Source organism: Liolophura sinensis, chromosome 11 (assembly GCF_032854445.1).
Source record: "Liolophura sinensis isolate JHLJ2023 chromosome 11, CUHK_Ljap_v2, whole genome shotgun sequence".
NCBI classification, from domain to species: Eukaryota; Metazoa; Mollusca; class Polyplacophora; order Chitonida; family Chitonidae; genus Liolophura; species Liolophura sinensis.
Genome location: NC_088305.1, coordinates 7341667 through 7485845, shown reverse-complemented (window position 1 = coordinate 7485845; position 144179 = coordinate 7341667). Strand labels below are relative to the sequence as shown.

Sequence of the window (144179 nt, the reverse complement as noted above, 5' to 3'; positions counted from 1 at the left end):
ATAATATTTCTTTGATTTGGATGGAGGAATCACGTGCTTTTCATCAGAAACCTGACAAACCTCCTGACTTAAAGCCACAGCCAACCCAACTAGAGCTGGGTTCAATCCTAAAGCTTCACTTATTAGGGGAACAACCGTTGTGGTATGAACTATGCTGTAACCAAGTAACCTCATTAGTGCCAGTACGAAAACATGTAAAAACTATGATTATGCACTATGCTAAGCTTATTGGTGGATCAACACGATACTGGTTCTCATGTTGATACTGGTACATATATATGATACTTGTAACCCATGCTGATACTGGTACACATGTATGCTGATACTGGTATCCATGCTTATACCTGTACACATACACTGATACTGGTACACATACATGCTGATACTGGTACAGATATATGGTGATACTGGTACACAAATATAGATATTGGTACATATATATGTATATGCTCACACTGGTACACATGTATGCTGATACTGGTACTGGTACACGTGTATGCTAATACTGGTAAGCATATGTACATGTATATGCTGATACTGGTACACATATATGCTGATACTGGTACACAAATATGCTGATACTAGCACACAAGTATGCTGATACTGGCACACATATATGCTGATACTGGTACACATATATGTTGATACTGGGTACACATGTATGCTGATGCTGGTACACATATATGCTGACACTAGTACACAAATGCTGCTACTGGTAAAACATAACATCATACTGACTTGGGTGAACTACATGTAAACATACTTGTGGGGGGTGAGGTGATAGGTATGTTGGCAGGGTTCTGGGAATAGTCTGGGTCCCAGATGGGCGAGTTGGCTCCATAAACTTCTTCTTCCAACATGGACAAAAACCTGAAGCATACAAACCAACTCCTGTGAGATAAGTGATACAGAATTCTGCATAATTGTGACCGTTTTCTACAGATATCCTAGCATCATATCCCTTGAGAGACAGGCATCTTGAACATGATCCTCCTCAGGTTGTCTATTAACCACCGACAAAATTCTGATAAAACAGAAATTTGGTAGCAGGGCTACCATTTGCCACAAATGGATTTTTAGCTACTTACATGCAGAGCTTTTCTATTTCACCTAAGCCTGCATGTGATCAATAACTAAAATAACTAGGCTTGTCTCTATGGCATGTATGATCTATGCCACACTTCAGCTCAATACATAAAGTACCTAAATATTTTAATTTACATCAACATGGATTTTAATACACAAAAAAAATATGTGTCATGAATTTTGTAATTTTTGGTCATTAAAACACATGCAGGGCATCAATGATGATTACCCCCCATGTGCTAATGTGCTTTATGTATATGTAACACCTGAGCGCAATACAAGCAGTGCTTTTTTAGATTGGACCCTTATTATTTATCTTAACATTGTTTTAAGTGTCACTGTATTCCCAATGTAAGCTGTACTCTCCCCATGAACATTGCTTAGGCGAGTTAAAATAAGAAAACCATTCACAAGTCTGTGGTTTTACCTCAGAAACATTACATCACAGCAGTACTTTACACAGTTGAGCTAAAATACCAAACACAAAAATCACCAGTCTGTGGTTTTACCTCGGAAAATGATTCAAAACCAAAGTCCTTTTTTCAGGAGGCATTTTTTCCTTCTCGGCCCGAAACTTGTCCAAGAGTTGTCTCCTCATGGTCTGGAAAACAGACCTCAAGAGTGTCCTTCCGAAGATTAGTGTAGTTTCATAGCGTTGTAGACTGTCGCAGAACGCTGGCACATGGCAGTAGCACAGCCACCTGGTGACAGAAAGGCTCTATAATAAACTTGCATGCTGGTCTGTTTGTGTGTTTGATCACACTTTTTTTTTTTCATCTGAATACAATGTCACATGTAAAGAGTACACTGAGGACATTGTAGTTTGAATTATATGATTCACATATAAAACAGGCTGTGAAATACTCTGTGAAATCCATGTTCTAAATCACGTAAACTCCATAAGCAGCCTTAAATAGTTCCTATTAGTGTGTGAGTCTTATAACACCCTAATGATTTAACATAAAACTTCAATCAAAAGATTCCAAGCATTAACTCTACATATCAGACAGGTTTAAATGTCATTTTAGGAAGTGGACTAAGTAACAGTATTATTGTTAATAGGGATTACACTTTCTGAATATAGCAGAGATTCTAGTGCTGAAAACTGGCCTTCAATTGAGTGGTCTAGACACTTAAAGGAGAAGAAAATGTAAATATCAATGAAATACCATTGAAAAAAGTATGCATTTCCTCGCAGGTGCATGCCATAAAAAAAAATTTTAATATGTACCCCAAGTAGATAAATTATAAATAAAGTCAGCGCCAAATCCGCTGTGGACGACGCTATTTTGCCTAAGAACTAGTCCTGAAGTCTTTTGTGTCAGGAGGAGAATTGCTGTCGGAAACCGCCAAAATGCAGTTCGTACATTTCCGATAGAAGTTTTCTTCCCAGAAGGTAGCGCTTGACGATCGGGAAAGCGGAATGTTGGATGTAGGTTGCCAGTTTACACGAACAAGCTGACAGTTTGTAGTGTTTCTCATTGGCTGAGATTCAACACACCCCCCAGCATAAATTACAGGGTGTTAAAGATGGAGGATGCGATGGAGCGATTGATGCCAGCTTTGCCATTTTCAGACTTTATAAGTATGGTGCGGAAAAATCGTAAAATTATGCAGCAGGCACCACCAAAGAGAGAAAAATGTGCTCTTTTCAGCCTAAAGTGTCATGTTTTTTAAATTGTCTTCTTCTTTAACATGTCTTGCTGGTGATTTGGTGCCTGATCCTGAGGTCGCTGGTTCAAAACCCACAGTCAAATTTTAGCAGCAGAATCTGTGCTATATTCAGAAAGTGTAATCCCTATAACGATAATACTGTAAGAACACACAATGCACATCCTTAAAAAGTTCCCAATCAGCATCCGTGTGTGAGTTCTACAACACTCCACTGACTCAACTAAAAACTTCCATAAGTTTCCAAACACTAACTCAACATCTCTTTGTCCACCCTAGCAAAATTCTCGAGTCGTTAGGTCAACATAAATCGACATTCATCTCGTTGAAGAAATTAACATAGCTAAAAGGCGTAAACTTTGTTTTATAGTAACTGGTAAACAGAGTATACATCTGCTTGTCAACTCAAAGGCACTGTTGACACATTTCATAAAATCAGAAAACATTTCTTTTTTTTTGACACGGTAGTTTGTGAGAGCCCCCACCCTGTCTCATCTAACTATGTGTAAACTCCAATATCCCTGAAATACCAAATGGCTTATACCATGCTGAAAAAAAAAAAAAAGAAAATACCTGGTATAGTTCAGCTGGTAAGCGGTGAAGTCATCCGTTTGTGCGTTCTGTTTGCGACTGGTGGGCGTCTCCAGCTTCCAATGGTTCAGACAATGCAGAAACATCTTAGCCAGGTCGTACATCGTTCTCCATTCCTTTTCAGCCAGGTGACCAAACTTGTACAGCACAAAGTTCGTCACTCCCTTCAACCAGCACAGAATATTGCATTACAGGTAAGTATGTCAAGGAATATAAACCTGAAATATCAGGGACACTATCAAGGACATTTACCCAGAAATGATAGGATTATAATACAGGTGGCTCCAAGTTGGTGACCCAGGAGTCTCTCACCAATGCGGTTGCTGTGAGTTTAAGTCCAGCCCATGCTGGCTTCCTCTCCGGCCACACGTGGGAAGGTTTGTCAGCACCCGGCAGATGGTCGTGGGTTTTCCCCGGGCTCTGCTCGGTTTTCTCCCATCATAATGCTGGCCGCCGTCGTATAAGTGAAATATTCTTGAGTATGGTGTCAACACCAATCAAATCCAAGTTGGTAAAATAATTAAATGTGTTTAAAGGTGTTAAAGCACGAAACTTGGGAATCCAATTGTATCACTGTACATCTTCAACCTTCAAGCTAATGCACATTTGTTCAGTGGAAGTTTTGCATACAATTATTACGAAAATAATGCCAAAACGATTTGCTTGTTTCACTAAAGAAGCAAGCTTCTTAAAACTTCTCAAATTACTTCTCAACACCCCATGTGTCTCTCGGGATGTTTCAAAATATTGGCATAATTGGTTACATTTATTTATTTATTTGATTGGTGTTTTACGCCGTACTCAAGAATACGCCAGCATTATGGTGGGTGGAAACACGGGCACAGCCCAGGGGAAACCCACGACCATCCGCAGGTTGCTGGCAGACCTTCCCACGTACGGCCGGAGAGGAAGCCAGCATGAGCTGGACTGATTGGTTACAGAGGCAGTTGAAAAGGTTGAAGACTTAGATGGCACTGAGCACAGGTATAATCCACACAGGTGTCCAGTTCAAGCTCGCTTCCTCAACAGCCATACATGGGAAGCTCTGCCATATATGCATGTGGTGGGGTTGACGGTTCCCTCCAGCTGTAAATGTTTTACTCATACCATAATGCTGGCTGCCAGTACATAAGTGAAGTATTTCCTCAGCACGGCGTAAAATCCAATCAAAATAATAAATCAATAAAAAAATTTTATTTGTTTACTGGATTGGTGTTTTACACCATACTCAAGAACATTTCTTGTCTACGACAGTGGCCAGCATAGTGGTGGACAGAATCTGGGCAGAGGGCCTAGTACAAGCCTCTACCTCATGCTTATCTGTGACTGAATGGCAAGCACATTTGCCGCACAACCACAGCCCACTGCAAAAGCTGGAAAAAATAGCTCTGTAAATCAGATGGTCTGTCAGTCAGTGTTTTTTTTGAAGGCCTATATTAACACAGCCGTTAAGTCAAACACTTCATATCCAATAATGTAACATGGATGATATACTAAATGAGGGGCACAGTTAGCTTAATGTCTCATTTAATAAATGTAATACCTTTGCAATACTTGGCTTTTCAAACGGTGGGCTCCCTAACTGTCCTTCTATGGTTGGCTTACTCATGTTCAGGATACATTTTCTTAATAACTGCAGAAGAAAATGAAAAACAGAACATAGTACATGTATAGTAATACATATCGGTTGTTCCAAACATTCCTTGAACAGCAGTGACCAGCCTTCAAAGTAACAAAAAATCAAAAACAGAAGAATTTTATTTTCTGACAATATATGGGTGGTTACACACATTACTTCCATTCCAACGCCATTTCTATGCTCATTATAAATGCTTCTTTACCTTGAAAAGCCAGAAGTAAGAGCGCTTGGCTAATCTATGTCAATATTTTGGCTGTCCACACCTGTCATAGGTGTTACAATAAATACACACACATTCAGGATCATGCTGTCTTGTGTCCTTAATTTGAGCAGGCAAAAGTAGATCAGCATTGTCTTGTTTCCTTGTGAACAAACAGAAGCATAAAGGCTTAGTCTTGTTTCCTACCATGAACAGATAGAAAAAGACCTGTATTGTCTGGTTTTCTTAGCTTGAACAGACAGAAGTAACAATGTTTTGCTTTGTTTCCTTACCATGATAACACAGAAGTAGATCTGTTTTGTCTTGTTTTCTAACCTTGAACAGACAGAAGCAGACCTGTTTTGTCTTCTTTTCTTACCTTGAACAGACAGTAGTAGACAGGTTTTGTCTTGTTTTCTAACTTTGAACAGCCAGAAGTAGACCTGTTTTGTCTTGTTTTCTTACCTTGAACAGACAAAAGTAGGCCTGTTTTGTCTTAATTTCTTACCTTGAACAGACAGAAGTAGACCTGTTTTGTCTTGTTTTCTTACCTTGAACAGACAGAGGTAGACCTGTTTTGTCTTGTTTTCTTACCCTGAACAGACGGAGGAGACCTGATGGTCTGGTTTTTTTACCTTGAACAGACAGCAGTAGACCTGTTTTGTCTACTTTTCTTACTTTGAATAGACAGAAGTACATCTGTCTTGTCTTGTTTTCTTACCCTGAACAGACAGTAGTAGACAGGTTTCGTCTTGTTTTCTAGCTTTGAACAGACAGAAGCAGACATGTTTGTCTTGTTGTCTTACCTTGAACGGACAGAAGTACACCTGTTTTGTCTTGTTTTCTTACCTCAAATAGAGAGAAGTAGACCTGTCTTGTCTTGTTTTCTTACCTTGAACAGACAGAAGTAGACCTGTTTGGTTTCTGGGTCCTCCTCCTTGTGCACACACATGAACAGGTTCTCCACATCCACCACGATCTTCAGTAGCCAGTTCAACTCCTCCTCTGCCTCATTCTCCAGGTGAGACACATGTGCACCTGGCAGAATACCAGCGTTGTCATTTCATTCATTTATTTGACTGTTGTTATACGCCATACTCAAGAAGTTTCACTAATATGATGAGCATTTAAAAAGTTATTAAAAAGGTGAACGAAACTGCAGTGCTCATGTAAACAATAACCTTTGGCAAGATGAAAACACACTTTTCCACGTGTGACATATGGATATGTGCAACCAGTGGTCTTCAACAAATATCAGACAGCACAGGCACGAACAATTGCTGGTACTGTGTGATACCTTGTGTACTGTGTGATACTCTATGCTGGTCCTGTGGGGGGGGGGGGGGATGTTACTGTAGGGCAACTATGATGTGCTATCATATTTGGGATGATCTTCACTTTATCATACTCATAATAAATCCTTTGCATTGATCAACAAGATTTTATTGACTGTTATTTTATAAATCAACAAGATGTTTAAGTTGCAAAGCAGCCCTTAAAGACTACATGTACATGGGAATAAAATCCAATAAACCAGCTACAAACCTAGAGTGTGTCCACAGCTGCGACAGGATCAGTCAGGCTGGCCAGGGGCTGGACAAGTCCACTTGTGGGGGATTGGGAGGGGGGTTAGGGTTCTTCCAGCCATTGCACTTACATCCATCAGACTGGAAAACAATCAAGCATCTTAAGATATCTAATCCACTGTACTAATGGTGAGTAGATGAGTGGTCTAAGCGAATGTTTAGCTTGAGACTCAGTGCTATACATAAAATGTGTAACCCCTTAAACCAATAATATCCCTGAGACAATACTCAATACTTTTTTCTTTCATTTGTTTAAGCTGCATTCAACAAGCGAAAGCCACCATTTGAATTTTCTGCTGAGTCAACAACATCGTCACAATCACATTGAGCACAACAAATACACACATGCTTCATCGACCTATTTTCTGGAACAGCGCTCAATTCTACCTTTGAGCAGTGTGATTGGTACCGTGTGACTAGACACTCTCCACTTTCCAAATGATTTCAAATTCTAAATGATTTAATTGGTTAAGTCCATGCATGTTTGGATGGTATAGTATGAGCTGAGTGGGAAACTTAAATGGAGCACAAGGAGATTAGATCTCCAGAGATATACGGCATATGAAACCGTTACACTTGTGGGTGGTGGAAATGAGAGTTCCCAGGGTAAACCACCAAACACCTGACTTAAAGTGCACACAAGACAACATGATTTGAAAATGCAACTTTTTTGTCCATGGGGTTGACAATCACAGCGGCAGTCCTGCATGACAGCCCCTTTGCTCCGATACTCTGATTTTTTTTTTTTTTTTTTTTTTGATTGGTGTTTTACGCTGTACCCAAGAATATTTCACTTATACGACGGCGGCCAGCATTATGGTGGGTGGAAACCGGGCAGAGCCCGGGGGAAACCAACGACCATCCGCGGGTTGCTGGCAGACCTTCCCACTTACGGCCGGAGAGGAAGCCAGCATGAGCTGGACTTGAACTCACAGCGACCGCATTGATGAGAGGCTTCTGGGTCATTATGCTGCGCTAGCGCGCTAACCGACTGAGCCACGGAGGCCCCCCGATACTCTGAAGTCACTGCAGTAACATCATGCAGCCTAAGCCCTTATATTTACTCTTCTTGCTGTAGTGCCAAAGTGAAACCAACTCACACCTCAGGCACTTATAGTGCGTCTCATGTAGAAGTGCAGACCTCCACAAATATGCGCCCTACAATTTCGGCTGCCTCACCTTTCTTCATCAGCAGCTTGCTGGTCTCAAAAATCATGTTAAAACAAAACCAGCCAATGAGTGCATCCAAATTTGAGCAATAACTCATTTGGCTGAATTTAAAATTTTACAAAAGTGAGAACAATTTTTTTCCATGGATCCAACAGATGGAGCAAGTTTTTTATTACTAGTTCACAACTGTGTTGGTGAAATGTTGCAGCAGTTGTTGGCTTCAAAATGAACTATGTTGGGGTGGGGACTCTCCACACACAGGAGGGAAAATTGTTTACACTTACCACAGCCATCATGGCAGGTAGGATTTGTTTTAACGAGCAAATAAAAAGACACCAAGCTAAAGACCTGCTTTACGCACCCACCGCACTGCGGTTATGGGAGGAGCTTCCAGCTTAGCTTTGGGATTTTATTTGCGAGAGACTTGTTCGATAACATAGAAAATCGGCCTGGACCTTCATTGAGTACGAAATTAACATTGTAGGCATTGAGACTCCAAAGACGCTAGACCAGTGTAAGAAAAGGAGTTGGAGTCTTTCGGGGCTAGGTAGAGCTATACATTAGAGCTAAGTCAGCTGTTAGTTTTTCTTGACAAGTTTCTCGCCGTCATAAGGGTTCAATTTCCCTGATTAGGACTTGAACGCGTTACACCAGAACTATTTAATTGTCGGGCATAATATCCGGTAGCTTTATCCATTCAAGTATTCTTGCTGTAAGCTTGGAGATCTCGCTGACATAAAGGTAAACAAAACATGCGACCTCAATATTATGTGGTTGTTGTTGTGTATCAAAGGTACCACTTCCGCTTACTTTGCACGACGAATACACTGCTAATTTTTCCAACTTTTTGTTCCTCGGATACTTCCTAACTTGAGTTTTCTTTTGAGCTATCCTTTGCAGGTTATTTGGTCTGCTCATTTCTCCCGTGGAGCCTTGGGTGAGGCTCGAGCGAGGCTGGGTCATATCTCCAAATTGAGCCTCACCCGACGCCATTTTTGACTTTCAGCAAAGCCACGGGTGATATGAAAAACAGGATCGACGTTTTTATTTGGAAGAAACAAGATGTGACGAATGCTAAACGCCTATTCATGACTGGTTGCCTTGTCTCTCGTTCTAGAATTTTAGAGGCTATGTTTCACACTGACAAATTAAAGTTGATCACTTAACCTATAAATAATGTTAATTTAAACGTCCTGCTAACACTGAATGAACACTGAACTGCAGTAGCAGGGGCGTAGGAAGTAATTTCAAAGTGGGGGTGGGAGGGTGGAGCAAGAGTCCCAGCAAAAAAGGCGAGGCTCCAGGGGCCGCCAAGGCCCCGGAAGCTCTAAAGGAGCTATATCGCCTTAGAGACGATTTGCCGTATCTTAAATATGCCAACTGAGGTGTTATTGACTATTTAAGTCTGCCTGAAAAAATTGAAATAGACGTTTAGCTCAATTGTTGACGCTTTTGCCTGGAAAACCACGGGTCAACAAAGAACATTGTAACAATTTATCCAGAATTTAACATTTAATTTATGCATGTCGAAGCAAGGTTGGTGTAGATTTAATAATACAAGCATTTAACTCGTACGAGGAGAATCGGTGAAAAGAAACATCCATTGTTTACTGGGCATTGGTGGTAAACTTGCCGGCCTATTCGCGCTGGCTTTCTTTCGATTGAAATCAATGTCATTCACATGTATACATACACATTTTGATCAGTCCTTTGGCCCAGAAAAAAGGCGTGCGTCTGATTTAGGGGAGTTGTCAGTAACGCGCCAAAGTCTGTGGTTACAACTGTTACTTATCTTTCCTTCCCTGATTGAATTTTGCAGCCCGTCCTAAGTGAAATGATCTTGGAATGATAAACCATAATGAAATAAATAACTCAACACCCATGAGTGCATATATTGTACAAATATATTAATTATTCTGCTTTTTGGACTGAATAGATCTGCAACGTCATCGTACTGAAACACAGTCACTAAATTAGAAAAAAAAAGATTGTGTTTGGAGAACAAATGAGTCAACTTTTTGTCAAATTACACTGTAGATGATTTGGCCTTCCATGGGAAAATTGTATATATTCCGTATGTGCTACTTCTGTATGTGTACTGAAAGTCAAAACAAGGAAACCTACATAAACCTATATAATTTTGGCTCATTATCAGTTTGGAAAAACAGGTATATATTACTTCGAATCTATCGACCGTTAAACTCGACGAAGTTTGCCAGGTGGCTCCATTTCAATCGACTGACGAGTCCCATCTGAGGGAGCTAACTCATAAACATATATAAATATGCAGGCCCAAGGACGGAAAAAACATGTAGGCCCTATATTAATGGTAATGTGCACTGGCAAAATTGTAGTGTACCATGTTTAGTTTACCGAGAAAATATATTTGTAATAGTGTCATGTTTTATTCGGCGAAGGGACCTGTTTGTGTTACAAATATATATATATATATAATATATATAATTTCCCGAACCCGAAAAGTGGGGGTGGGGGTGGAGGCACAAAAGATATGCTGGCCCCAGTGGGGGAGGGGAGGCATCGCCCACTTGGCCTCTCACCCCCCCCCCCCCCCCCCCGCTTCCTACGCCCCTGACTAGGAATGATTAAGATGAACCGGTAGGCTATATATATATACAGAGCCTGTATTTGTACCGTGTTTTTTTTAGAACATGGCTTCAAATTTAGACCCAAATTAAATTAATAAATTTATCGGATTTAACGCTCACAAAAAAAAATGTATGTATGTGTGCGCATGTATGTATGTCGGCTTTCATGTACGTTTGGGGTTTTCCTATACTGTGTCTTCTTGTGGAAGAGCGTCCACGGCGCCAAAAAAGTGCTGCCGCCATTGAAGTATCAGGAACAAGTAGGCCTACCACTTCGGCCTGTCGGTCTTCGGCATGACGCCACCCGGCCAGTTTGATGATCCCGTACTAGTACCCCATTGACGAGTAAATTCTCCGCATTTATTTTAGGCACCGTACAGAGAAACGAGGTTTTAAACAATCTTTCCAAAATTTATTTCATATTGTTTGTGAAACCCACCAAAAATCTAGCACGAAATTATACATGACAAAAGTAGCCTATAATTATGGGTTTCACCCGTTATAAATAAAAATAAGAATGGTCCTTATCTGCAGATAATTTACCTGTGGAATGTTTGACACGCTGTATAGAATGACCCGAATGACCCAACCCTCCCTCCATCATCTTCCCACCCCACACTCTACCCCAAGCCCCAACCCCAAGCCCTACCGCACCCTCCAACCACCTTTCGCTATGCCACTGGCCCTATTCACGGTACAAAAGCCCATAGGCCTTAATCGTTTGATACAGTAGTCCTTTCATAAAAAGTTGGACGTAGCTAATTGAGACTAGAAATACATAGGTCTGGTAATTCAAACGCATGTGCATAGGTCGATATAATTTATGATAGACTTACTTTGGCTCATATATGTGGTTAAAGGAAAAGACCACATATAAAGATGAAGTGAAGACCACTTGACGTTCTTGTATTTTTAAGTTTTTTAAGTGCATGCTATCCAACAGAAGGTTTTGATTGAAAGACTGGCTTTATACATATGATTTATTTATTTATTTATTTATTTATTTGATTGCTGTTTTACGCCGTACGTTACGCTGAAGAATTCTTCACCAGTACGTCGGCGGCCAGCATTATATACAGTGGTTAATTACCCCGGTCACTCCACCCACCATTCGCCAGAACTAAACCATCGACCTTCACCAGAAGTAAACCACCAGCCTTCTTCTGAAGTAACCCACCGACCATCGCCAGAAGTAAACCACCGACCTTCGCTAGGAGTAAACCGCCGACTTTCTCCAGACGTAACTCACCGACTCCTGCCAAAAGTAAACCACCACCCTTCTTCTGAAGTAACCCACCGACCATCGCCAGAAGTAAACCACCCACCTTCACCAGAAGTAAACCACTGACCTTCGCCAGAAGTAAACCACCGGCCTTCGCTAGGAGTAAACCGCCGACCTTCGCCAGAAATAACTCACCGACTCTCGCCAGAAGTAAACCACCGACCTTCGCCAAAAGTAAATTGCCGAACTTCTTCCGAAGTAACCCACCGACCATCGCGAAAAGTAAACCACCACCCTTCTACTGAAGTAACCCACCGACCTTCGCCAAAAGTAAATTGCCGAACTTCCCCAGCAGTAAACCACCGACCTTTGCCAGAAGTAAACCAACGAACTCCGCCAGAAGTGAACCTACGACCTTCGCTAGAAGTAACCTACAGACCTTCGCTAGAAGTACGTAAACCATCTACCTTCACTTAAAGTCAACCAACGACCCAGGCCAGGAGTAAACGGCCGACCGTTTCCAGAAGTAACCCACCGACCTTCGCCCGAAGTAACCCACCGACCTTTGCCCAAAGTAAACCACCGACCTTTGTTCGAAAGAAACCAACAACCTTCGCCAGAAGTAAACCACCAACATTTTAGGTCAAATACAGCAGTTTAAAAAACAAGATATTTTTGAGGTATATACACCATTTAACTTTTAATTATTTCAACAATAACATCACAAATGACCATTTTTGTGTACGATTATCATGTTATCGCATTTATAACACTTTCAGCAGTAAGACAACTGCCGGTCCGATATTCACTTATAATATACACCAAAGTTGGCCTATATATACCGAACTGTCCATATAAACGATACTGGATAAGTGCTTTACACCAGAAAATATACAGGTAAATAATCTGTAAACATGAAAATATCTAGTAAAATTGGTCTTTGCATCACATTCATGGGCACAAGTAATCAAAGCAAGACATCCTTATCGGATTACACCATTTACGTTTGCGTAAAGTGTAGCTTTAAATGAGACATATCATTTATACCACTATATATAGAAATCATTACAAAGAATATCCGCTAAAACGACTTTCAAAGCTGTACATTTAATCTTATCCTAATGTTAATATCCACTGCAACATTACAGCAGTTATAATATAATGATATTCCATTCATTCCAAGTTCTTTTGATAATGTTATAAATGCGATTCACTATATTTGTATAATCACAATAATTACATAAAAACGTGTACATGAGCATCCGTTTGCAATTTGGACACATACATATAAAAAATATAAACATTGTTTTAATACTTTGAATACTTCATTCACAGAAACTGTAGATATAAGGTACGACCGGAAATTATGGGAAATCCGACCTAGTGACCCCGGGGGGAGAAGGGGGGAGGGTAAGCTACAAGCGTCTTTTTATTGGGGTAAATCACATGTAGTAACTTGTCGCAGAGGAGAAAATTCGAGGTTTATTTGTAACGTGAGGTAGCTCCATGTTTTATTACTGTTTAACAAAAGAATGGGCTCAATAAACTGAACCCTAAAGGCTGTTATAATGGCTATGATTGGAGGTAGGGGTATTACAGTTTGTGTCACGTGACATCAGTTTTGTCCGTCATGGTCAGAATATTCTAGGCCTACTGGATAATAGTTAACAATAACAAATCCTGAAATACTAATTTTACCTTCACACAATCCCTGCATTATCATATACATGTATGTATGTGTAATTGATAAGGACTGTTACCATGCTATTGATCACGGAAACAAACCTTAAGATTTAATTGTCATTCAGTAATATCGTAATATATATTCTCTTTGGTGGACAGTCTAATATGTAAATCTGTGGTGACGTTTCTGCCATTTTTTTTTCAGGTTTAAACCGTGAATATAGTGCCTTCAGATCTGCTGGAAGCTACGATCCACGTCCGAAACTGGAAGAAGATTCAATTATACTGCAGCCTCTAATACTCCTCCTACTAATGTGATTAAGATCGTGACAGCACAGCATGCTTCAGTGGACGCCTATTTTCAAGATAAGGCTTTCTGAGGTGTCCTTAGTATAGGTACGTGAATATAGTGTCTTCTGTAGGCCTACGTCAGACTGGAGTCTTCCCGGTTCCTTAATGGTGGCCATCTTCCCGAATCACACCATTATCAGTCTGTTGGCTTACAATGAGCTTTGTTCTGGCCAACGCAGGAAGCATACGCCATTGCATGTGCCAAATAGTTTTGCTCTTTGACCCCACGAAATAAATGAGACATCGGACCAATGGCGTGCGCCGTTACATCCTCCATTCCATGTGTGCCAGAGCCCAAGGGGACAGCACTCTGCTGGCGATACATGTCCGAAGCTGGAATGAAAATCAGTTCTTATAAATGAAAACTGTATATGACTAAGAGATTATTAATCACTAAAAAAAAAAAAAATAGACACTAACGAAGTACAGATCTCGCGTAGGCTACATAGTTCATATACACCAGGTGCCGAGTCTTTGTCGCCAATGACCCTTCTAGGTATGGCGGATCAAACCTGGTCGAGGAAAGGAAATTAGCAGATTTCCCCGCCTTCGCTTTATCTTATATTCCTCCATTTTGGTTCGAGTGAATGTACGTCACAAGTAACAGCTAATTCTGTTGAACAGTTTATTCCGAATGGAGTTTAATCAACTTAGCCAGATAGCGTGTTTGAGTACGAACCAGTACGCATGGATAGAACGGATAGTAAGTGGAACAAACAAAAGCTCGTGGCAATTTATGCCAATAATACGATGTCGAAGACTTCAACAACAGCTCTGGATTTAAATGGATTTTATTTTTCTGTGTGTTTGTGTCTTTGACGGGAAACGGTATGCTCTAGTTTTTGTAAAGTTTCACGTGACACAAACTTTGATTTAAAACACATAAGATTTGTTGATTGGTATTTAAGGCTGTGCTGGAGAGTTTTTCACGGAGGTTAGGTTTGTGGATGGAAGACACCGCCCATTGGCCGGTGCCTAACTGGTCAAGGGTTTGGTCAAGCCAGGGCATCAATGGTTCCACATGGGCATCACGTGACAAGTACCTGTGTCCACATTGGTCGGATTTTTATCATGTGACACCTGCTTGTGTCCACATTGGTTAGACATCCATCACGTGACACCTCCCTGTGTCCACATGGGTTAGATCTTCACCACGTGACACTTACCTGTGTCCACGTTGGTCAGATCTTCACGAGGTGACTTGTGACCCGGTCCGAAGCCATACAGCAAGGTTGTCATTGGTTTTCCGTCAGAGGCTTTGAAGAAGTCCAAACCTGCATGTCAAAAAACATCAACATATTGTGAAATGAACGATCCGAAAAATTAAAGTCCGTTAACCTGTAGCACAAGATCGAACTACCAGAGCTGGAGGTATTTTCTATATAATGTTAAAGTTTTCCGTTTTTACATTAATTTGTTACAAGTTTTCAGCTAACCCAAAACATGTTTGGAATAGTTCTTTCTGTATGTTGCTTACTGACAGCAAAGTTTTTCAAACAGTTTCCCTTCAAAATCTATCACCTAGGTAGTTTACATTTCCTTCAGCGTCATCGAGGACATTCTCGACTCGTGAGTTTATTGTATGTATATTCAAGAAGAAGGGCAAATGTAGTTAGACTACTGTTATGGATTTCAGGATGTATAAATTTTGTGGTGAATAAAAGTTAAACTTTTCGGCATGTTTCTATGTAGAAGGGTGCTTATTTATTTATTTGATTGGTATTTTACGCCGTACAAAAGAATATTCCCCCCCGTACACAGGAGAGGGGTGCTGATAAACAGTTGTCACCGATACACATGTATGAGGGGGACTGACTATACATCTATGTGAGCTCTTATTTATTTGTCTGTTTATTTGATTGGTGTTTTACGTCGTACTCAAGAAAAATTTCACTTATATGACGGTGGCCATCATCATGGTGAGAGGAAATCGGGCAGAGCCCGTGACAAACTCAAGACCGTAAGCAGGTTATTGTCAGACCTTCCCGCGTACAGCCGGTTTGGAAGCCAACATGAGCTGGACTTGAACTCACAGCTACTGCATTGGTGAGGGGCTCCTGGGACATTACACTGCGCTAGCGCGCTAACCTACTGAGCGATGTCAGAGTGGTTCACGACGAAATATGCTGTTTCTTTGGCGTTGCTAGAGTGCTTAACGACAGAATATGGTGTTTCTTGGGCGTTGCCAGAGTGCTTAACGAACGAATATGGTGTTTCTTTGGCGTTGCTAGAGTGCTTAACGACTGAATATGGTGTTTCTTGGGCGTTGCCAGAGTTCTTAACGACCGAATATGGTGTTTCTTTGGCGTTGCCAGAGTGCTTAACGACCGAATATGGTGTTTCTTTGGCGTTGCTAGAGTGCTTAACGACCGAATATGGTGTTTCTTTGGCGTTGTCAGAGTGCTTAACAACCAAATATGGTGTTTCTTATGCGTTGCCAGAGTGCTTAACGACCGAATATGGTGTTTCTTTGGCGTTGCCAGAGTGCTTAACGACCGAATATGGTGTTTCTTTGGCGTTGGTAGAGTGCTTAACGACCGAATATGGTGTTTCCTGCTAATGGTCTTGGTTCTTTATTGTTCTTCATTGAGCCGCATGCTTCTCTGCTCTCATAATTGGTTCTCTATGCAACCTGTTGGTATATATGTAATATAATCCAAAATATTTGATTGCTACTGCAAGGGTAAGCAATAAACGTCTCTGGAAAAGGTGTAAAATCTAACCGTTAGTGTTGGCTGTAGGTACTTTCGCGGTCGTTAGGGAGCTCTGGTTCATCCTTAACGGCTCTCTGGTAGTGTGGGTAGAGAAGTGCCTAAAGTACAGAGCAGGCCAGTGACGATTAGCTTTAGTGGTCTATAGACCGTGTTTGTGCATCGCTGCAGGTTAACGAACTCGGTGCAGCGAAAAAAAGATTTTGTTTGGTTCTAACTTTGCTTCCCTCTGTCTAGCATGCCAAAGAACTGAGTCGGGTGCCTTGAAAAACCAACCTTTCTTAGAGTGTGCCAAACATGGTGTTTCTTGGGCGTGGTCGGAATACCAAATACATGTCTTTAGCGTGGTAACAAATACGGTATTACTTGAACGTTACTAGTGGTATATGGAGTTATACATTATACAAACATGGAGTTTCTTACGCGTGGTCAGAGTGGTTACCTAATGATTATAGAGTTACATAGACGTAGTTTGGTACTGGTCAGTGGTTAACTACCAAATGTGTGGTTTCTTGGGCGTGGTCAGAGTGGTTAATGATTGAGGAGTCTCTTAGGAATGGTTTGGTAGTGGTCAGTGGTTACCCACTAAAATATGGACTTTCTTAGGCGTGGTCAGAGTGGTTACCTACCAAATATGGGGTTTCCTCTGCCGGGAAATCCGCCCATCGCCAGCGTGTGGGAGTGATCAGCTGTCACGACAATCAGAGTTTCGTTTTGATTTGTCATTTCAACGGCTTTTTCCACAGCCTCGTCAAAAGCCAGAGTTTCGGAAAAGGCCCTACGAGCTCGCCCGGCATGGTGCCCGTGGTCTATCCGCCCACCTGAAATGACAACAATACACTCAGTCCCAGAACCCAGAAACCTAAGATTTATTTGATTTATTTATCTGATTGGTCTTTTACGCTGTACTCAAGAATACTTCAATTACACGACAACTGCCAACATAATGGTAGGAGGAAACCGGGCAGAGCCCGGGGGAAACCCACGACCATCCGCAGGTTGCTGGATGACCTTTCCACCAACGGTCGGACAGGAAGCCAGCCTGAGCTGGACTTGAACTCACAGCGAAGTCTGTGGTGAGAGGCAGGACACCAGTCCCGGTATAACAACAAGCGTCCAGCAAGTAAGTACAATACCTGGAAGTTTTGCATCATGTTATAATTCTTCATATTACAATAGGTATACCTCTATACCTTTTGTATAAATATTTATATTAATATTTACAAGATGTATGCATACGCCTCGAAGCGGGAGACGCAGATCAGTTCATACCAGAGACTTCACATATGGTACCTGTTGCTGCCTCGCTTGGCGCTCAGAACTGAGAGGTTAGAGCAAGGAAACATGGCTGGTTGACCCGGTGTCAGTGTAATGTGACTGAGTGGGGTGTCATATCTGGTGTCTTATGCATGACATTTCCGTGGCGACAGCACTTTGGTAGCATGGACCCGCCCTGCCACAAGAGGGCACAGTATATGTACACACACCTAATGACACATCGTCACATGAATGAAAAATTGTTAAGTACGACGTTAAACCCAAAGTATGCATACATACATACTTGTATATACGCTTGTATGTGTTCTGACAAAAGGTTTGTGTGTATGAGTGAAACAAGAGTGGGAAATCAGTATATTCGCCCTGAACAGGCATACCGAGGCCTCCGTGGTCGAGGTGGTTAGCTTGCCAGCGCGGTGCAATGACCCAGGGCCTCTCACCATTACAGTCGCCGTGAGCTCAAGTCCAGCTTATGCTGACTTCCACCGGTCATGCCTTGGAAGGTTTGTCAACAGCCTGCGGATGGTCGTGGGATTCGTCCAGGCTCTGGACCTTCCATCACATTGCTGGCCGCACTAGCATGTGAACATTCTTCAATATCTCGTAAAGTACCAATCAAATAAATACATCTAATGAAACAAAACGCAACCCTTCCTCTTTCACAAAGTAAATTGTACATAATAACCGTGTTCACTGACCTTCAACCAACAGAAAGTAACCCTTGGGGTTTTTCTGTAGGACCTCAATAGCCTTTTGTGTCATTTTTGCAATGGACGGCTCAGCCGTGGGACCCGTAGTTGGTCTCTGCGATGCGTAATTCATATAGGACGGGTTAAATAAGCCTTAAACAGAAAAATACATTCCTTCATCCTTCATTAACACATCAAATAGGCCTTAAGTAGGCCTCTAAAGCAATCTTAATAAACTCCGATTAAGTCTAGATTTGAACCCTTAATTTAATCGCTTAGGCCAGAGCGTATGATTTAAAATTAAGAACGCTTTAAAAAGTGCTGTGTTAAGGCAATGACATGCATATCAAAATGGGAACCTCTGGGGCCATACACTGCAAACATTATCGACGCATGGCATGTATTTATAAAACCATACACATTAATGTGCAAACGCCTCGCTGTTTGTATTTGTTCATCCATAAACACGTAACATTTTTATGACATTGACGCTTTCATTAAATCATTTCCAACGTTTTCTCCAAAACATGTAACATGTCTACTAGAGTGGTGAAAAAGCCCTTTTTATTTGAACATGTGTATGCCTATCAGTTTCCTCTATGTACACTTATTGAGGATTTCTGATAAGTTTTAACTGGTGAATAATCGCTTTGAGGCAGCGGGCCCGGATGTTTAAGGGGAGGCATAAACACCTTAAGACTTCCCTCTCGACAAGCATAATCCCATCACGCAGGTGTAATACACTTATATGTTATAAAACAGTAAATAAATGGTCGGTTCGGCGTGATCATTCTTACCTAAAAGATAGTCCTTATGTCTGGTGTCCACCAAATTTAAATCCCGCTGATTGAAAACAACACGGCGAGCCTTTTTACGCTTGGCTTTGTCTGCTTTCCATTCCTACAAATAAAAGAATTGCGCTGTTTTGCAGTCTCACAAAATCTCGAGTTTAGAGTGGTCGATTGAGACACACCTATTGTCCTGTGTACATATATACGGTGTTTTTGAATCAAACACTTCCCGTCGCGTTTCCAAGCTTAAAACTGGAATTCGATTTGCCGTAAAAAAAAAAGATATAAAGATTTAAAAAAAAAAACGCCAATTAAATTTAAAATTCAAATATTTACTATTAAGGAATGTATTTCATCGAGCTCAAAACACCCGCATTGGAGGAGCGGAATTCTAAACACTCTCAGGAATTTACATACCTCAATCAGGTTGCGAGAGTCACGTCGACCATTATTCTTGTCCACGACACCTGTGACTGGATCCGGCTCGTCGTTAGGGATGAAGTATCGGCGACCTCCTCCTAATAACACCTGCATTTGATTAATTGGTTAATTGATTAGTTTATTGATTGGCTGGTTACACGAACGGGCACATTATTACGAAATAAATGAACAAATAAAGGAGGAAAGGAAAGGGGAAGGGGGCAAGGTCGATGGCTGGATGTAAAACAGGAAGGAATAGAGGAAAGAATTGATGGATGGATGTAAAAATGGACAATGAAGAAAGGAAAGGGGAAGGGGGCAAGGTCGATGGCTGGACGTAAGAAAGGAAGGAATAGAGGAAAGAATGGATGGATGGATGGATTTAAACATGGACAATGAAGAAAGGAAAGGGGAAGGGGGCAAGGTCGATGGCTGGACGTAGGAAGGAAGGAATAGAGGAAGAATGGATGGATGGATGTAAAAATGGACAATGAAGAAAGGAAAGGGGAAGGGGACAACGTCGGTGGCTGGACGTAAGACGGGAAGGAATAGAGGAAAGAATGGATGAATGGGTGTAAAAATGGACAATGAAGAAAGGAGTGGATTGATTTATGGGTGATGAATGAAAGAAAGAATATTGATTGAATAAATTTATTAAGCTGCAATAATAATAATTTGTTTATTAATTTGATGTACATTTAATGTGGTACACTAGACACTTTTTTTCGCTTATGCCACTGCAGATGCTTATGAGAGAAAGAAACCCGAAACAAGTCTCCAACATTGGACAGGTACAGTGAACAAACTTCCAAAGATGATCCAGCGAGATCTGGATTTGTATCGTCGACCGAACTGATCAAAGGCTTCTCAACTGCAGTGAGGACATCAGCATTTCAAGAGTATCAAGAATAAAGTCTGGCCTCTCGAAAACTAACGAGGCAAAAAGGTGTGATTTTACGGTAGTTGTAGACTGTGCTATTGAGACGAGAGACCGGAATATGCAAGGTGTATGTTCATATGTATCAACTTTCGTAAAATCATGTCTTGAAGGCGCGTTAGTTTCGAGAGCCCCGCTGACTATATATGTACTACCTGGGGCATCAGTCCCTGTTTGACTTAAGCTGCGTTCTCAATGTCCCATTTGTAGTATCATCGAATTCGACTAGTTGAACGAAAAACAAGACAAAACGTATCTGTTTCGTATAATTTGTAGCATTCGACAAATCGCACCGTGCGAACGCGGGCTTGTGAAATACCCTGTGTTCTGTTTTCGTTCAACAAGCCAAATCTGACGAACGACGACCACAAATCGCATCAAGTGAATGTGGTTTTACCTGTATGTCTGGGTTGTCCTCCACCAGTTGTAACGCAATGTCCCGACACCCAACCCCGGCCGGTCCTATGCTCGCGTCACCCTCCCAGTACCTGTTAGGCACATGGGCGTAGGCTGCAGCTGGTGTAGCATGAGTAAGTCGAGTTGTAGTTACTATGCCCACCGATTTACCTGGGAAAAAGGGAGGGCCAGAGTTTGCAACAGCTTCGGTGAGTTATCTTTTCTCTTGCAACGTAGGAAAATACGGCTTAGGTATAACATTCAGATGTACCGAAATAACATGTCTATTTGATTAATCCACACAATTAGAGAAGCAATAAACCCTGGGAAACCACGGACGTCGAGTGCTAGGTTATCGTGTCGTCTGACATGAAAACCCACACGATCAAAGAAGCAAGAAACCCTGTACGGCTTAGGTATAAAATTCCGATATACAGAAATAACATATTTATTTGGTTAATCCACACAATTAGAGGGGCAAGAAACCTATGGAAACCACGGGCGTCGAGTGCTAGGTTATTGTTTCGTCTGACATGAAAATCCACACGATCAAAGAAGCAAGAAACCCTGTGAAGTCCTGGAAAACCAGGGACGTCGCGGAATATGTCATCATGTCGTCTAAGATGCAGACACCTCCCCCGCCACACTTTAGCGACTACAAGACTTATTCATTGAACGTTTCCCTTATACTACATCGTTCAGGCTCAGGAGGAAACCACTACCTACGCTAGGTACTTGAAACAGCCTATAATCCAAAACCGCCGACAAACAATAAAAAACACATCCAGGAAGTAAACGCCACGCATCCAAAAAGTCAACATCACGCATCCAGATAGTCAACGTTACGCATCCAGAAAGTCAACATCACGCATCCAGAAAGTCAATGTCATCCATCCAGAAAGACAACGTCACGCATCCAGAAAGTCAACATCACGCATCCAGAAAGTCAACGTCACCAATCCAGTAAGTCAACGTTACACATCCAGAAAGTCACCGTCACGCATCCAGAAAGTCACCGTCACCCATCCAGTAAGTCAACGTCACACATCCAGAAAGTCAACGTCACCCATCCAGTAAATAAACGTCACGCATCCAGAAAGTCACCGTCACGCATCCAGAAAGTCACCGGTGAACCACGACTAAATATGACTTCTTTTGGAATTAATCATATTATCCCGTATCCCTTACTTTTTTTTTTCTTAGACAGCAAATCTGCCATTGTCGACACATAGCCATCTGTGTGTCACTATTTCATATATGTACCAATAATCTCTGAAAGTCGAATCTGGAATATCTAACGCTAACCATCCTTCTCTGAAAATCTATCCCCGGATTGTCAGCCAGATTGGCCACCTGCGTTTTTAACACCTCAGTGCCAATACCCGAGTTTCTATCCCCAAATATCCATCCCTGTTTTGATCCCATAGTCTCAATGCCCGAACACGGGTACCCATCTCCCTGTGTGCGTCCCTGTTTTAATCCCTCTGTGTCAATACCTGAATACCGATATCCTAGTGTCTATTCCTGTCTTATGTCTCAGTCCCCGAATCCATCTTTATCCTCCAGGACAAATACCCGAATATGTGCGTCGAAACAGACATTGTATACCAGCCGTAAACAAATACGGACGTTCCAGGTCAATAATCACAAGGCCAATTCCCAAAACGACAATTAACATAAACCATGCACCAAATAGCTAAGAAAATAACTTAAAGCGAAAGAAAGACAAAATATGAAATCATCATACAGACAACTGAAAACTATGCGTAAAAATACTTTCATTTAATTTTTCAGATTTGAAAAGCATGCAAATGTTTGAATACTATGGTGGGCTTTATGAGCCATATTCACGGTATCTAGGATGTTCACCAGAATAGAGTTGGAAAAAATACCTGTGATGCCATAGTTCCTAAACCCGGATAGTATTGCCCATAAAACCCACCTTAGAATTCAGATAATTAAACACCTTTAATTATTTTCACAAAAATCTAAAAGTATAAATGAAAGTATATTTATGCATAGTTTTAAGTGGTCTATTTGGTGATGCTTACTTCGATTTTCAGAGGTCTTTTCCTTAAAGCGCAAAATATGCGTGTTTTAATCCGACAGTGCCAATACCCAAAGACCTGTGCTCCCTGTGTCCATCCCTGGTTAAAATGTGCAGCGCCTGTGTCAGAATACAATTAAGTGTTTTTCGTTTCGAGTCCCACAGTACCAATAAATCTCGCAGTGTCAGTTTCCGGGTGTTTGAGTGTCCATCTCTAAGTTTCCCTCCTCAAGGGTCTTTAATTCACACCAGTACCTACCTTCCGCTCGTGACCAGTCGAGGATGGTGGAGAGCTGTTCTCTTTGGGCCGCAGTGCAGTTGTTATCCGGAACTCCCGGCCCCACCCCGATCCTTCCTCTGCGCGTCTTGACCCCCGAGAGAAAAGCTGTGGCAGTCCCCGCCGAGTCGGGCACCTGGGCGTCGGTGTTGTATACCTGTAATCAAAGGTCAGATAAATTACCAACTAAGAAGGTTACGTTTATGTCGGCGTTTACAAATATTCTACTTGTCCGTCAGTCAGTCTCTATGTCTATCTGATTTACTGTCGGTCTGTCGGTCTCTCGGACTGACTGTCGGTTAGTCAGCAACTTTCCTCAAACAGCTAGGCACGGATTTAACTTCAGTTTTTCTGCACTGTGTGGTGAAGATATGCAGACTTGCTTTAATCATGGCTGAAATGCTTGATCGTAGGCAAATTTGTTTTAGTCGTGGCAGAAATTCTCGATTGTAGGCAAACTTACTTTAATCATGGCGGAATAGGGAAACTTTTCAAACGAGAGTTGCTCCTCTTCGCCGGATCGCTGTTTTAGCTGTCCTTTCAGGATCCGCGACCCGGTAAGGGTGGTCACGCCCATCCCGTCCCCCACGAACAGGATCACGTTCCGGGCGACGTTCGTGTTCGGGGTATACTCAAGAGTGGCTTTCAGCTCATCCTGACCCAGATTGTTCCAGTGCGCCACATCTAAGGTTTCAGAACAGATAGCTCATAACGAAGGAGTACGTATAGGCCTTTTTTCACGGCAAGATTATCATTGTGCAATTTATAAAATATCAACCAAACAAACGTTTATGGTTATGGATACAGCGAATATGCAAAATCTATAAAACAATGAAATAAAATAAAACAGAGTGTGATAAAATTAAATAGACAACACTTGTCATATCCGATCGATCAATCGACTGATTGATTGATTGGCTGTTGGTTAAGGTCATACTCAATTTTTGTTTACTTATACCACAGACAGAGTTTTACAGGTGGAGGAATTTAAAATTCCCTAGGGAAATAACCAACCTTTGGTAAGTTAATGACGAACTTGCCCACGTAAAGATATACACATCATATTGGTGTGAGACATGTTGTTTTTAATGAACTTTAAAGACTGCACCAACAGCGAGACTAGATTATTGTTACCAAGGCCAACGGTATGTGAAACCGGCGTAATCGACAAATTCTCTCTCCACGATCGGGATAGAACCGGAACCAGGCGTCGCGCACGTTATTCAGTCAGCTACATCCCCGGTCCCCTAGTGTCTACCCATACGTGATCGAATGTCAAGTGCTCTGGGATAAGGTACACGATATCCCCGCGTGATTAACATTTGTTCTTAGCCTTCATGGAAACACTTAGCAAAACGTATGTAAACAATAACTGACGAAAACTCGTAGGTGTCAATGACATAAATCAACGGTGAGACTTAAGTTGGGTGTATATTTCAACGGTGATTTGAAACGATACAAACATAAATCATATAATAGTGGTGTCGTTCATAAACAATACAAGTACTCCCACTGATCAGGCTTTATATCATTACACGTTATGTGTATATACTGTGTCCTCCAATGCTTACTATTCCCTTCAGCTATTGTCTTTATATATGCTATGCAGGTCTGTTTTAAATCTCATTATGTTTTAAATCTCATTCACCTGAATTTTTTTTATTCGCCTCACTCTGCATGGTGCATTCTAAAGCAATATGACAAATCCTGTATTCTTTATAACGGAATGAAACACCTAGCAAGTAAATAGATAAATACTAAAATGTTACCACTAAAGTCAAGAAGAAGTGGAAAGGAAATGGGAATAAGCAGTGAAAAATGTGTTTTACTATAGAAAAGCTTGAAGGCTATAACAGCAGTAAACACTGTTCACATCCCTTTTCAGTGCTGTTTATAAAGAAATCAAAGAAAAGAAAGTTCTCCGCCAAATGTGGAGCAGATACACTATTGTTGTCTCGTTTTTATTTTTCATTTTTAACAAGGATTTGTTTTATATTTGTTATTACTTATTTCACTATATTTATGGCCTAGTAGTTATGGCGGTTGCCTTTTAATCACTAGGACAGAGAATGTACAACATCATTCAGAACCGATGAACGCTTCTGTTTCCGACGTCGTTCAGAACAGATGAATGCTTCCCGTACCCGACATCATTTAAAACAGATGAATGTTTCTTTTTCCGATGGTCGTTTAGGACAGATGAAAGTTTCTCTTTCTGACATTGTTCAGAACAGATGAATATTACTCTCCTTGACATCGTTCAGAACAGCTGAATGTTTTTTTTTCCGTGCGTCGTTCAGAACAGACCAATATTTCTCTTTCCGATCGACGTTCAAAACAGATTAATGTTTCTCTTTCCCACGTCATTCAGAGCTGATGAATATTTCTCTTCCAGACATCGTTCAGTCAGATGAATGTTTCTCTTTCCTACATCGTTCAGAACAGATGAATGTTTCTTTTTCCGACTGTCGTTCATAACACATAAATGTTTCTCTTTCCAATCGACGTTCAGAAGAGATGAATACTTCTCTTTCTGACATCGTTTAGAACAGATGGATGTTTCTCTTTTCGTATCGTTCAGAAGAGATGAATGTTTCTCTTTTCGTATCGTTCAGAGCAGCTGAATGTTTCTCTTCCAGACATCGTTCAGAACACATGAATGTTTCTCTTACCGACATCATTCAGAACAGATAAATATTTCTCTTCCCGACATCGTTCAGAACAGATGAATTTTTCTCTTCACGACGTCGTTCAGTGCAGATGAAAGTTTTTCTTCTCGACATCGTTCAGAACACAATATTGCTTTTCTTGCCGACATCGTTCTGAAACAGACGAATGTTTATCGTTCCGACGTTCAAAACAAATGCATGTTTCTCTTTCCGATCGACGTTCAGAACAGATAAATGTTTCTTTTCCCGGCATCGTTCAGAGCAAATGGATTTCTCTCTTCCCGACATCATTCCGAGCAGATGGATGCTTCTCTTCTCGACATCGTTGAGAGCAGATGGGTGTTTCTCTTCTCGACATCGTTCAGAATAGAAAAAATGTTTCTTTTTCCGACATCGTTCAGAGCAGATGAATGCTTATCTTTCCGGCGTCGTTAAGAGCAGAGACACCTTTCTCTTCCCGGAATCGTTAAAAAATATATGTTTGTTTGTACGTGTACCTGACTTTTCTTTAAATCTTTTTTAACTAACGGTAAATGTTAAATGTTTTAAAACGGATGAAATTTCTGGTGACTTGTATAAGTTCTTATCACCTTTTGAAAAAAAAAATATCACTTGTATTTTGCGCGGTATTTTTTTCTTCATATTATTATTATTAACGACATTAATTACCTTCCCATTTATCTGATTTCTCTTTAATTTGTTTCACATGTGCGGCGGCAATTAAGACTATGTGAGGAAGACTTCTGTTGTCCAGCACAAGCTACTGTTCTTTATCACATGCCTTACAAAGACCTTGATTTCGCCATTTTGAAATACATCTATCTATCTTCGGTGTCTACGTCATACTTAAAAACACCGACCCATACGGTAGTCTACATTGCCTAGGCTTGTGTATCCATGTAGCAATTATCCATTAAACTTACGTTATAGGACACACGGCCTGTGAGTTCAATCCCGGCAGAGAATTTGGACAGAGAATTTGGACAGAGAATTTTTGTATTCTCCTGATCTCACTGTTGGGGGATTTTTTGCAATTAGCAATCAACGACGCTCGCTTGACTGTTACCTCACGTTCGTTGAACACAACTTGCCTCCATTACAAATAGATGCATATCTGTACGCCGCACGTGGGATAGTTCGTTAATATAAGAGGGGTCGCAATAGGTCGCTGGTTTTACCGGGATGGGCTCTTCGGTTTAATCCACCTATGAAACTCACCGCAGCGAAGAATTCAACAGTATGACATAATAATACAAAAATTGGTGCCTCCGTGGCCCAGGGGGCTTGCACGCCAGCACGGCGCAATGACCCACGAGTCTACCACCAATGCGGTTGCTGTGAGTTCAAGTACAGCTCATGCTGGCTTCCTCTCCGGTCATAGGTGGGAAGGTCTGACAGCAACCTGCGAATGGTCGTGTGTTTCCCCCGGGCTCTGCCTGTTTTCCTCCCAACATAATGCTGGCCATCGTAGTATAAGTGAAATATAAGTAAAATACTTATGAAATAAATAATTAAATAAAACAAGAATTAAATAAAATCCATTGAACCTACCTTCCTTTTGTGGTGGTAGATAGGGAGCTGTACTAGCACCAGATGTTACTGCAATACATAGAAATATGAACATCCAGTTTGCTAGAAACTTAAAATGTGCCATCGCAACAGGTATGTTAGAGTCGTGCCGCAGATACACACTGGAAGCCAGACTCCAAACACAACCCTTTAATACTATTCTGCCTGCACGATAGCCCATTTATTTGTTTTGTAGGACGTCATGATTTATAACTGCCTATCAACGTTAGTATTCACTATAAAAAAACAAACAAACAGGTGTTTAGCATTTAAACGTTTGATAAGCATATCTTTGCTGCAGACAATAAACGTACTTAATATTTAACTGTAACATACTAAACATATTTATCCAACAACTGATAATAAGATCGCTTGATAATTTTGATCATCAGTACTAAAAGGTCTAAATCACTTTTTTAAAGCAATAAACCGATCCAATTTACTGCATCAATGACTGCATTTATGCAATAAATGTAAGTATTTATAAAACACTGCGTGTATTCATGAACAAACTCTTGTTTTGAAAAAAAACACACCTTGACTAGGCTAAACGTAGGGACTTATTACAGTGTACGACAGAACAGTATGTCAACTCGTGTAGGGACCGCCTACTGACAACTAAACAGGTCTATCCGCTAGGTGCGTGAACACAAACCCAACCAATGTTTGTTCCGAGCAAATATATCGACAGCAGCAAACGGGGTGTTATTGGCACACAACCCAGAACATATACATTTTGGACAGATAGATTTGAAATTTATTGATTTATTACTTTACCACATTTTAATTCTTTTTTACATTAATTTTCCAAAGCGAAGAAATACAAATGAGATGCAGAGGGGTCGCTGGGAACCATATTTACATGACGTACTCATTTACAGCGGGACTTACATTGTTTCTTATGAAATATTCTGACTGACTGCGTGATTGACTGACTGATTAGCTGTTTGGGATTAAACGTCTGATTTGCCATTATTTCCTTCATACCACAAGAGCGTTTCTTTGTTGCAGGCCGATCCCAAGGGTCAAATATTTATAATAGTCCCGCATGCCTCACTGGAAAGAGAAGCCGGTCAGGCGCACTTGGCACTGCACCAGTCCATTCGTAATTGGCTGTCCTCGTGCACGGATATACATATACCAAAATTGCCAATATTGAAATTAAGGAAAAGCTGATGTGAAGTTATCCCTAGCAGACTAACCCACCGCAATAAACTCTAACTCTATGGAATTTAAAATATCAAAGCAATTAGAAGCAGTTAGTTTTTATGGTGTTGCATATGCGCCAGCATTGTGATTTGCTTTGCATTAATACCTAAACCCTTGAATATTTCCTAATGAATAAAAAATGTCCACATGATGTTCAAGTATAATAATTCTAAAAAGCTTTGTTTGTGGAATATCCTTACAGATTCAAACACCCGCCATTTCCAAACACATACTCGTGCACAATCTACGGCTAATTCATGACAGTTGAAATGTAGATATCCAACAGCTGTTTGAAGTTTGGCAACAATCTCGCGAATATTATATTTATGGATTTTCAAATTTGCTCTTTTAGGTTACTTCTTCTAAAAACCAATCGATGGACCATTCATTCTTAATTTTGTTTGGGGGGGGGGGGGGGGTCGTTTCTCTAGAAAACAGCATTTCGCAGCAGCTTGAAGTTTGGCAGCGGTCTCGCGGACATTATTAACTTTAAGGGTTTTGAAGTTTGCCTTTCTAGAACACCTACTTTTAAACATCTTTTCAAAAACCAAGAGATGGATCCTTCTGAAATTGATATGCATGTAGAGAATTACTATACATTATTTTTTTTATCGAATGGCCTATATCCAGCTGTCTGTAAAATCAGTCATACCGGCTACAAAAATTGCTTTTGGTCAGTGACATGTCAAAACACAAGCTCTACACGTCCAACAATACCATTTTTACAAAAAGACCAGTTGTCATATTGGACGCAGTAACTACAGTAGAAAGATGTGTTAGAGATATAGCAGATTTCCGCAGTTAAGATAAGCATATTTCCACATTCAATTCTTGGATTCCTACTTGATGATACCAAGGCATGCGCTGTAGTTTTACAATTATTTTCATTTGAACAGATCTGACCTTTCATCTAATTTACCTTTGTGGCTGACATTTATTATAACGTTAATGTTCTCAAACTGGCTTAATTGGCACACAACCAGCGTCCCATAGGCTAGATAACATGAACTGCATGGTAGAGAGTATATATCGCCTCTTTCGTACACTCTGCTTGCCAAAAAGGCCACGATTTTCCACGGACGCTGCGCATGCGCTAGAACGCACTTCAGCAAAACGGTTTTTAGTATGGCTTCCCCTACGGTAGTACATGGGAAGGTCTGCCAGCAGGGTGTCCCCCTGATTCTGTTCGATTTCCTCCCACCATAACGCTGGCTGCCGTCGTATAAACGAAATATTTTTAGGTACGGCGTAAAACAACAGTCAAATAAATAAATAAACATTTTTGGTAATGGTGTTAACACGCTAATCATGTTAACAAGCTATTTAAAAAAAGGTCTAGTCTAATTTCAAAGTGGTGATCGAAAATGGTGAGAAGTCTGTAGAAAGTGGTCAAAGGTTACTTTGTGATTCTAAAAAAACTCTCTTTGACATGTGTCCCAACGGCTATCAGCAAGCTTTCAGCTATGTGGTCTGTACTTCACCAACAAACTCCTTGGGTTAATGATAATGATAGGCATTCCCCTGGCCATGTACTTTTGTATGCTTTGAGAAAAGGAAAAAGGCAATGTTCGACGTGTGGCCAAATTGAAACATTGGCTACGGTGGAGGTGGGGGTGGGTGGGGGGAGTCTCAAAGGCGTCGTTACGCTGGCCTAGTCACAATGACGTCGCACACTGACGGCATATGTCCCCTTGGTATTTACGACCGGCATAACGTTACGACGGCCTAATCACCATGACGTCGCACACTGACGGCATATGTCCCCTTGGTATTTACGACCGGCATAACGTTACGACTCCTTTGAGACTAGATATGGCTGCACTAAATTTTTCGTCTAGAAAATGGAAAAAAGACATAACTGTATAACCAAATTAAATCTGTTGGTCAAGCAAGTTTGTTAGACTAGGCAGATTAAAATAGGTGGCCAATACATAATATTATATAATATAATAATACGCATATCAATTTCTTTCAGTCCAGTCCATTGAAATATTGGATTCTGCGGCGGGTTTTTTTCTGACCAAATTGTAACCAGTGGCGTCATATCAAGTTTTAACATTTGTTACACGTACACAGACTGCTGAACTAATAATTGCAATGTGAATGCTTTTGCGATTTGATCTTAAACTATTTCAGGTAAAATATATGGATGTGACATTAACTATTCCCACTGACAGACGACCGTAAAATCTTAACGTATTTTGCTTGGTTGGAAAAATTTTACCATAAATATCGGACTAACTCTCTTGGACAGTGCTTAATGGCCTTCCATATTGCGTATATTTTTATACCGTTTTCTTACATAAGCCGGGGTTCTGCTGACATTCTAAGCTTCCCCAAGACATGGTCCCTTCGCACTGTTTTCATTGTTTATTTTACTCCTCTTTTTGTTTTTAACGCCTTAGACATGATTCCTGGGTCAAATCAAATAATTTGTTGCGCATTTGTTTAAAGCAGTGTTCCGAAAGATTACATTACAAATGTTAAAACTGATAAATGTCACCGTACACGTTATTGCCCTGTATACATGTATATGTAGGTTGGCAATGCGATCACCTCAATCAAGGTACACACGCACCGTATGTAGTCAGAGGTCAATGTCACAGAAGATAAACATGTATACCATTCCGGAAGTTCCAGAGACTCCGGAAAAGGCGTTGACGCCACGGGTTGACGACGGTAAACAATCGATATAATGTAAACACTCAGTGACGTAGTTCCTGGTTCAGTCCCGAGTGCAGGCATTTTTTGCACTTGGACACACCCACTAACGCCATATACCTCGCCTCCTCTGTAAACAAAGAAAGCAATTCCCTGATCTTGCACTAAATATGTATGTTCGACAAATGTCCACTCGTGCAACTGAAATCAATGTAAGTTATAGTTTTATGTGCATCAAGATTTTATTTTATTTTCGTCCACTCTTAAACAAAATACGCTTTCTTTTAAATATGTTCAGTTCGTTGTGATAGTTGGACTTCTACTTCAAAAACTGTATTATTTACCTCGATAGGCTGCCATTTTGAAAAAAATGACCGTCCTTTTTGATTTTTATCAAGCTAACAGACGGCCACTTGAAAAGTACCAAACGTGTTCGCATATTGAATTTGCTGCAGGTATCAAACACCTGTCAATATATAAATCTGCGAATGATCCAAAATGGTGACCGTCTTGGACAAAATTCCCGTCATTTCAGTTGTCTATGTGTCAAATGGATTATGACAACAGAGACGACCCTGAAGTGTATACTTTCATAGTTTAATAAATATACCACAATTTGAAGAGATAATCCCCACATACTTCTGATTAAACTGACGTAATACTAGTATAAAATTGTCTTGAAAAGCCGCCATTATGGGTTCCAAATAAGAAGTAAGCACCTACAGACAGACTCCTGAAAATGGTTATATCTACGAGAACTAAGATTTCATTTTTGATTTTTTAAAACGAAATTAAACGTATTTAAATGATTGAATTCTAAGGTGACAACATAGCATTTTGAGTAATTTTAGACCCGTGACATGTAATAAATTGCAATTAACGCCACTGCATTCTTTTTTACCTAATTCTCCTTAAGCAATTGTGTTATTCACAGAGCTTGTAAGTTGCTAGAATATTATATACATTTACATAAACAGATTGAATAAAACCCTGTTTGAGGTTAACTGACAAGAGACCGTATTTCAGCGGTTACGCATGACCATTTGACAGCTATCACACTTTCGCCGCTGCTTTAGTATTACTCTCTATGCTAAGCGTCTTTAGTCCCATTGTATTCCTGCATAAGCCGGGCTTCCCCAGATAGACTATTCTCCAGACCTGACCCTTTTTACATTGTTTCACTTGATTCTTTATTAAATGTGTAGACAACAAAGCATTTGGGGTAGTCTCATCAGTCCATAATTACATGGACTTATACTCAGAGTAAAATTTAAGAAACTGGGGGTGAAAGTGTTTGATAGAATAGCTAGTTTGATACAGCAGTTTTTGCAATAATAACTTGTGACGTTGGTAGAAATCATTAGAAGCCATCGGACTGGCCATTGGCCAACCATCGTCACTGCTCTGATTTTTCTTTCTGTACTGTTGTCTTTTATATCGCATTCCTGCATAAACCATGTAGAGTATATAACCTATCATAAAATCGTAAAAAGTGCGTCATAGAATTTGGAAATTGAAATGTATTTAACTCTATTTAAAAAGTAAAAAAAAATGTATAAATAAATGATCCAAATAAATGAAAGTATTTTATGCATAATTTTCAGTTGCCTGGCTTATGTACCTCACATCCTTGTTAACTTTCTTTAACTTTATTTACTTACTTACTCTTACTTTATGTGTACAGTGTCAAGAGTAAATAGTTTTATAGACAAATCTAGTAAAACACGAACCGTATATTTTCAGAGAGAAATTTAATATTTTTTTGACACTCATAAAATAAAATACAAACTATTTGCTCGATGTTGGGAGTCATCCTTGCGTCTTTCCATCATCAATGCAAACTGTTGGCTGCTTATATTACATGAATCCGTACTAATTTCTTAAACTGTACATTTTTTCCGTTCCTTTGTGGCTTCTTGCTTTTTTGGGGGGAAGAGGGGGGTTCTTTGGACGTTGTCATCCATCATGGATGACGGCTGTAATGCGACTGTGTGATTAGAAGCCTAATTCTGGAGGTCACTTGTTTTTCGATATACATGTAACATGAACGAAAGTTCCTCAGGTCGGTAACCTGCAAAAGGTTGGTGGTTTATTCCGTGCACTCTGTTTCGTGCACCTCTACAACTTACCCCTACCATCTAAATGAGATACCACTGAGTATACGTCGTGAAAAACCCTTCAAGCTATCAATCTGTTTTTTTTTCATTATGACCATTCAGATATTACCTGCTGGAACACTCTACTCTCTTAAAACGATTGTGTACAAATGTGCACATTCACAATGAAATGTGTGTCAGCAGCATACACATATATACACAAGAGGCTGTGGATGTGTTACATGAATTACTAGTATAAAGAATTTTAATCGACAGCTAGGACACCCGGGGTGTGTTGGTTCAATACCAGGCTAGGTCAAGGAGTCTCTTACTTTACACTTTATTTTCCTCCATCTATGGTACTAACAGCCGTCGTATTATACATAACTGATGAAATCGGCCGCCTTATACACAAACCATATGTGTAAGTAAATAAATAGATTTCTGGTGATGTAAATGGACACAGTTGATATCAGAAGATATTTGGTACATTTAATTGATTGTTTTTTCACCTATACTATGGTGGGGGGGGGGGGGGAGGGGTCCGAGGCCGCGTAGACAGTGATCTCATTGTTGTTTCACCCTCGCGAACAAATTCCCTCGCCAACCTCGGGATTGAACCCGCATCTCGTGAATCCCAGCGATTTAAAAGCCAAGTACCTTAACCACTTGACCACGGTCTACTCCCGGCCATGCAGAATTTGCCATGACAGTTGAAATCGAAACAGGTGTCTAAATGAAATCACCCGCCAAAAACAATTCGGTCCTAGCGATGTACTCCCGGAAATTGTCCCTATTAGAGTTGTGTTCGAGCTCGATTGCTTTTCATTTTAAGTGTATTACATTTTCCGTTTTGTTCCAAATATCGCTGTGACACAAGCTGTATTGTGTCTTCTCGTGCGACGAAAACTGTGTTCTCACAACACCAGATCGGCCTGTATCAGTGAGGGTGCAGGCTCGAATCCAGCTCTCGCTACCTCAGCTCTAACCATTGGTAAGCCTGCGGTGTGTTAGGTACCTGTTAGGTTAATTGTACACGAGCCATGATAAAGATTTACATGCAGCCTCATTAAAATCGGGTAGCAAAGGAACTAATGTAAAATACCGGTACTGTACTTTCCAGTTGTTACGAGGGCTGAAGACAGGCGATCACAAATCGTCAATAACCAATCAAAGATCACTAATCAAAGATCACCAATGGTCAATGATCAGAGATTACTAATCTTCATTGACCAATCAGATACGCGTAACCGCCACTACCTTCACCTGCGTGTTCAAAGCGAACAGTTCCCCTTTCACGTTAACGACGATTGCGGAATAAAGACCACTGTTCCCTAGCAAGAAAAGGCATAAACTTTGCCATAAAATTTAGAATCAATTACCCCCACATCACTCAGAATATTATAACATATTTTAAGCAACCACATGTCTGGATTGCAGGGCTTCAATATCGGTAGACTCTTTGATTCATGCCCCCGTGTCTGACGGGCAGGGCAACATTGCGCCATTCCCAGAAAAAAGAAATCAAACAATTTCGACAAGCACCTGAAAAGGTGCGATTCGTCTCTTAGTCATACATAGACACTGGTGACAAGCAAAACGTTAAGTTAGCTTCATGTTATTAAGATAGAGCAAGTTTTAAACAAAACCACAAAAACAACAATAACAAAGAAGAATGTCGCATCAGAAAGTAAACTGCATCTAAGATACCTTAGATTACATTTGTTGTCTTAATAATGTCGGTCCCACGGTGACGTCACAAATTTATATTTTTTGCTCTAACCCATTTGCTTACTGTCATAATATAACTTAAATATTTATTAGCGCCAATTATACTGAAAAGTTCAAAAGGCCGTGTGACATCATCGGTACCCATCAACATTAAAATGGTTCTTAAGTTCACATTTAAAATTAATGTTGAAGTGAAGGAAAAAGGACTGCTGGGTACCCGCTTTTATTCTGGTTGCATGCCAGTGAGTTAACCTAATGGTTTAGTACATCCATCTGCACTACACTGTTACTCCAATAATAACATAAAACATGAGATACGGAGGATTTCAAATTGTCTTTCTTTTTTTATTTTAGTATTTATCATTTATTCAATTTTTATATCTTTATATAATCATATTATGCTTTTATAGTCTCATTATTTACATTTATTATCAAGACTATATAGTCAATAAGTTCAGTAATCATACGGTCTTTCAGATTCCGGTTCCGCATCGGAGCAAGGCCGACATGCGCAGTGAAATGCAGCCGGAAGTAGGATCTGCTGTTGTGGAGGGTAAGAATTCGGGCAACTCAAATGGATTAACTTCTGTTTGCGAACGTGAGGTTTACAGCATGTGCAATGAGGGATCATGCGCAGTGTCTGTTCTTCGTACTTCCACTCGGGAACCGAGCGAGATCGACAGGTTCCGGCACATCCGATCGTCAGCACATCAATGGGTGTACATCCGGGCTTTTCTACACGTATTCGGATCAGTTTTTGAGAACAACTCTCCTGAGGGTTGGAATGGAGTTTCTTGGTCACTGGTAAATTGACGACCCCTAAGGACCAGTGTTGCACACACATAATGAACAGCCACGTGATCGAGCAGGCGTTACGCAATCCTGACATGCTTGGTATTAATGAAATGATCTCAGCGTTTTCTCTGTAAACAAAAGACAAGAATATTTCTGGCACTGTAGAACGGATAAAACACTCACATGCACACAACACCCCAAATAGATGTCATTTTTTGTTCCATTTCAAAAACAAACTTTCCTCATCTCCAGACAATTTCTACTCTTATAGCAGAGCTTAAACACCGTATTTCTAAACAAGAATCCGCTACAGTTCCGCTGCAGAATGTTTCAGATAAATTCTTTATTCGCCTGTCTATCTGAACCAACATTTAAGCATAATGACATTTCCTGCTTGTCCATCTGGAACACATTTACAGCTTGTCTGTCTGGAGCACACTTTCAGCTTATCTGTCTGGAACACACCTTCAGCTTGTTTATTCGAAGCACACTTTCAACTTGTCTGTCTGGATTACACATTCAACTTGTCTATCTGGGTCACACTTTCAACCTGTCTATCTGGAGCATAATTTCTACTTGTTTATATGGATCACACTTTCAACCTGTGTGTCTGGATCACACTTTCAACTTGTGCAGCACACTTTCAGCTTGTTTATCTGGATGGAACTGTCAGCTTATCTGGATCATACCTTCAGTTTGTCTATCTGGATCACACTTTCAGTTTGTCCGACTGGATGACACTTTCGGCTTGTCTGTATGGATCAAACTTTCATCTCTTATCCAACATACCGAAAAACACTGCTTTTAATTGCTTCAGACATGCTGGCGGGTTTTTGTTTCACACAAGTACACCTTGAGGATAACCTTGCTTCACTTGCACTGTTCAAAGAGAAAATATAAAAGCCAAAGGGAAACAAATGCGTGCTCACTTGCCTTGATGCATATGTGTAACTGGCTAGCCGGTTTTCACAAAGCCGTTTCCAACGATACATATGTTTAGTCTGTACAAAGATATGTCTAAGGATCGAATCACCTTCAGAACAATGTAAAGGACAATAGCCAAATGGAAAGTCGAACCTTCACCACTTTAGTTGCGCATAGATCCGTTTTAAGGCTGAACTACTGGACGGTCACGCAAGTGAGAGCAGCGAGATTGCGCGGACTGAGGCAGTGGCCATTATGAAGGTGAGATTTCGTGGATTGAGATAGTAACCATCGTGAAGCCCATGTTCTTGCTCTGCAGTTAATTCCAAGATACTGAGTAGTGGACAGCGTCTAACTCGTCGACAGTGTGATAGTGTTTGAGGAACGTCTGTTGAAAGTAGAAAAAAATTCAGTTCACAAACGTTTTTTTAAAATATTGTTTATCCAGACATCATCACGAAATTAGTTTTGGTATTTATTTATTTGATTGGTGTTTTACGTCGTTCTCAGTATTTCACTTATACGAGGACGGCCAGCCTTATGGTGGGATGAAACCTGGCAGAGCCCATATTTTTGGGCAGAACCCAAGGGAAAACCAATGATCATTCATTGATTTATAAAGAACATTTCACTTGCGCGACGGCGGCCAGCATTATGGTGGGAGGAAACTAGGCAGAACTCGGTGGAAACCCACGACCATCCGCAGGGTGCTGATAGACTTTCCCACTTACGGCCTGAGAGGAAGCCAGCATGAACTGGATTAAACTCACAGCGACCGCATTGGTGCAAGACTCCTGGGTCATTACGCTGCGCCAGCGCGCTAACCAACTGAACCACGGAGGCCTCCGAAATTATTTTTGATATCTATAACCTGCAACTTGATATTTAAACCTCTACAAAGATATATTGATGATGGCGGACAATCCTAAACTACAGCGTCTACATTGCTATTTGACATGCGCAAAAGTATGTATCAGGTGATGTACATGTCGTTGAAAGCTTACATCCTGAGTATTAAAAGTTAATAAAATCATATAACAGGAATTTATTTTACCTCTCTTTTTCGTCTATTGTCTTTGCATTCCGAGGCCACGCAATCCAATAAAAAGCATCCGCTTTTGACGACTTTGCTCCGTGACGCCGCAATTATTCAGCTTTTTGTCCTTGGGCCAATAATCATGATGGCAGCCATGTAATTACTCCATTCTCTTCTGGAAGGACACCACCCTCCCCGGACGAATTCTCCTTCAAACGTTGCTCTTCATCTCTCAAGTTGAAGGATATATACAAGAAAGATATACAAGTGTTCCAAGAAATGAACACTACGGCTACCCCAACTGTTTATCTCATACACGGACTATATATACCCTACAATCGGCGTACACCTCAGAGTATAATCCCTGTAATTCTCAACAAGACGGAAGCCCAGAGGAATCTCTGACCATGGAGTGAGCATTTTCACAGCGGGAGCAAGCCTCACGCCAGCAAATAATATGTTGGCTGTCTTTCGCGATGTCGTAATTCTCCTCTTATGGTCTATTTGGAAATGAGTTACCAATGCACGAGGGGTGGCGCTGACAATTGAAGGGCGCAGATTATGTCAGTTGTCTTCAGGGTAGGCCTAATGGAAGACCCTTCTACTACAGCCTTGCATCAGAGAAGGCGCAAGTTCAAATCTAACTATAACTCACACTGAAAGTTTATGGTGACCTTGACTTATCAGGCGACAATAAAAGCGATTTGAATGACAACCCATCATACAAAGCGTAAGATCCAATCTATCTAGCTCATACTGATTCTTGGACGTTTTCGGTGACCTTGGCTTATCAGGCGGCAATAAAAGCAATTTGACTGGCATCCTATCACAGAGCCCAAGAACGAATCTAACAATAGCTCACATCAGTTCTTCTGAGGTTTACCGTGACCTTGACTTATCAGGTGGCAATAAAAGCAGTTTGACTGGTACCCCTTCAGAGAATGCATTCTGACGAATAGAATGACACTAATTGGTTTAGGGTAGAGACGTTGGCGACACAGGAAAGGAAGTTTGCCTTTACCACTGGATCATGAAAGGCACTTCTACTGGCGTCCCATCAAGGGAAGAAACAACATGGAATCCCGGAGAGTTTGGTTTGTCTGTGGTTTTGTCCGTTTGCTTGATTGACTGACTGATATTTAACCTCGCACTCACATTTTTACCTATACGATTACGGTCAGTTTTACGGACAGAGCAAACCACACGAACCTTGGAACGTATAATGAACAATTACATGCATGCAACGACAAGCGTTCTTAGACTGCGCAAATGTTCACATGACACCGCAAAACACATGACGCAAGCGTTCTTAGACTGCGCAAATGTTCACATGACACCGTAAAACACATGACGGTGTGAGCGGAGAAAACTACATATTCTCCGTGAAAGGCTGGCTTTGAACCCGCGCCTTCGGTTTCCAGCCGAGAAAGGCAGGTCTTGTGCTTTTGTGTCGGCTTCTAACAGATTTTGACTAGACTAGGTCACATTATTTCGTCTTAAGCCAAATAGTTAAACTCAGGAATTTTCCACTTTTATGGTGTTATATATTTGATTTATTTGACTGTTGCTGAATACCAAACTTTTCACTTATACGATGGGTTCAGCTTTTCTTGGGTGACGAAGGCCGCGGAACGGCCAAAATAAACGAGTCCTTCGTGTAACAGTGGAACAGGGATTAGTTTCATTTCTTCATCGTGCATTTGCCTTACGATAATTTGTACGTCACTATTACCATACCATTGTCATACATATGCGATTATCGTACATGTACGACATTTTTGTGAAACTGGATCCACAGCTATACAGGCATATACATTTGTGTACTTATCTCAGCGAAAGCTAATTAGTCTGAAAAATAAAATTCATTAATCTATATTATGGCCGTTTTATGCTGGGCTCAAAAACATTTTCATTAGGCCTATACGAAGGAAACCATCGTTATGGTGAGAGAAAATCCATGACCATCAGCTAGGGCCCAGGGGCCGGTTTCATGAAGCTCACTTAGCTAAATAAACCCTTAACTAGCATGGCAACGTATGTTGTAGAAATATAAAGTGCACTTAGCTAAGGGCAACTTAACACTAAGTAAGCTTCATGAAACCGACCTCAGTTTCACAAAGCGGCATATGACATTTTTTTTATTTTGTACATTTGTCGCACGATACTTTGCATGTCACTATAACTTATCATTGTATGTGCACTTACCGTATATGTACATATGTTAAACTAGGCCCTGATCACTGGAAAACCTTCCCGCGTACGACCGGGAAGGAAAGCCAGCATGAGATGGACTTGAACTCACAGCGACCTCTTTGGTGAGAGGATTCTGGGTGACGGAAGGCTCGAAACTTAAAGCAGGACTTCCAATGAAAGCATTGAGAGGAATCAGATTCTGGACATAGTGCGAATCAATAAAGAATGAGGTAAACATCGTATCTGCTATTCATAAGTTTATTTATCAACAGTGGATTTGTTTAAGACATAAAATTTGAAATATGAAAACAAAGACACAACCCGAGGACTGATCGGGTGTTGGTAGAATCGCACAGGTAAAGGTTGTGTACTAGGAGTCATGGTTAACATGGGGTATGAGCAAGTGAGAAAAAGAAATCCAAGAAGACGGACTTTGAAGTGGAACACATCAAGGGTACTTTTATACATTTCAACAAATCAAAACACTTAGACTTCTGAGTATACGACGCAGAAAACGTGACCTCTTGAAGGCAAAAAAGCGTTTTTCAAACCATTTTTTTCTTCCTTCTTTTTGCAGAATTAAAAACAAAATTACATTCTACGCACGAAGCCGAAACTAGTAAGAATACAGAAAATCTCGAATTTCAGCTGAGGCTGCACAGACAAGCAATTTTACAAAAAAATAATTTACTGAAAAACAAAAAACAAACAAAACGATAATAATAAAGGCGTCAATGGCCGGAGCAAAACTAACCAACTGGGTTTAGCAATGCTATTACAGGATAAATTGAAGATACATAATAGACATACGTGGAATTAAGAATTGGTCAATTTTCAATATAGAAAAAAAAAACATACCGGTACACACGAAATCCTTGTCTGGCAGCTTTAGAAGGAACGGCTCAGAACAACAAAAAAAGATCAACAGGTAAAAAAAAAAAAACACAAACTGGATGGAACATGATTGGACCCAAACTATTACATTTATCTACAATATTGGCTAAATTGGCCATGACAGATTTTAACTTGAAAAATGACGGTGAAGAGCTGTTTATATGTGTGAATGGTTTGTAACATTTCACTACGGAACAATCACACGCACATGTTACAACGTCTTTGTTCAACGTCACATTCAACAGCTAAGCCACATAAACTATATATATCATGTATTTTATGTAACGTCAACTCTTCACAGCATCAAATGCATCTACGAATGTTACAAGTAAACCTAGCAAAGGTACCAACAAAACTGACATAGGGTGAAAACATAACAGAATATCATGAATGGGGAAGTTAGTCACTGATTAAGCGTCATTGGTCGAAGGACAGGACTTTGGTAGCGAATCGCTGAACAGTATTTAAAAAAGTGAAAGTCATGGAGGACAGGGGATCGCAGGGAAAACACAACGCACACTGCATGATGTTGTCAACATTATTCACACGTGATAAAACCCAGCGTCCATATCTTTAACATCGACGAATAGACAATGGGTAAGCATACGAAGGCTACACACTGCAATCTGCTACATACACAATATGTCTCCAGAGGAGACAAGAAAAAGAAGGAATGGTCAAATCTGATAGTTTCAATGAAAAGAGATGCCGAGCTTTGAATATGTCCAATATGACTCACGACGTCCTTATTCTTTCTCATGGTGTGTCAAACGAAGAAATTTTTTCACAAAAATTGGAACATCATTGAAGACTTACTTTATTGTGCTAACTGCACGGCGTAGAGGGCCTAGTCACGCATAAGCGCCGAATTAATATGGTCCGTGATATAAGCTTACATGGAATACCGATTGAAATTCTGATGTACGCAAATCTGACATAAGAAAACCTGCACTCGAATATTCATGATACACCATTCCACCGTAAAGCAATGTACTTTTATAACCACAAAAGCCTAGTCACTTAATTTTACGTCACAGCAAACGTTCAGCACGCAAAATACTGTTATATATAGACAAAAGGCAAGTTCTTCGGCTATTCTTTAAAAATTTTACTTTTGCATATGGAATGATAAATTCAACACATCGCCAGAAATCCTTCCTCAACTTATGTGTATTTTAAACATTTTACATGACACTAGATATTTCACAACACCATACTGATCTGAAGATGTCCTCGACTACACATTCATTATCAATACTTAATGTATATGAACTGATGCAGAACGAACATCTACGTAGCTTTTTGATATTAACAGCACTGGAAATATATCAGGGAATCTATGTACACAACACAGAATATTGACAACTTGACATTATCATTTATACACACCTATATGACCATGTCAACATCATGTTGACATTATAGACAGGCTATATTACGATCTACTTGCAAATATACAGTTTCACACTAAGCAACATACATATACGGCATCCAACAATAACGTGTATAACATAACACAACTGGAATGGATTATTTTGACAGTTCTGGTCAGACCATTGAAGCATGGTGGAATAATATTGATAACAGACATTGACATTAATATAACAACCGTTAGTATAAACATAGTCTGAAGTCTTTTAAACAGATGCATATATATATATATATATATATATATATATATATATATATATATATATATATATATATATATATGTTGGCGACATGTTACACAAAGGCCGTGGATAGAATGTTTTCCTGGTTACATCCAATAATAAAGCCAAATGTAAACTTAAATGCCAGAGAATACCGAGGTATTATGACTTGATTTTCATGTGGATGCTTCCAAACATCTACTTCACAGTTGGTGCCTACAGAGGCAGACACAACTGGCAGGTTTTGGAGTTAGAAGATCTTCCGGAAGATCTGAACCGTCTTCCAGCCGGGAATAGCTAAAGCTGTGAGAGTAAACACGAAGGTGGTGAAGGGATTTGGGGAGTAACAATTCAGAACTTCATTAAAACTATCTTCTACAGCCCAACAATTAGCCTACTTTGGTCAAAATCCCTAACTGTATAAGAGCCATCTTTATTTATTTAATAATTCGTCGTCAGACTGGTGCATGAGGCTCTGCTGAAAAAGTTTACATTTGTATGATAGCGGTCAGTTTTATGCGTGGAGAGAACTGGAGTGTCCAGTATAAACTACCGCTCTTTGATAACAAACCTCCTGACTTACAACCACTGCTGGCAGAGTCAGAAATGGAACTGTGCACACCACCTCACTGGACAAAAGTTTGACAGTTACAGCTACAGTGAGCAAGCAGTTAAACATCCCCCTGCAAAACATATACTTCACGGCTGTTGGCAAGAAAGAGTGAGAAAATTTGTCGAATTATTACAGTTCTAGTATTGCTTTATCATAAATCTTGTATCCTGGAAAAACCTGCATATATTATTGCTACAATCATCTTGGGAATGAATCCATGCATCAAGACATATCTACATGTATACAGCATAGACAACCTTAGCTAAATCTGGATCAAAAAGTAACTTCAACAGGAAATATATGAGTTCTTAAATTACAACAACAACAAAAAACAGTATTCACAGGAATGTCATAGAGCTGGAAAACCCTTTTTTTAACAAGTAAAAATGGCAACATAATCGCCTGAACCCAAACACCACATTACAATTGTCCCCTGTTTTTTTTTCTACCTGTATTATTTGCCTGTCATTTTGTGCTACAAAATTTCAGACCTTTTTTTTTCCATACCTTTTCTGAAAACTACTAGCTGTCAACAGCAATGTACATGTAGGTTAAAAAGTCAAAAGGCATGGTGATCTACTGAACTGGTTTGCTCAGCTTTGTGCATATTAGCCAAAAAAAAACACTACCAAGCACCCATGTTTTTCATTGACAGTAAAAATATGAAAGTACTAAAAGTTTCTTCAATCAGGTTGTTTGATACGATGTATTTTGGACTTACACATATACTATACATATATCAGCAATTTCTCTCCGAATTTCTTACAAGATGTCCTTTTGGCAGAAGTGGGTGGAAAAACATTTCAAAATAACAAGACTGCCATTGTATGACAGACAAAGGTGCTCACCAGCCCTCTACAAAGGGAAGCAAATCTTCTACCCCATGGAACACAGGCGCCCCCTGGCTGAGTAATACTACGAACTATGGTTATTCATAATCATGTGTACTGTTACTTAAATCACTGATAATGTTACACAAGAGGGCAGAGGTCACCACTGTTCCAAAAGGTACACATGTGTGTATAAGAGTTGCTTCCCTTCTTTGAGGAAAACAAGCCCTTTTCAAAGACAGAATACATGCAAATCTCGTCACAGGCCTCAGCCTTATCAACCATGAACATGTTACGATATACAGTTTTGACATTTTTTTCACCCTGATATTTTTTGATAAACTTATAAACCTGGCAAATATCAGACCATGACTGAAAACTGGAAATCTGAAGCTCTTTAGATGTGGAGGTAAAAAGGTTGGTCTGAGCATACTATGGCCAGGCTGTAATTCATTGTTCTTCACTGTTTTAAGTAACCAGTTATGAGTACATGTAGATGTACAACTTTATTGTTGTCTGCCATAAAACAGTAACACCTGAACTTCTCTATACAGTTTTCAAATGAGCAAACAACACAAGAAGATGTTTTATATTCTTCAAAACTACTGTCATTTGGCAACAATACATACATGTACAGACACAAGCAAACTGGTTCCAAACTTCCATCATTGTAGTGTCTTTCTGTTAAGCTTCTGGAATTAAAACTTTTCTAATCTAAATTTAACATGTAGGATCCAAAATAAATACTGAAGTGCAGAATCATCCAATCATGTACGTGTAATTGACAGTCTGCGCAGTTGTGACATGAATGTGTCAACCTGGCATAAAGCAGGAAATGATGCACCCTAACCCCTACATAACAAAGAAAAATCAATGAAAAAGTCAAGGTTTGTGATGTCACTCACAACTTCCTCCAAAATTTAAGGAATGATGTCACGTTTGTAACTCCAGAAAATAGTGATGTCACATGCATGTAACTCCACAAAAGCAGTGATGTCACATGAATGTAACTCCAGAAACAGTGATGTCACATGCATGTAACTCCAGAAACAGTGATGTCACATGCATGTAACTCCACAAAAGCAGTGATGTCACATGCATGTAACTCCACAAAAGCAGTGATGTCACATGAATGTAACTCCACAAAAGTAGTGATGTCACATGCTTGTAACTCCAGAAACAGTGATGTCACATGCATATAATTCCACAAAAGCAGTGATGTCATATGAATGTAACTCTACAAAAGTAGTGATGTCACATGCATGTAACTCCAGAAACAGTGAGGTCACATGCATATAATTCCACAAAAGCAGTGATGTCATATGAATGTAACTCCACAAAAGTAGTGATGTCACATGAATGTAACTCCACAAAAGCAGTGATGTCATATGAATGTAACTCCACAAAAGTAGTGATGTCACATGCTTGTAACTCCAGAAACAGTGATGTCACATGCATATAATTCCACAAAAGCAGTGATGTCATATGAATGTAACTCCACAAAAGTAGTGATGTCACATGAATGTAACTCTACAAAAGTAGTGATGTCACATGCTTGTAACTCCAGAAACAGTGATGTCACATGCATATAATTCCACAAAAGCAGTGATGTCATATGAATGTAACTCCACAAAAGTAGTGATGTCACATGCTTGTAACTCCAGAAACATAGTGATGTCACATGCATGTAACTCTACAAAAGCAGTGATGTCATACGCATGTAACTCTACAAAAGTAGTGATGTCACATGAATTTAACTCTACAAAAGCAGTGATGTCATAGGCATGTAACTCCACAAAAGTAGTGATGTCACATGCTTGTAACTCCAGAAACATAGTGATGTCACATGCATGTAACTCTACAAAAACAGTGATGTCATAGGCATGTAACTCCACAAAAGTAGTGATGTCACATGCTTGTAACTCCAGAAACATAGCGATGTCACATGCATGTAACTCTACAAAAGCAGTGATGTCATACGCATGTAACTCCACAAAAGTAGTGATGTCACATGCTTGTAACTCCAGAAACAGTGATGTCACATGCATATAATTCCACAAAAGCAGTGATGTCACATGAATGTAACTCTACAAAAGTAGTGATGTCACATGAATGTAACTCTACAAAAGTAGTGATGTCACATGCTTGTAACTCCAGAAACATAGTGATGTCACATGCATGTAACTCTACAAAAGCAGTGATGTCATAGGCATGTAACTCCACAAAAGTAGTGATGTCAAATGCTTGTAACTCCAGAAAAATAGTGATGTCACATGCATGTAACTCCACAAAAGCAGTGATGTCACATGAATGTAACTTCACAAAAGCAGTGATATCACATGCTTGTTACTCCACACAAGCAGTTTGTAACTCCACAAACTAATGCTGTGTGACTGCCGGGTGAAGCTATCACTGTGAATCAACCAAGATTAATTCAAACACGGTCCACATGGACAAGGGAATGATGTCAATTAAAATGGCAGAAATATTCCTACTGACTGAATGTTTCCATTAGACACTGTACCACATCTACATATAAATGTGTAAACATGCATCACATGTGCACAGGCAATCAATCATCATATACGCTTATAAAATCTAACAGGTGCTCGAAAGTTTACAACTATAAATGTACAATTCATTTATATATATATATATATATATATATATATATATATATATATATATATATATATATAGCACTTGACTACATGGGCACACCTGTAATACCCTAACACTGATCTTTGACATTAGCAAAAGGCTATGCATGTCCATTTCACTGGTAGAACAAATATGTACATGTAACAATGTGTTTAATTGATCATTTTAATCACAGTTTTACTGGTCCTCCAATCAAATTTTCTCTGCGGTTCACGTACCGGTTTGCATCACCCCGTGAGAAAATCTAATGGAGGTCAAGTCCATGTACAAGTATACAATATGGTACATTACTTCTCCGTCTAAAACGACACAATTATTAGATTGAAGCATAAATTTTCTACATTTTCCATATTATATATCAAAAATACACACGCCGTTCCAAAATATGCAAGAACAAGTCTTTTTCCACATTTCAAATTCACTAATACATCCTTAAAGTGAATAGACAATCAAGCACTGGTTTATGCTTGTATTGATTATTAAGCACGTTCTTTGTACCCAAAATGTTCCAATTCAGCACCCACAGAAATTCCGTTGTCGTTATTACACCACATCCTTGCACACATAGTCACTAATTACAGGTGCTTCTTCAGCACAAAGCCTTTGACCAAAGTGAATACCAAGCAGAAATATTACAGTCTTGTGTTTCACCTGAACAGGTTGTCGTATTCCAAGAGTATAAATTCTACGATGCGGTTCTGGAAGACTAAACTGACGGCCATGTTGGGTGCCCTGAGCTCTGGCCACAACAAAGTCGGCCCAAACACGATGGCCAGATTGTGAGACTGCATGCGGTTCTCCTTACTCTGCTCAGTCACTCTGAAACAGACGAACGATGACTGACTGACTGATTGATTGATTAACAGGTTCACTGATGAATTTAAGTAACTAATTAAACAATGGGAGACTCGAGGACGAGCTACATAGAAGGTCCAAATGACAGTAGAACCCATCGATTTCTTCTGTGACGTTGCAATGCGTATTTTATGTATGTCTGTGATGTAACAAAGGAAAGACCAATGAGTTCACAGCTTTGGATTAATTCAGTGATGGAGCTTACAAGTACATGTATATGTGGCTGCCTGGTGAATTAGTTAGTGGATATATTAACAGGTCGAGTCATTAAATGGCTGCTTATGGCTTACTGAAGAGCTGTCAACTTAGATTTGATTGAAGAGGTGAGATTAATCTTTCTGCTCCGGTCCATGGCAAACTGGTTTAGGAGAAAATAGTTTTGTGTATTTTAAATGTATTTTGGAAGCTTTTGCTGGCAAGTTAAAAAATATGTCTTTCTTACATGAGATGACTACATCCTACAACATTATCATGACACATTTTGCCCCTCTTCCAAAATAACAAATTCACAAGCTGTTTTCCAAGGGCTTTCAAGACTTTGAGAACGCTTTAACCCCTTTCAAGGATTCCAAGGCTGGAATGTCAGTGCTATAACCAGCATAAGGTCATTCATCTGGAAGAGCCAGGAACAAAAGGCTGTGTAACTGTGAATGCCAGGTATTTCTACAAGTGCTTTGAACTTGCACAGAACAGTAATTATATCAACAAGTAAATTGTAACACGTCTGCTTACTTATAATTTCAGCTGAATGATTTAAATATAAACAGTGATGTTTTATTAACAAATTTTCATGTTGGACAAAATGGAAATGTATATACTGTTAGTATTGTTATAAAGGGCCTCTGGGAAGAGCAAACTGTACATTTTGACAGCCTTTGAATTTAATCATTCATTCATTCATTTATTTATTTATTTAATTGATGTTTTACATTGCACTCAAAAATATGACATCGGCCAACATTAAGTCATGTATGTGTGAGGAAACCGGGGGAACCCTCAACCATCCGCAGGTTGCTGTCAGACCTTCTGATGTATGACCGGACAGAAATCATTCATTCATTCTACATGCCATACAGCTGGTGTTTTGGAATATGTTATTTAGTTATTTTATTGGAGTTATATGCCATACTCAACAATATTTCATTTATACAACTGCAGCGAGCATTGCGATGGGAGGAAACAGGGCAAATATCCACTACCATCCCCGAGTTTCTAGCAGGTCTTCCCACGTAAGGCTGGAGAGAAAACCAGCATGAGTTGGAAATGAACTCTCAGCGACTGCATTAGTGAGAGGCTCATTGTGCGACATTGTGCAACAACCAAGCTAACCAGTTTGCCAGGAAGGCCCCTTATGCTCTTTGGATACTCTGACATCACAACAACTGTTTACCACAGTAAATACAGCCTTTAATGTTGGGACTGGTCTTACACATATAACCCAAAAGAAAAATTTGACTTGAATAACATCCACAAAAATCTAGGCCTTATATAACTATAAAGAACAGCCAGGTGAGGCAACAATTAAGCTTTCTCTTACATGAAACAAGGCCGAGGGGGTTAGCACACCAGCAATGGCGCAATGAACCAGGAGCCTCCCACCAATGCAGTCCCTGTGAGTTCAAGTCCAGCTCATGCTGGCTTCCTCTCCAGCCTTACATGGGAAGGTCAGTCACCAACCTGTGAATGGTCATGGGTTTCCCCCGGGCTGTGCCCAGTTTCCTCCCACCATAATGCTGGACGTCGTTGTATAAGTGACATATCCTTGAGTACAGCATAAAACACCAATCAAATAAAGAAATCAAATAAATCTCGCATTAAAAAGGTGTGAACAACTACAGAACAGTGTGTGCACATAAGACAAGAGTACTACTCACTTTTTCAGGTGTCTGAACAACAGCCTTATAGTCTCATAGTTACATTTGGGAAGGGCATTTACAGCTTCTTTAAAGGCTCTCAGCTTGGCCGAGCTCTGGGGAACCTCTATAAAATGAGAGAAACAGATTATTCATATTGTAGATGATTTTGAAAAGGTTTCAAGGTGGTTATATTGTGACATGTCTCCATGGCAATAAATTAAGAGTGCTAGTATTTCCTCATATATTAGTAGCCTATCGCACTTGATCCATTTAGTGGATCGCAAAAGTTGTTGTGTTTTATTCTCATAAAATAATGATAAAAAAAAATGCCCTCAGCAATTCTCCTGAATTCTCAGAGAGGAAAAGAGAAATCAAGTGTCATTAACATAACCAAGGTTCTTAATGCCTTTACTCAAGATTAAAATTATTCATTTAACAACAAACAATGTTTTTTTTATTTCGAAAATTGAGAGCAACTTTTAAAACCATTCATATGTTCAAGACCACAAGATGTAGCACTACAGCAAAACCAGTTTAAATTGGTGTCATATGTTCTAATCAGTAATATTTTGCTAATACCTGTATATATGCTTGGGGTTCAATGTTGTACATGTCATTTGATGTGTGTAGATATATATATTATGTCTTCTCACGATAGGGTAAGTCCATGCCGCCAAAGTGCTGCCACCACTGAAGTACCATGCCAAAAACACCAGACATGACACCTCACCCAGTCACATTATACTCACACCAGGTCAACCAGTCATTTTTCCTCGCTTTAACCTCTCAGTGTTGCATACAAAGCGAGATGGCAGCAAACTACCATTTTCTTGGTTCGATCCTGGGCCAGGACTTGACTTTGAGGCAACAACAACAACAACTGGGACAAGAACATAATATATTACTAATATCTGTCTTAAAAATATGAAGAATTACAGCACTTACGAATGGCATCCACAAATCTGCTGTAAGAGTCAAACGGGAACAGCGGCTCTTTGAGCTCTCGGAAGAAAAGTTTCAGGGCTCCGGTGAGGACGTTGATGTCCCAAACGTTTGGGTCATGAAAATTGTAAGTTTGATCTGAAAATGAAAACTTCATTTGGTGATTTCAACGTTACTGAAAAACAATGAAACGCCTCAGACTTGTCCTGTAATTTGATTTGGTAAAATCATGAACTGTCATGAACTGTTCAGAATGAACAATCGTTTTAAAAACAGACAAAAAATTGGAGCCAGATAACAGACTGCTAAAGGCTATAACGTAGAACGTCTGAGTCAACATACCCAAGACAAGAGTAGGGCTTATCTTAGCTTATTAACTTGATTCTTGTGTTACATAATAACGGAATGTTCAGTGACTTCCACTTGTGTGGTGGTGGCCAGTGTTAGAGGTTTACAAAACCATGGTGCTTGGTTTCAAAAGAAAAGACAAAAAAAATAATTTAACAGTACATGTAGTTATTTCAGAAGAAGGGTCGAACGAGTCCTTAACGACAACAGCAATTTTGTTCTGATGTGTTTCGTGAGTGAGTCAGTGCTTATGGTTTTAATGTACTTAACAATTTTTCAGTCACATGGTATCGAAGGAATCCTTAGAGTGCATGTCATGTGCCTCCTTGTTGCAGGACGGATTTCCATCGCTCTTTTATCTAATGCTGCTTCACTGAGACGCCTTACCGAAGGCAGGTAAGCCGCCCCGCCCGAGCCATTATACTGATACGGGTCATCCAGTAGTTGCACTATCCCCTTCATGCTGAACACCAAACGAGAAAGTTACAACTTCCTCTTTTGAGTTCTTAGGTGTGACTCGACCCAGGGTTGATGCAAGATCTACCGCTCCAGAAGCGGACGCTCTACCAACTGTGCTACTGGGCCGATCTGATGTGTTTGGGAACTATATAAATCAACTTTTATTGTGGAATTCTTATGATGCCATGAGATAATCCACATTAAAGACAAACCAGAAACATGAGGCTGCAGCACTTGTACCTCAGGCATTTACCTACTACAGGCAACAGACAGCTGAGATGATACCATCGGAAACAGCTGAGTTCTCTGGTTACAGAAATAACTCGCACATGATTGGTTAAAATTGATAAACTGGCAGCACCTTCGGATTTCCAACGTCCAGGTTCAAGCTCACTTGAACAAAACAGTATAAAAGTTTTTTTTTTTAAAACTTCATGTGGGATACTTTATAGCTGAATGTACATGTATACATTTGGTCTAATGTGGTCTTTTTTTTTTCAAAGAACAGAACTTTGGCATGTAACTGGCCAACTTTTCCATGCCATGATGGTGGTATAGACGAGTTGTCTTCTACCAATGTATTAAAAGACTAACTAAAACATTGGCACTGGCCCCCAAAACACTGGCAACTACTGATTCTTAACAAGTCACCATGAACAACGATATCTCTCAGGCTATGGCAAAACTGATCAGGGAAATCAAGGCTTCATTAAGAAACCAAAGAGTCAGCACGGTCCTGAATGGGATGGTATGGGTGGGGAGGGGTGGGGAGGGGTGGGTGGTGGCAGGTACTGATGTGCACTGGATCTCCTCTGAACTGATACAGGACGATGTAATTTGCGTGATGCAATTCACAGCTTGACAACTCTCCGATATGTGAATGACATGACGACAGGATTTATTCCTGGCAACAGCTGAATGGCATGTGTCCGAGAGGATGTAAAACACAGTTGGGGGGAGGGAGGGGGGGAGACAGGGGCGTGGGTGAGAGTGAGGGTTTGTGGGGAGGCTGACACATCCAGTAAAGGTTCCCTGAATGTGGGTTGATTTTTGTAAAACCATAAAGAGTTTAATGAAGCATGCTTCATTTGATATTAAGTTTAAAATCATATGTACTCATCAGATACCTAGTATTATCGGGTGGTGGTTGGGGAAGTGTGTGAGGTAAAAAGGAGTACTGCATTACCTAATTAACTTTAATAAAAGCATGTGTTGTATTTAATTACATGTTATATGAGGTTATCAATATGTTTTTTTTTTGGTATGAATTCCATTAATGTGAAAAAAATAAAATAAAATGCTGAGCATGTGTGTGCTCCATTCGATTTACTTGACACTTAACTGACTCTATGGATATGTAATAAAGAGTATTCTACTGCATTGTAAAATATCCAGGCATGTGTTGTCAATTTAATACGCTTTTCATTAAATTATAATAGTTTGCAGACCCCAGCAGAACACTGATACTGAAATTCCCACACTAAAACATGCACGTATACATGTATATGCCAATATGCATGTATTAATTAGATAGGAATTAGAAAGTACACTAAATGACCTCAAATTTCGTCCATGACTAACTTGCCCATTTTTCCTGATTCTGAGAGTTCTATTAAAGTGCCACTCTGGTCAGAATACAAATTGTGTAGAAATATTACAATGTTATGAAAAAAATCCTACGGAGTAAGCCTAACACCATGTTTCAATAGGATTTTGATGAATAACACTATTTAACCCATGTAACTGAATATTCCATGAAAAACAAATTCTTCGGCTGTGTCCGTTAAATTTTCCTGATGTGACGTGGTAATATTCCCTGTATGATGTCGAATCAGGCAGATGTGACGTTGAGTAAGGCATTTATGCTGGGATGACGTCAAGAGCTTTCGAAAGGGTAGCGTCATTTGTGGATATACGTCAGCGATCGTCGTGTGTTCGTAGGTGACATCACACCAGGCAAAGTGGAAGGGACAGAAATATTTCGTTTCCCTATACTCTGATGAAATCGGTTTTCATTCACGGCAATATTTTCACAATTTAGGAAAGTCATTCAGATTATCCCAGTCTTTATCAATTCACCCTGCTTTTAAGACACAGATGTTTTGACACCAAAGAAGCTCTTTAAGTTTTGAAAGGTGTTTTGAGGTTTACTAGAAACATGGGATGATGGATGTACCTTGATCTACCATACATCTCAGTTTCTGTAATCTGATTGGTTAAGAGCTGATGGACGTACCCTGATCCACCATACATCTAAGTTCCTGTAATCTGATTGGTTGAGATTTGATGTACGTACCTTGATTCACCATACATCTAACTTTCTGTAATCTGATTGGTTAAGAGTTGATTGACATACCTTGATCTACAATACATCTAAGTTTCTGTAATCTGATTGGTTAAGAGTTGATGGACGTACCTTGATCCACCATACATCTCAGTTTCTGTATCTGTGAGGCATTCCCACTCACTCTGTACATGCCATCATGATTGAGTCCTGTAACAGATCAGGGCCATTAATACATGTACATTTAGCTACATGTATTTGAGTGAATGAACGATTATGGCTTAATGCCACCAGCCAAATCCAGAACGCAGACATCCAGGTATTTGCCATTTTGATTGCAAGTACCAACATGCCTGACTTGCAGGGACATGGCAGTGAAAACATTGTCTAAATAACATGGGAATTAACACCAACTCAAAAATAAACACAAAAAGCTTCAAGTACAAAGCTAGCTGTCCTTGACGTTCATAATTTACATATGATGTGTACATTAATTTCCAGATATTATCAACCTTAGTTCTCAGAATATGTTTTACCAAACGTTGTTCCTTTCCTTATATCTTCCCAAGTTTATCTTTCACCTGGTCTTCTGCTAGCCACTGCCTCATGTGAGTGATGTGCCTGCATGAACAATGTAAGCGTGGGTATCTGCAAATTCCCTGTCTAAGTTTGGGATTCAACCTCCACACCACTCCCCACCGAGGAGAATAGTCTCACTCTTTCCATTGTAGTGAAAAACTTAAGCATGAAACATGTTAGCAGTTTCACCAGGTTTGTATGCTGCAAACATTTTAGATTTCTATGCTTCTTCAAGGCTTTTTAAAAGGATTTTCGAGGCTCAAAATTCCCAATTTCCAGGCTACTGGGAATAAATATTCTACATTTACACAAGCATGAAGCATTGTAAAATGACAATAATGGTTTGAGATTTCCGTGCATTAACAGTGCATAAAGCAATTTCAAAGATATTGAACAACAGATTTCCTTAAAGGAGTGAGGGCATACTACATAGGTGTAGAGTACCTGGGCGGGTTCTGTAGTCGGAATTTAAATGCCTTTCCCAGCCCAACTACAAATAACCATCCTTATTTTCCAAGATTTTCAAGGCTTGGAAAAGTTACTTCCAGGCTTTTCAAGGCTTGGAAAGCTTACTTCCAGGTTTTTCAAGGTTCCATATAAACCAACACAGAAAAACCCTCCTGATGTATATCTCCTGACCAAGCAAACAAGGACAGCCTGCAGTAAACTCGTACTGTGATATATTCAATTCTGGCTGCTATGGAAGATATGGATGTATAAATTTGGGTTTAACGTTTTATGTAACATCATACTTAACAATTTGGTGCCAAAGACACCAGGCATGACTCCCCACCCAGTCACATTATAATGACACAGGGCAAACAAATCCTATTTCCTTGCTCTAACCGCTCAGTGCTGAGTGTCAAGTGAGGTCACAATAAGTACCATTTTTACAGTCTTTATGACCTGACCCAGATTTAATCCTAGGTCTCCCGACTTCACGACGGACACATTTAACAATTTGAATGCCTGGTACACTGACCTTGACCTTCTATACAGGAGATAACATGCTTGATAAAGAAGGGTACAGAGGCCCCTTCCTTCTCACACAGCTGCTTCAGGTCACATCCAAACACCACATCTACAGGGAAACAAAGAAGAAAATATGTATTACTTGTCAATCTGTACATTAAAGATGTTTCGAAGCAAAAATTAATGACCAAATCTGACCATAATTCATGACTTCTGGTGCCCAAAATGACAAAATTTGAAGATCAGCATTGCACAATTTCGTAATGTGTACGTACATGTAGTTGAAAAAGTGAACTAAACTCTGCTAATGATCATTCATTAGACGGATAAAGATATGCTAGCATTAATACATACATGTACACATCAGTATATACATGTACACATCAGAACATACATGTACACATTAGTATACACATGCTGACGCTTAGGACTTTTCATGAATTCCTCCGCAATTTTCAAAATTAAAGAATCTGTTTTTCTCACAAGGCAAAACAAGGCATTAAAAAATGCCATGCAAATGATGAAACTTGCTTCATGAAATATGTAATTATAAATGGTCGCAAGAGGAAATAACTAAGAAAACTGTATATTACGTCCAGATTACCTTTTATGATACCTTTCTCCTTCAACACTTCTGGACTAGGTCTTCGGGTCATAAAATGAAAGAGAATATCTCGTATCCTTCTTTTGCGTTCCTGCGAGACTGTCTCCTCAGTTGACACCGATCGACTTATACCTGGCAAAAGTAACGACAACGTCAGGAAGATGCAGCAGATGACATGATACCATGATCCCTGGCAAATTTTATATTTGTACAAATCTGTACATATAGTATATGTCAAATTTATTTTACTTGATTACTCATTCTATTTGTGCTATACTCAAGAACTTCTCTCTTTCCTGCGCGACAGAAACCATACAGGCATGTACACCACACTTGGTGGAAAAAAAGTGAATTTTCAACAAACATTCGACTGCTCAAACAGCCACATGAGTAACGCTAATAAATGTATAACAACACAATGAAAGGCCCCACAAAAGTTACAGACAAGGAATCTACAACACCTCTGTACCAGGCTGGGTTTGAAACCATACATCATCTATCCAATTACCCTAATTACCAAATCTCATTGGTTGGATTAGCCAATTTCAAGGCTTCACAAATTGAGTGAGTGAGTGCTTGGGGTTTAACGTCGTACTCAACAATTTTTCAGTCATATTTCAGATGACGAAGGAATCCTTAGGGTGTATGTAATATGCCTCCTTGTTGCAGGACGGATTTCCACCGCTCTTTTATCTAATGCTGCTTCACTGAGACAACTTACCGAAGGCAAGTAAGCCGCCCCGCCCCAGCCATTATACTGATACGGGTCGACCAGTGCTTCACAAAAAGTATAATTATATCAGTCAAAACAGAATAATGCCTTCAGAATATGACTGAAAAAATACCTTGCGAAAATGCGTTGAAGAATTAGAGTATGCCAAATATTTCTAATGCTAGTATATTCGAACAAAGCCACCAAGACACAAAGTCAGAAATAGATCCACCTGAAATTCAGCTTTAATTTGTGAGGTTACAGTAATGAGTTAATATTTGCTAAACTGATCAACTACATAACCCACTCAAATCAAAATAATATTAAATGTGAAGATCGGCATACAAAATGACAATGTGCACCTGTTACATTATTACACTGAGGGACAGGTGAGAGAAAGGCATTTATCCTGCAGACAAAATACTCCTTTTTCATTGCAGGTAGGGGACGTGTATATTCTTGTATCCTACAAAGTCAAATGTGTCTGCTGAGTAGGTTGTCTCCCTTAGTTTTGTTGTGAAAACAATGTTCCCATCTCAGAAGCAATTCACCTACACATCCGTTTTCTGCACTGAATTGATGAGTCTTTTGCAGATTAACTTCACTACATGATTACTCATTGACAGGATACAGAGCTATACGATGTCTGTAACCTTCACATGACGATTACTGACACCATATACTTCCATATCCTATCATTGAGTAACCAGGTAACTAATACTATCAAAGGAGGGACGAAGCATGCGAGGGATATATCAGGTGAGGGACGATTCCACAAAGGGATATATCAGGTGAGGGACGAGTCCACAAAGGGATATATCAGGTGAGGCATGAGTCCACACAGGGCTATATCAGGTAAAGGACCAGTCCAGACAGGAATACATCAGGTGAGGGACGAGTCCAGCAAGGGATATGTCAGGTGAGGCATGAGTCCAGACAGGGACATATCATGTAAAGGACACGTTGAGTACGGTATATATCAAGTAAGGGACAAGTCCAGGAAGGGATTTATCAGGTGAGATATAAGTCCAGTAAGATAAATCAGGTGAGGATGAGCTCATTAAGGGATATATCATGTGAAAGATGAGTTCAGTAAAGGGTTAATCAGGCGAGGATACATCCAGTAAGGGATACATGATGTAAGGGACTGAGTGTTGTTGTTATTGCCCCCTACCTGAGCCTCCAGGTTTCCCTTTGGTAGACTTTCCCCTCTTCAGCTGATTAGGTTCAGAATTGACAGGTGATTTCTTCCCCGGGCTGCCGTTCAGGTCTGTGGGTAGCTCCACACCCTGTCTCTGTAACAATAGGTTCTACGTCCTTATCACATGACTAACTAGAAGACAATTTCACATAAGAAAATTCCCACCATCACTACAGAAAAAAGGGACAATGCTGTGAATTTCTTTCCTATCAATTTAAGAGCGATAAAAAAATCCTGGATCCATAGTTCAGTCGTCCACCAAACTGGATTTGTCCTCATGCACAAAATTTTATAAATGTCAGCAAAAGCATACTGTAACCAGCTTTGCACCCATGATAAGATGATTTTAGGAGATCAGGAAATATTCATTTATTTAGTTGACTGGTGTTTCACGCCATACTCTGAAAAGAATATTTGTTAATGTTGATGAATCTTTCACTTGTACGATGACGGCAGCCAGCATTATGGTGGGAGAAAAGCAGGCAGAACCCAGGGGAAACCCACGACCATCCATAGGTTGCTGCAAGGCCTTCCCACATATGCAGAGGAAGACAGTATGAGCTGGATTTGAACTCATGTTACGGCAACCCCCACAGAGTTCCCTGATCATTGATTGATTGATTTATCTATTTATTTGATTGATTTTATCCACTGTTCATGAATATTTTACGATTTTATGATGGAAGCCAGCATCGAAATTCTCTTCTCTGTTTGGTTACTAAAAGTGAAAGTGAAAGTCACTCACGATCCGCTCCACCACATCAGACAGGGTAATGTACCAGTGGTGTATCCGTGAGTTGTCGTCAGACTGCAGCAGGTATTGGGTCAGGTCCTCACTAGACCGTGCCGTCGTCAGCTGACGAGAAAATATGGCAAACTGTGTTATTTATAATCAAATCAACCTGTAAAAAGTCATATGAAAACCTGCAGGAAAACCTACAAGGCAAAGAATGCGAAAGACACAAAGTAAGGGCTGGTTCTCTTTTACAATCGTGACATGAAGCATCAAAGATTTACTATGATGGACACAAAAGCCACAATATACAACTACAAACAGTTCAAAAATGTGTGTATACAAAAAATATAAGACATAATATGTTGTCCATGAGAAAGTAATTAATTTCATTTGATCATGAAAGTCCTATTGACTTTAGAAAAATGTTTCAAAATCTGCTTGGAAGGCGCATGTACACGCAGGATGAACGAATGATCGTGGGTGATAACATCACTTAAGCAATGTTACAGCCATATAGCGGAGATAACTTGCTTAATAACAAGGAGATTCAGACAGAAGACGATATCCTACCGCAAAAACGTGACTTTCACCTCCAAAAGCAATATTTAATCACCTTTATTTGTATCTCAAAATGCACTTTTTTTTTTAACTAATTTTTAGAGCAAATACTTTAATAAAAAGACCAGTGCATGAGCTGTTGTACATAAAGTCGACAATTTTTGAACTCACCAGTATCACATTTTTCTTGCTGGACAAGTCTTTGCCCCCAAACTCTACATTAGCTCCGTGTAAGTTGATGATGAAGTCGGGCTTCCCATGAGGGGACCCGGCACGGACCTGCGAGGCCTTCTGGTCCTTGTAAAATACCAGGTTAGACCCGGACAAAAGCACATATGATGATGTCCAGTTTTTCCTAAAAAATTAATTTAATTAAGTTTGGTACAAAGCATTATGAATATCGCAAATGATGGAAAAAAGGTATGCAGTACATGTGTATCTTAATGCCAATGTGACCGTTTCTTTACAATATTCATAAGCATGAAATGCCCTTGAAAAAAAACTTGGTCAAGGTTGCTGAAGTGTGATAGAGTTTTATAAATTGGCTAAACAAGAGTTGAAGAAATAACACATAAACAAGGGGGTGGACAGATCTGGAGGGACTGCAGTTAAGAGGAGCTCTCCAGCAATTCCCTATTTTATGGTCTTGGAAGCTTAGCTTTTGATAAAAAGTCTGATATGACTGAGATCAACTTTTCTCTTACTTCAGTCTTTTTCCATTCTCCATGACCTTGGTTTTGTTCAGGAACCTGTCCTTCAGATCCTGAATAGAAATCAAATGAAATGGAAACATTACAATCCTAAGCAGAACACAAAGATCTGTTATTGAATATCAACTCTTCCTAAATTTGTAGCTGAAGAGAACTGGTTAAAATTTTAGAAATTATCTATTTAACTGGTGTTTACTGCCGGCTAGAATCCAACAAAAGAATAAATGAATGGTTATTGGTTAACGACGCACTGACAAATATTTCAGCCATCGTGGCAACAACAAACATGTACATCTGCGAAGCAATCCCACCTCTAGGATACGCAAACTCCACCGTTTTCACCGTCATTCCTATTTAAAGTGGAATGTGAGAAAATGGTCGCCATTTTACATCAATCCAGGTGAGGTGACATGATTTATACATACACCTTGACAAATTTGATCTCAACTCCTCACATAATTTTAATTTTCATTTCCCTGGCATTTGTTGCCACACTGAATCATTGTCACTTCTGTACACAATTAAGGCGTAATCAAATTTATATTTGATTGCGGAAAATGAAGTGTCAGAAGTAAACTTCTGCCCTCTGCCAGAAATCCTGCAAACCCCGTGACCTAAAGCTACAGGTGAGAGTTAACTTAAACTGTAGATTTTAGCCTGCCATTTTGTTGGGACTTAAAGACAAGGATATTGCACAACACTACCAAAGATGTTTCCAATTTGGAGTCTGACATTTACAGAAGAATGGTGAAGTCTTGTAGAAGGAATGAATGGATGAACGCCTGGAGTTTAACGTCATTACAATTTTTCAGTCATATCACAACAAGGAAAGTCTGGTAGAGATAAAGTCTTTCATATCAATACAGTCATATGTACTCTGTGCTAACAAAAGTGGCAAAACTTCACCATTATCTGTATGTATTCATGAATGATTTATAAATCAAGTCAAATTGTCAGACTCTACATGAACATGACTGTCAAAATCACACCCACTGGTGAAGATAGAAAAAACGACTTTTATCTTACACACTTATGTCTTAATTCAAATTCTTATCTTTAAAGGTTAAGTGTAGCCTAATTATAAACACTTGACATGACCTGAAGGATTTGCTTCGATCTTTTCAAATTAATAACATTTTTCCTAAAGGCAAAGATTTACTTATTTATTTATTTGATTGGTGTTTTACGCCGTACTCAAAAATATTTCACTTATACGACGACGGCCAGCATTATAGTGGGAGGAAACCGGGCAGGGCCCTTAAGGGCAAAGAAAACACGAAGCACACAAGTAGGTCTGATGAAAGTCCATTAAAAATGCATGCCCACCAAAATAGTTGGATTTATTTTTTTAGAATTTTTTTCAAGTCAGAGAAATCCAGTTTAGTAACTGTGGATGCTATGGATAACTTATCTGACCATACTTGGACCAGTGACGACGCATCAAGGTTTTGCCGCTTAACACACATATATATTGCTTAATTTCATCATTTTAAATGCATATACATATAGATCTGGACCTTGAATTGAGCTGTTTCAAGGAAAGAATATGGGTGTGACGTCACTGATAACCTCTGAGACACTACACACCGCCGAAGATTCTGATTTCTTAAAACTTTTTTACTCAGTTGGAAAATTTCTAAAAATATAACCAACTATTTTCATGGACATTGTTAAATGGTCTTTCACTATTCCATTTAAATGCCTATGAAATCACTAAATTGCTAACTGATATTTATATCGAATTATTACAGTCTGATAGGTCAAAGTGGCCTACTTATTGGAGAACATGTCAGTTGGGTAAAAAGAACAAATTAATGTGCACGGATTATTTTCACATTCTGCGCTGAATTTAACCTGTTAATCCCAAACCCAAATTCATACATGGGAAGGTCTGCCAACAACCTGCGGATGGATGTGGGTTTCCCCAGGCTCTGTCCCTTTTTCCTCCCACCATAATGCTGGCTGCTGTCGTATAAGTGAAATACTCTTGAGTATGGCGTAAGACACCAATCAAATCAAATTAAATCAAACCAAACCCAAATTTAAAAGCCAAGTCAGGAAATACCACATTGTTAGAGCAGAACTATGGGAGTGAGTGGTAAAGACTGAAGTCATTTCTTGACGGAAAATACCATGTTGTTAAAATGGAATGGCAGTTAGTGGTACCGACTGAAGTGATTTCTTGATGGAAAATACCATGTTGTTAAAATGGAATGGCGATTAGTGGCAATGACTGAAGAGATTTCTTGACGGAAAATACCATGTTGTTAAAATGGAATGGCAGTTAGTGGCAATGACTGGAGTGATTTCTTGACGGAAAATACCATGTTGTTAAAATGGAATGGCGATTAGTGGCAATGACTGAAGTGATTTCTTGACGGAAAATACCATGTTGTTAAAATGGAATGGCAGTAAGTGGCAATGACTGAACTGATTTCTTGATGGAAAATACATGTTGTTAAAATGGATTGGTGGTAATGAATGAAGTGAACAAATAAATGTAATTATCATGTCATTTGTTTAACGAATAGGGATGGTTTTCAGTCAAATTCTTTTATCGCTAAATGTAAGGGAAAAAAGGTCGGCAAATATTGCAGGATCACATTTACTATAGCATAAGTTCAGCAAAAAGTTATTTAGAGTAGACAAATGATGGAGAAAATTGAGGAGGTCAATGTTTGCTGTGTTCCTCTGGAACAAGGTAAGACAAGTGGTCCTTAAGTAAATGTCAACAAAGCTTGTGTAAGAAGTCACATGATACATGGACTGTTTTTACCTTCAATGACAAAAGAGTTCGAACTCAAAACCCCTCTATTCAAGTGAATGGTAATGGCTCTAAATAAATGTGATTAGGTGATGGAAAATACCAAGTTGTTAAAATGGACAGGCAGTGTGTAGTAACAACTGAAATGATGGAAAATATAACATTATTAAAATGAAATGGTAACAACGGAAAAATACCACACACTTGTAGTTAAAATGAAATGGGAATAAGTGGTTATGACTGAAGTGATAAACTGTGGAGTTGACCAGAGGATCTGTCCGCCACCAAGGGGAAATAACTCTGAATGAGCATGTACAAACTGACAGACCAGTAGCTCCTGGTCGTTATCGGTCCTCTTGGCAACTGTAGGCAACTGAGCCCTATCCCACAGACTGCCCACACGGCGAAGGGACAGCTTACGCACCTGAGACAGGGGAGGTAACTTTTACAGCACTTTCCATGTAAGATTATATCTATTGGATCGTCACACTTTCTCATAGTCTCAGATTGCTCTGATGTTTAATACGTTTAGCAAAAATATTCTTCGGCCAAGGATGCCCCCAAAACAATGTCAGAGGAATTTAAGACAAACAGTACCCATCAAAAATGTCTGTATAAGTCTGCATGTTCCTTATATTTTCGTCTGTCAAATTATAACAACAACAACATCAACCACTTATTTCCTAGTTTGCATAGGCCCGGGATCCTTGGTGATCGATATTCAAAGTGACCTGCTGTACTGACAGCCTTGACATATTTGACAAGGGCAATTAACTGCATCGGGGTTTTAAATGGAGCCTGCTCTGACATTGGTTTGCTGGCCATCCTTCGCCCAACAAAATTTTTACCAAACCTGAAGTCAGAGCAATTTTGGACTACCTTTCTTCTATAAACTTCTATAATCGATGAAAATGGCTCACTCGAAAAGGAATGTACCCCAAATAAACAAACAGAAATTCAGAAATTTATTTTCTTACTGGACTCACTTCTGAACTCCATGATCACACCTTTTTTAATGTTCTACCTGCTTCAGTACTTGACAAAAACATACAGAAGTACAGAGCAGATGTACTTAAAGTTGACATAAATCAGAAAAAAGCACACATGTCAAAATTATGCTCCTACCTCACCCATTTGCCGTACTTTTGTGAACTGAGGCAGTGTACGGCAGTAATCCTCTATACATGTAGGCAATACTAAACAAAATATACCTTATCTTCACGTTAGTCCATCAATTGTAAAATAACTGTAAATATTAGTCTCTATTCAGCATCATACTTCACCATAAAGCTTACAAAGTTAAACAGATGCAAACCTTCTTCAGAAGAAGGTTGGTTAAAAGGCTGTTTTTCATATTAATTTTGTTAACACCTTCATTAATAATCTTGAAACTAAATAGTTTAAAAGATTAGCAGAAAGTCACTCGGATCACTTGCACATGATTCACATCTGTAGGTAAATAACACTAATACACACTTTGCCACTCATGTGCAAATGAGCAGTAAATATGGCAAATAACCTCAAATTTCACCCATGGCAAAGTTGCCCATCTTGCGCCATTCTGAGAGTTTTATTTATTTATCTGATTGGTGTTTTACGCCGTACTCAAGATTATTAATCTGAGGAACCTCTACTGAGGTTTGTCTGGAAGGCAGGGTGATATCGTACTGGAGAAAGTTTCAAAACCCAACAGCTGAAATTAATTTGTCTCCAAAACTGAACTTTTAAGTGAAACTTGGTGTACATGAAATCTACACATGCTATACCTCGTACTACCTTGACACTGGCAATGATTTTACCTCATACAGGTATTTCACACCACAGTGAACCACCCTTAATTTTACTGAACTTTACACCAACTAATCATCAAGCTGAATAAACTGAAGAACTTATCAAAAATAATTAAAATGTGTGATATAAATACTGACAAACCACATTAAAAAATTTCGTAAGTCTTGACAAAAGAAATATACCATAAAATTATTATAGCCAATTCATTATAATCCTTCAACCTTCTCGCAAGGTCTGCAAGGTGTTTATTCAAGCATACTCTGAAAGAATTATTCTGTGCACGCTGATAAAATTATACGTTTTGTCAAGTCTGAAATTGGCCTATCCAACCCATGTAGTGTAGGAGATTGACATGTCGCTAACAGTTAGAAACAGATTAGACTTACCCTGGGGAAGACGGGATTCACGGAGGTCTGGCTCCCTGAAGGAACTAGGTCCTTCATCTCAGATGTGGTCTGAAAAGGACAGGAATAAAACCTCATCATAAAGACAAATGCCAGCAGGTTATGGCTATTATCGCCATGGTCAATTGGAACATAATATTGATCTTGGGAGGGGCTTCTGAGGTTTGTTTGGATATTGGGATATTGTCCCACAGGATAAAATGTTTCTACACCAAAAGTAACATGTGATGACTTATTTGCCTCTAAATAGGTCTTTTCATTTTGGGCGATAATTCACAGCAAATACAGTACATAAATTTTACATGATTTCATGAAGCTAAAAAAACAAAACAAAACAACAATAATACAATACAATACACTATTGATTTACACAATCAGAACCACAGCCAAGGAGTCTAACACAGACAAAATTAAATTACCTATAAAGGGAGATAACTTACAATTCCCTTGGCAGCAGTCAGTATCAAGTTGGATGGCAAAGTCGTTGACTTTCTTTGAGCCTCCTGTCGGTCTTGACTGTCCACGTACATAGACTTGGCCTTAGACATCCTTCCTTTAATAGCAGCCTTGCATGAAGCGACATCCACGTGACTAAGGGCATTAGAGACGCTCTGGCTATGGTTGACCAACTGCATGGGAAATAAAAGATGATAATTAGTGAAGGCAAGATGGAACCAATTACAAGAAGAAGGGAAATAGTGGTAGAGAAGAAGGGAAGTAGTGGTGGAGGAGAAGGGACACAGTAGTGGAAGAGAAGGGACACAGTAGTGGAGAAGGGAAATAGAGGTGGGGGAGAAGGGAAATAGCGGGGGAGAAGGGAAATAGAGGTGGGGGAGAAGGGACACAGTAGTGGAGAAGGGAAATAGTGGTGAAGGAGAAGGGAAATAGTGGTGGAGGAGAAGGGAAATAGTTGTGGGGGAGAAGGGAAATAGAGGTGGAAGAGAAGGGACACAGTGGTGGAGAAGGGAAATAGTGGTGAAGGAGAAGGGAAATAGTGGTGAAGGGGAAGGGAAATAGTGGTAAAGGAGAAGGGAAATAGTGGTGAAGGAGAAGGGAAATAGTGGTGGGGGAGAAGGGAAATAGTGGTGGGGGAGAAGGGAAATAGTGGTGAAGGAGAAGGGAAACAGTGGTGGAGGAGAAGGGAAATAGTTGTGGGGGAGAAGGAAAATAGTGGTGGATGAGAAGGGACACAATAGTGGAGGAGAAGGGACACAGTAGTGGAGGAGAAGGGACACAGTAGTGGAGAAGGGAAATAGATGTGGAGGAGAAGGGAAATAATGGGGGAGAAGGGAAATAGAGGTGGAGGAGAAGGGGAATAGTGGGAGAGAAGGGAAATAGAGGTGGAGGAGAAGGGACACAGTAGTGGTGAAGGGAAATAGTTGTGAAGGAGAAGGGAAATAGTGGTGAAGGAGAAGGGAAATAGTGGTGGGGGAGAAGGGAAATAGTGGTGGGGGAGAAGGGAAATAGTGGTGAAGGAGAAGGGAAATAGTGGTGGACAAGAAGGGAAATGGTTGTGGGGGAGAAGGGAAATAGAGGTGGAGGAGAAGGGAAATAGTTGTGGGGGAGAAGGGAAATAGAGGTGGAGGAGAAGGGAAATAGCGGTGGGGGAGAAGGGAAATAGTGGTGGGGAGAAGGGAAACAGGTGGAGGAGAAGGAAATTAGTGCTGGGGGGAAAGGGAAATAGTTGTGGGGGAGAAGGGAAATAGTGGTGGGGGAGAAGGGAAATAGAGATGGAGAAGGGAAATAGTGGTGGGGGAGAAGGGAAATATTGGTGGTGGAGGAGAAGGGAAATAAAGAGAGAAAAAACAGGAAAATAGAGGAGGAGAATATGGGAAATAAAAGCAGCAAAGAAGGGAAATAAGGAGAGAAATACATAAAAATATAAGAGGGCAAGAAGGGTATGAAAGAAGAGAAGAAAGGAATAAAGGAGGAGAAGGGTAATAAAGAGAGAATAAAAAGAGAAATAGAGGAGGGGAAGAAAGAAAATGAAAGAGGAGAAGAAGGAAAATAAAGGAGGTGAAGAAGGGAAATACAGAAAAAGAAAGTAAATACAGGAGAATAAGGGAAATAAAAGAGGAGACGGAACATATAGGAGAACAAGGGAAATAAAGGAGAAGAAGAAGGGAAATAAGGGAGGCTACGAGAAATAAAAGGAGGCAAAGGAGAGAAATAAATGAAGAGAAGCAGGCAAATAAAGGAAGAAATGACGTAAGGTGAAAGACGGGAGCCATGTTAGGACAATGAAGAGACAAGGAGGAGTAGAAAAAGAGAAAAAGGGAAACAGAGGAGAAGAGAAATAAAGGAAGGAAACTGATGGCTTGTCAACATATCTCCTACACAGCTCCCAACAGATTGCAAACAAAGTGTGTACAAAGTAAGATATCTCAACACATGCAGTATTTCTTTTGGAGATACCACCCCTAACATTTATCTGAACATTAAATTCCAAATATACAAAGATATTAATGGTTATATTCTCCCACACAACACACTGCATTGCCTTACCTCTGGGAGGTGCCATTCAGACTCCTGGGAGCCTTCTTTGTAAAAATACTGCCGACCATTGTTGTCCACAAAGGCAAACCACTGGAAAATATCAATACAAAAGTGTACTTACTTACTCCTTCCACGACAGACCATTCAAATATATTATAATTCTATGCTCTGCTGAAAAACACCTGGTTTCTAATATGAGGAAGAAGTGATGTAATCCGTGTTAACCAATAAACATTCATGAAACAAAAAACCATGGTATTAAAACAAGTCTAATTCTTACTGGTCCAGCTGGAGGTGTGTCTTCATTATTAATGTTCACTTAACTTACACAGAGGCAGGTTGTTGATTACCGAGCCTTGCAACTCCAACAAAATCAAAACTGCTTCCGCAATACCCTGGCATGGCAGAATAAGACGCAAGCGAACAGTATGTCTCAATACTTAAAATCTGATCTCCGTCAACAAATATAGTAAAATTTGGTCTGTATTTCCGCTTGGTTCATTCACACAAATTTTACAGCAACAGTGATGTCACGATCATTTCCATTGGTCATTCTGGATTATGTTAATTAGCCACCTGTATCAGATTTGTAAGCTCTTCCAGCAGAGGTAGTAGAGGGCAGACTATGAGCCTCTGCACGAGGTGAGAAGTACTTATTCATAAGATTGGTGCTTTACATGTAAATATATACTGAGCTCACAATTTCTGTCTCTCCTACCACAGAGATGAGTTTTATCTATTTATTTCTTTGTTGCTTGAAGTCATATTCAACAATTTTTCCCTTATACATGTAGTTTTTATTTTAATTTTCAAGGACTTGTTTTTGAGGTTCTGTATTAGCAGTGCACAAGGCAAAAATAATTTTCAAGGACTTTCAAGAATCAAGAAAAAAGTACTTTAAGCAGTTACAAAGACTTTTCTTCAACAAAGGGCACATTTAGGTCAGTAGAGTCTTTATATATCTATTTGATGAGCTTTTCGCAAGCAAAACAATGTGATTAAAACGTATGCAACACCCAACCTAAACATCCACTCAAGAACACCTGCAACCATTCGCATGAATACCTTATAAATGGACCCAGAGGGTAAAATTGAATAAATTGACTTTGTCATGCGAGAATATAGTTGTACTTGAGGATACTTAAGAAACTCATGAATGGTTTGCTGTGTTAATACATTTATTACTGCATGTATCTCAGGATCTCACCTTGTCTTTTGTGACCTCGTTGATGTACACTTTCCCACCTGCCTCAGTTGTCTCCTCTTTATACCCATGGGGGATCCTAGAGGGCGACACTGCCCGACCACTGCTGATGGCATTACCATTAACTTGTGCATTTTTCTCCTCAGTACTGCCTTCAATCTCTCCATCTGCCAACTACAAGAAGCACATTCATATATATATATGCTGAATACATCAATGAATGAGGGGTCTCCGTGGCTCAGTTGGTTAACGCGCTAACACAGTGCAATGACCCAGGAGCCTCTCACCAATGCGGTCACTGTGAGTTCCAGTCCAGCTCATGCTGGCTTCCTCTCTAGCCCTAAGCTGGAAGGCCTACCAGCAACCGCGGATGGCTGTGGGTTTCCACCGAGTTCTGCCTAGTTTCCTCCCACCATAATGTTGGCTGCCGTCGCTTAGGTGAAATGTTCTTTATAAATCAATGAATGATCACTGGTTTTCCCTTGGGTTCTGCCCAAAAATATGTAAATATGCCTGAAATCATATTACTCAAACACTCTCCTACTGAATTAAGTGAACATCTCTTAGTCAAGGATACAATCAGCTGTACCACATTTCCTACATGTATCTTTTTTCATACTAATAGCCAGAATAAGACAATTTCTGCCAACCTGTCTGTATACACCATTTCATTTTCTATAGTCGAGTTTCATCCTACTGGGAACTGTATAGGGATGGCCCCTACTCACAATTTAAACTCTACACGGGGACTGTTTATGGGTGGTGCCTACTTACAATTTACACCGTACAGGGAACTGTTTATGGGTGGCCCTTACTTTCAATTCACACCCTAAAGGGAACTGTTTAAGGATGACCACTACTTACAAGTTTGTCCACTCCCCGAGGAGGTTTCCACGTCGTCTCCTTGGTAGCGGAGTTGTAGTAGAACTGTCGGCCACTTATCGAGTCTGAATAGAGTTCCCAGTTATCACACAGTCCCCTGATGAAGTTGTCGGGGTTGGGGGCAATCGGGGGCTTCAGGACTGCCTGAATCGTGTTCAAGTTGGCGTATTCATTTTGACCCTGCTGTAAATACACAATATGAATAGGACATTTTGATTTGCCAGCTAGCAATTTGGGTTTGTTCTTTCTATTACTAACACTTCTATATTTCACCGATTGGCTTGGTTCGATGAGTGTAATAAAGTTCAATCCCTTTATTGAAACACAATATGCTTTTAAAGGCAACTGCACATTCCTACTTGTACTCCTACTCATCAAACTTCTTCAATCACCTCTGCAACCAACATTATGAAATATTCTCAGAGAATTATGGGATACAGATTTTGTGCAATTTTATTAATCTTGCATCTTTAATGATACAAACAAATCATTTTAGCGTTCACACGTAGAACTTTCATTGAGAGAGTGCTTTAGTGGTTCATAAGGTCGAAGATTTAAAATAATACAGAATTCCCACTATAAAGAACACTAAATTCCCAATAATCAGTCTTCAAAACATGTCATACAGACCATGTACACATGTGTCATACAGACCATGTACACATACATGTCATACAGACCATGTACACATACATGTCATACAGACCATGCACACATACGTGTGGTACAGACCATGTACAAATACATGTCATACAGACCATGTACACATACATGTCATACAGACCATGTACACATACATGTCATATACACCATGTACATATACATGTCATACAGACAATGTACACCATACATGTCATACAGACAATGTACACATACGTGTCATACAGACCATGAACACATACCTGTCATACAAACCATGCACACATGTGTCGTACAGACATGTCATACAGACAATGTACACATACATGTCATACAGACAATGTACACATACCTGTCATACAGACCATGAACACATACCTGTCATACAGACCATGAACACATGTGTCGTACAGACATGTCATACAGACCATTTACACATACATGTGGTACAGACCATGCACACATACGTGTGGTACAGACCATGTACACATACGTGTGGTACAGACCATGTACACATACGTGTGGTACAGACCATTTACACATACATGTGGTACAGACCATGCACACATACGTGTGGTACAGACCATGTACACATACGTGTGGTACAGACCATGTACACATACGTGGTGGTACAGACCATTTACACATACATGTCGTACAGACCATGCACACATACATGTCATACAGACCATGCACACATATGTGTCGTACAGACATGTCATACAGACCATGTACGCATATGTGTCATACAGACCATGTACACATCCGTGTCATACAGGCCATGTACACATATGTGTCGTACAGACATGTCATACAGACCATGTACACATACATGTCATACAGACCATGCACACATATGTGTCGTACAGACATGTCATACAGACCATGTACACATATCTGTCATACAGACCATGTACGCATGTGTCATACAGACCATGTACACATCCGTGTCATACAGGCCATGTACACATACGTGTGGTACAGACCATGTACACATACGTGTGGTACAGACCATGTACACATACCTGTTGTACAGACCATGTACACATACATGCATTACAATTACATGTATACTCTACGCGTACATGTATGAATTTGAACGCCCTCCATATAAAAATCAACAACAAAAGCGATGAGTAGCCAAAACACAAATTGCTGAAAACAGCAGGGGCTTGCCTATACCAGCGTTAGTTTATGTGTTCAACACACTGTACACCTGCATGTACATACAGCTGACAGCAGTGGCAGATGTTCGCAGAGGCGCATCATACGCACTTTTAAAAACATGTATGTGACAATGACGACTATATATAAATAACAAAGTCATCTATTTCTGGTACATTTACAGCATTAACAATGTGCCCTAAGCGCTCACTCACTCAATCACATCCATTCACATGTACAGTGCATGCATGTATATCTGCTGTCAACACTAAACCTTTCTTTATATTGTGCGAACTGTTAGACATTGCTTGACATTCAGCATGATGAGGATAGTGCAATCACTGGTTGACCCGTATCAGTATAATGGCTCGGGCGGGGCAGCTTACTTGCCTTCGGTAAGGCGTCTCAGTGAAGCAGCACATGATAAAAGAGTAGTGGAAATCTGTTCTGCAACAAGGAGGCACATTACAGACACTCTAATAATTCCTTTGTTGTCATATGACTGAAAAAATTGTTTAGTGCGACGCTAAGCCTCACTCACTCATATTCTCAGCTATCTTATGTATCTTTCTACATGTAAGAATCCTAGATCTCAGACTTAAATTGGGCCAAGTGGAATAAATTCCAGGTCTTGCATTACAGTCTATGTATACATGTACATATCGCCTTTTCTCTTGAACCGGCCCGGATAGCACAGTTGGTAGAGCGTCCGCTTCGGGACCGGTAGATCCAGGATCAATCCTTGGTCGAGTCACACCTAAGACTTTAAAAGAGGAAGTTGTAACTTCCTCGCTTGGCGTTCAGCATGAAGGGGATAGTGCAACGACTGGTTGACCCGTATCAGTATAATGGCTCGGGCGGGGCGGCTTACTTGCCTTCGGTAAGTCGTCTCAGTGATGCAGCACTAAATAAAAGAGCGGTGGAAATCCGTCCTGCAACAAGGAGGCACAATTACACGTGCATGCACCCTAATGATTCCTTCGTCGTCATATGACTGAAAAATTGTTGAGTACGACGTTAAACCCCAAGCACTCACTCACTCACCCTTTTCTCTTGTTAACTTATATAGCCTCTCCATGTCAACGTCATACATGTAAATAACTTCCATATTTCCATAATGACAAGAAATAATTCTAAACAACTTATAAAACAATAAGAGTGAAGGATACATGTTCAGACTGAACGGAGATACATGCCACATCCGAGGTACAGTACATACAGTACTCTGTTTTGAAAATCTTTTCAATGTACGTACATTGTATGTAAGATACTGACAAGCTTTCTCCCATCTGCCCGAAGAACCACACAAGCATCACTGACCATTCTGCACTGTTAACAAGGCTTAAAGTTCCATGAACAGACAGAGCACTGGAAACTACATTAACTGGGACTGACCACTGTTTAACGTTGTGCTCGCTGTTAAATTGATTTATTTGATTGGTGTTTTACGTTGTGCTCAAGAATATATCACTTGTACCAAGACGTCCAGCATTATGATGGGAGGAAATTGGGCTCTAAACCCATGACTATCTGCAGGATGTTGGCAAACCTTCCCACATAAAGCCGGAGAGGAAGCCAGCATGAGCTGGACTTGAACTCACAGTGTCCGTATTAGTGAGAGGCTTCAGGGTCATTGCGCCGTGCTGGCTTGCTAACCACATTGGCCATGGAGTCCCAGCTCTCTATTAAAAGGATCACCATACAATTACAATTCATTTTCAGCAATCCACTTTTCACATGTACATGTAGTCCTGCTATTTTTGAAAAGATGAAAGTCATACATATGATTAAATTCTAATACCGCGCAAATTCAGAAAAAAAAAAAAACAAGACATGCTATAACTTACTACTGAGCATCTTCTCCACGGGAATTTAATGTCAAGTCATTGGCCTGCCCCATGTAGTTAAACCCCACACCATATAAGGTGTATGAACACATGCTGGAGATCAAGCCAGATCTGCTCACTGTACTGTCTGTATCAACTTTTCTGGTCAGCAACAAATATAGAGTAAACACAAAAACTACACGGGCTCAGATGCACTGAGTAAAATTAAAATGTAGCCTAGCCAAACTGGGCACACAAAGACAATGTACATGAAGTATGACAATAAATGTACATCCTACATGTATGCTGTCATCTCCGCTGACAAAATATTTCTATGACGATCCACTGACTGAAAATATGCTTAGGCAATACTCCATGTACTTGAACAGAAATACAGTACATATACAGAGCCGGAATTCAAAACCACTTGACTATTTGACACATCCATACTTTACAAGTACCTAAATTTACACAGATACTCATTTCAATAAATACACATAGTACATGGCATTATGAAAATATTCCTGCTTTAGGATGTGGGACAGGAAAGCACTTTCCTAAGTGTAAGCCAAACTTCGCCGTATCTACGGATGCAGAGAGTCTTTCCCACAACATTCCTGAGGTAAAACATTGTCATCATGTATAACTGTAACCTGGTTACATATACATATTAGTCCTTGGTTTATGGGAAAGTACGCTAAAACTTCTATGAAATGGAGAGATATAATCTCTGACTACTTATCATCACACTGCCTTTTTGTGTAGTCTGTAAATCCCTGACAAATTCGACCAGTAAGGCATAATGTCACATGTAATTTAAAAACATATTAGAGTCTGAATTGTAAAATGTGATGTTCTAGGAAGTGGCACACATGAACATACAAGAAATTGTAAAACGTATCAGGTAGTATTCGTCTAATACGCCAAAATATGCACCATGTCTCTGGTCGAATTTTTTGAGGACTGAACATGTATACACTGTAAAGTCATCTACTGATATTTTTTTCGAAGAATTTTGATATTTAGTCATATTGGCAACACAAAATTATTATTATCATTATTATTACTAAAGTTAATTTTACAAAAAAAATACATATACTATATTTGATATAAAAATTTTCAACTAAGACAAAGTCAATGGGGCTGATTCTGAGTACATGTAAGTACTTTTGATCTTAAAAAGGTTTTTGAGGTTTGCTTAAGTATTTTGCAACATGGGATAATTTGCCACTAAAAAGACACTTTTATTTATTCATATTGCAAACACTGTAGCCATTATATAAAAGCCACACATACTGGAACATAAAATGTTCTCTTTATACATGTCTGAAGCACTTCTGTCAAGCCTCACCATAAATCTAGGAAGTATAAAGTCAAACATATCATACATCACATACATGTAAACTTTTGGGAATGAACAAAATATCCCCGGCCATTTATAGGGTCCTACTGACCACTCCTCGCTCAAAATTAGCTGCACTGTAATTCAGCTAAATAAACATGAAACATAATCAAACTCTTCCATGATTTCAATACTTCCAACTACATGGCAAAGTACATGTATAAGGCATCTAGAGCTGACCAATCAGGCCAGGGATTCATGTTTCACGTACATGACCTTACCAGGTGGCCATGAAAAAAACTTCTCTTACCTTTGTACATGTATCACAATTAACCAGTAAGACCCTAGGTAATTAAGATTATGCCGTATACATGTAAGGATATTGTTTTTTTTTTTTAGTTTAAAGTCAGTTTATTGTTTCATCTGACTGGTGTTTTACGAAGTACTCAAGAAAATTTCACTTATATGAAGAGGCCAGCATTATGGTGGGAGGAAACAGGGCTCAAAACCCATGACCATCTGAAGTTTGCTGTCAGACCTTCCCCACATACGACCTTAGAGGAAGCAAGTATGAGCTGGACTTGAACTCACAGCGACCGCATTGGTGAGTGGCTCCTGGGTCATTGAGTAAACCCCTCAGCCATATAAACCCTTTAAGTCAATCTACAATTTATGACTTAGATACACATATATAAACACATACATGGCATCAAATTTCAGTCGCTGTGAGTTCAAGTCCAGCTCATGCTGGCTTCCTCTCCGGCCGTAAGTGGGAAGGTCTGCCAGCAGCCTGCGGATGGTCGTGGGTTTCCCCCGGGCTCTGCCCGGTTTCCACCCACCATAATGCTGGCCGCCGTCGTATAAGTGAAATATTCTTGAGTACGGCGTAAAAACCAATCAAAAAAAAAAAAAACAAAAAAACAAATTTCAAGCTCTGACAGCATTTTGAGTTGTTATTCAAAACTGTGTTCGAATTGCTTACAAGGAATTAAACAATGTAAACAATCAACAAGACTGAAATGGAATGCATCTCAGTACATTAGGGTTATCTCCCCTGCTCCTGTTTTGTTCTGTATTTTCTTCTCTACTAACAGGACAAATCTCTCATTCACTAATGAATATGCATACATGATAGACATAGGAACTGGTCAAAATAACTAAATGTAGATATGTATTTACATCCTTAAACATAAAATACTAGTACATGTATTTCACTGCATGGTCAGTTTAAAGGCAGTGTCAATGAAAATGAATCAAATTTCAAATTTTACTTTTATCAAACTTTAGTTTTGAAATTAAATAACCTTATTAGCCTTGGCTTACCTACACAGTGATACAACAGAAAAAATTAAACAATGACAAAAAAACCCCACAAAAAACACAGTGGTTGCTATCTAGCTGCACTAATTACATGTATATAAAGTCAATAAAGGGTAAACATTTATTCTATTAATTGTGTTTTGCACCATACTCAGAAAAATTTCATTTACTTGACAGCAGCTGGAACTATGGTGATAGAAACCAGGCAGAGAACGAGGAATCGTATAACCACCCACACGTTGCTGGCAGACCTTCCCACAAAAACTGGGATGAAGCCAGCCTGATATAACCTTTAATACAACTCAACTGTTCAGTGTACATATATACCTGTGGACCCAACCAGCCTCCCACCCAGCCTTTAGAACAACCCTACTGTACAGTGTAGCTCTGGTCCCCACTCAACCATTAATACAACCCTACTGTACAGATGTAGCTCTGGTCCCACCCAGCCATTAGGACAACCCTACTGTACAGTGTAGCTCTAGTCCCGCCCAGCCTTTAGGACAACCCTACTGTACAGTGTAGCTCTGGTCCCACTCAGCCGTTAGGACAACCCTACTGTACAGTGTAGCTCTGGTCCCACCCACCCTTTAGGACAACCCTACTGTACAGTGTAGCTCTGGTCCCACCCAGCCTTTAGTACAATCCTTGTGCACGGTGTAGCTCTGATCCCACAAAGCGCAGAGCACCGCATCAATTTTTAAGAATCAACTGTTCCCAGTTGTTTCTTCTACTTGAACATGTTTGTAGTAATGTAACAATGATCGATTCTTTTTTAAGAATCGTGCAATGTCATTTCAAAAAATCAAAGTTACATCAAAATTAGTGACAATGAATGATCTTTCGTATCGGCTGTGTATTTACTTGCATAGTTGAACCATAAACCGAAGCATGGTTGGTCTTTCATGACAGTGTTACATGAAGTTTTAGTGCACGCTATAAAGTATAACACTTCTGTTCACCAGCGGATTTTGTTTAGTGGTCATAATTATACAAAGGCCGTTTATAATATGACGTTGGAATTTATACTCTTACCTTGTATTTATACATGGTCCAGAATTGGTAGATAGCAAAAAAATTAACTGAAACAACTAATGTTGGCGTACTGCCATAAGTAATGAGAAAACAGGTTGTATTTCTTTCTTAGTGTGACAGCCATGGATTCGTAACTGTTTTTGTTGTCGCTCTGCTGTTGCATACAGATTTTGTTTGAGTTTTCAATGTAGGTGGTGCCTGATGCAAAGCCTAGTGCATTATGCAGTTTCATATCGGCTTATATCAAGACGCCTTTCCCAATACCCGTCTATCCCTTATAAAGAAGTGGTTAGTTAGACAAAGGATTGACGTCACAAATGTTTAAAGTTGTCTAAAAGGAGAAGGCTGTATGATCTTCCTAGATAGCTCAGTGGGATACTGGAATGTTTAAGAGCTTTGAGTTTATTGGTTCAAATCCTGCTATGCCATACACCACTCGTGTACAAGTCGTCACTCAAATTCACCAATCAAACCGCTAACTCCCAAGTGTAGATTTTTGAACAAAAATCAACTGCTCAGACAATAGCATGACATCACAGCAAACGTTTAACTGCCATTAATCTTTGTATCAAGAGGTCAAAGAGTGATTCTTTTTCATGACATTCTGCATGTTGTAAATTACAAAGGTCACTGTATTAAGGACAAGTTTAACAATGCACATGAATCATGTTCATTTCTCATTTTCATTTCTAAATCTGAATCAATTACGCTGGGCTACATGCTGTACAAACATGGGGAGATAACTCCACTCACTGAGGAGACACATGAATATTATCTTCACACTAACATACAGTCCATCATCCTGCTGAAAATATTGTTCATTTCGCCCTATTATACTAGTAACACGTCTAGCTTTTTGTGGTAAATCAGTGTTTCTCCAGGAGATTACATTTTCGTTGTGACTGAATGTTGTATATTACAACAAACAGGTTCTCAATTCAAACAATGTCTGATTAATTAACACTCAGTAATGTCTGTTACATATTTTGGACCTGTTAAATCCTTCAAGTACAGTAAATCACTATTTATAAAACACAAACTCCATAAATACATGTACAGTATGTACATGTATACACTTTATAAGAACCTGTACTAAAGTATCAAGTAAAGGCACATGTAGTAAAGGTAATACCCATTTAATATAAGGTTCTCATAATACATGCAAGTAAATCGATCAAAATACTGATAACAAACAATCACATCCATACCAAAAGCATGTTCATTTACATGTATAAACCTGATAAGATAAAATAATCAGTGAACTGATTTAGTGTTTAACGCTCTGCTCGAAGAATTTTCATTTTTCACAAAAATTTGACCATGGTCAATTAACGGATGGTTGAAACTGGAATGCCTGAGGGGAAACCACCAGCCTTTGGCAATTTAGTGTCAAACTTTCTCATGTGTGACATTTAGACTTGTACACCAGTGGAATACATCAAATGTTAAGACTGTGCAAACAGCCAAATGAGCATCATTTATCAGTTGTCAACTAGCCCACATAAATACTGGGTGGAGCCAAAGTCTGGACCCACAGGCAATTTACTATATAACAATCTACAGTTTACAATAAGTGTTCAAAGTGATTTCCACCTTCTTCCAAACTCTTTCTTACGTGGGAGACACATGATCTTTGCACTTTCTGAAGCATAGAGTTATTCCCTCTTGTGGTTTCAATTTCTTGTGTGATGTTATCTGATATTATCTGATGAGGGGGGGGGGGAGGGGGTATATCTACAAATTCCCTGTTGATGGCCAGGTTTGAGCCGGCGGCTCATGGGTTCTAGTGGACAACAAGCATACTAAACTGCTTGCCCACATCTCTCTCCAAGCTTCTGTGTTCATGTGTACATTTAACATGATGGTATAAAATACTGGTCACTATTTACAAGGCAACTACAAGTACATGTACATATATGTATGAACAGCATTATTTATTGGTTTATTTTCTTCATTAGAGTTTCACACCGTACTCAAGAATACTTCACTTGTACATGTATGATGGCCACCAGCATTAGGATGCAAGGAAATCCACAACCATCCACTGATTGCTGGTAGACGTTCCTACATGTACACATATGCAGGGCCAGAGAGGAAGCCAGTATGAGCGGTACTTAAACTCACAGCGCGAGCAATGGTGGGAGGCACGTGGGTTATTACCCTGTGCTGGATCTGCTAACCCCCTCGGCCACAGAGGCCCTGGTGAATCTGAGAGGCAGCCCACATGTCATACAATGGGTAACAAATACATACTTGATTATACATGGAAATGTAACACAGTTATGAAGACACATCCCAGTAATGCCAATAATCTAAACAAAACCTGTCTCTCAAGCTTACATAAATCCATTTGGGTCATAATTGTCTTTAAATACACATATACATGTATGAACATGTACTTTTTTTGTACATGTACACTACATGTCCAATCACCTGTTAATAACCTCCATGTTAGCGGTACTGTAAGTACGTATTCTGTGACCTAGAACATGCCCCCTAGGGCTCTTGGTTTTAACCAAACTTTCTTTCTGAGGAGAATACAATGACAGTACCCACGTAAACTACAGTACATGTCCGTGTAATTTAAAAACTTTCAGTTTTCACACCAATTTCACGCACAAACTTTCGAGCTCTCAGTTAAATTCTTTCCACATTGTTGCGACGATTAAAGATGAGAATGATGAGAACATTTCCTGTTTTCCCGGACAGTATGCATGCAAAAACCAAGACAATCCCACACGAAACTGTTAATCCATGCATTATCATTATGATCCGTACATGTAGGCCTAGATATGTATTATACTAACCTTAGTAACATCAAATCCATTAACCACTAAGTTAATCAGTGATTATCATCAGACTGCCTTACAACCTCCTACATTCTGATCACCCATCCGCATCAGTTCACACACACATGTACAGGTGTAATAATCCTGTTTACCTGTACATATACTTTTTACCTGTAAATGCTGTATTAAACAATGTCACCAGGTACGTGCTCTCGTCAATTATAAGTCACAAATGCAATCAGAGTCTTAAGCAATACAAAGCATCTGAGTTCATGGCTATACCCATGTAACTAATGTCCATGTACACATGTACAGTAAATCCTGATCAGATGTAATCCGTGTCTCCGTGTCATGACAGACACCAGCTTATGTCACACCTGATAAGGTGTAAATCATGTCTCCGTGTCATGACAGACACACCAGCTCATGTCACACTCCACTACACTTCACACTTTGTTGAACACTGAGGGTTGATAAACATATGTAGATGTAATTATGACAAAATAAAGAGGAGAAAACAAAAGTATTATGTGCATGACAATTTAAAGACCTTTTACCTGAAACAACTCAAAAAATTCATCCACAAAAGTACATATTTACAAGCCAATAAATGTCCCAAGGATAGGATATGTCATCCTGCCATCTAAGCAAACTTCAAAGCACCTCTTTAAGGAAAATGCAAATCTACGAATCAGGCAAAGTGCGCAACTTTGGCATGTGCCAAATGTTACGCCATTCACCCTATCCCTCCCTCTGTACACCTTATCTCTCCCTCCATACACATGTTCACTAATTCCTCAACCTTTTCGCATATGAAAGAACAAGTCTCGTGTATAGAACAGTGTATGTGTATATCTACACATGTACATGCATGGACAGATTTACAGTGTACGTGTATATCTACACATGTACACGCATGGACAGATTTACAGTGTACGTGTATATCTACACATATACATCCATGGACAGATGTACAGTTTATGTGTATATCTACACATGCACATGCATGGACAGATGTACAGAGTATGTGTATATTTACACATGTACATGCATGGACAGATGTACAGAGTACGTGAATATCTACATGTGTACATGTATCGGCAGATGTACAGTGTACGTGTATATCTACACATGTACATGCGTGGACAAATGTACACTGTACGTGTATATCTACACGTGTACATGCATGGACAGATGTACAGGTGGATGTGTATATCTATACATGTAAATAATGTACAGGTGGATGTGTATATCTACACGTGTACATGTAAATGAATGGACAGGTGTACGTGCATACAGTGTATCTACACATGTACATGCATGGACAGATGTACAGTGTACGTGCATATCTACACGTGTACATGCATGGACAGATGTACAGAGTATGTGTACATCTACATGTGTACATGTATCGGCAGATCTACAGTGTACGTGTATATCTACACACACGTATATGCATGGACAAATGTACATTGTACGTGTATATCTACACGTGTACATGCATGGACAGATGTACAGGTGGATGTGTATATCTATACATGTAAATAATGAACAGGTGGATGTGTTTATCTACACGTGTACATGTAGATGAATGGACAGGTGTACGTGTATGCAGTGTATCTACACATGTACATGCATGGACAGATGTACAGTGTACATGTATATCTACATGTGTACATGTATGGACAGATGTACGTGTGTATGTGTAAGTCTACACGTGTACATGCATGGACAGACGTACGTGTGTATGTGTATATCTACAGATGTACACGTATATGTAGCTTCGTTTCTGACTTGTACTGAAAGATTATTGGTAGTGTAAAAAAAAAAAAAAAAAGAAAGGAAAAAAAACCTTAAAATTCACATCAAGCGTGCATCTTCCTGCATTATACATGTATAACAGAGATAAAGGTAGAAATAAGTACAAGCTCATGTCAAGGAAAACCTTTCAACTAGGAAATCAACAAGGCAGTCAGGCAGATGGTTAGTAGATCAAACTTTCAAAGTTTAATTTCCTTGCACAAAATCCTTTCGGCACAGATTGTCACAAAAGCCTAAGGCTTAACGAGGGACACATACATGTACACATTGTTCTTTTTATGTCCCCGTGTATTTTTTACTGCAGACATGACAGCAAACACGTAATGTATATATAATTTATGACAATCAAAACAGCATTTCATAATAGCTTTGTTTCCTTAGAAATGTAACATGTACATGTTCATGTAGATCTACATGTATGTAGGTGTCTACAAGTAGAACGATGTAACACGTAAAAAAAACATAGAAAGTCAGAACTTTGAGGGATAAACTAGACAAAAGAACGGCCAACTAACAGATATGATCGAGCTGCTTGGCCACGACAAAACATTCACAAATGAGATAGCCTGATTGTCAAGTCTGGATAAATCTGTGGGACAAACATAAATATACACAAATACCTGTACATGCACACCTGTAGCAGAAGTGATTTGTATCATTTGTATATGTATATACTTGTACAAATGTGTTGAACTGTGTTTTTTTTTTTTTGGGGGGGGTTTTCGGTTTCTTCCTGTTTTCACTGGTATATACATACTGTACACATATTGTTTTCATATACACTGTTTTCGCCCACATTAACACTGAAAGTGTGTTGATAATACAGTTATATCACACATGTACTTTCATCTTTGCACATTACAGGTATGCTGTGCTGTCATGAAGTTATTTACATGTAACCGACCTCTTAATTAAAACACAACCATTACATGTAAACAAACTTTCTAATGTTCTAATCTGAGCCTTTCCCAGAGAGTATTCTCTTGTTCCAAATTAATCTATTTCGGGATTAAACTGTATTAAAACAGGTTTATTTTTAGCTGAAATGACCCAGGTAAATGAAGCCCTGGCTTAAGTCTCTATACATGTATGCTATAAAGTACACATATGCATTGTTCATCCATGTACATAAAGATTACAAGCATCCATGTACAAACAGATTACAAGCATCCATGTACATACAGATTACAAGCATCTATGTACATACAGATTACAAGCATCCATGAACATACAGATTACAAGCATCCATGTACAAACAGATTACAAGCATCCATGAACATACAGATTACAAGCATCCATGTACATACAGATTACAAGCATCTATGTACAGATTACAAGCATCCATGAACATACAGATTACAAGCATCCATGTACATACAGATTATAAGCATCCATGTACAGATTACAAGCATCCATGAACATACAGATTACAAGCATCCGTGTACATAAAGACTACAAGCACCCATGTACATGTACAATACTTGTATTATAAAAGCATCTACACTGTATGCACACGTACAAGTACTCTTCACCACACACTGCATGTACAAGTACTCTTCACCATACACTGCGTGTACAAGTACTCTTCACCATACACTGCGTGTACAAGTACTCTTCACCACACACTGCGTGTACAGGTACTCTTCACCACACACTGCGTGTACAGGTACTCTTCACCACACACTGCGTGTACAGGTACTCTTCACCACACACTGCGTGTACAAGTACTCTTCACCATACACTGCGTGTACAAGTACTCTTCACCACACACTGCGTGTACAGGTACTCTTCACCACACACTGCGTGTACAGGTACTCTTCACCACACACTGCGCGTACAGGTACTCTTCACCACACACTGCGTGTACAAGTACTCTTCGCCACACACTGCGTGTACAAGTACTCACCACTCTCTCACAAATACATGTATATTACACAGCAATATCTGAAGCTCCGTACTGCTACAGGAAGTTTAACAGAAGTACTGCAATGTCCAACTCTCCAAACAACCCTTTCAGGCAGGACAAACACACATATATACATACATGTACATACATGTACATATGTAGTATAAAGCTGAATTTCTACAGGATGTTTAACATTCATCTCACACATTTATCTCTTTGTATACAGGTATGTACATGTAATGGTCAAGTAGAGGAGCTACAGTGTACAGTGTAGAGCTGGTATATTATCCTCCTCAATATCAGGTGATCATTATTCTGGCCCACTTGCATGTACATTACATCAGCTGTAACACCTGTGTACAGGTAAATGTATGCTTGGTGGCTCGTTATGACACCACCTGTGCTTGAGTGATGGGAGTCGCGTTACACGCCAAGTGAATAGAAAATGAATGAAGTTGTTACAGCAGGAAGTAGAAGCTTAGCAATCTTAATAAAGATACTTGTGTATCTCCATGTATACGTAGACAGGTTAAAGTGTCAGCAAATAATATGCATGTACATACATACATATACATCTATGCTCAAGGCCTCATTAACAAGATGGCATTCAGAGCATACCTGTCGCTCACCTGACTGAGCAGAACTTTGTAAAACTGAATAACGTTCACGTCATGTGAATCATTCAAATACTGACCTCTACACCAAAATAAAGTAAAATGACTGACACTGTCAAGCACAGATATTATTCTTTAATAGATAGAGCTAAGATCTTGCCAGTAAATCAACAACACACGCCAAAATTGTTATTGTCATAACTATGACTGTTTATCATATGGACAGAGCAGCGACTTCACACTTGTAGGTTATGAACTTCTGCATCATTGAGGTGGTAAAAGACACTTATGGGAGTTACGGCAGGGGTCTTTGATATGCAATGTTCTTATTGTAGGTGGGGACTGTGACTTGTGGTCGGTGTTTTATTGATTTATTTGATTGGTGTCTTACAACGCACTCAAGAACATTTCACTTTTGAGACTGTAGCAAGAATTATGGTGGGAGAAACAGAATCTCACAAAATCTGAAACAGTCCCTGTCAGTCCTTCGGGCAGCCTACATTTCAAATTTGGTAGCCCTGCTTTTTTTTAAAGAAAGCCCAACAATTCACTTAGACATTTTCAGATTTCCAAACAGATCCATGCATTTGTTTATTCATAGCAGTCACTAAAACTACACATACAAAAATGTTTGTTTCCTGATTCATGTTACCATTTCGTTTCTAAATGTCACTGTACTGTTCACTACCTACATGTATGATGACTGTTAAAATTTATTTATTTGATTAATGTTTTACGCCGCACTCAAGAAGATTCACAAAGGACATTTGACACTCGTACAAGGCTGGCCAACTTGATTGGCAAGTAAGGTAACATGGATAAACCTCTGCAATGGTTTCCCCAGTCATCAGGCGGATACAAATACAGTTTATTAGGTCTTCCCTTCATTCACATTCAATCTAAAAATTTGGTAGCCCGACGGGCAGCATGCTCTGAATTTCCAGTAGCCCGAAGAAAAAATCTGGTTGTCCCAGGATTCGTCAGGCTAGGGATTTTGCGAGCCCTGGAAAATCGTGTAGAGCCACGGAAAACCCACGATCCTCTTCAGGTTGTTTATAGTGGTCAATAGAAATCTGGCCAGTGCAACTCGACAGTACATGTATGTTCTCCTTTTCAGGGAACAGTTTCTTGAAGTATGATTAAGTTAAACAAAACTCGAGCATCAAGTAAAAGCATATCCATGCAGTTCAAACAAGTAACAACAACTTCACAATGAGATTTTGTAACAAAGTTTACTACAAATGAGCTTGGCTATAACAGACATATACATTATGCACACCTTCTGCTCTATGCCTGTACTTAAAACCAGAGGTACACTAATACACAATAACATAAATAAAATCAGTTTAAAGCATGTACATGTATAATATACTGAAACGCATTAAAAATGCACCAGAGGTAAAAATAGGAATTGACGCTAAACCAAATTTAGTTTGGTGTTGGCAGTGGATTACATTCACACTCAGGTAAGTCAGTTACACATTAGTGAAGGCCAGTGTCTTTGGAAAATATGAAATCTTTGATGTAGAAGATATGGATCACCCAGGTGAGCCCTTATAATCTGTCAATCTCCCCAATGCTGTCACATGTGGTTGCCCTGGTCATTACCAGTCCACTGCAACATCGCACCATTTGTGCTATTCCACAGCTTCAGCGATTATGCAATTATGATTATGAGTAAAAAAGGGTTTTTCAGCCCTGTTCCCTGTTGCAGTTTGCCGATGACTCACATAAAAGCTATCAAACCTGACAGCAGCTTTGGATCTTCCTTAACATGTTCATATGCCTTGGTCATATTTAAATTGTATGTAAATTGCTGAAGTAAAAATTTTGATGCATGTATTTATGTGTGCCTGTATTGATCCATCTTTGTATTGATCCATGCATGCACACGTGTACATTGTGCATACGTGTACATATATGTGCACACGTGTACACTGTGCATATGTGTATGTATACGTGTACTTGTAGAAGTACATATAAATACACTGTATACGGTATTCTCTCTGAGCATGTTTGAACAGTGAAATCCCAGCAGATACATGTAGGACAGGATTATCATCTGACACACCTCCATCCTCATTCTAACAGTTGATAATTTAACCTTGATATGTATGGCTAACATGTAATTACATAAGTAGATCTGGTCCATGATTACTGGTATACCCTGGCAAGCAGCTGGTAACTGTCAAGCCATAATGTTGGATAACTGGCACGGTTCTTATCTTTCTGCTTGCTGTAATCAAACTTTTTGACCTCTAAAGCTCTTTTTCCCTAGGAATTTATGCAATTCTTATCAAAATGACACCAAAATTGACTTGCTTGTGTGATTAAAGGTGGAAGCTTCATAAAACTGTGAGTATTATTTCTCTACACCCAATAGTTCTCTCAGAATGTTTTAAAATATTGGTTGCAATGGTTTAAGAATTAGTGGATATATATGTATGATAAACCTGCTGCTGACACAATACATGGCTACAAAGTACATCATGTAACCTTAAAGGACAACACAGAACCTAGGTAAAACACATTTCAATCGAAAGCAGGATAGTCAAGCTTTCTAAAAAGTATCATACTTTATTATTTTGATGAGATTTCACGAAACGACATGTAGAACAAAATGACAATGCTGCACATATTGTCTGGTGTGAGTCGAGGCAGCCATCTTGAGAATTTTTATCCAATCAAACATGTTGCTACCATATTGCACAGCCTAAGCTGTGACGTAGCCTTTACCCATTCACTCAACAATTTTTTACGAGTAGCTGAAGGGTCACTTCACAAAGTGTTGTGGGGAAGGTCTGTATCATTTACGGAATACCACAGACGTAAAATCAGTTGATTTACAAGCCATGTAATATTCAACGATGGTATCACAAATTATGTCAGACAGCAGCATACCGTCTCAGCCCAAACCCCAATCATCTTCCCAGTGGACATACATGCAAGGTCTACATAGACACGCTCTCCAAATTATACAATTTTTTTTTTTTGTCATTCATGTTAGCGTTTAGTCAGCATGCAGTTGCTAAATAACAAATATTACAGTTCATGAAAAATTCATCAGGAATGCCAAAGGACAATGCTCAAAATTAATTTAATCCCATGACAATTTTTTTTTCTCTGAATTTATTAGAACTGAAGAATTTTAATTTTGCCACTTGACTTTGTCGGATACAAGGGATGCTTTTTTCTGTTACTGTAAAATACAGTAAAATTAATGAAACGTCATGTTAAAGCCTGGGTGCTTTCTCTGACGTCAACGATAACTAGATCAGCACTGCTCTCATCTTAGAAGCGACCACCACAAAATCGAAGCATCAAATCCAGTGATAGCTGAATGTGTCAGAATTGAGCATGAATCCAGCTGTACAACAACTCTATTGTAATTTTGTAAACATTTAACAAAGGTGAGAAGAGCCAGTGTCAGGGCATCCCCTCAGGGCGCTAGGACCAGAACCAGGAATACCCCAGCCGGGCATCTGCAGGCATCTCGTAAACTGTATAAATGATACAATGTACATGTGTATAGTAGGCCTATTGTAAAAACAGTTCAAGTAGTGGAAGAAATATCCTTCCAGTATGTCCAATTTCCAAGAAAGCTACAGTGTATTTATTGCTTGGTCCTTCATCACCAAAGTCCACAACTTTAATCTGCCATAGACTACTGCTTAGACTGTTATATGGGAAATACCTTTGACGTTAGAGAGACAGAGTAAGCGTGATGTCACCTTGCTGTCAATAATGGAGACATTCTGAAGCTGTGACAAGACGAAGTTTCACAAAACTTTTACTGGGTTGAAAAAAAAAAATCTAAAAAAAATATTTAAGACACTTTTGAGTGGTAATCTTATCAGTGAACAAAAACATTAGTCAGGTGCTGTCTTTCACTTTCATGCCGTCAATTCTCAAGTTACAGCTCAAATGAGGATAACAGCTGGTATTGTCTCTGCCAGCTTTGCTGTATCATCTCACCGGGTATCACTTGTAGGGCAAGTCTGTCGGGTACAATAATATCAGTTACATGATTATAGAGTATATGGTGTCAATAACTGTTGTATTGGGCCATGCGTCAGCAGAGCAACTTCGCCCAATATGAGGGTTACTGATGCCATATACGCATATACATGTATTTCCTTATCCTGTCAACGAGTATTAAACCACGTAACAAATTTACCCTGCAAAAGACCCAGTCATTCAAAGCAGAACACTGATGTATAGGCAAATCATTTCAACAAGGTGACCATTCTTGTCACAACTCAAATAAGGGAGATATCCTGGTCAGCATACACATGACATCAGCTGCAGGATATGGGAATATACACGTGCTCCACATCACAGTCGCTGTCCACTGAAATTATTGTCTAATGCGGGATCAACTTTCATACATGTACATAGGTGCACTTAATGTGCATGTGTTTTGAAACTGACTGTCACCTGTTCATATTCCTTTGAGAATATGTGTCTTTGCATATTAATCCGAGGTCAAGATAAGCCAGGTTTCAGATTAGCAGGATTATTTATTTATTTATTTATCTATTTCTTTATCTATCTCTTTATTTATTTTTTTATTTATTTGATACATTGAGATACATCTACATGCACATATAACTTAAAGCATGTGTATTTATTTATTTATTTATTTATTTATTTATTTGATTGGAGTTTTACACATTACTGATGAATATTTCACTTTCACTTACATGAGGCCCGCCAGCATTATGGTGCATGACTATTTCTGTCTATACATGTAAATGTTGTATGCTACATGGGAGACATCAATTGTGCTATCTAGACTTTTCAGTTTTTCTGACTTTTTTTTTTAACCTTGTAAAGTCTTAGATGTCGCAGATTTGCATAAACGGTTTGTAATTTGCTGAATTATATGTGACTGCCAATAGCTTTGTTACATGTGTGTGTAATTATATGCACGTACATGACATGGGCTGCAGCAGAAGAACCCACTCCTGCACTCCTGAAGATACAATACATCTCGCTTGTTGTGAACCACGTTAAAAACCACATGTACATGAATGTGTTTTGACAAAAAACAAGACTGCATCCACATTGGCATCTTTGTTACTAATGCCTTACATCCACCCCGCCGAACCCAACATGCTCACGCTGTACACATCAATTGCACCTGGGAGAAACCTGACCCTGGCCTCATCAGTACAGAGATTCAGCCAATTTTAGTCCATCATAAACTGACAGTTCTTAACATTGAACGAAATTTTTGGATATATTAGAGGTGTAAATACAAATGAGACTTGCACATATACATAAGACCACATGATTTACGCCTCTGCGCTCCTACCTTTTCGATATTCATGTCTGTAGGCAGTGGAAAAGTCCAGCACACTGCACACTCTAGTCTAATTAAAACCCAAAGTATAAAATATATACACTGGGCTGGTATGTACATGTATGTATCTGGGCAAGACAAAATCTGAACAAATATTATAAGGAAGTATGTTTAATTATATCATCCAGCTTTTCCTGTATCCTCATATACAAGCTCATTGTGAACCACAGAACAATTTCCCCTAAAATCAAACAGAAACCTCGCGCTAGAGGACAGGGGCCAGTTGTTCAAAAGTCTATTTGCTAATGCTGCTATTAAGTCATACATTCTATTTAAAATTTTAACCAAACTGAGCAGCCCATTCAGTTCTCCAAACTCAAAGTACAACAGCATCAGTTTTAGGTCATATTTAATTTACTGTTACACAGCTGTTCGAAACACAATATTGAAGGCTTGGCCTAAAGTTGAATCTGGTATCAAGTCTAACACCAGTTTTGAACAACCAGGCCCTGGACTAACCCAGGGCCGATGGCTCCACATCCACAAATGATGAATGCAGCACCACATAAGTCCACTGCATTGTTCAGGAGATATTCTCAGACTACACCTACACATTAAAGCCCAGTTTCACGAAGCTCTCTTAACATTACGAGCTCGCAACTGATGACGTAATGCCTACAGTACTGGTTGCCGTGGTTGTTAAGAGAACGACAGAGCATTTCAGATTTAAATCAGATGTTCATTCACTGAGTACCCCACTGATAATATTGTATTATTATGATGTCTGCATTTTACTTCTGCTAAGGTACTGTACACTAAACATTACACAGCTGTTCATCAGCAATCAACAGCAGATGGTATATAACCCCGCTCACAGTATACCCTAATTCTTTTAATATTTGGGACACCTGCCTGGTCCGCTATTTTAAGCTAATATACATGTACATGTAATTGTAACATGAATATGTAGTTTTATTCAACAAGGTCCATCTAATGAACAACATATTCATGTCTTTACTTTTGCCCAAAAAAAAAACAAAAAAAACGGGAGAGAACTGTAAATCTTAAACTACTAGTACTGGTATCTGTCCTAAACATTAGAAGGGTACATGAAAAGTTTGTCAGTCGTGCTTTTAGTCTTGCCTATTAATTATTTCAGTACCAATTTTCATCTCATTCACAAACACATGCAAAAATGGGAACAATGGCACAGTTTACCTGTGTGCAGAGATGCTTATTTGTCGGCTCACAATTTATGGGAGTTCAGGAATTTATTTTATTTCATTGGTGTTCTATGCCGCACTCAATAATATTTCACTTACCTTCCATTATGGTGGGAGGAAAACACAGCAGAGCCGTGTGGAAACCCATGACTATCTGCAGGTTGCTGTCACACCCTCCCATGTATGACCTGGGAACTTAACTTTTGGACACTGCATTGGTGAGAGGCTCTAAATAGTCACTAAGCTGCACTAGCACGGTCTTAAACAGTTTTGGTGTTCAATATAGGTATTTAAGTATGTATGGCTGGCACATGTAGTAGGCTACAGTACATGTATTTGATAGCAATGTCTGGAATCCTGGTTTTACCACTGTTCAGATTGTGACTGCAGACAGTAGCATCACACTTCCCTCACACTTGACCTCAATCTTTGTGTGAACCAGTACACATTGAAATCCATTTGTCATGTGATGATGTGAACAATAGCTAAATGTGCAGACACACATGGTATATTAAAGCAAACTATTGTATATATGAAAAGGCCAGCACAAACTCCACAGACAAAGGTAAATGTCAACATAAACAGTTCTTGTCAAAGCTGAACTGTGTCACATGTGCATGTGAGACTTAAATATCGCGCACATGTATACTTACACGTGAAGTCAGCAGAGCATAATGTAGTGTTGAGCCCTACTCATTCGTTCAGCAGAGCATAATGCAGTGTTGAGCCATAATCATTCATTCAGTGTCTAGAGGATAATGCAATGTCAAGCCATAATCATTCATTCAGCAGAGCATAATGCAGTGTTGAGCCATAATCATTTATTCAGCAGAGCAAAATGAGGTGTTAAGCCATAATCAATCATGTAGTCGAGCATAATGCGGTGTTAAACCATAATTAATCATTCAGTCGAGCATAATGCGGTGTTAAGCCATAATTATTCATGCAGCAGAGCATAAAAAGTATCATCTAAAACCTTTATATGTACATGTATGCTTCTGAAAGTGCATCTTTACACTCCCAATTTTAGGTGAAATATAGTGGTACTTTTTTTTTTTTTTAATGGAGAGCAGGGGAGATAACCAGGACATTGATAAAACTCATCTTTGTCTGGACATCCAAAGGTACATGATTGTACACATATGTGTGTCAAACTGCTGTCAGTGTCACATGCACAGATATAACTGTCCCACCCAGTGACCTGGCGGCTGGGTCCCACCACAACATCATGCGTCCCAGCTAAACTCTGACTGACTGACCAACACTAAAACAAATCCTGACAAGCTAGGGCTCAGTCACACACAAAGCCTGTCAGACATGTCCCGGCCATTAGCTTAAAACTCAGGACTCTTTCGATGATACTCGTGACAAGCATGTGAAGTACCAAGTACATGTACAACATTTCATGTACTCTACACGTAAACGAACTTCGTACCACAAGGATTTTCAAGATGTGCAGTGAAATAAAATATACATGTACACTGAATGACTTCAGCTTCCTTAACACGATATATTCACCTGCCTGTTGAAGATGTTTGAGAGGCGGTTTGAAGACAATAATGCTACATGTATTTCCAAATGTAAGGAAAACCCTTTACACACATGTACAAATTAAGGCTGCATGTACATGCGCTTTAAAGACGGGAACTATAAATTTCTTTATGTGTATATTTTGTTTACTGCAATAATATTATTTATTTTTCTCTTATTTGATTGGACTCAAGAATATTTCACTTATATGATGGTGCCCAGCATTATGGTGGGAGGAAACTGGGCAGATAAAGCTCAAATTGTACAACATTTGGTGGTCCGTTTTAATAACGGATGGAGGAAACCAGAGTGCCCAAAGTAAGCTTCTTTGGGACGATTACTCACACACCATTCCTTCCTATGCGCGACACAGACATGCACACCAAATAGATGCCTGTAAAAACAGCCCCAAAGGCATCATCAACCTGACACTTACAGTGTATTTTCACGAAAGCCCCAAAGAGTTTGAGAGATCATAGGGAAAAACTAAAATCTGGACAACTGCCCCCCTCAAAGAAAAGGGCCTCAAAAAGGGGCAGCTTGGAAAGCGTCGTTCTCACATTTCCTGGTAACATAAGTCAGTATCTTACTACATGTATTTGTACCTGCCTAATAGGGGCACATAATAAACTACATGTATGGCTGATACGTTTATGGCTGATACATTTACATGTTGTATTACAGATACGTTAATTATGCATGCGTGCACATGTGTAGAAAGTACCAGCACAGGGACAGAGTTACAGCACAGCAACACTTAACATAAGCCTTTTAATCTTATACCGTCATTGCCACAGCTAATCAACCTTGTATGCAAAGTCATACAATATGCAGATAACCAGAATTAACATTACAGTACAGGTATAATTACATTTACATGTGTACTTTTGGACGCACATGCATATCTTTTTGTGCATGTTATTATGGATTAACAAGATCAGTGATATATATATTTTTTTTTTTTTGGCACAGCTGGTCATTTCCATTTTATCAAATCTTCTTAGAGAAGACTTGAATTTAAGGTTGATATGATCCAGTGACAACTGGTGTACACCTATTGGAATATGCCTGCTTACATGCATCTCAGGCATGTCTATATCTCACAATGTACACGTACATGTGGGATTATAAATTCAAAGTACATTTAAATACGTGAACATGCAGACCCCGAGCATTACTAAAACAAATTCTTCTCTAGAATATCACTTTGCCTATTGTTTTATCAAATGTATAATCACATCTACCTTGTATCCGATTCTCTATCAGACATTCACATGCATAAATTACACGTATGTTGTGAATGCCATTAGACAGGTTGTAAATTTCTGCCATCTATTATGTTTCATGACATTTTGGACAGATTGTATGTTCATAAAATCTGGTATGTCAGACGAGATATATGTGCATACAGCATATGTACAGTATACATGTATATATACACATATATTCATATCTAACAATACAAAATTCTCAGCACCTTGTACATTTCATATGCATCATAATAAAATACACATGTACTACTACAGTATGCATACTTAATATATTAAAAATGCTATTGGGAGGAGGCACCTAATTTCTTCGATATATGATCAGATTTTAATTTATAGTCTGTATGAACTTAAGAAACATGTATAATTAGTCTGCTGACTTTGAGGATGAGATTACAGGTTCATGTATACACTGGTGAGGGTTTTATAATCACATAATTACATGAATAAGGCTTCACATCCTATATAACTTTGTCAGCACTTTATACACAGTACTTAGTTTAACAGTTAGGCTGTTGGTGTGAAGCACAGATTTACTGTCATAAATTGTGACTCACCTCTTCGGCAAAATTAATCACTCTAATCACAGGACGTTAAAGTACATGTAGGCTTTCCTTAGAACAATACCCTCCCCACCCCCAAAACCGCTTTAGAATGAAGCTGCAACATGCAACAATTACATGTGTAGTAACATGTAGCGAAAATCAAACAGATTTTCAACCTTTAACCTTACATGTAGATACATGTACATGTATTTTATATCAGACAACAGTCCTGGCTACCTGGATCTTTCCTGGATTTATATGATTTGATTGGCTAACTGATTGTTCTTTAATGCCACACTCAAGCATTTTTCACCTATACATAATGATGGTGGTCAGCTGGAGCAGCTGGACGACTATATATATACCATGTAGTACTGGTATACCCTGGGTAAACTGCCAACCTGACAAGTTACATGTACTGTGTGAAGAAATTTCTGTGTGACGTGCAGAATGAGATACATCATTCAATAGAAGCTGGTTACCAGCTATCAGCAGAAAAAAACTTAGCATGTAGTTGTATACTTTCGACAATGTTACTTCAGTTAATTCTCTCTCAGGAAGCAGTCTACTTTTCTAGGGTATCCATGCGTTCAAACAAATGATGAAAGTGTTGCACCTTACTGGTAGGAGACAAAATGTCTTCAGTGAACGTTAAACTGTGCATGCAGGCCCATGAGAACCGTCAATTATTTATTATCACAGAGGCCACACAATGACTGAAAGTGGGGGAATCTACAAATTCCTTGATCAAGGTCAGGTTTGAACTCCCACCTAGCGTACATTTATGTAAAACAATCACAGAATATACTTACCACTTCACTTGCAGGTACAGGTGCCGCTCTCAGCTCATGCAGGTTAGCATATAACACAGGCTCAGAGTGTGTGGGTGGGCCAGATGGGGGTGGAACGTGGCCCATAGGCTGTGACACTGGGGGTAATACTTTATCTGGCCGAACAACTGGCTTAACTGCCAGGGGTGAAACAGGACCCCTAGGTGGTGAACTGCCGGCCGCTGGTAGCTTAATTGTTGGTGACTTGTCTATTTCAACACATACAATTTTCTGCTGAGGTGGGGTTGATGCAGGCCCAATTTTGTTATGCTGCAAATCATGACCATCAACATTGTAATCCGGTGGTGGAGTGGAAGCAAGCGGTTTGAAAGAGCTAATTCTCTTTGATGCATTATTGTTAGCAGATTTTGATTTTCCTGGAATTTGTGGCAATGGTTTCCCTTTCGGAACAGGTATTTTAATTGGTTCACTGTCTACATCTGACTCAGAGTCTTCTTCCTCCGTGCCATCACCTTCAGAGCTTCCTTCCTCCCCATCATCAAAAACTTCGTCCGTCTCCTCAGGATATCTGCCCGAGTGTTGGACGAAACTTGCTGGTACGTAAAATTCCTTGGGGGGATTTTCCAGGTTCTGAATATGCCACCATTCAGAATTTGTTCTCTCTAGTAAAATGTAGTAGGTTCCTTGGGTGATAGCTAACTCCTGTCCTTTGTCATTTGTGTATTGATAATCCTTCAGAGCCTCCACATATTCCGTGTATTCACTGCTGGTGGACATTTTCACGGACAATTTTCACAACACTGTTAAACGAAAAAAAAAAAATCTTTCTCAAATGAAAGAAACATCCTCACCTAAATCTTGTTTTAATTCTTGATCCCCCATGTTTGCAGATGTAAGGCCTATATCTGTACTTCATTCAGTACACCAAACTGGGATTTGAGATGAAGAAGTACTCGCGTCTTGTTACGTACCGTGTGACAAGCGACCCTCACCGTATTTCCTCACTGCTGACGTACATGTAAGATAACTGAGAGTGGTTGTGCCAGGGGTGGCGAGGCAAAATCACAACAATCAACAGGCTCTTCTGCATGTACTTTAACTTGCTAACAGTCCTAGCCTGAAACTAAGGCGTGTACGTTTTCTGACGTAGCAGATAAACTGATCCAGACCAACTCAAGTGACATAAAAAAGGTGAATAGCTGTTACCTGTTCGTGTGTTGTCAAACGTCGATCGTCCCGAATCAATTCGAGCGCCGTCTCAAATCGGTAACATTTATTAACACTTGCTTACAAGTCTGCACTAAGTTAGACACTCCACCAGCAAACTCTCCGGCCATGTTTTTAACAGCGACCACATCTCAAATTGTAATGATAACTTCCGTTTTCGAGGGAGGTCAAGCGATTCGCTCTGAAGTATATAACCTCAATTTCTCGTTCCCCAGTCACCCTGCCTGCTGACCCACTTTTCTAATAATCCTTCTTACTTCAGACAGAGCCTAAGATACACAGTAACCTCGCGTGGATTGGCTCTATTTAAGAAAGTAGTACTTCAAGGCGGAAATGTGTCCAATCATATTTCGGTTTTATTAGCCCATATTATTCGTCCGACCAGAAAGATTTTAACAAGACACTTTGCAACTTTAAACGATACTAATGTAGCTCATTTCTGAAAGCTTTTTACATGAGGGATATGCCGCATATTGTAACTGACCTTTGTATTTAATCTCTTCAAAAAGCTTTGAGAAAAGTTTAAAACAGAAACTTGTTGCGCATTAATTCAATTCGAAGTATACCTCTCCTGTCGAGGGAGGCAAGAAATACGAAACAGCTATGGAAACTTCCGGCAACACAACCCCGCACGTGCAAGTAACTTTTGTCACAAAACAAGCACGGTAAGGGTCACACACACCGCAGATATGCACAGAAGAAGGAAAATATGTTAAATTTATTCATTTTTTTTCACGTCTTGACTATGGCGGACTTCAAATGATAATCACTAATCGTTTGACGGAGTACAACAACAACAACACCTACTGAACCTACAGCTACCGTTGCTCTGGATAACAAACCAGTAGGCCTAACTCTGAAGAAATGCAGTTTGACAGCCTTATTGTTTCGACTTTGATTCATCATCAACAGAGATGTGCTTTGTCTGAATAAGATACGGTATAGAATCAGTAGGCCTATATGTACAGTGCCTTGGCTCCCTGAAAAACAAATTGTGTTAGCCCGAGATGGCTTAGACGTTAGGTTTGACAAAATTTAGTCTGGCCAAGGATTGCCCCAAACCAACGTAAGATCGTGCTCCATTTAAAGACCTGATGTCGTTGTCGTCGGGAGTTTGTTATGGCGTTTGAGACAAAAATTACTCATCAAATATGTCTCCATGGCCAGAAGTTTGTGTTCCTTAGCTTTTCTTCAGTCAATCTATCACAAGCACAACGCCCGTCAGTTATTTCCTAGGCTACAACGGCCTGGAATTTAGTGATGATGCTCTTAGCGAATGGGTGTACTGAAAGCCTCAACATATTTGACAAGGGAAAGTAACTCCATCAGGTTTTGAAATGGAGTGTGCGAATTGGTTTGGGCCATCCTTGGCCCAACAAAATTTTGCCAATGAATAAACCTAAAGTCAAGATTTAGGTTACATGAATCACCAGGTTATCATGTGACATCATATAAATCCAGCCTTTCCTGAGAGCTTGTACAAGGCAACCCAAGATGTCATTTTTCAGTGTACGCGCTTGTTTAAAAAAGGAAAAAGATAAAAATATTGATACTGATACTGAAATATATCTTTGCTAATCCTTTCCCAAAATACTTACCCTGCCATTTTCCAGGTTGTGTTCTACAAACTTTGCTTTTAATATTTAAAGTCGATGGTTGTGTGGCATTATTTACAGGGAAGCATTCAACCGCGTTAGGCTTTATGTTCGCAGGATTGTCTTGAATCTATTGACTGCTTGTTTTCCTCCCCACTGTTGTATGGGGTCCATACAAGAATTGAACTTGGATGATTGACATTTGATCATTAGAAATAATAACGCATATGTGGGTAAACACCCTCGACGAAAACGCACGCGTGTCGATTTGAAGGCGGATTTTCCATTTATTACAGACCACGTGTCTACTTTGGCGGGAACAGGACGTAAATCTCACAGCTCAAGGAGGAATGGGAAGGCGGCTTCAATCTTTTTAGATTAATTTTTAAAAGATAGTTTGCAACATATTACTACGAACGTTTCAAGAAAAAGTTAGTATTACATGTACATTCATGTATACATGTCATTAAATTAACTAAACTGGGCTTTAAACCATACATATGCCTTCAAAACCCACTGATATATGTACCAGATGACCTTGAGAGAATATTGAACTCTGTGGAGTGTGTTTTGCTGTGAATGGCCCTGATAATGTTACAAAAGTATGTAAACAATGTTCGCTCAGAAAACAAAGTTCAGGTGGTTACATCAAACTGAAAAGATGACAGGTTTGATTTGCCAGATCCCTGACAAGAATACAAACCACATAGATTTCATCTGGCACCTGCAGGTCTGGGATGTGCGAGGTTCTGGAAGGTCATTTGCAGACGCAACACCATACATACCATTTGTTTGTTGTCCTAACAGATCAATGAGAAGAATTGTCAAATACTTATGTGTATTTATCTACTAATCACTCTAAAGGTATGCTCAAAAGGTACGAATGATGCATGGTATGACATGGCCTCAGTAAATACATTACCAGGTACCTCAACACCAACCCCTCGGAAACCTCACTCAGTTCATTCGGACTTCAGTTAAACTGAAGTTTCTTGACAAACACCTCAGCTGAACATGAATGAGACAAAATATGCATTGTGTATATGGATTACCAAAATCAAGACCCCATGCACAACACCTGCTATAGGTATTGGTTGTACAAATTCCAGATAACCAGATGACAAACTCACAACAAAAAGCAGATTTAAAATGTTATAGAAATTCACGGCTTGTATGTATCCCACTGATAATATATTTTTAACGAGCTTTCCCAAATCATCGGTGGGCTTAAGGGTACATAAAGTGGCTAGTGAATGAACAATTATCTACTGTGAAAAAACTGCTGAACCAGGTTTTATTTTTAATGTGGCAATAAAAGCTTTTAAACAGGGCTTGATCACCAGGAGCCATTGCCAGACGCCACTGGTCACATCAAGCGTCCCAAGAATGGACACTATTAATGTTGATATTTTAAATTGCATTCAAATTCAAGATTTCCTCAAATTTGGGTAAACACGCATTATACAATACAGAATTCAACACAGAGTGCAGACTGACACCAGCCAGTAGGCTATAAAACCTCCAAAGCTGTAGCTGTGTATATATGTCGGACTGTCAAACTTTGATTTTCTTTAAGAAAGTTTTGTATCGAATCGTGTTGCTGTTGTCGTTTCTCCAGAATTATTTCTAGCGATGTACTCGTATAGTGTTTTACTGCCAACCAGTTTCAGATTGTTTTATAAGTTGTAAATGCCTTTAGTTATGAATAACAATTAATTCAATACATATCTCTCTACTGCAATGTACCCACATGTTACAAGCTAAAATTCCGGAAACTTTCTTTTCTGTAAATTTGTAGTTTATATAGGTCTACCAGTGTGTGCAGAGTTTTAAACGACAGCCGTCCAATCACCCAGCATTATGGTGGGTGGAAACTGGGCGGGGCCCGGGGGAAACCCACAAAAATCCGCAGGTTGCTGGCAGACCTTCCCACGTACAGCCGGAGAGGAAGCCAGCATGAGCTGGACTTAAACTCACAGCGACCGCATTGGTGAGAGACTCCTGGGTCATTACGCTAGGGCGCTAACCAACTGAGCCACGGAAGCCCCTTTAATTATACTGTTTGATGTGAGATTTGAATATTCTGTCCAGCATGAGTAGGTTATAATCTTTTTTTTTTCTTTTTTGGGGCAGATACTCGGTTCCAGATTCCCCATTCTCTGTGCCAACTACTGTTACCACCAAAGATCTCAGTGGACTGATTAACAAACTCCTACTTCATGGTAGGTCAACTTCAGCATGTTAAGTGTAGTCTGCACTGTGGTAAGTGAACTTCAGCATGTTAAGTCTAGTCTGCACTGTGGTAAGTAAACTTCAGCATTGTGAGTCTAATCTGCACTGTGGTAAGTAAACATCAGTGTGTTAAGTCTGGTCTGCACTGTGGTAAGTCAACTTGAGCATGTTAAGTCTAGTCTGCACTGTGGTAGGTAAACATCAGTGTGTTAAGTCTGGTCTGCACTGTGGTAAGTCAACTTTGGCATGTTAAGTCTAGCTTCCATTGTAGTAAGTCAACTTCAGCATGGTGAGTCTGGTCTGCAGTATGGTAAGTCAACTTCATTGTGTCAGGTCGTCTGCATTATGGTTACAAGTCAACTTTGGCATGTTAAGTCTAGTCTGCACTATGGTAAATCAAGTTCGGCATGGCAAGTCTAGTCATGCAGTCTGGCAAGTCATCCATGTGTCAGGTCAAGTCTGCAGTATGGTTACAGATCAACTTCATCATGTGAGGTCTATCCCCGAATGTGGTAAGTCAGCTTCAGCATGGTGAGCCTAGTCTGCAGTATGCTAAGTCAACTTCAGGGTGTCAGGTCTAGTCTGCAGTATGGTTAAAAGTCAACTTTGGCATGGTAAGTCTAGCCTTCAATGTGGTAAGTCAGCTTCAGTGTGTCAGGTCTAGTCTGCAGTATTGTTACATGTCAACTTCCGCATGTTTAGTCTAGCTTCCAACGTGGTAAGTCAACTTCTGCATGTTAAGTCTAGCCTGCAGTATGGTCACAAGTCAACTTCTGCATGTTAAGTCTAGTCTGCAGTATGGTCACAAGTCAACTTCTGCATGTTAAGTCTAGCCTCCAATGTGGTAAATCATCTTCAGTGTGTCAGGTCTAGTCTGCAGTATGATTACAAGTCAACTCGCGCATGTTGAGCCTAGTCTGCAGTATGATTACAAGTCAATTTTGGCATGTTAAGTCTAGTCTGCAGTATGGTTACAAGTCAGTTTTGGCATGTTAAGTCTAGCCTCCAATGTAGTAAGTCTAATGCTTATTCCAGTTAATGCCTTGTTTTTGTTACAACTGGCATGCCATTTAACCCCCACCACTTTCGAAGGCATTGTTTAATTTTTTGGCCATATATCATCACTGAGTGTGATATCATAAAATAGTGATACCACAGTGTTACACCACAGGTATCAATTTTCCAGAATGAGGGAACAAAAAACTAGCTGCAACATGGTAGGCACAATCTACCTGAACTGAATTCTAAACTGCTGCTTGACTAGCATAGTATATTGCACAATAAATCTAAACTGCAACATTTTAAGATTAAACTGTAACATAAGTCTAAAGTGTAACACAAGTGTAAACTGTAACATAAGTCTAAACTGTTACAAGTGTAAACTGTAACATAAGTCTAAACTGTAACAAGCGTAAACTGTAACACAAGTGTAAACTGTAATATAAGTCAAAACTGTAATGCAAGTGTAAACTGTAACATAGGTCTAAACTGTAACAAGTGTAAACTGGAACATAATTCTAAGCTGTAACACAAGTGTAAACTGTAAGGCAAGTGTAACCTGTAACACAAGTGAAAACTGTAGGGCAAGTGTAAACTGTAACACAAGTGTAAACTGTAATACAAGTGTAAACTGTAAGGCAAGTATAAACTGTAACATAAGTCTAAACTGTAACATGTAAATTAAAACACAGTGAATTTAAACTACAGCTTAATTAGCCTCGTATACAACATAACCACAACCACAACATAGTGACCACAATATAATGAAATCAAACTGCAACACAGTGAGTCTAAACTACAATATTATAAGTCTACATTGCACTGTGACAAGGTTAATATGCTACATGGTAAATCTAGACAAATGTTAGGGGTGGTATCTCAGAAAGGACTACCGGTATTGAGATCAGGGTTTGCACACAGGTAGATCGTAATGTTACAAGGGGGATATTCCATTGTTGATTCAGTGTGTACATATTAAATACCATAAATTACTGGATTCCTGACAAAGTGTATTGTGTATTCGAATCAGTGTTAAACAGAATGTTAGGGGTGGTATCTCAGAAAGGACTACCGGTATTGAGATCAGAGTTTGCACACAGGTAGATCATAATGCTTCAAGGGGGATATTCCATTGTTGATTCAGTGTGTACATATTAAATACCATAAATTACTGGATTCCTGACAAAGTGTACTGTGTATTCAAATCAGTGTTAAACAGAATGTTAGGGGTGGTATCTCAGAAAGGACTACAGGTATTGAGATCAGGGTTTGCACACAGGTAGATCGTAATGGTACAAGGGGGATATTCCATTGTTGATTCAGTGTGTACATATTAAATACCATAAATTACTGGATTCCTGACAAAGTGTATTGTGTATTCGAATCAATGTTAAACAGAATGTTAGGGGTGGTATCTCAAAAAGTACTGCATGTATCGAGGTCAGGGTTTGCACATATGTAGAGCACAATAGTACGAGGGGGATATAACATAGTAGATTGTGTTTGTACATATTAAGTGCTGTAAATTGCCGAATTCCTGACACCTCTACTCCGTTTATTGTATATTGAAATCAGTGTTGAAGTGGTGCTCTGTGTGCATATTAATTACTGTAAATTACCAAAGTCATGATTTCAGCACTTCATGTACTGAAGTTTTGCATGCATGTGTCTCGTACAATGAGCACTTTGGTGGCCTTGGTACTAAAAAGAAAGTTATTTCTTGGTACAGAGTGTATGATGTGGCCTAGCGTATAGTACAAAGAAGCCTCTCAGCCTTCCTCGAGGGGGTGTAAAAATGGCTTTAAACTACAGCAAAATCAGGTAGCCTTAGTGCTGTGGTGTCATCAACAACGATAGATGTCAAAACAACTTTGTTTGGGGAAGAGCCCGAACTGGGGGTGCTTAACTGGTCCCGCCTTTCGAGTATGATTATCAATAAGTTCCTCTCTGGCCGTATGTGGAAAGGTCTGTCTGGAACCTGCCAAGAGGGTCACCCGGGCTCTGTCCAGTCTCCTCCCACCATAAGGCTGGCCGTTGTTGTATGAGTCAAATATTCTTGAGTACGGCATTAAACACCAGTCAAATAAATAAATAAATAGTCAGTGGTTTACTTCTTTTTCGGTAAACTAACCGCCTTAAGCTCAGCATTACATTAATCATTAATCAAATGAGAAGATATCATTATCACATTCGCTGATAGACAAAGGACAATTTGGTATGTTGGCTATCAAGCAGTCAGTCAGCATGGCACCCTTGAGGTCAATCTCTTAAACCCTTCTGTGTCCCTTGTTTGCTTATTTGCCTAAAGTCTTTTTCCGCAAAGAACATGTAGTTTAGTCTCAGATGAATAAGATTACTGGCACGAATCCAGCTTTCTGACTGCTGTCTTTTTATTTCAGTTGTCAAACTTTCCAACTTCATGAATATGTAAAACAAGTTTACTAAGCTCAGACAGACCTTGTACATGTATGTTATACATTCATGTTAAGGCTAATTTTTAAAATATCAGTTGCATGTTTTTGTGCTCATAAAACCTGTACCTTATTTGTTTTTACAGATGATGGCAGTAATGTTGACTTTGACTTCCTCATTGATGGTGAATTTTTGCGAGTGTCTTTGGGGGAATATTTGGAACAGAAAGAGATCTCAAACACAGTAAGTTATAAATACAACAGCCAGTGCGTATGCATAAATAATTTGTGTTAGTGTGTGACCGACGAAACCTCATGACCATTGAATCATACGATAAGACCTTAAAAGAAATTAAAGAAGAGGTAAGCTTGATAATAAATATCCTTGCAACTACTGTGTTTTTCATGGTCAGATGTTTTTACTTAATCAACCAATCCAAAACGCACTGAAGTAAAATCCTGTTATCTCCATGTGAAATTACAAACCTAAAACGAAGAATACTTCAGAGTGTTAGAAAACAAGTGTAGTTTTGTCTTTGAAAGCCCTTGGAAAATATTCTTTATAAGGGGTGAGAACGTCGGTCAAAAAGAGGTGGAAATGCATCAGGTACATGTAACACGCCCTCTAAAAAGGGACTCGGTGGGTGTCCATCATGTAATGGACACCTCCAAACCATCAAAGGGAATTAAGCGAAGACTAAGAACAGGGAAATATTTTATATTTCCACAGCAGCAGTTAGGTTGTGTGTCTTTGAATCTAGCTCTCCCTGTTTTTTGCCTTGATACACTAAATAAATACACATATTTTATTCTAAACTGTCTCCTTTGTCTGCAGGAATCTAGAATTGATCTGTACCTAGTTGCCTCCCTTGTTTACAGGAATCAGTGGTGTGCATTGAATATGTAGAGAGGCAGCCAGCTCCTGAACCTGACAGATCACTGCTGCATGATGATTGGGTGAGCTGTGTGCAGTCAGCAGCCAATCAGTAAGACCTTTCTTATACGTCCTTGACCTTTTATACATCTTAAGGGGAACAGTCTCGGAGGGATTAGACTATAATTATTACTTGTAGCCTTAAAGTGTTTACCCAGTTCCAAGATAAACTGTGCAAAAGCTTTAAAGTTATGTGATTGAAAACGTACAATTCAAAGGTGTATCTACAAATGTATTTACTGTGCATTAGTGAAAGTGTCCCCAGACACAAATCTTTGACAGTTTCTAAATGAGATTGATCAAACTATTTTCACTGTCTTTACCCTGAAATGTGCAATTTTTACAGACAAGCATTCTAAAATATTACTTGTGGAGCTGAAACTTAACTGAGCATATTTTTTTCAGTTTTATATCATTTTTTCCCAAGATTAACAGAATCAGGCAAAATGAGCAATGTATACTCATGGATGAAATTTGAGGTCTGAGGTAGTATTTATTGATACAGGTAATACCAATTCAGTCACTTGTTTTGAATTACAAAACACAAAAGAAATTAAGCACATCTGCTTCATCATCTTTGTCTTATTCAGCATTTTGTCTGGTTGCTATGACAACACAGTACGGCTGTGGAAGAAGGATGGGACTCCGCTAATGGCCATACCTGGCCACACAGACCCTGTCAAATGCGTCTGCTGGATAATGCAAGGTAAACAACCAACAGCTGAGTTCCATTACAAGGAAAAAGAAACATTTGTGTGCCTAAATAATGGTGATGTTTGCAATCAAACAAACAACTAGATTCTTGAGTATATAGTCTTCCACAGCAATCATATAAATAAACAAACAACTAGATTTTTGAGTATATAAAGTTCAGCAACAATCATATAGATAAACAAACAACTAGATTCTTGAGTATAGCCTTCAGCAACAGTCATATAAATAAACAAACAACTAGATTCTTGAGTATAGCCTTCAGCAACAATCATATAGATAAACAAACAACTAGATTCTTGAGTATAGTCTTCAGCAACAGTCATATAGATAAACAAACAACTAGATTCTTGAGTATAGCCTTAAGCAACAGTCATATAGATAAACAAACAACTAGATTCTTGAGTATAGCCTTCAGCAACAGTCATATAGATAAACAAACAACTAGATTCTTGAGTATAGCCTTCAGCAATGATCATATAGATAAACAAACAACTAGATTTTTGAGTATAGTCTTCAGCAACAATCATATAGATAAACAAACAGATTCTTGAGTATAGCCTTAAGCAACAGTCACATAGATAAACAAACAACTAGATTCTTGAGTATAGCCTTAAGCAACAGTCATAGAGATAAACAAACAACTAGATTCTTGAGTATAACCTTCAGCAACAGTCATATAGATAAACAAACAACTAGATTCTTGAGTATAGCCTTCAGCAACAGTCATATAGATAAACAAACAACTAGATTCTTGAGTATAGCCTTCAGCAATGATCATATAGATAAACAAACAACTAGATTCTTGAGTATAGCCTTCAGCAACAATCATATAGATAAACAAACAACTAGATTCTTGAGTATAGCCTTCAGCAACGATCATATAGATAAACAAACAACTAGATTCTTGAGTATAGCCTTCAGCAACGATCACATAGATAAACAAACAACTAGATTCTTGAGTATAGTCTTCAGCAACAATCGTATAAATAGACTAACAACTAGATTCTTGAGTATAGCCTTCAGCAACAATCATATAGATAAACAACTACATTCTTGAGTATAGCCTTCAGCAACGATCATGTAGATAAACAACTCGGTTCTTGAGTATAGCCTTCAGCAACAATCATATAGATAAACAACTACATTCTTGAGTATAGCCTTCAGCAACGATCATGTAGATAAACAACTCGGTTCTTGAGTATAGCCTTCAGCAACAATCGTATAAATAGACTAACAACTAGATTCTTGAGTATAGCCTTCAGCAACAATCATATAGATAAACAACTACATTCTTGAGTATAGCCTTCAGCAACGATCATGTAGATAAACAACTCGGTTCTTGAGTATAGCCTTCAGCAACAATCGTATAAATAGACTAACAACTAGATTCTTGAGTATAGCCTTCAGCAACAATCATATAGATAAACAACTACATTCTTGAGTATAGCCTTCAGCAACGATCATGTAGATAAACAACTCGGTTCTTGAGTATAGCCTTCAGCAACAATCATATAGATAAACAACTACATTCTTGAGTATAGCCTTCAGCAACGATCATGTAGATAAACAACTCGGTTCTTGAGTATAGCCTTCAGCAACAATCGTATAAATAGACTAACAACTAGATTCTTGAGTATAGCCTTCAGCAACAATCATATAGATAAACAACTACATTCTTGAGTATAGCCTTCAGCAACGATCATGTAGATAAACAACTCGGTTCTTGAGTATAGCCTTCAGCAACAATCGTATAAATAGACTAACAACTAGATTCTTGAGTATAGCCTTCAGCAACAATCATATAGATAAACAACTACATTCTTGAGTATAGCCTTCAGCAACGATCATGTAGATAAACAACTCGGTTCGTGAGTATAGCCTTCAGCAACAATCGTATAAATAGACTACAACTAGATTCTTGAGTATAGCTTTCAGCAACAATCATGTCAATACCCAAGTAATCTCCACCAATGGTTTTTATCCTCTGCTACAATATTGACCCGTTTTGTGCCATACTGGTGTCTTCTTTTGTAATGGTGATTTTTAGTTGGAATGCAGGCATTTGACAACTGTCTTTGTTTTTCGTCAGTTTGTTGATGGGAGAGCCTCTTGGACACAGTTTTAAGTGCTTGTCATTTGGCAAAACCATCTGACCATTCAAATTAAGTATATGTACATAATCCTTTTAACTCAACTCAGTTTTTCCCAATGATTCATTCACTGGCCTCTCTTAGACCGCAAGATTTTCCCTTTTGCAGGAGAAGAGCCAATCAGCACATTTGCTAGTGGGTCGCATGACCAGACGTTACTAATATGGCAGTGGCATCGGGAGAAGAACGAGGTTGACTGTATGCACATGTGTCGGGGACATGCGGGAAGCGTGGATTGTGTGGCTGCAGACCCGACAAAGACAAGAGTAAGACAGATTTCTCTCCATGTTGCTTTCACTCTGTGAGGTTTCTGGATGCTTTACTGGATACACCTGAAATTTGTAAATGAGTGATGCACAGTGTGAAATAACAGTGAGATAAAATCTTACATAAATTATGTTTATTATCTGGCATATTTAAAGGCTATATTGCCCTTGCTCTCTGTGAACCTGTGGATGCCACCAGAAGCTGACCACTGTCGTATCAATGAAATATTCTTGATATGGGCATAAAACTTCAATCAAATAAAAAAAAATAAATGAATCGCAATGTATGAGTGGCTGTTGGCATAGCCTAACATTTGTTGAACACCTAGCTTCCCCTCCGGCTGTACGTGGGAAGGTCTGCCAGGAACCTGTGGATGTTCTTGGAATTCCCCCGGACTCTGCCTGCTTCCCTCCCAACACAATAATGCTGGCCGATGTTGTCTAAGTGAAATATCCTTGAGTACAACATAAAACACCAATTGAATAAATAAATAAGTTTGTTGAAGACCACTTGCATCACCTGCGAGAAAACTTGCCAAGGGCCAGTTATTTTTGCCCTGGAAACTTTGATTACTGTTAAACAATAATCAAATAATAGAAATACATCAAATCCATATTTATTAAAACTTGCTTTAAATGTTTTTACCAAGAAATAATGTTATGGACCAAGGTTAAAGAAGCATTAAGCTATGGATGAATCTGATACATTCGATGTCTCACTACCGCTTCTCATGACAACATTCTTGATATTACTTTCCATTCCATTCCCGGTGAAAGCTATTGAGACATTAAGATTTAAAATTTGGAACCAATGTGTGGGACATCCGATTGACCTATTTACAACAATACTGCTTATGTTTGGTCGATTGCGTACTCTTGATTGACAGTTTGGAAAGGTCTATTGCAGTGGATTATGTACATGTGTGCTGATAATTTATTTCATACAATGGACTTATTGACCAGTAATGTGATGAAATTGTTTGTGTGTTTTCAGATATGTACAGGGTCTTGGGACAAAATGTTGAAAATTTGGTCAGCAAGTGAGTATTGCTCTGAATTTTTCAATCAGGTTTCGAGTTCGAGGTGTATCGTTTTCGAGTTTGAGATTTATCGTTTTTGACTTTGAGGTTTATCTTTTTCGAGTTTGAGGTTTATGGTTTAAGGTAGAAAAGATCCAACTGTATCATGTAACCTGTCAGAAATGTTAGGCAACTGTTTTTGGTCACGTTCACTATAACATGGTTGCCTGGAAAAAGTGTCAAAAAAAGTAATTTAGAGTGGAGGAATGCTCGAGAAGATTGAGAATGTGAATCTTTGCGAACCTGAGAAGTTCTTAAAGGAGAGAGGTGTCATTTGTGCCTCTGGAAAAGGGTGAGACAGGTGATCGGTAAATGAAAGTAAACAAAGATTGCTTATGAACATTTTTCACCATTCACATGACACTGTGGTTACCTTTGATAATGAAAGAGTTCCAACTGGAAACTCCCCTATTGTGCTCTTACGGAAGACTCTTACTGCTTTGCCTGGTATTGACGAGGTGCAGCACTGTACTACAGCTGTATGAATTGTATATGTCTTACATACATGTGGATGAATGGGTACCATAATGTCAGACTCATTAGAGACCTGTGAAAATGCTGTTAGGGGTAATACACAAACACCCCCATGAGCAGGGCTCGAAATTATTCAAAGCCAGTGGAATTTTCACTGTGCTAGTAGATTTAAACAGCCACTGGTCCAACTGGCTTGAGGTTTATCAACGTTACATAACTGTATTACAGTTACCAGTGACCATACCTATCATTACAAACAATCAACAATCAGTGTTGACATTCTTATCTGTTTCAGCTATCCCCTGACAATGATTACAGTTTTATAACATTAATCATTGTACATGCCCTACATCATGTTAAAATGGTGTGTGCCTTCGTGAAACTGTTCACAGCATATCACCGGGCTCTACAGCTCAAGTTGTGGCCATGTTGTTTGAATGCTCAGCTTGTGGAGCAGCAGGTTTGGACACTCCTTTGAGTCTTGAAATGGAGCCAAAATTTTGTTGATCTCAAATCGAGTCTTGAGTTTGATCCAAAATTTTGCTGATCTTCAACTGAGTCGTGAGTTTGACCCAAAATTTTGCCCATCTCAAATTGAGTCGTGAGTTTGACCCAAAATTTTGCCCATCTCAAATTGAGTCGTGAGTTTGACCCAAAATTTTGCCCATCTCAAATTGAGTTGTGAGTTTGACCCAAAATTTTGCCCATCTCAAATTGAGTCGTGAGTTTGATCCAAAATTTTGCTGATCTTCAATTGAGTCTTGAGTTAGAGTCAAAATTTTGCTGATCTTCAACTGAGTCTTGAGTTAGAGTCAAAATTTTGCTGATCTCAAATCGAGTCTTGAGTTAGAGTCAAAATTTTGCTGATCTTCAACTGAGTCTTGAGTTTGATCCACAATTTTGCTCATTTCAAATTTCTCACAGTTCAAACTCATACTTGTACCTTTTCAGTGTACAGGTATTATTTCCCCGATGACGGGCACAATTAACTGTTGAGATGAGCTGGTGAAGAATGGGTTGTAATTTTTCAAACTAGATGACAAACTATAGTGAAGACAGTGTTTAACTATACCGTAATCAAACTATCAAAACTTGTCTTCAGATATCAGCCTAGAAGAAGAGTTTGCAGAGCCAGAAAATCAGTCCCTCAAACGGAAACGTACGGAGGGAGCCAAAGTCCACACAAGGGTGAGCACGTGCTGAGGGCAGGAGTTGTTCAGCGTGCTACATTTACACGTGCCATTGTCATTGCATCGGCCCCGATAGCAACAGTTGGTAGAGCGTCTACTTCGGGAGTGGTGGATCCAGGGTCAATCCTGGGTTGAGTCACATTTAAAACCTTAAAAGAGAATGTTGTAACTTTGTCATTTGACATGCAGCATGAAGGGGATAGTGCAACGACTGGTTGACCTGTATCAGTATAATGACTCAGGCGGGGCAGCTTACTTGCCTTCTGTAAGGTGTCTCAGTGAAACAGCACTAGATAAAAGAATGGTGGAAATCCGTCCTGCAACAAGGAGGCACATTACATGTACTCTAAGGATTCGTCGTCATATGACTGAAAAATTGTTAAATACGACCTTAAACCTCAATCACTCACTCACTCACTCATTGTCATTGTTTTTGGAGCCTTGGTGACGAAAAGTAGTTAATCACCTTCATAATTCCAAGGGGGCCTCCGTGGCTCAGTCGGTTAGCGTGCTAGCGCAGCGTAATGACCTAGGAGCCTCTCACCAATGCGGTCGCTGTGAGTTCAAGTCCAGCTCATGCTGGCTTCCTCTCCGGCCGTATGTGGGAAGGTCTGACAGCAACCTGCGGATGGTCGTGGGTTTCCCCCAGGCTCTGCCCGGTTTCCTCCCACCATAATGCTGGCCGCCGTCGTATAAGTGAAATATTCTTGAGTACGACGTAAAACACCAATGAAATAAATAAATAAATAAATCATAATTCCATTCTCACAGTATGCCACACCAGCTTCCTCCACTCAAGAATCTGGCGTTAAAAGAACACTGCAATAAATTTATAAAACACTTGAAAAAAATGGTGGAATTTCCTCATGCTGACCCCAGAGTCTCACGTCACTGGTTCTGCTGAGGTTTAATATCAGGAGGTTCAGTTTGTCAAGTACCGGGAGAAGTGCAGCGGTTTACCCAGAGCACTTTTCAGAGCTCAGAGTGTTTGATATTTTGAGCGCTGGACACTGATGATGATGATGACAACACTTGAGGGTTTATAGGGTTGAAATGTAATAGATTGCATTTATATCATTTGTAAAATAGCCTAGAAATCGGTAAAGTACAACATGCAGTACTAGTATGTGTGAAAATTATGATTATTTGCTAGGTGCAAAACTTCATCTGATTGAAGCGCTGGCCTCAGGTTTAGCTTTTGATTTTGAACTCTTATAAGCAAGTGAATGACCAACCATTTTGACCTCTGATTATAGTTTCCGCCACCTATAAATTTGGTTCCCAGCAAAGAGAAATATACCCATGTGTGGTGATAACTATCAGTCGAGTATGAATGAATCAACAAGCCTTGGCCAGCTACCAAACACTGCTGAAACTTGCCCAGTATTTGACAGTTGATGTACATTAAACTGCTCTATATGTGGTGAAAAGTTTGGCCTCAAACATCAAACAAACTATGTGGTCGCTGTGAGTTCAAGTCCAGCTTATGCTGGCTTCATAATCGGGTCGTAGGTGGGATGGACTACCAGCTACCTACGGATGGCTGTGTGTTTCCCTGAGCTCTGTCTGGTATTTTCCCACCATAATGATGGCTGTTGTAGTATAAGTGAAACATTCTTGAGTACAGCATAAAACACGAATCAAATACACGTAAACAGATTACATCGCTGCTTTTTGCTAGGTTCCTTTGCTCACATTGTCTGGTCACTCCGAGGGAATCTCATCGGTTTGCTGGCTGGAAGTCAACCAAGTGTGCACGGCATCATGGGATCACACCATCCGAATGTGGGACATCGAGAAGGCTAGTCAGAAATCATCATTGGTAAGCTATAAGCGTTTTGTTTTGGTGTTTGGGGCCTCCTGACTGCAGAAGTTTTGCTCGAATGTGACTTGTAAGGGACGGATTCCACAAACCATTTCTGACTTAAATCAAAATTTGAAATGCAACATTAAAGTTTATTTTTGTGATTTGGAAATTGAAATTTTGTTCCCCTCATCAATGTTATCTTAAGACAAACATATCTGAATTTCAACTGTTAGTGTCAAGAACTATGCCTTGTAAAGAGTTTTCAAGTTTTGAGTTCAGTCAGAACAGCTTTGTGCAATCAGCCCCAGGTACCTTTGGGAAAAAAAAAAAAAAAAAATTTCCTCCGCCCATAGATGTTACTGTCGTCCAATCAGTGACAATTTCAGTCACAAAGGTCTAGTTTGTATCGGAATTCTGGGAAGCGGGACATCACTCCGTTGTTTAATGACTGTGTGTAATGACTCCCAACTGTTGGTACAGGAGCCTTATGGTTAACCGTTGCCTTAGAGAAGTTTAAAGTAAAAGAAAGATAAAATGTGAGGTAAGGCTCAATGTACAGACAACAGAAAACTATTCCTAAAAATAGTTTCATTTATTTGTTGAGTGTTGAAAGGCATTTAAGTATTTGAATACAATGGTGGGCTTTGTAAGCCTTACTGACGGCATCTAGGAACTCTGACGTCACATCACCTTTTTCTCCTGATGTTCACCAGAAGGAAGGAATTGTTGTGAGCATAATTTCAGTAATCATTTACTCATAGATAAAAAGAGTTTTTCCAACATTCATTGTTGTGATTAGAGTAGGATAAAATTCCTGTGACGTCAGAGTTCCTAACCTCTGACAGTGTGGTAAGTAAAGCCCGCCTTAGAATTCAAATGTTTGAGTGCCTTTAACTCTGTTCACAAAAATCTAAAAAAATATATGAAAGTATATTTGTGCATAGTTTTAAAGTGGTCTGTTTAGCGATGCCTACTTAGATTTTTAGTCGTCTTTTTCTTTAATATTTAGTGTATTTCACCCAAAGTTTCAAAAGCACATAAATGCCTTTAAATAATACTTTTAATGCCAACTGCTAAGTTTTTCTGATAAGACAGTAATCAAACCTCCCAGAAAACTCTTGAGGTGGCCCTGTAATGTGAATGAATCGATCAGAATTAAGCAGAAAATATCACTTGAAAAAACTTAAACTTTAACTCTAATACAGGATTTGCCTGAGGACCCTTCCACCAATATATCAGGGTCATATCTAGGAAAAAATTGAAGGTTCAGGTCTCAAGCCTTACAGGTGACATTGCAGCCCTGTAAGAACACATTTATGAACAGCCACTCAAAATTATGGTTTCTCAGAGCCTTGTGTGAAAACTTCAATTTTTGTTGGTAAACCATTACATTTTTGTTCAATTTACTTGTTAAATTTAATACAGCTGGACTAATTAGGGTGCCAAAAGATTTGGGAGGCCAAATGTTTTCCAGAACTAATATGGCCATTTATCCAGCATCAGATAAAATACTTCGCTTTTCATTGGACAACAACAGTCATGTCGGATACAGATATATTCTTGAATCCTGCAGACGACGTCAAATGTGTTTGCTGAGTAGGTTATCTCCCCTTGCTGGGGTCCAACGATGGTCACCCTTCCTGAAGCAATTCACCTATACATTGATCTTTTGCATTGAATTGATGGGTCTTTGCAAGATAAATTTGTTACATAGTTACTCAGTGATAGGATACGGAAATATATGGTGTCAGCAATGAGGATTACTGACACCATATATTTCTGTATCCTGTCACTGAGTAACCATGTAACTAATCGTATAGGATGGTATCTAAGCATGCACACCACATGTGGGTAAGTCACTCATTAACTTACTAATGGTTGTTACCTTATCAGACTCGCTGCTTTCCTCCACCCCTGAAACTGGCAGCCATCATATGCGTGAAAAATTATTCTCAGTGTAGAAATAATTTCACTCTGACGCTCTGTCTGGGTGTAAATCCTGAATCTGTCAATCAAGTTCAGATGTGTTATTGTGGAATATGATGTAAAACAGCAACCACACTAACAAACAAATCAGAAAAAAAAATCAGATTCAGAAATTATTTTCCACTCTGGTTGTCTGGTGCCACTTTGAAAGATACAAATGCAGTGAAATCTGTCAAAATCAACCAAGACCAATAAAAACACAGGTGGCAGCTTTATCAGGGGTGCCGTTTTTACAATGGAGAGCAAAAAGAAAAAAAAAAACAAAAAAGATAACAAAAACAAACATACAACCAATATGTAACTTAATTTCAAGTGCGTAAGTAAAGTCGCAATGCATTGTATAACAGTAATTCCATAAACATGAAGCCGCCTGTGTTGACAGGATTTCATTATAAAGGGTGTGGTTGTTCACTGTACAAATTCAACCACGCAAGCATATGTGGGACTTGCAGTCCGAGGAGATAAAACACCCTCATGTGCCACCACTGTGTATGCCTGTGTCTTTTCAGCAAGGCTCTAAAGTATTCCTTGACCTAGCGTATTCTGACCTGAGCAGGACGTTAGTCACAGCCTCGGCTGACCGCCATGTGCGACTGTATGACCCCAGAGTTACTGGTGAGTGACATCTCGAATTGTTTAAGTCTGACCGGTTGATTCACGTTGTAATGATGCATACATGAGGGGGTGAAGCCAGACGCAACAGTTGCATTGAGTTGAGCTTGGTTTTAAGCTCCCATGTGCATGTATACCCAACCTGCAGATGATTGTGGGTTTCCTCTGCTCAGTTTCCTCCCTCCAAAATGCTGGCATGATTGTAAGTTCCCATGTACATGTATACCCAACCTGCAGATGATTGTGGGTTTCCCGTGGGCTCTGCCCGGTTTCCTCCCTCCAAAATGCTGGCTTGGTTGTAAGTTCCCATGTACATGTATACCTAACCTGCAGATGATTGTGGGTTTCCCGTGGGCTCTGCCCGGTTTTCTCCCTCTAGAATGCTGGCTTGGTTGTAAGTTCCCATGTACATGTATACCTAACCTGGAGATGATTGTGTGTTTCCCGTGGGCTCTGCTCGGTTTCCTCCCTCCAAAATGCTGGCTTGGTTGTAAGTTTCCAAGTACATATATACCTAACCTGTAGATGATTGTGGGTTTCCCCGTGGGATCTGCCCGGTTTTCTCCCTCCAGAATGCTGGCTTGGTTGTAAGTTCCCAAGTACATATATACCTAACCTGCAGATGATTGTGGGTTTCCCGTGGGCTCTGCTCGGTTTCCTCCCTCCAAAATGCTGGCTTGGTTGTAAGTTCCCATGTACATGTATACCTAACCTGCAGATGATTGTGGGTTTCCCGTGGGCTCTGCTCGGTTTCCTCCCTCCAAAATGCTGGTTTGGTTGTAAGTTCCCATGTACATATATACCTAACCTGTAGATGATTGTGGGTTTCCCCGTGGGATCTGCCCAGATTCCTCCCTCCAAAATGCTGGCCACTGTCGAATAAGCAAAATATTCATGAGTACAGCCTAAAACTTCAATCCAAAACATGTATGATAAGCTTGAGTAACAGACACACATTCTTCACACATTCAGTCAAGAGGCAAAAGGCTGATTGCTAACGTATTGGAAAATAGAAATTATCCAGTTTGTTGTGAAAACAGTAAAACATGTGATAGGATCAGAATTTTCAGTTTTCAAATGGAGGTGTGTCACCTGCCATGTTTGAGATTACATATGAATGACTGTTACCTGTTCCCAGGTAAGACAATCTGACTACCCCAATTCCTCAACCTTTTCGCGTAAAGAGCAGCTTTAATTGCAATTTATGCATGCTTTTATGTATTTCTGGAAATAACTATTACAAAAACCGTGTTTAATTTAGTATGTGGGTAAAATTACAAGCCAACATATGAAATCAGTTAGTTAAATCAATTGTTTTGTTTTTTTTAGATGGGGCCCTTGTCCAGTCATCTTTCACGTCTCATAATGGTTGGGTCTCCAGTGTAGCCTGGTCATCAACCAATCAGCACCTGTTTCTGTCAGGATCATACGATAAAGTCATGAAATTATGGGATACCAGGAGGTACATGTATGGTGCTGAAAATGATTATAATAAATGTGATTTCCCACAAATTCAAGGAGAAAATTTGGTCCTCTAACTCAGTAGGCTAATTGACTTTGTAATAAAAGATATTATTGGAGAACGTTTTGAAGAGAAAGTCATCTTTTTGGGAAATTTTTTCAGGTCTTGTAAGCTGAGTGGTAAAAATTGTTCTTTAGATAAGTGTCTTTGTGTTGGAAAGAAATAATAAGTCAAGCATTGAGGGCCTCCATGACATAGTGGTTAGTGTGCTAGCGTAGCACCATAACCCTGGACTTCAACGGGGTTGCTGTGAATATGAGGTAAAGCTCATGCTGGCTTCCTCTCCGGTTGTACATGGGGAGATCTGCCAACAACTTGCAGATGGTCATGGTTTCCTCAAATTCTGCCTGGCTTCTTCAGACCGTGCATGCCATGCTGTCCTGTTAGTGAAATTGTCTTGAGTGAGGCGTAAACTCCGATCAAATAAATCATCAAGTGTTGACTTTTTTCCTTGCAGTCCCAAAGCCCCATTGTACAACCTGACAGGTCACGATGACAAGATCCTGGCTGTTGATTGGTCAATCCCAGAACTGTTGATATCGGCTGCTGCCGACAATCACATCAAAATATTCCAGTATCACGACACACAAGCTCCGACGGATGTCTGATGATGACAGAGACATCTTACGTACATCTTTGCGTTACATATTGTACATGTGTAAATGAGAAGTCAGTTATACCCATTATCAAATATTAAAAAACATGGTTAGCCATGAGCATAAATTTTTGATTTCTGTATGACTTTGTGTTTATTTCTCACCAGCCCTACGTGGGAAGGTTTACCAGCAACCTGCACATGGTCGTGGGTTTCCACCAGGCTCTGCCAAATTTTGTCCCACCATAATGCTGGCCGCCGTCATATAAGTGAAATATTCTTGAGTACGGCGTAAAACACCAATCAAATAAACATATTGAACATTTCACACTACCCTAAATAACAAACTATGCCTTCAAGGCTCGAAATGGTAGTGTGCTGGTCCAAGACAAGTGAAATTTTGGCCAGGCGAGCAGAGTTAAAGGATATTTAAAACGCTTAGTTTTTATGACCTAATATGCAGCTTTCTTTGGGGACGCAAGAATGGCTTCAAACAGCAGTTTTCGTAAAGATCCTGTCAGTCAGTTTGGAAATTAAGTAGTCTGCTATGGGGGCAGAGCCTGAATTGAAAGCCCAAAGCTGGTCCTGTGTTCAGTTCATGGTTTATGTCATCTCCCATGATTTCTGACCATTGATGGAAAATATGCATAATACAGAGGGATGTTAAGAATGATAAAACATACCTTAAAAATTGACAAGTCTTTTGGCACGTCTTTTATCGCATCTTTCTTCGTTTTGCTTAAAACCATACACCTTTGTTTTTTTTGCAGTACCTGTGCATGTATCGTTTAAACCAAACACTGATCGGACTGGCCTGGGATTTATCAACCTTTACCATTCAGTTTAGTTACCAGTGATAAAACCTATGTTCATAATTTATGAAAAACAATAATTCATCTAAAAATATGGCTTGCACAAGGTGCTGTACATTTAAATGAAAAGAATTCATAGTACAGGTTGTCAGGTTTCAAGTATTAAACTCTGACGGACACTGGTCCTAATCACCAGTGACATGGCTGTAGTTTATTTAAACCTTTGTTTTAGGTAGCTTGTTAGTACAGCTGTACTGAAATCAGATCAGGGCGCTTGCTGGCTCATTCGGATTTAAGAGCATCATGCTCACTGCTGCTCATGGGCACCTGACCCGTGAAGTAGCTATCCTGGGCCCAGATGTTCAAAACTGTCTTAAAGACTTACAACCAGTTTTGATTTATTTATTTGATTGATGTTTCGCAGTAGTCAAGAATATTTCGCTTAGACAACGGCAGCCAGCATTATGGTGGGTGGAAACTGGGCAGAGCCCAGGGGAAACCTACGACCATCCGCAGGTTGCTGCGAGACCAATAAAGGTATATTAAATCTGCTGCTGTTTCAGTTTGATATATGTACAACTGTGTTGCATGGTTGACGAGTTTCGTTAAAATCGTAAATATATAATATGATTTAGTACAGGCATTGGCACCGTCCTGTAAGTGATACATTCTTGAGTACGTCCTAAAACAACAAACAAATAATAAATACATAAATACCGTTATTAGCTAGCACACTTTGAACAATCTGGCCCAGAACCGTACACTGGCTGGTTTGGGTGCATCTTTATTTTCACTCACTTTCTGTACTATGTGCTCGTTATTTATGGGCGGTAATCTAGAATTATTCACTTGTATGATGAAAGTAAGATTTTTGGGTGCAGGAAACTGGAGTGCCCGGGTTAACCATTATGTGTGGCATGTTGCTTTCCACCTGCCACATACAGATATTCATTTTGGTGGAAGATGCGGGTAGCAACTGCAAACGGTCACATGAGCATTGTCGACTGTTTGATGTCACCAAAACCCACAAGCAGTCAGAGAGGGGCTTCCGCTTTAGGACAGGATCATTTTCACTTTTTCAGCCCAGGCATCAATGTCCAGGAAAAGGTAAAGTAATCTAACAAAATGTTAGGGGTCATTTCTTAAAAAGTACTCCACATACTGATCTCCGGTTTTGCAGAGCGTATGTAGAGCATATTAACCCAATAGTGATGTATCGTTGGCTGGCTACGTACATATTAATTACTATGAATTACAACATTCACAACACTTTGTTGTGTCAAAATAGTAGGTGTGGTATCTTTAACACTACCTTATGCACTGACCCCAATAACACCAGGGGGGGAATGATCTCTTTCTGATGCTGTGTGTGCATATTAATTACTGTAAATCACCAAATCCATGACTTATGTATTAAACTGAAGCTTTACATTTACATACATAAGTCTCCTACAGGCCAGTCCAGTGTAATCTGGCACCAACCTGCAGATCATTATCTTGTATCCGAATGAAACAAGCCACCTTACAAATCTGGAATAATGTATTAGCTCATCTGATATTGCGAGTTTTACTTTTATCATTTATCATTCTTACTTTTAACATTTTCAGTCCAGGCAAAGAATAGCAGTGTTACAATGTACATACCGGTGTGCAATGCACTACTCCTCAACCAACCCCCGTCACACAGTAGACCTTGAAGACTCGATAAAAGTATGTATACGTATCTTTGGATTTTACTTTGTACTACTTTCAAAGCACAATTATACTTTTCAGTCGTATAACAAGGAGTTGTCATTACGCGTGTGTACATGTACATATACTGTGTCCTCTCGGGGCAGGGCGAGTCCATGCCGCCACAGCCCACTGAAGCATCATGCTGAAAACACCAGACAGGACACCTCACCTAGTCACACACGTACACCGGTCAAACCTGTTCTGTTTCCTTGCTCTTTTACAAGTACCATTTTCAAAGTCTCTAGTATGACCTGTCATAGGTTTGATTCAGGGGTCCCCAGACTTTGAGGCGGATGCTCTAACCATTAGGCCACCGAAGCAGTCGTACGTTGTAATATTCATTCCAAAGTCAAGATTTATAGTTCCTTGCTCTTTTACAAGTACCATTTTCGAAGTCTCTAGTATGACCTGTCATAGGTTTGATTCAGGGGTCCCCAGACTTTGAGGCGGATGCTCTAACCATTAGGCCACCGAAGCAGTCGTACGTTGTAATATTCATTCCAAAGTCAAGATTTATAGTTCGACTCCTTTATTGTATTGAACTTTAACCAAAGATTTTTTTTTTTTCTAAAATAAATTTTATTTTACTGCCCAAAACAAAACTAAGTTGTACAAACTAACAAGAAAACCAGTTTCACCTGTACATTCAATATATACACGTACATGTACACACAAAGTCGACAGGTAATATCTGTTCCCAGTACACGTTACTTACAGTAGAGTCCGGTTGCACCTCTCTAACATGTTCATAATACTACCCATGCATCAATGTGAACTTCTTTGAGTTCCACGATTTATGCACGGTGTAGGAAAGTTCTGCTATGTTCAAAGTGATTTTATTTATTTAATTATTTGCTTGGTGTTTTACACTGCACCTTCTCAGGAATATTTCACTTACACAACGGCGGCAAGCATTTTTGTGGGCCGAGTGATTCGAGAGCAGAAATTAACTGTTATACAGTTGGGCTGTTGTCATCGAGATAATTTATTTAACAGGAGAGATGTTATTATTTTGCATTATGTCCAGAATATACAAAAACACAGATTAACAATAGATACACAAAATAGCTTTGAAGACAATTACATATTGCCTAGTTTCCACAGACACCAAAAGGATAAGTTTCACAATGGCAGTCTTGAAAACCCACCAAAATCTGTCCTGTCATTTTTTACATGTATTTTCAGACCTTAGGAGTTTAAATTGGAAAGACTAATCTTGTTCAACATACGCTACTTAATAAGACATACCAATACTAAATCTGGCAGTGCCATACTTACATACATTGTGTCATTTCAGATATGTCAACCTGAAGTTCAGTAAAACTATCCCCTGAAACTGAAGTTTTAGATTAACAAGGATGCTATCTCTGCAAAACAGTGAAATTATTGAAATTCTGACACATTTTTGATTCTGCAATTCTGACAAGCTTTAGCTGAGTGTTCTAGATGATGACACAGAATTCTTTTTATCTCCTCCATTACAATCAGCTGATCATGAGAAGAGGAGGATGTAAAGTTATATATACAAAGATATTAAGAATATAGACATCCAAAGATGAGTGGAACAGGGAATGAGACTAACATTTTCTAATAACATTAAACATAAATACACATCCAATAAACTGTGGTTGTCGCTGAATTAAAAATATTGCCTGACCCATACAAACTTTAAAAGATTCATTCGCTTTAACAGAGTTCAAAGACTTAAAAATCTGATAACCTTATAACAGATAAGAATATATTACGACATGGATGACACACCCACCCACACATGGTGAAAACCTGATGACAACTAACTGCACAGTTACCTCCCCTTGTCAGAAAACATCGACAACTTCTCGTACATCTACAATGTGCCTCACAAATATATCCAAAAAATGACCTTTTTCATAGAATTAACTGTTACCTTTTCAAACTTTGCAAAATGAACAGTTTTCATCATGTACTCGCTGACAGAGTTTATACAGAGTTCAATTAAAAATAGCAAAATCTCGTCACGTCTCAGTTTAAATATTGGGAGCATGGTGGAAACGAGGGGACAAGTAGGAATGACTTGATGCTTCCAGTAATAGAAACACCATACATCTGTGAACAAAAAGCTTAACAATGGTTAAGATCATGATCATGTTAAACAAGGCCATCATAGGCGGAGTTTGTTGCCACGACAACAAAAACAGACATATTACTGGCATGGTTGTTACTTGTAACTTCACTGACGACAATGGCGCCTAGGTCAGTCTACTAACAAAGTTCAGAGTTGCTCTTTTGAATCAGAACATAGTATCAACTTAGAGAGTTGGTGATCTTTGAGGTTAGCATTATTTGTCCATAAACAGTACTGTAACAACAATGCTCCCATCAAGATATTCCCTGACATTAAAACAATGATCATCCAATAAGAAGGATAGTGTTTCTGAAGTCAGTCATTTGCACAATAACCCTGCAAGTATTTGCTTGGTGCAATGTCCTATTTCAAAATTTTCTTTGATAATTACATGTAGTAATGGCTCATGTTACATACTAGAAATCAGATCAAATGTGACAGGCAGATTGAAGAAGCCGTCTTCTTAAAGTTGCTAAACTTCCTCACTTAAGTAAAAGACCAAAGAACGTCTGTGATAAGGTTTGTCTTCTCAGATACAGAGTGAGTTCATGGGTGAATCTGTTTCGATTCACAGCTCAATATTCCATTCAGATTCACTTAATTTCAAGAGTAAACACCATCACTTGTGCCTCCAGTTTCAACAGCAGTATCACTGAGAACTTTCCACTTAGCTTTGGCCTCTTACTGCATCTTATTCTTACACAATGGTGTTTCAGTGTTTGCTTCACTCCCTTGCTCTACTGGCATGCAGTACTTTTGTCTTGTGTTCCTTCGACTTCTTCATTTGCGCAGTACTTCCAGTTTTACTTTCGTCTCATGTTCCAACGGGTGGACTTGGGAGTGTTTTTTTCTGCTGCTCGAGGTTTTTTGATCTGGTGCTCCCAGGGAAGATCAAATTCACTGCAAAAGACAGATTAACCATTAAAAATTACAAACATAATTATGTGAAAACATATCATGCTTTTAGTGTGAAATACATACATTTGTAAAGGTGAGAACGCATCTAAGCGTTGGTATTTTCTTGCTTTCCTTGTTGGCTATTTAAAGAACAACAAACACAAAGAACAAGCCAAAATTTAAAGCTAAAGAAAACACTGCAATAAAGTATATACCAGCCAATTTAAACACAGTCAAGGAAAATTGTTCGATTTATTTTCCTGTGAATTTTTCCACACAAATAAAATGGTTTTAAAACGTCAGATTCAAGGTGGTTTGTAGTGACCCAGAGGGTATCAGTGACATCACATCCATGTCTTTCGCTTGAAATAGTTATTATACGTACATTCATTTTGAATGATGAAACCAAGCAGGCTATGTGGCCTAACTGACAAAAACCTCATGTGACATCACTGGTCTCAGTATGGTCAGAAAATGCCACTGTAGAATCTAAAGTTTCAAAAGCATTTTACTTTCGTAAATTGAACTACATGCCATTTTATGGACAGTGATGGTCTTTCAACTGGCATATATTTCACATTAGTATTTTCTTTGCCTTTATGGTGGACTAACACGGTCAAAAATTGGAGGTTAGTGCGTTAGAATGAGTGAATCAGACCTATAGTGAAAAAACAGCATTAATTCTGTCATGAGCAGTTTACCACATTCTGAATACATAACAGCAAATAAGGCATGCTATGTACATATCTTTAGGGCTTCACTTTCTGCTTGGATGGGGTGGAAAGAAGTCACATTCAACTTCATATTTTTATTACAGACGAGTAACGTGCACATGTGTAGTTTTATATCATTTAAGTTATGAACGTGGAATCCCCAATATCTATATACTGTACTTTTATTTCATTGAAACCTTGCCCTATTTCTTAAAAAATTTGGGACACCTGGTCTGCTCATTTTAGCCAATATATATGTAATTTTAGCAGGAATATTGAGTTTCTCTTTTCACACATGGTTAGACCATCTAATGAACAACATATTTATATCTTTACTTTTCTGAAAGGTTGATAAAGAAATGTAATACTCTTTGTGGTATATATGTATGTAGGTTTGGGGTTTTATGGGGTACTTTCAAACTGTTCAGTTATGTGACCAGGGTGAGTCTGAAGGTGTCTACTACTTTGTGATTTCTACAGATCTGTAATAGATATTTGGTAACATTATTACATAATAAAATGAAATCTGCCAAATTTGAACAGGGGTTAACAAATTAATTAAATGCACATGTGTATTGATTGATGTCACCATATTTTGGGGAGAAATCTTTTTCTAAAGATGTTCAGTATTCTAAAAAACATCTTACCTGGGTTTGATGAAAGGAATGGGGCAGCCAAATGCTGATACAGGTATCTTATCACAAACTTCAATATGAGTAACTGAAAAACACAAAAATCAAACAAGCATTTGTATTGAAATCTGCAACAAATTGCATGGCAAATATCTGTTTCCTTTTTTTTACCTCTAAAGATATTTTGAAGTGACCTCAAAAGCACAAAGAAAGTTGACTTATCTTGCCAATATTTCAACATGTACACAAAAAAACTTTAATCAAAATTCTATCCATGACTATTGGATATCTCCTTCACTCATTTTTTTTGGCAGGATACTCATGCTTACCATCCTATAAAGTCTAAAATTGGCCAGAATTTTCCCCAGGTGAAGCACTGCTTCTAATACAGAACTAAGGGTTACATGTCCAGGTGACACCAGCACTGAGGCCAGATCCCCCACACAGCTTATTGCTCAATTAACAAATCTTAGAAACTGAATATTCTATCTTAGAGGGGTAGAAAGTGGCAGTGTAGTTGTCTTTAGTTCGGTCAGGGTCCACAAACTGCTCCCAACCTATTGATCTGGCTGTATGATACTAAAGGACCTAGCAAACTGAACTTACTATCTTCTATAGATGGGAAGAAAGTGATGGTGTGGTTGTCTTTAGGTCGATAAGGACCCACAAACTGCTCCCAACCTACTACACTGATCTGGCTGTACGATACTAAGGGACCTAGCAAACTGAACTTACTATCTTCTATAGATGGGAAGAAAGTGATGGTGTGGTTGTCTTTAGGTCGATAAGGACCCACAAACTGCTTCCAACCTATTGATCTGGCTGTACGATACTAAAGGACCTAGCAAACTGAACTTACTATCTTCTATAGATGGGAAGAAAGTGATGGTGTGGTTGTCTTTAGGTCGATAAGGACCCACAAACTGCTTCCAACCTATTGATCTGGCTGTATGATACTAAAGGACCTAGCAAACTGAACTTACTATCTTCTATAGATGGGAAGAAAGTGATGGTGTGGTTGTCTTTAGGTCGATAAGGACCCACAAACTGCTTCCAACCTTTTGATCTGGTTGTATGATACTAAAGGACCTAGCAAACTGAACTTACTATCTTCTATAGATGGGAAGAAAGTGATGGTGTGGTTGTCTTTAGGTCGATAAGGACCCACAAACTGCTTCCAACCTATTAATCTGGCTGTATGATACTAAAGGACCTAGCAAACTGAACTTACTATCTTCTATAGATGGGAAGAAAGTGATGGTGTGGTTGTCTTTAGGTCGATAAGGACCCACAAGCTGCTTCCAACCTATTGATCTGGCTGTATGATACTAAAGGACCTAGCAAACTGAACTTACTATCTTCTATAGATGGGAAGAAAGTGATGGTGTGGTTGTCTTTAGGTCGATAAGGACCCACAAACTGCTTCCAACCTATTAATCTGGCTGTATGATACTAAAGGACCTAGCAAACTGAACTTACTATCTTCTATAGATGGGAAGAAAGTGATGGTGTGGTTGTCTTTAGGTCGATAAGGACCCACAAGCTGCTTCCAACCTATTGATCTGGCTGTATGATACTAAAGGACCTAGCAAACTGAACTTACTATCTTCTATAGATGGGAAGAAAGTGATGGTGTGGTTGTCTTTAGGTCGATAAGGACCCACAAACTGCTTCCAACCTATTGATCTGGTTGTATGATACTAAAGGACATAGCAAACTGAACTTACTATCTTCTATAGATGGGAAGAAAGTGATGGTGTGGTTGTCTTTAGGTCGATAAGGACCCACAAACTGCTTCCAACCTATTGATCTGGTTGTATGATACTAAAGGACCTAGCAAACTGAACTTACTATCTTCTATAGATGGGAAGAAAGTGATGGTGTGGTTGTCTTTAGGTCGATAAGGACCCACAAACTGCTTCCAACCTATTAATCTGGCTGTATGATACTAAAGGACCTAGCAAACTGAGCTTACTATCTTCTATAGATGGGAAGAAAGTGATGGTGTGGTTGTCTTTAGGTCGATAAGGACCCACAAACTGCTTCCAACCTATTGATCTGGCTGTATGATACTAAAGGACATAGCAAACTGAACTTACTATCTTCTATAGATGGGAAGAAAGTGATGGTGTGGTTGTCTTTAGGTCGATAAGGACCCACAAACTGCTTCCAACCTATTGATCTGGCTGTATGATACTAAAGGACCTAGCAAACTGAACTTACTATCTTCTATAGATGGGAAGATAGTGATGGTGTGGTTGTCTTTAGGTCGATAAGGACCCACAAACTGCTCCCAACCTACTACACTGATCTGGCTGTATGATACTAAAGGACCTAGCAAACTGAACTTACTATCTTCTATAGATGGGAAGAAAGTGATGGTGTGGTTGTCTTTAGGTCGATAAGGACCCACAAGCTGCTTCCAACCTATTGATCTGGCTGTATGATACTAAAGGACCTAGCAAACTGAACTTGCTATCTTCTATAGATGGGAAGAAAGTGATGGTGTGGTTGTCTTTAGGTCGATAAGGACCCACAAACTGCTCCCAACCTACTGATCTGGCTGTATGATACTAAAGGACCTAGCAAACTGAGCTTACTATCTTCTATAGATGGGAAGAAAGTGATGGTGTGGTTGTCTTTAGGTCGATAAGGACCCACAAACTGCTCCCAACCTACTGATCTGGCTGTATGATACTAAAGGACCTAGCAAACTGAGCTTACTATCTTCTATAGATGGGAAGAGAGTGATGGTGTGGTTGTCTTTAGGTCGATAAGGACCCACAAACTGCTTCCAACCTATTGATCTGGCTGTATGATACTAAAGGACCTAGCAAACTGAACTTACTATCTTCTATAGATGGGAAGAAAGTGATGGTGTGGTTGTCTTTAGGTCGATAAGGACCCACAAACTGCTCCCAACCTATTGATCTGGCTGTATGATACTAAAGGACCTAGCAAACTGAGCTTACTATCTTCTATAGATGGGAAGAAAGTGATGGTGTGGTTGTCTTTAGGTCGATAAGGACCCACAAACTGCTTCCAACCTATTGATCTGGCTGTATGATACTAAAGGACCTAGCAAACTGAACTTACTATCTGCTATAGATGGGAAGAAAGTGATGGTGTGGTTGTCTTTAGGTCGATAAGGACCCACAAACTGCTCCCAACCTACTACACTGATCTGGCTGTATGATACTAAAGGACCTAGCAAACTGAACTTACTATCTTCTATAGATGGGAAGAAAGTGATGGTGTGGTTGTCTTTAGGTCGATAAGGACCCACAAACTCTGGAATCTTTTCCTTCTCTTTCAAATGTTCGTACATTCTCTGTTCTCGTAACCGTTGAAGGTCCCACCTTAAAATGCAAGAGCACAATATTTTCATATTATTTATTTATTTGATTGGTGTTTTACGCCATACTCGAGAATATTTCACTTATATGGTGGCTGCCAGCATTAAGGTGGGAGGAAACCGGGGAGAGAGGGGAAACCCACGACCATCCGCAGGTTGCTGGCAGACCCTCCCACTTACGGCCGGAGAGGAAGCCAGCACAAGTGACCACACTGCACAATATTTTGAAAGGTAATGAGTATATCTAAAAATCAAGACAAGAGTAATATCAGCTTCATCTTTGTTCAAACCGAAAACAATCTAGTAATTTATGCTGGGATAACTCATAATTGGAGTTCTTGAACTGTTATTTATGATGGTGCATTTAGTCGCAATAACATATTTTAGCATTTTTGCCCTACTGCAAATGAATTCTTGTCACTGAGGTTCAAATGTAGATGTGGGAAAGATGGTTGTCTGGTTTATCGGGTAAGGGAAGAGACACAGAGCCCATAATCTACAGGGACACAGGCGATTACCACAATGCTTCATCTCCAGGGACTTATTACAGCCTAAACTCTACATCACAAAAATTACCGAGACAAACCCAGCCTTATTTTCTCAAATGTTTGCTGTGCTCAACTTGAGGCCAACCATTTATATTTTTTTTTTTTTAGCACGTGGAGTAAATATAGATCTGCATGTATGTATAATGTCACAATATATGAACATTAGATTCATTTTTTTTATTTGATTAGCATTACACATACGGAGGGAGAGGAAGACGGCATGAGCTGTACTTACACGCTGATCATATTGTTAACAAGCTTCTGGGTCACTGCAACGCGCTGGCACAATGGACATTAGACCTCATCACCAAACAGAAGGTAAAGAATAATGCCATATGTGTGTGTCGCTAAGCTTCACGTTTATGATCCCAGAGACCAGGAATGATATGAAATGTGGATAGAGAAGCCTGAACAACAGATATCAAAGGGTACTACTCCAGGGAGTGGCTCTCCTTGCTGGCTACATACCGTTTTCTTCTCTTTTCTTCGTACTCAGGCTTCTGATGTCGTTTTGTGAACACCTCATCTTCTAAATTCTAAATTAAAATAAGAAAATGCAAAATGACTGATAAAGTTTTAAAAAATAAGAAAACTGCCATAAAAATACATTTACAGCTTTTAAACAACTACTAACATGTTTTACTGCATTCAATATGATACTATGTTTTGTATGATACTACAGTTATCATCCAGAAACTAAGAGTGACACAAGAGTTGGATTGGTTGGTGAACTTCAACAACATTTCATGGTGGCAGTCGGTTCCACGAGTTGAGGAATAAGACTTCCTGGTGTAAACCACCGCCCTCTGGCAAGTTAATGACAAACTTTTTACTCACAGACCTAAAAGCTATCAGATAGCATCACTCTGAGTTGCATTTTGTAATACGTCTGGGCACAGTGGCTTTTGAAGTTTTGAAACAGAACCTTCAACTTGTTTTCCACATATGGCCCTGCACATGCAACAGATTCATCTCTTATCAGACATATCATATCTTTGTACTCAATCAAATAACATCAAAGTACATGTTGCCCTCTATTTACATGTAATCAGAAGGGAGACAACTCACCTCTGTGCCCTCCAATGTGTAACAATTTGGTACAGTTCTGTAACGCCATGTTGGGATCTCAACTGAAATCAAATCAGTATATCATATTAAACCTACATACAGATGTCTCTTATTGAGAAGGATACAATCAAATAGTCAAACCTGTACCTACGCCCACCGGTAAACAGCATCCATCTGCCGTCAACGGCCACTCTCTCCTGCGACCAAACAATTTTCCATGTTAAACGACCTGTAACATTCGGGCACCTGTCCAACGGCCAATATATTTTGCGACCAAATTCTATATCTACCTGTCCTGAGCAGCCGAGACTTTCAACAGTAATGATGATTGCCGCATTGGACATTCAAAAATTTCAAAATGACAACCACAGGCTTCGGAAGTTTTTGTAGTCATTAAAAGTTACAACCTGCCACGTTGTGATGACCAATGAAGTTTGATCATTAATGGTGAACTGAGGTTATTATTTCACTACAACTGTTATATTTCTATAAAATGTATGTAGCAGAACAGATTAGTGTTTTAACAATTATTTATAAGTTTACTATGTACATGTGTAGATTTCCTGAAACTTAATTCAGTTGTGATTTGGCTTGGTCATCACAGCCTGTCATATGCGGCCACTTTTCAAGTCTCCCTTCACTGGCCGCATAGAACAGGTTTGACTGTATGCTAAATTAAAGGTAGCTACAAACAGATCATAAAGGCTTTACTTTGGTTGTTTGTCATCTATTGACAGGGTGATTCGACAGAAATTACAAACTGTTATGTTTATAGTATAAACTGATGCAATACTTTCTTTCCTTTCTCTCCAAACCTACATGTAAAAATCAATACATATCACTCTGTATAAACTGTAGCGCCACTCCAGGAAACAATGCTTAAGCGATACAAAATACAGTTGTAAACAACAATATGTAAGAACACATTACTTTATGAACTTTACAAGTGGGCATAAATGGGCAATGTTTCAGCCTCATCATGGCGACAAATGGTAAAAACAGCTATAGGTGCCTGACACTTTCCAAAACACAATTTTGGAGATAATGGTAGATCCCCAATACTCCCCAGTTATCTAATATTATAGCAAGGTTACTTGGGTGAAGTAACTATTGGCCACTATTATACCACTACAGGTCTTCCCATTTCCTTGATAGAGGTGTTTTATAAATCTTAGAAAACCACCGAAATGGAAACAAAACTTTAAACTTGAGGAAGCGTTGTCTTGATGAGGCTAACAGCTAATCACACCCACCTTCTGCCTGGCGTTTCCCTGCTGTGTCTGCTCTCAGACGTTCGTGTATCGCCTCGTCCCCGTCTTCAAACGGCGGCACATAGTGCACGATCTGAGACAGTTTATCAGTACGAATAATCGTGTGTTCATCGTGAATCTTTTCACGTTTCTGGAGGAATCGTTTTCGGGCTAAACTTTCCGGAGTTTCCTCCTCCTCTTCCAGGTTAACTTTTCTCCGCGACCCGCGTTTGTAATAATATGGCCTGTCTGCCCCACTGGCCTGAGACTTTGCTCCTTTGGCCGCTGATGACACTCGTCTCTGTTGTTTCCCCACATCCCCAGCAAATTTTTTACTCAAACTCTGTGGCTCAAGGCTGGATTTCCTGAAATGTACAGGATTTTCAAAAAAATTTCATTTACACATATTGTTTGAATGATCACCAGCATGTACATGTTACCAAAACCCAATATTTTTACTAAAAAAGACAAAAAAAGAGAGATTGAAGAAAGAAAAACACTATAATTTCAAAACAAAACCATTATTATGGCATCTAAACTTTCTCTTTTCTTTTTGTGACTGACAGCGAATAATATTTAACAACATAATTGCTTTGGAATTGCCTAATATAACAAATGTCTATCAAAACTTTGGATCCTTTCATTTAGCACATCCTCTAGTCTCCCACTGATCACCCCACAACAACGAACAATACATGTATGTCAGGCCAACATCCACACTGTTGTCTATAGGCAAGAAGTATTTCTGTGAAAATTCCCCGTGTTACAACTAACCTTTTCTGCGATCTCTCTAGTGTGTGCACGGCTGCGGGAGACTCCGAAGTGGAAGTGCGTGCCTGTTGGGCAGCCCCGAGAACATCCTCTTTATGTTTCAGAATAGCCATCCTTCTCTCCATGCGCTCTAGTCGACATTTCAGCTGAAAACCCAAAACGTGAGAAATTTCACTTTATAGACAAAAAAAGTAATTTCTTGTTACATGTACATGACACAATATAAAACAAGTCTGTACATACACGTAGCAGGTTAAGTTGATGTTTACAGAGGACAGTAATCTGTAGAACCCTAAAAAAAAAAAAAAAAACATTTTTAGGAATAAATTAACATCCTAAAACCTCACTTTTTAGTGCTGAAACTTTTATTTTTCTAGACAGACATCCCCTACCTTCCAGACAAACTTCAAAACACCTTTACATAGGTCAACCAAATTCCTAGAATAAGGCAAATTCAGTGATTTAGTCTAAGATGAAGTTTCTCGCATTTCTAGGTTCAAGAATAGATGCCTCTCATAAACTCACACCAATGACCATGTACTACTAGTACAATGCTGTACTTAAATGATAGAAAATGGTGCAAGATGATTGCATCAGAAAGAGCCAACATACATGTAGATCAGGGGTAATTAGGAAATGTTGCACAGTTACACAGACGACAGCAGAGCGAGTTCTCACAATATGAGTCTATACATGTCTATTACATATGCATAATCAGCCCAGTAATTTGAACTACATGTACACTGTACATGTATACTCATTATACATGTTCACGGGTTCTTATATGTTACCACTAATAATTTCTCTTTTTCATTTCAAATTTTACAGAATGATCCAAATTGACTCACTGCTGATTTGGAATAAATTATAAATTGAACATACCATGCTCAACAAAATATCACATGAATAAAGCCTTGATAGTTGTCAACAACTTTGTTAGATTTCAAATGGTTGAATTTTTGCAGTGTACAGACACATGCACTCTTCTTAATGTATACATGTACATGCACGTACATGCCAGATTAATAAAATAAATCATTCAAACATAATTTATTTATTTGATTGGTGTTTTACTCCGTAATCAATAATATTTCACTAATACGAAGGCGGCCAGCATTATGGTGCGCTGCCATCCGCTGGTTGCTGGTAGACCTTCCCACGTATGGCCGGAGAGAAAGCCAGCATGAGCTGGACTTTAACTCACAGCGACCGCATTGGTGAGAGGCTCCTGGGTCATTACGCTGCCCTAGCGCGCTAACCAACTGAGCCATGGAGGCCCCCATTCAAACATAAAGCAAACAACATTTAAGAACACATGTAAATGTGCACCCTTACCTGTAACTTGGAGAAAAAATAAACTTTCCATATACATGTAAATCATTATAAACTCTCCATTAATCTACATTTTAAGACAATGTACACACTCGCTTTTGAGAAGACTTGACAATTTCCAACATCACCTGTTACCATAATATTCGTTTATACGTTAAACCGAACGGTTACATATTTATAACAGGATGATTTACCATCACAAAATGTGAAGCTGCTGTACACAAGAGGTCACGCAATAGGGAAGGCTCACTGTCGTTGTTGGTGTAAACACGCATACTACTTATGCAATGGACAGATTCACTCTCTACATTACTTGCTAACAGAAAGTTCCACCTGGTCAACCAAGACCACCTCAGCCAGGTGAGTCTAAGATACAGATGAAATCTTACTTTTACATTTATTTATAGCCCTTACTCGGTCCTGAATGAGTCCATACTTGTTTAAGCAGCAGGGGTGACTCTTAAACACTGGCTAATCCAGGTGATTACCTTATGATGTCAGCCTACCAACTGTGGACAAAACTACACTAATACATGTGCAGGCAAATGTATGTCTCACCTGTATAGCCCCATCCCACCCCCACTGTGACCCCTAACCCCACTATGACCACACCCTCCCCACCCCACACAGCCTCTCCTACCCTACCCCACACCTCTTTACCTGTCCCTGTTTTATCAATAGGGCAGAGACTGAACACACGGCGACTACTTTCAGTGCTTTGACAAATCTTCACTGGCCATAATACATGCAAATACAGCCAGGAAAAGAGGAATAGGTAACATGTAACTATTGAAATTCTCGCATGCCTTCATACCCTACATTTATTGTTTTATTAGCATGTTGGACAGTAAGTAAGTATTGAAATGGAAATCTTTATTTCCTTACTAAAGCCCTAGATCTCTGGATGCCAGGTTCTGAACAAATGTCTATTTTCCGTTATGGTCATAATTCAACAACCCAATTAAACTACTGTAAATTTCAGAACCTGACCACATGTACATTCTCCTTTGCTCAACTGAATTTTTGTTCTACAAACATGTAGACAATTTGGAGCTTCATAAATTCATGTAATTATGAACGAGTTATCAAACCCCACCTGTCCAAAACACGACTTATATACTGACGAGATCATCAAACATTCCGGAATGGTAAGACAACTTTTAAACAACTGTCTGTTCAGACATTACATGTATGTAAATGCACTCATTTATCAGGGAATGTAACAGATTCAAACAACCTCAGTCTAACTGATCTAACCCTACTGACCAGCTGTCAACACGATTGTAAATATTGTGCAGCTGCTGATTCCAATGCAATGTTCACAAAACAAATTTCTGCATGCTGTGCACTTCTCTTTCACATCTCTGCCAAAGACAGCATTCAATTGTCTGAATCAAAATTATCATGTGACAATATCCAATAATCTGCTCAAAAAGAAAAAAAAAAATAAAATAAGGCAGAAGTGACCTTTGACTGTCCCCTGTTTCATGATTAATATCTATTTTCTATATATATACACATAGCACAAATTAATTGCTAATTTCAGCATGGTGTAATTTGCATAATTTGCATAATTTATGCTTGAAATGAAAATGAAATAAATTTTCACCTGATGTTCACAGCTTCATGACTATTCATGAAATAATTTATACTGGCAAGGACTATAAGGTTAGAAGTTAAGTTTCAAGTGCTATGAACGTGCTTAATAAAAAATGCAAGCCCACAATGCCTGACTGTCTCAGCAAATCACACAAGATTAAAATTTTTGCTTTCTAGAGAGCTTATCACCTTATGCTACAAACAATATTTAACTCAGGCAATGACAAATCTAGTATTTATTCTAAAACACTGTCTATAGCGGGTTCTACATACCTCTACAAGATCTTAACTTAGAATTCTGAAACCCATCACCATACTTGCTGGATTTGCAAAAACACAGGGACAAAAATGTGGCATTTTCATTTCAAATCAATTTTGCATAGGCCTATAAACTACGAAGTCAATGCCGGTAGTAGAGATCTCAATGCAAACGTCTTCAACAAAAACGTTTCATAGTTTTTACTAGTCGTCATGGTTGTGCAAATTGCTTTCTTTTTAAGTTCTAGCCCTACATCAATGACAGATTGCACAATGCATGGAAATGAAGAGATCGAGTAATTTGTCAGTTGGAAATGATATCCAGAGTCAGCGAGCCGGCAAGACGCGGCCATGATTGACAACAATCTTCACCACCACTAATTCAATCTGGTCTGGCGACCCCATCAACGAAACTCACCTCATTCTGCCAGTTTGCATGTGCCGGGGGAAATCGAAATGAATACGGCATAAGCACCTTAGTCATCCTGTTCCAAAATTTTGAGAAAAGGAAGCCCAAAACCATGCTAACATATTATTTCTACAGGCTGTTTAACCTGCCTGGAGTCGGCTGGCCGCTTAACAAAGAACAGCTTCCGTTCGTGACGAGAACACGCCGTTAGGTCACATGATCGATCATGTGACATTTCAAAATACATAGGTTTCGTTCGCCATGCAAGTAAATAGTCACACATACGGAAACAACCGAAGTTCTATTTATAGATTGCCTGCAAACTGATTAAAGGTGTTTTCTCTAATGCACTGGACGATGTCTGGTATTAGAATTGGAGAGGGAACTAAGAAGAGGCAGAAAGTAATCGATTGGACCCGAAATCAAAAGGTGTCAGTCTTATCGAACTTAGTATAAAAGAAAATTGAAAAGGCTCACATCACAAAGGACAATGAAGATTTATTTAGTCTACGATATCGATACAATTCAACAAACTTACCGCTTCTTTGTCTCCTCTGAGATTGACGATTTCCTTGTCTTTGGTCGTGATGAGTTCTTGTTGATGCTGGATCAAATCTAAATGCAGCATTAACAATCCTTCCAGTTGTTTAGATGAAGAGGAAGCCGACGAGGACGAAATCGCTTTGCCTGACTTCGGCGCGGACGACTTCACCTCGATCAGCTTGTCGTTTGATTTCGTGGACTTGTCTTTCGCCGGAGGTCCATTCGGTCGACCCGGTTCGTTTTCCTCGTCCTCTTCTTTGGCGCTTGAGTTGGCCAGGGCAGCTGCCGCGGCCTGCTTGAGCTCGTTTTGCCGAGCTAATTTCAAACTCTCCTGAATTGCCAGATTCAAGTCGGGATCGCACTCTCCATTTTCCAACACCGCACAGGCTGAGGCCGTCTTCGCCAAACGACGGCGCTGAAGCGGCTGCCTGCTCTCAGCCCGAAGTCGGGATTCCATCAACAATTCTGATTTCATGTTTACTGTCGTCATGAGGCCATGTAATGATCAGTCGGGGCAGAACAAACCCCCAGCGGAACCGCCAGAATAAATAAACGACGAAGATTTTGACGGAATATGTAAATGAGGTTGTTACCGGTAGTTGAAATGTTTCTACCTCCACACGCAGAAGATTAATGGTCGTGTCGGTGTCATGTCTAAGGTTACGTCTTGTTATTTTTATTAACTTGCACATACGACCACTCATGTACCACCCTTTAAAGCGATATATATCCTGTTGATGGCATCACGATGGCACCGCTCTTCACCCATGTAAGCCTTTGAAAGGCACCGTATGTTCAACTTGAAACGTGCATGTACCATATTACCGGCCTCGATATCTAGACCCATTGTAAGCCCCTATGCAGCACACGCTGAGACTATATACGCACATAAGTCTTTCAAATGTTCACAGCCACAGTTTTAAGTTTCAATTAACTCACCCGGTATAGAATCACGGCCAGAAGAAAATAAGCACCAGCTTCTGAGATTTCACGTACTACATCTAATTCTGTTCTCATTGCTGGCAAACGCGAATGTATGGGCCTACATGTACACGTACATGTACAGAGTTATACATGGAGTTATTTAGATTTAAAGGCCGCCAATCGGCGATTCAAGTTCAACCAGCTCTGAACGAGGCCTAGATGTATGTTGGCAGCTGTCAACCCAGACAGGACCAAAGAAGCGAGAATCCCAAACAGCTGGGGTACAGGGAATGCAGAGCCCAGGTCGTGTCTAAGAACACATTCTTGGTGGGGGGTTTAGGGAGCGAATCCCCCAGGAGAAAGTATTCTTGTTTATGTTTAACTCATCCATTTTTGGATGATTTTGTTGTCAAGTTTACACATATTCGTCATTATACCAGATGAAAATATCATATAACAATATTGCGGGGAACATTGACTGTGAGAGTGTGATTTTTCTTTGAAAGACATGGGATTCACGTCGAAGAGAGTTGAGAGTTAACAGGTGTGTATTTTGACAAGACGCCACGATATGGCTGAAATATTACCGATACGACACTATGCCATAACCATTCATTGCATTTTAACAAGTATGTCATGTTACAAATCATTATGATCCAGAGGTTTTTAGATCCCGTGTGTAGCTCACTCCGGATGCGTGTGACACATTGCTACAACTTGATTAAATTATGATTTGACGAACATGGCGCTTAGTTTAATTTTGGGACATGTACGTTTTACTACGTTCCATAATTATCCCTTAATAGTAATAAGCATGAGAACAAAAAGCATAAAATTCGTCAGTAGTCGAAAATTTTCAGAAAATTTATAAATGAAGTAAACTGTGATCTTTAATGAGCCTATACTGGCTTAGCTAAATTAGCCCCCCCCCCCACCCCCACTTTTTTTTTTGTTTCACAACGATTATTTTTAAAATATCTTTTTGCCCTAAAATATTTTTCCTTCAACGTTCCAACGAGTATAAGCTTTAGTACCGTCGTACCATTCCACGGCGATGGCAAGAAACGATGGCACGATGATGCGAAGGAATGGCACCAAGCGATGTCACGATGGTACAATGGCATCAAGCGACTTCAGGCTGAGGGTAGGCAGGGGCTTCAGCGCTGTCATTTGACGAAGATGGCATGATGGCATGACATGGTGGTATAATGCTAGCATGGTATAGTCACTTCGTGTCATGGTAGTATCACCTCTCTGCCATATCATCTCTTCCATATTTTGCCTTCAAAAAATTCTATCCTCGCCCCATGAATGGTCCGTGTTTCCCTGTCACACTGCAAGGTTTAGTGGTTAGATCGAGGTTCTTCCCTATAGTTCCTTAATTAGGACACAGGAGGTGTGGGTTCAAACCTGGCATTGGGCAAGGAATTGGTGTATTATCCCCTCCTCCCACTGTGTGTGAGGCCTTAATGAGAGTAAACGGTTGACAACGCTCATGTGGCGGTTTGAACAGTCTAACGTTCAGCCAATATGGTGTGCAAACATGTATCTGTACACTACGCGCGGGGAAGTTCGTTAGTAACTTGCCAAAGATCCGTTGTTCACCCCTGCAAGACACAGCAGCTTCCTCTAACTGATCAAAGACATCATATATAAGAACAGCATGAATTTTGTGTAAATATACAGTATATCTTTTGATTTCGTTAATTATTTGCTTGCCTTACTTGGCACATTGAAAAAAGTTGATTTTAACAGAAAGTCTGTTGTCTGAGTGATGCTAAACTGTATTCTGCTATTATAACTCAGTATTCTGTCATATTCAATATAACATATCCTGTTAGTCTAATGGAATCTTTATGTTGAATTAATAGCATGTGTGTTTTATAATTGACAGATTAATATGATAGATAGATTAATAGATTAACAAGACGATACATTCTAGCATCACTCAGACAACAGGCTTTCTGTTAAAATTAACAGATTAATTTTTGAGTGCATTGATGGTTTTGACCTTAACAACAGTAGTCAGATTAAATTTACGGGAAGCGGGAACAGGTGTCAGCGCTATGACCAAATAATAAATATAATTAAAGACGTATAGCATAGAGAGTAAAACCAGAGCAGCGACGACAGCGTGACAGCTGGCAAATGGTCACACGTAACCGGTGAAATACGGCCACTTGTCAATTTACCTCAGTCAGGGTTTTTTTCTAAATGTTCATGTAAATGCATAAATAGTAGCAATTTACACGACCCCTAGAACCGTGGCTTAAGCAAAATTAGCTAAAATGCAGTGATGTTAATTGCAATATATTACACGTCACTGGTCTAGAATTACTCAAAATGCTGTTTTGTCTTCACGTTTTAACATACAATCACATTAAAACAATGCAAAGGGACCAGGCCTCTTGGATGCTTAGTGCAGCTGCAGAATCCTGGTTTGCGCAGGAATACAATATAATTAAAGACGTACAACATAGAGAGTAAAAGCAAAGCAGCGATGGCAGTATGATAGCTGGCAAATAGTCACACGGTGAAATACTGCCTCGTCAGTTTACCTCAGTCCGATTTTTTTTTAATTCTAATTGTAAATGCATAAATAGCATCAATTTACACGACCCCTAGCACCATGGCTTAAGCAGAATTATAAGTAAAAGAAATGTAGTGATGTTAATTGCAATATGTTGGACGTTAATGGTCTAGAATTACTCAAAATGCTGGGTTGTCATCATAGTTAACATACAGAATTACACGATGGATTTTACAGCTGGTGCAACCCAACGCACATCGTCAGTGACGTGTGCATTATACCCCCCATACCTTCTGACAAACGGTCGAACATTTGAAAACTGCATGCATATAGCTTCGTTGAGACTTTTAGGCAAGACTTGGGTAAATGTGACACGCAGCAAGCTTTTATACAATCTGAATAAGCTCAGCTGGATATATATAGGGATATCGATATTCCTATATCCAGCTGACCTTATTGGCTTCCATACGACATGACCTAAAACAGACCCAATTACCTTTCCCCGGTTTCCACCCATCACAATGCTGGCCGCCGTCATACAAGTGAAATATTCTTGAGTACGACGTAAAACAATAATCAAATAAATACATGTAAATGTAAACAGTTTGCGAAAGTAAATAAATAAAACAGACCCCAAAAAGAATATTGATATCCTATACCAAATATCGAGAGATTTATTGTGAATGGTAGGCTATATGTATGACCCATGTAAACTGTGGATAGAATAAAACTGAATATAATATTTCAAGTTTTCACCACAGGATATGTGTTATAATTTCTTTTTACTTGGAAATTGCTCTCTTACCTGTTCTCGGGCTAATCTTTAGACGGAAACTGCCAAACGCACATTAGGACATATTCTGCGGTCATATTTTTTTTTTTAGAATTGCGTCTAGGCATATTCCCTCCATTAGTGGCCCTCGGAGCACGTATATTTCAGACGTGTATCACTTGATATTTGGAGTGATGTTTTTTTCTGTGAAACTCTAAGACAAAACCAAATTACACTGAAAATTGATTTATTTGATTGATGTTTGAAGATTAGATTGCGCAAGTGGCCACACGGGCATCGTCGATCAATTTTTTCCACATGCTATAGGCCCCACAATATATAAACCAACGAGTGTCATTTTTAAAGTCTTAGGTCATGTTGATATGACCCGGCCAGGGTTTGATCCCGGACCTCCCGTCTTCGATTCCGGGTCCCCTGCCTTCGATGCCTTACCTTTAGGCCATCGATTAGGGTTAGGGTTAGGGCAGCGCATATTTATTTTATAGGGGCCTAATACGAGAAACAATGTATGAATTCTATTTATGTGTTCGAATCCAGCTGTCGCTTTCGGTTTTGTCAGGTACCTGAAAGATGTCGGTGGTTTACTCAGGTTACTTGATGCGCCCCTAACAGTCAAGAAGCGCAATCATCATTGTATTGCCTGTTTTTCTTTAATATCCTACCACATACGCAGCCTGTACACAGCAGGATAAAACTATGTCACAGGAAACGAGACCACTCATAGTTGTATATAAGCTCGAGTCTATGCAGCCTGTACACAGGAGGTCACAGGAAACGAGACCACTCATAGTTGTATATAGGCTTGAGTCTATGCAGCCTATACACAGCGGGACAAAACTATGTCACAGGAAATGAGACCACTCATAGTTGTATATAGGCTTGAGTCTATGCAGCCTGTACACAGCGGGAGAAAACTATGTCACAGGAAACGAGACCACTCATGGTTGTATATAGGCTTGAGTCTATGCAGCCTGTACACAGCAGGACAAAACTAAACTCACGGCCAAAAGAAACTTTACAAAGAGTTCAAATCAATTTATTTTGCCAAAGCAAAAATACAGGATGACTGAAGTTTAATATATTAAAAAGACCACTGACTTTAGATATTGAAAGTCTTGAGTAAGAACGGACAAAGCAGCTCCCAAATCATTTTACAAGTGAAAAAACAGAGCAGGACTGGCACAATAGTCATTCCATCTTGGTTAACAATGGGCAGAGTATACAAAAAGTTGATTATTTTTAAATTCGGTCAATATCAAAACTAATCAATATCGCGTGTGACCACCCCTTGCTTCATTGCATGCAAAAACTCTCCGACGCATAGAAAAGGTCGGTCGTCTGAGATGACGTGGGATTCGTTGCCATTCATCTTGGAGAGCGAATGCCAGTTCTTGTCGATAGGCTGTGGCCGTTGTCTTACTCGACGACCCATGATATCCCAAAGGTGTTCTGTGCGGGATATATCTGGAGAATGTGCAGGCCACGGCAAGACGCTGACGTCGTTGGCGTCCAGGAAGTTCTGCACAACTTGAGCTGTATGAGGTCTGGCGTTGTCATGCTGGCACAGGACACCACGTGGCTGCTGTTGAAGGAATGGCAGGGCAAAAGGACGCAGAATTTCATCCACGTAACATTGAGCTGTTAACAATGAGCACCATGAGGACCAGTCGTGTCCGTTCCTCTCCACAAATCCCACCTCACCCCATCACGCTGCCGCCACCAAACGGTACCACTTCCTGGACGCATGATGCAGCCGTTCGTTCGCCTCTTCGACGGTAAACTCGCTGTCTGCCATCGGCTCGGAACAGTCAGAAGCGGCTTTCATCCGTGAAAACAACACGTTGTCAATCACGTCACTGCCAACGGCGTACAATTCGAGCCCATCGCAACCTCTGGCGATGATGTTCGGCTGTCAACAACTGCCCTCTGAATGGTCGATAGGCCCTAATTCCGCGAGCCATGAGTCTCCTGGACACGGTCTGCCGACTGACCCGGTGACCTAAGGCATTGATTGACGATGAAGTCACTGCCAGGAAGCTGTTCTTCAGGTGTGAGGTGCGTAGGTACCCGTCTTCTCTGGGCGTAGTTACCTTAGGCCTGCCTCTTCTTGGCCTGTCCGATGTCTGCCCTGTCTGTCTGTAACGTTGCATCAAGTTTGACACAGTTACACCAGAGCAGCCGAAGGTCCTTGCAATGTGGGCATGGGTGGCTCCCATGGATACCATACCAGGGCCCTCTCGCGTTATTCTGGAGTAAATCGAGGCAGTACTTTGGTGGTGTTTAGTCAGTGTGCAAGTCCAGCACACTGTGTGTAAGGTTTCATACACAATACGTGTGCAGTTGCGGCCATCCATGGGTCACGTGATTTTTCAACTTTCTTCATTGTCTTAAAACAAATTCGTGTGGGCGTATATGACGCTTGTCGCACATGGAAATATGCTTCGTACAATGTTTTCCTACAAGAATTTGGTATTAATTTGCTGAAAAGGCTGGTTAAATTTAACTCACGGTGTCGTAAAATTTCCTTTGGTCGTCAGTTTATGTCACAGGAAACGAGACCACGCATAGTTGTACATAAGCTCGAGTCTATGCAGCCTGTACACACCAGGTCACTGGAAATGAGACCACGCATAGTTGTATGTATGCTCGAGTTTATACACAATAGGACAAATGTGTGTCTAAAGAAACGATCGGAATCATGGTTGAATATAGGTCTGAGTTCTTCGAATATCTTGTTCATGAATACAGCATACATAGGACTGAGATTGGGTAAAGTCATATGTATCTCCAGATATATCTCCTGGTGTAATTTTTGCTTCTTTGTATGTTTATTTATTTATTTATTTATTTATGTATGTATTTATTTATGTGATCGGTGTTACGTCGTACTTGAGAACATTTTCCCTATAAGAAGGCGGGGCCAGAATGATGACAGGAGGAAAACGGAGGGAGTCCGTGGGAACGCCCACGACCATACACAGGTTGCATGAATAAAGTTCACAAAAATTATATACAGATCTCAAGATCTGACTTTTCAGAACCCCAAAAGTTGTGTGAGGTTATTGACAAGATGTAAACATTATGTTTATTGTAATAGTACATTTTAAATTATTAGATTATATAATTATATTGTCTCCTCTCCGGTCGTAGGCCTAAGTGGGAAGGTCTTCCAGCAACCTGCGGATGGTAGTGGGTTTCCCCCGGGCTGTGCCCGGTTTCCTCCCACCATAATGCTGGCCGTCGTCGTATAAGTGAAATATTCTTGAGTACGTCGTAAAGCCCCAATCAAATAAATAAATAAATAATATTGTCGTTATGGTCAAAAAAGCTCATACAATCCGAACATTTGATTGCATTTTTAATTCAGCGAACAAAAAATTATTCACATTAGTGCATTTCATAAGTTGAAATGAGAAGAGCATGTGTCTGACGCTTGTATAACCTTTACTTTTAAAGTGGTAAAATTAAGATAATTAAAAGCCAACGAACGTGAATATGAAGGCCTTCTCTATAATACTTCGACGATTATCTTGCAGGCTTTACAGAATATTGTAAGGGAGGTAATAAACACTGTAGAAATTTATTTAGCACTAACAGTTTTCTCCCCTGTACCATTCATTAGACGTAAGTACGCTGGCCTTTATTATTTTGTGCGTTACTTTAGTGTTTATGCATAGGGGGCATATCTGTATTTGAAATTTCGTTATATTTCATTTTAAGGTTTATGGCTAAGCTATAAGCACGTACCCCACAAAGTATATTTAGCTCTCCCGTGTTTCAAAAAAGTGAACATAATCATTTTTAGCGAATAATAAAATATTAACCAATAAAAGTGTCCGTGTAGTATTGCTTCTGAACCAGGGCCTGAAAGGTGGCTGATCTTATATCCGTTTGGATATACTGGGTAGGCCTAAACATCATCCTATGGCTTAGAGCCGTGATCTCATCTACATATCGGCGGCTTTAGAGAAAGATTTAGTTTTGTTCGTCGGGTTCTAATGAAGGTGTTCGTCACGTTTCCTTTCCCCGAATTCTCCAATCATTGCGCACTTTAACCTGGCCGCTTTACCCACAGGAAGTAAAGTTTTACCGGTTTTAAAGTTTTATGCATGCTTAAAGGCATCGCCCGTTAAATAGGCCTATATTGTGTTTGATATCATTTGATTTATTTCGAAGGGTTTTACCGATTTTAAAGTTTTGTCGGCTTAGCGTATACGTACAGTTGATTATAACTCCATTTTCAAAACATTCTTCTGCCGGGCCCGGTTGTTCATAACTGGGTTAAGACTTAGGCTAATGCCAGATTTAATTTTAAGCCAAGTCTTAAATTTTGCACTTAACCTAAGAAAAAATGTGTAACACTATATTAAATATGAACTAACTGCTGCTGTTGGAGAACTGTATTGGCTGCTGAGTTTGGTTAAAAATTTAAATATAAAATATGACTTAATACCAGTATTCGCTAATACACACTTGAACAACTTATCCCAAAACTCAACAACTAGCAATCACGTCCTGCTTCTTGATCATGCGCCGTCATGAAGCCCTCATGGTTAATTGGTGTTTTACATGTACGACTTGATCCCCAGCGTAAGAGTCCTGTCAAAGATGTTGGCACACTATACAATGTTGAGGTTTTGAAGCTGAGCATTTTTTCTCACTGAGTGATTTTCGGTATAATTAATGAAATGTATCATGCTTACTTACGGATGAATTATTACAATTTTCCAGCTCTGGATCTATTAAATACCTTGAGCAAATCATTGAATTCCTGTCATTTACTGTGCCATTTTTCTTCCAACAAGTCATGTCTCAGTTTGAGGTTTCTGTCAGTGGGATCAGCATCTGTGAAAATTTAACGTAGCCATTTATTTAATACAGGACAGCCTATATCTATACTCACACAAAAAGTATGTTGCTAAAGAAAAACATATTGTAACCCACAAAGATTCGATCTCTTCTTCGAGGTACAACCTGTTTCAAATACCGATAGTGACTTCGTTTGTTCACTGTGCTGTGAAGGATACATGGCAGACTGTGGCAGAAATACGGATTTTAAACTTGCCCAAACATGACAAATCTGAACACATTAGAAGGTTTATTTTTTACATATGAAGACAAACGTGGACCAAAACTAAACATTGACAGCACGTAGAAATACACACATTAAACTTTCAGTAAAGATATGTTTCTTGTTAACGTTGATCTTCATACTGTAAGTTCAAGTGCCTCGTTTGAACGAAAAATTGGGGTTTTGATCGAAAGTGTATTTTTTGGCGAGTTATTACTAAGCAACCACCTATTTTATGACTATATACCTTTCATGGGTGCTTCGAGCAGGTTTTATACATCTGATTTGGAAATTTACAGAATTATGCTGGGATTTTGAAATTTTCACTTTCTCATCATTCCTCTCTGGGTCCTTTGCAAGACCGACGGAGTTTTCAACGAACAGTAGGCCTATAGCTTTTGAAGTAACCTGAGCGGGTTTTCTTTAACAAAAAAAAAAAAAAAATTACATCTGGATTTTTAGTAGGCCTATGGGTAGCCTACCAGAAAGAAGACCTGACTTGCATACACCCACCTGTATAATGTAGAGATCGAGCTACAATCAGTGGTCTAAAGAATGTCTATAAATGAATGCCACTGTCACGGTCAACATGGTCTTCCAATCATCCATATGTAAACATATCTGAAAAATATAATATTATAGCAGGCCTACATCAGTCGGTGATATAAGTAAATTTAATTATGTA

General features: G+C 39.5%; 5 protein-coding genes across 6 annotated transcripts in view; 1 reads left to right on the top strand and 4 right to left on the bottom strand.

The window, feature by feature from the left end:
• Window positions 1–8925, bottom strand: part of LOC135477444 (histone acetyltransferase KAT2A-like) — a 34569-nt gene extending 25644 nt beyond the window's left edge. Inside the window, 9 exon segments of the mRNA XM_064757548.1 lie at window positions 764–870; window positions 1596–1787; window positions 3331–3512; window positions 4892–4981; window positions 6079–6224; window positions 6732–6758; window positions 6761–6808; window positions 6811–6853; window positions 8753–8925. Of these exon segments, the coding sequence (XP_064613618.1) occupies window positions 764–870; window positions 1596–1787; window positions 3331–3512; window positions 4892–4981; window positions 6079–6224; window positions 6732–6758; window positions 6761–6808; window positions 6811–6853; window positions 8753–8905 (988 nt within the window). The 5' untranslated portion in view covers window positions 8906–8925.
• Window positions 8926–12463: 3538 nt separating this feature from the next.
• LOC135477686 (alkaline phosphatase, tissue-nonspecific isozyme-like) lies at window positions 12464–27689 on the bottom strand. The gene is made up of 10 exons (XM_064757876.1): window positions 27571–27689; window positions 23814–24034; window positions 23333–23507; window positions 21028–21197; window positions 19691–19801; window positions 19280–19382; window positions 18492–18635; window positions 17145–17336; window positions 14971–15078; window positions 12464–14137 (listed from the first exon to the last, which is right to left on the bottom strand). The coding sequence occupies exons 1-10, from the start codon at window positions 27671–27673 to the stop codon at window positions 13941–13943; spliced, it is 1524 nt and encodes a 507-aa protein (XP_064613946.1). The 5' UTR covers window positions 27674–27689; the 3' UTR covers window positions 12464–13940.
• Window positions 27690–46927: 19238 nt separating this feature from the next.
• On the bottom strand, window positions 46928–95784 carry LOC135477500 (rho GTPase-activating protein 15-like). 2 transcript variants are annotated; one of them, XM_064757621.1, is made up of 17 exons: window positions 95565–95784; window positions 94380–95158; window positions 69223–69423; window positions 68362–68532; window positions 67164–67244; window positions 65099–65287; window positions 64641–64709; window positions 59694–59752; window positions 59161–59344; window positions 58441–58551; window positions 57669–57789; window positions 55783–55914; window positions 55189–55287; window positions 53760–53837; window positions 50540–50674; window positions 49613–49718; window positions 46928–47702 (listed from the first exon to the last, which is right to left on the bottom strand). In XM_064757621.1, the coding sequence occupies exons 2-17, from the start codon at window positions 95133–95135 to the stop codon at window positions 47531–47533; spliced, it is 2664 nt and encodes an 887-aa protein (XP_064613691.1). In that variant the 5' UTR covers window positions 95136–95158; window positions 95565–95784; the 3' UTR covers window positions 46928–47530. The 2 variants fall into 2 exon arrangements, with proteins under 2 accessions (XP_064613691.1, XP_064613692.1); XM_064757622.1 differs by lacking the exons at window positions 94380–95158; window positions 95565–95784 and adding an exon at window positions 89014–89126.
• Window positions 95785–96175: 391 nt separating this feature from the next.
• On the top strand, window positions 96176–116383 carry LOC135477872 (ribosome biogenesis protein wdr12-like). Its single transcript, XM_064758078.1, has 12 exons — window positions 96176–96250; window positions 99314–99402; window positions 102969–103066; window positions 103702–103808; window positions 104347–104462; window positions 106729–106886; window positions 107881–107926; window positions 109542–109627; window positions 111311–111451; window positions 113932–114037; window positions 115364–115496; window positions 116014–116383. The coding sequence occupies exons 1-12, from the start codon at window positions 96189–96191 to the stop codon at window positions 116162–116164; spliced, it is 1293 nt and encodes a 430-aa protein (XP_064614148.1). The 5' UTR covers window positions 96176–96188; the 3' UTR covers window positions 116165–116383.
• A 4621-nt stretch (window positions 116384–121004) lies between these two features.
• On the bottom strand, window positions 121005–134757 carry LOC135477561 (male-specific lethal 1-like 1). The gene is made up of 8 exons (XM_064757705.1): window positions 134172–134757; window positions 130039–130181; window positions 129268–129629; window positions 128015–128076; window positions 127415–127482; window positions 126269–126402; window positions 123059–123131; window positions 121005–121701 (listed from the first exon to the last, which is right to left on the bottom strand). Exons 1-8 carry the CDS (start codon window positions 134664–134666, stop codon window positions 121605–121607), a joined length of 1434 nt encoding a protein of 477 aa, XP_064613775.1. The 5' UTR covers window positions 134667–134757; the 3' UTR covers window positions 121005–121604.
• Between the last annotated feature and the right edge of the window lie 9422 nt (window positions 134758–144179).

What these genes read in the sequence shown, in the direction of transcription:
- LOC135477686 (XM_064757876.1), bottom strand. Translation starts at nt 27,673, where the DNA reads ATGGCACATTTTAAGTTTCTAGCAAACTGGATGTTCATATTTCTATGT. An exon ending in CAGAGGAAACCCCATATTTG is followed by an intron (nt 15,079 to 17,144) that starts GTAGGTAACCAC and finishes TTTGACATGCAG; the next exon opens with GTTTGGACTTCTTCAAAGCC. An exon ending in TCTGACCAACGTGGACACAG is followed by an intron (nt 14,138 to 14,970) that starts GTAAGTGTCACG and finishes TTTTCATTCCAG; the next exon opens with CTTCGGACATGTATCGCCAG.
- LOC135477500 (XM_064757621.1), bottom strand. Translation starts at nt 95,135, where the DNA reads ATGTCCACCAGCAGTGAATACACGGAATATGTGGAGGCTCTGAAGGAT. An exon ending in AGGGAAACCTGGAGGCTCAG is followed by an intron (nt 55,915 to 57,668) that starts GTAGGGGGCAAT and finishes TACTTTTGCCAG; the next exon opens with GTATAAGTCGATCGGTGTCA. An exon ending in GGAGAAAGGTATCATAAAAG is followed by an intron (nt 55,288 to 55,782) that starts GTAATCTGGACG and finishes GTTTCCCTGTAG; the next exon opens with ATGTGGTGTTTGGATGTGAC.
- LOC135477872 (XM_064758078.1), top strand. Translation starts at nt 96,189, where the DNA reads ATGGAAACTTCCGGCAACACAACCCCGCACGTGCAAGTAACTTTTGTC. An exon ending in GTATGACCCCAGAGTTACTG is followed by an intron (nt 114,038 to 115,363) that starts GTGAGTGACATC and finishes TGTTTTTTTTAG; the next exon opens with ATGGGGCCCTTGTCCAGTCA. An exon ending in AAATTATGGGATACCAGGAG is followed by an intron (nt 115,497 to 116,013) that starts GTACATGTATGG and finishes TTTTCCTTGCAG; the next exon opens with TCCCAAAGCCCCATTGTACA.
- LOC135477561 (XM_064757705.1), bottom strand. Translation starts at nt 134,666, where the DNA reads ATGACGACAGTAAACATGAAATCAGAATTGTTGATGGAATCCCGACTT. An exon ending in TCAGAGGAGACAAAGAAGCG is followed by an intron (nt 130,182 to 134,171) that starts GTAAGTTTGTTG and finishes TTGGGTTTTCAG; the next exon opens with CTGAAATGTCGACTAGAGCG. An exon ending in CTAGAGAGATCGCAGAAAAG is followed by an intron (nt 129,630 to 130,038) that starts GTTAGTTGTAAC and finishes TGTACATTTCAG; the next exon opens with GAAATCCAGCCTTGAGCCAC.